General features: G+C 40.6%; 1 protein-coding gene across 1 annotated transcript; it reads right to left on the bottom strand.

Annotated features, from left to right (window-relative positions):
* Positions 1–61,646: 61,646 nt before the first annotated feature.
* CYP97B3 (cytochrome P450, family 97, subfamily B, polypeptide 3) lies at positions 61,647–130,092 on the bottom strand. Its single transcript, XM_087692515.1, has 14 exons — positions 129,774–130,092; positions 129,490–129,673; positions 100,133–100,240; positions 89,031–89,115; positions 82,237–82,475; positions 73,272–73,445; positions 73,060–73,107; positions 72,922–72,981; positions 72,670–72,756; positions 72,400–72,488; positions 72,195–72,286; positions 71,926–71,987; positions 63,639–63,788; positions 61,647–62,562 (listed from the first exon to the last, which is right to left on the bottom strand). The coding sequence occupies exons 1-14, from the start codon at positions 129,914–129,916 to the stop codon at positions 62,293–62,295; spliced, it is 1,791 nt and encodes a 596-aa protein (XP_087548641.1). The 5' UTR covers positions 129,917–130,092; the 3' UTR covers positions 61,647–62,292.
* Positions 130,093–133,164: the final 3,072 nt, after the last annotated feature.

Raw genomic sequence — 133,164 nt, 5'->3', positions numbered from 1 at the left:
TGTCACATATGAATGCTAAGCCCATTGGTTTAAGTCCACCAACCCCTTAGCAACATATTGATACATACACATGCTCTCTCTCTCTCTCTCTCTCTCTCTCTCTCTCTCTCTCTCTCTCTCTATGTTTGCCTCTCTCACATACACAATGAGTTTTACATTTTGTACCACATTGTGTGCATACGTTGTTGTATATCTCATTTATATGTTTGATAGATTAACTATCATATAAGTACATGCACAATATACTTTATCATAATATGTTCATTATATGTATACCTCACACTCTTGTATATATATGACTCATATGATATGGTACATTCTTTCAAGAGATGTATTTGCTTTAATGGACACCATAAGCTTATGTAGACAACAATTGCAAGTGTGCATTTATATTGGTTGAAGTTAACATCAAAGCATGCTATGATATTCTATGAGACTACTTTGCTTTGTAAGAATGTAATATTGGCACATTGAGAAAAAAATTCAAAATTCATATTGAGCTATTTCATCATCCTAGAATACAACCACTATAACTATAAAGTGTTTTGTAGATATGTAGGTGCACACATAGAGCATTGTTATATGTTTCTTAGTAAGAGTATCAAGTACAATTAAATACCCAAATACCATGTGCATACCAATAGCGCATGGTACCATTTTTTGCACTCATTTTTCATCTCTTCTCAATCTCTCTTTTATCCATCGATTGAAGTACAACTGATCCACATAATGTGTTACATATAAATACTAAGCCTATTTGTTCAACTCCACCAATCATATAGCAACATGTTCACACACACACACACACACACACACACACACACACACACACACACACACACACACACATGCACGCGCACGCACACGCACACATACGCACACACATTGAGAATGAGTTTCATATCTCTACCACATCATATTCTCATATACATTTAGAATACACAAAGCAATAAAGTATTCATAAGCAACAACCAAAGCTTGTACAAACCACACTCTTATATACATAAGGATCCAAAAGTTAGTAAAGGATTTCGAAGTTGGTTGCACAAGAAGGGTGTCAGATGTCTTTCACCAAGGCCTAATTGATGTATGGCCTACGAGCTATGGCCCCCCCCCACATAGTTGCCTTGGTCATTTGTTAGGTATGTCAGCTCGTCCATAACCTCCCTTGCTAGAGCAAAAGGGTTGCATTCAGGTGGCCATTGAGGTGGGGGTTTTGTGACCCTTCGTGCTACATCATCTTGCAATGGCGTAGAAGGGTAATACCTTGGTGGCCATCGAGGTGGGGGAGGTCGTGATCCCTTTGCACCACATCATTCCCATGTGCCACTCTTGGTGAGGATAATCGTGTTGATAATCATCATCATGAAGAAGAATACACAGAGAGAGAGAGAGAGAGAGAGAGAGAGAGAGAGAGAGAGAGAGAGAGAGAGAGAGAGAGAGAGAGAGAGAGAGAGAGAGAGAGAGAGAGAGAGAGAGAGAGAGAGAGAGAATGGCTTATAGCCACCACAGCTCACAGAGGGGATCTTGATCGATGTCTAATTGCATTTCCTTCCTTGTCCTCCTTTCTTTTAGCAATTTTTATTGTAAGGCTGCCACATAGGTTAGGGAATATGTGTGGTATTGCTTTCAATTATGAAGTAGTATAGATTATTGAGAGCTTTGTCTTGGGGATATTGAGCCAACTAAAAGGCTCCCAAGTCTTTGTGGCATAAGGAGGAGTTTGGTATTTAAGAAATAAATATGGTTTTTCTTTAAGGGTGAATAGGGATTTATATGTATTTTCTATTATCTCCCCTACCCAATTGAATGCAGCGCATACACATACTCTCTCTCTCTCTCTCGCTCTCTCTCTCTCTCTCTCTCTCTCTCTCGCTCTCTCTCTCTCTCTCTCTCTCTCTCTCTATATATATATATATATATATATATATATATATATATATATATATATATATATATATATATATATATGTATGTATGTATGTATGTATGTATGTATGTATGTATGTATAACACGTATATGTGTGCACATACGTATGCATACATATATACATGCATACATACACATGCACGTACAAAGCAAAGGAAAAACAAAAACATGTAAAAAAATAAATATGTATTTATATGTGTCATTCATACACATACACATTGATTATGTATTAATCATTAACTATTAATTATCACTATATAAATTATAGTAACTATAATCAATACATGTGTGTGTGTAATACCCACATGTATATAAATACATATAATTATAATAATATATATTATTATGTTTAATATATATAATCATAATAATATAGATGATATAATTATATATTAATTGAATAATACATGTACTAATTATAGTTATTAATATATTAGTATATTTAATTACATATTAATTAATAGTTATTAAAAAAATGTATACTTTATATATATATATAATACTTAATAAATAAGTCAATGTATATATGTATTATGTGTTATATGTATATATTAATACATAATTATAATTTATAATATTAATTAATATATTATTATTTTAATTAATAATTGTTATATATTGATTATAATTTATATATATATATATTATAAGTATTTATAATTTTATGTAATTTATTTTATATTAATAATTAATTGGTAATAAAAGATGTATAATTTTAATTCAATTAATGTATTATACATATACAAATATGTACTTATGTCATCACACACACACACACACACACACACACACACACACACACACACACACACCAAGTAATTCTTAATATAGTTTATGGATTATCAAATTTATGAGATTTTATTGGTTTAGCGTGTGAGGATAATATGCATATCGTGATAGCATCAATGTGAATATAAATCAATATTAACTGTGTCTTTGAGAAACTTTGAGAAATGGTCATAAGGTTTCGTTGGAGATATAGTTTAGGCTTGATCCCGTTAATGCTAATCTTTTAGTCCATGTACATTAGTGAGTGCCACAACCCTTGCATTGCACTTTCGTGTATTCAACATTGTATTTCTAAGTTGCCCAAGCTTTTCAAGTTTGGATTATGTTTCTTATATCAACCTCCCATAAACCCTCTTGCTACATTCTATGATGCTTTTATAGTTCTTAAAACTATAGCAAGAGGTATCAATGGTATTAGTGTGGTAAGAAGATCAGTCTTGGAGAAGGTAAGTGGGCGTATAAGTACAAGGTTACCTTGTCCATGGAAGCTATGTACAATCACTATTTGGTCTAAGTTAATTTAGGTGTATCTATTCTATATATTATTTAGAGGTTTGCCTTGGGAATCCAAAACCAAGCAGAAGGCTCCCAAGCCTATGTGGCACACAAAAAAGTTTGGTATAAAGATGGCTCTTTCTTGAGAGGTGAGAAGATGTCATAATTAATCCCCCCCCCCTCTCTATCTCTCTCAATTGAACACCACACACACACACACACACACACACACACACACACACTCTCTCTCTCTCTCTCTCTCTCTCTTTCTCTCTCTAAAATTGAATATAGGAACACAATCATGAAAAGGGAGATGAGTCTTTGGAAAATTGTGTGTGTGTGTATTCCTAGAGAGATGAATTTCTTTTTAATTTAGACATATTACATGATATGATATCTTAACGTGTTGAAACATCCACAAATGCACATACACTATAGAAAAAGAGTTGAATTTCCTTTTTAATGTGTATATAGAATGAGATAATAATTTAAATGGTTAAACATGTTCATGAAATGTATACATACTCTAAAACCACACACACATGTGCATAGATTATAAAAACACATCAACAATACATGCACACACATATACATGTATGAGTTTATACATATGTGCAAACATATATGTATATATATATGTATTATATGCATACATGCTCATACACATATAAACATATATGAGTGTGAGAAAAAATAGAGAGAGAGAGAGCACAAGAAACAGAATGGATACACACTATAAAACACCACTTACGAACATGCATACATACACATATATAAACACATACATCCACACAAAAATATATATTATATACATATATATGTAATGCATATACATATATAAACATGTGTACACATACCCACATATGAGGTGAAGAAATATGAGAGAGCGCATACGAGATGAAGAAATATGAGAGAGAGCACATATGAGGTGAAGAAATGTATGAGAGAGAGAGAGAGAGAGAGAGAGAGAGAGAGAGAGAGAGAGAGAGAGAGAGAGAGAGAGAGAGAGAGAGAGAGAGAGAGAGAGAGAGAGAGAGAGAGAGAGAGAGAGTACGACATTGATTGAAGAAGAATGCTGATATAATGATGATGCACGTAGCCCACAACGTTAATGAGGGCACCAGATCAGGCTGACATTAGGAAAAAAATGAACTCACAAATGGGCCCTTAAAAATAATATAGTTTAAGATGTGGGCCTTTTGGATTGTCCAATAGGAAGGCTGGATGTTGACATCCATGGAGGGTGAATCTTCTCTCTCCAAATCTTGGGTTTTCTATCAAAAAAAGAGATCGTGGGGGATTTTACAAAAGGGACAATGAACAGTACACAAAATTTGAGTTTCTCTCGCCTCGTATTTTCTCCCCTTTTATTAGAGAATTTTCAATTTCGATTTTTTTCCCTCTCACGAAATCAGTTTGACCCAAAAGTTGAGCAATAGAACACTTTCCTCTCTTCTCTATACTTGTGAATTTTCGTCTCCATTGAAGCTCCCTGTTGAGAGTAATTAGGGTTTTGAGCGTCGTGCTTACCTTTGTACTTTTTTCTCCATGCAGCTCCAAATTTTGGGCAAAACATAGGTACCCATCTGTCTTTGCATTTTCTCTTTTTTGCTGTTTTTTCAATAGGGTTTGATATCAATTCGTACTGTTATTGTTTTATTGCAGAGGTTGTTTAGACCAGGAGATAGAGGTGCTCATCTCCCTCTCTCCCTCTCTCTCTCTCTCTCTCTCTCTCTCTCTCTCTCTCTCTCTCTCTCCCCTTTCTTTCCCCCTCTCTCTGTGTTGTTTCTCTTTTATGTTGCGTTTTCAATAGAATTTGATGTTGGTTCTAATTGTTTTGTTCTTGCAGAGTTTATTTGAAGCAAGAGGCGATGGTGTTAATCTCTCTCTCTATTTGTTTTTTTTTTGTTGATATCTTTTCAATACAACATAATGTTAGTTCTAGCCCTTGTTGTTTTATTGCACAGATAATTTTGGGTGACATTGCATAAGTGCTCATCTCTCTCTCCCTCTCTCTTTCTCTCTTTGTGTTTCCTCTTTTCTACTGTTTTTTTAATATACCTTCATGTAAATACTAACTCTTGCTATTGTCTTTTGCAGAGATCAATTTGGGAAAGATTGGATAGGTGCTCATTTCTTTCTCTCTCTCGTGTACTCACACACTCTCTATTTCTTTCTCTTTGCATTTTTCATTTTCTACTATCTTTATAATAAGATTTGATGCAAGTTCTAACTTAAGGATCAATTGTTGTTGCAGCACTTAACACAAGGTAGAGCAGAGATTCTATAGCTCAATTTACAGGTAAATTTGCCATATTTTGTGGTGCCAAAATTTATTCATTTAATTAGTGACTTTTATGTTTGATGGGATTGATGTTTTCTTATGTCCATCATTTGCAATGGGTTTTGATCAGCAATGATTCAATCTTATTTTCAGTAGATCAGCTTATAGGTAAATTGGCCCTGTTTTGTATTGCTTATATTCATGTAGTTATCTATATATTTTTTGCTAAAAGGGATTCATATAAGTATTTTTGTTAAAAGAGAATCATGTAGGTATTGTACAAGGTTTAGGTGAAGCACATAATTCTCGATCGACCATTTTGATGTGGTGAGTGATTCCTTTGTACTGGATGATATGGATCTGTTGGAAGTCGATGGTTTAAAAATCCTTTGCTTTATTGGTCCTATATGTCTATTCGGATCTCCATGCCAATTGGCAATGATCCATGAAACTCTTGTATCATATCATCCATATAACACACAATGTTTTGAGTCTTAGAATATCTTAGGTGTCAATCCAATGTGCCTATTAAGATTTGCATGCCATGTGGCTTCTATCCTTGTAACAACTACTCTATAATACCCACATTTCATACAATGTATTGAGTCAAATCAGACTCCTATTCATTATAATAAAATTTAGTTTAGTAAAATTCTTTGAGTATTCTTGTGCTATTCTTTTCATTATATTTCATGTAAATGATATGATTCAAGTGATGTCTTGAAATTGAATCTATACTTTGTGTCGATATACATATCCACATGTGTTTTGATATCGATGTTTATGTCTATTTACAAAGTATAAATATCTCTTAATGCCATGTTGATTTGTATGGCATATTGGTGATTACTAGACATACTTAAAATGTTTATTATTTAGGGGTTAATACATACTTCTTTACATCTAATGCATAGGTTATAATGCCTAAGAGAAGAACAAGCATTCTCTCGATAGAAGTACGTAATAGAAAAGATGAAGAAGGGAATTGGATCACTGATACGTATCATTGCTTGTCTTAGGTACATATGCATCCAAGTATGAAGGGAGCTTTCAGGGTGAAAGCATCTACAGTTGCAGATGTATCAAAGCACTGGAAGGGTAAAATTTTAGCTCTCAAACAAAGGAATGTTAATTCTCACCTTGTAACAGAGGCATTTGTACAACATGTATTCATGCAAAAACAAATACATACTGCATCCACTGTGCCCTTTCAATGAAACATTGCAAACAGTAAGTATTTGCAACTCATTGAGAATGAGAAATTTCATGATATCTATGTAACAACTTGTCTCGTATTTACAGAAGTATACCCTTCGGATTGCAGTGAGTGGCAAAATGTTGAGATTTTCACAGGTTCTTTTAAGTGTTACAACCTCGAAATTGGTAGATTTCTCATTGAGGGGCGTACAGCTAAGCAACTTACAGAGGACCTTGTTTTTTTCTATGACTCCAAGTACATATTGCCCAAGGGGGGTTGAGAATATGGAACCCTTGAGTTTATGCACATATCGAATCTCAATAGCATAGAATGGCCATTGTGTAGTAGTGACATTTTGCACGTGTAGCACAAAAATTTCAACAGACATCGAATTCTATGAAGCCAAGCACCGGCTCAAAGAATCTACATCTAAGCTGGTTCATACCGATTGCAATTTTTGCACACATGTTCAAGGAATGTAAGGGTTTGAGACGTACCAAAAGCACGTACGTCATAAAAAGTGCATCATAGGATTATGTAATAAGGATTCTAGGCAAAACTTGGACATAAAAAATGACTCACAGTCCTAACACAGTGGAGTGTTAAGTCACAACAAGAGACATGGCTTTTAGGTAAATTTTTTCTCTCTTGACTATTATCTTACTTTAGGATGAATCGACTAGCTTTCCTTTCCAATTACATGTACTTTGTCACACGACAGACTTTATGCCTAGTGTTCAAGTATCGTAGATGGAGGATGCTCAAGGATAAATGGTTGTGCCTTGATCAAGACATGTGTGAAAGTGCAGCTGTGGATGCTACGCCATTTGTGAGGGCCATAAGTCCCAAGTGTTGCAAATGGAGGATGATTGGCCCTTGAGTATAATGCACCAGGAAATTACAATGTTAATGCAAAATCCACATGTTAGCTTCTATTTTAAACTAGATGGTAGGAAAATTCGAAGCCGAGCTGAGGATACTGTTACTAGTAGAAGTTATAACTCCACATATTTTAGAAATTGTAGAGTCTCTCTAAAATCCCAACACCACAAGTTATAATATCCAACACCTATACATTTTTGGATTTTTTTGGCCAATAGAATATTGTCGCTTGCAAACTTGCAATATTTAAAAATTATGGTATTTATCCAAAAGCATACACTTGTTATACACTTTTCACATCAACACATTTACATATGCATGTAAACTTTACAAAGATGTAAGTAAAGCTATAACTAAATATCGTATATGAACAGCTCTTAATGGTTTAAAACTTAAGGTTTTTAAGGTAGAACTAGTTTAGTTCTTATTTCATTGTTTCATTTCACATTTTCTCTCTTCATCTCTTTATATCCACCACATCCCTCCTACCTGCTACGATGGATGCTCGTGCACACTTTGATGAGTGGATCCACGAGACTATCTTTGTCAACTAGGGCAATGAGATATTTTAGGTTTTCTCTAAGAACTTCAACCTTGAAAGCATGCTCTCACCGCTGGATCCCCCGTTTAGGTTTTGGAAGACTTTATGAGCACCATTACTACCTGCACATACTCCATTGAGGGATCCGACATGACTTGGGTGCTTCTGGAACAGCTCATGGTATTTCATGTAGTAGGGAAGAATTACCAAAAAGTGGTGAATAGGTGTTTGATCCATGTGGATCCTTTGCACAGAGTATGCACTGTTCCCATGGGCAGTGCACTAGGCACAACACCTTTGGATCTCGTGGAGTGTGATTGCACATTGGCAATTTACCTCCTTGCATTGGATACACCCCTAGAGGAGGAAATCGATGAAGATACAATTCCACAGGTTGTTGCTATCACATACATGGGAGAAGAACCAATTGAAGAGCTCATAAATGTTGAAGAGGAACATCAGGTCGTGGCAGAGCAAGGGTTGGCTCTCATGGTGCCATATTCTTCAGAACATCCACAAGTTGACAAACCCAACCTTGCCTCCTTGATGCCTATTGAAGTAGATGGTGTCCAGATGTGCTGCAATACTTGGAAATGAAGGAAGAAAAGTTATTTTTCATCCTAGTTAGGGATTCGATGGAAGACCTGATCGATTATGATTACATGGATATGCATTCGACGATGGCAGAGATTGGAAGATATGATGGCGCAAGCTTAGATACAATGAGTGCCATCATAGCAGCACAGTAGCATATTGCCTCGATTGAAGAAGATTTACCTTGTGTCGGATACCTAATTTAAAGCACGATAGCATGATCTGTTTGGACCAAGGCCCTAGCTTCCTACCAAGGAGTTTGTAGATCCCTCTGCCCAAAGAGGTGTCTCGCTGACACACGAGGAAATGAAGATACAAGATGATTTGAAAAAGCTGAGATTTCTAACTACCATATATTTTTATGTGACGAAACTTGATGGTAGGGTGCATTGGGTCCCCCCAAGTCCACCAGTGAAATCTTGGCAAAAAATGATGCTTGTAGCTGCTCTGTCTGAACTAGCGTTTGGGCCACTTTCTTGACGGTAGGGTGCGTTGGGTCCCCCGAAGTCCACTCGTGAAATCTTGGCAAAAAATGATGCATGTAGTTGCCCTGTCCGAACTGGTATCTGGGGCCACTTTTTGGGCCATCGGACAGGGCAGCTGCAAGTATCATTTTTGGCCAAGAAGAAAGTGGGCCCAGATGCTAGTTCGGACAGGGCAGCTACTGCAGGCATCATTTTTGACCAAGATTTCATCGGTGGACTTCTAGGGACCCGACGCACCCTACCGTTAAGTTTTGTCACTTTCTGATGACTCTAGATTAGTCGCTAAATATATTATTTGACTTGAATTTGTCAGTCAGGACGTACTATATATAGATGAGTTTGCATCAAGGCAAGGAAGAGCTCGGCACGTGGATCGACGGAAGGATTCAGCTATGAAGGAGTACATTGGCAACCTTGTTATAGACTTGGTGGTCTTCCATAAGAAGTGCTCACCAGGAGAGCAAGAAATAATCATAAAAATTTGGGCTTTGACCATGTTTGGACCTTTTTGAGTGATACATATGACATCTACCTTGGAGAAGGTGGTGCTAATCAAGTAGTCAAAGCTTCTTTACTTGTTTGACCAAACGTGTAGTGGAGCAATGTGTATGCTTGCTACATTAGGTGACCTTGCTAAAGTGTTAGATCCACTTCTCTTGGAGAAAGAGCTAAAGGGGGAGCGTATCATTTTTGAAGCAAAGAAGGAACTTATATTTTCATCTGAAGTTGGCTCATCCTCTCCACTGATGAAAAAGCCAAGGAACAATTGAGAGTTCTTGTTGGCTATCGGCTTTTTGTATCTACCATTACTATGAGCCATTGCATGTATGTTTCTTGATTAATATAATATATTTTACTTTGTCACTATAAATAAATATTTATTAAATAAATGCGTGATTTGTGTAAGTGTGACGATAATGTGTAGTACACGAATGACTCATTCACATACATTAACATTATTCAACGCATAGTACTTCACTTACGATTATGTAAGTGTGACGATAATGTGTGGTATGTGAATGACACATTCACATACATTAACATAATTCAACGTGTAGTACTGCACTTGCGATTGTGCATAAGCAATAACGTAACTCGTATCCGTACGTATTACTACTTTCGATGCATTTGTACGTTAAACAAAAATTAAGAGTCGTGCGTTTCAAGAAACAAAATAAAACAACTTTACTCAATTATTTGAATTCAGTACACATCGCATTACTTTCGATGCATTTGTACGTTAAACAAAAATTAAGAGTCGTGCGTTTCAAGAAACAAAATAAAACAACTTTACTCAATTATTTGAATTCAGTACACATCGCATGAGATATTATGTATATATAAATAAATATTCCAATGTGGCAGAGTATACAAATTTTTTTGCCCTTCCAAGATGCTATGGTGCTATAACACTCATTACAAAACCTTGCGTCATTAATCTCATAACCTATGGAGGAGTCCCCTTGCCATGTCGAAGCCGAATGATAAAGTTAATGTCTTTATCTATGATTATGATACGCTTTGCATGGATGGCCGTAAGCTGTGTATCATCAAACAAGTTGATGAGAAACCCCTTTGTAGCTATTTGTAGAGCCTTTATAGTTGCAACAGTTCACCTTCCTGCTACTACTGGTGGGCCATCTCGCACTGGCGCCCAAAATCTTTCCATCCCTTTCAGCTCCAACTCTTGCAGGACTTCTCGAACAACCTTAGGAAAATAACTTTTTGGGATGAGAAGCTCGTATCCGCGTTGGATTCTCCTTATCTCCCGAAGGGCTACAGTGCCCGGTTTCCATCTCCTCTTTTTTTGTGGTGGTCCTTGTGCTCTATGGGGAGCACTTGTTGTTGCACCAAAGGAGACTCCACCTTGTGCTCTAGGTGGTGGGCCTTGGCGTGAGGTCTTTCTGGGGCCGAAACGGCGACATGCTTGCTTGGTGTGTGCCATGCAAGCTCGAGGAGGGCAAGATGGAGAAGAGATAGAGGTTGGGGGTGTGAGAATGGAGGAAGCAACGAAAGCAAGATGTGAAAATGAGAAGAAGAATGAACTTTTAACCCATTTAAACCCCAAAATTGGGTTAATGTAACTTCATACACATTGTCCATCATGTGATCGTAAATCCATAACCTTTTATTGGAATGCGACGAAACTTCACAAGTGCACTCATTAGGTGGCCAAGAGCCCAAATTGTTTTTTTTTGGGAAAAAATTGCATGCAGACCCTTGGTTCGAAAAGTCAAACACCCGACTTTTCGGACCAGGGGTCTGCATGCATTTTTTTCAAAAAAAAAGTCGGCGGGCGTCCAGGGCCAATGCCCGACTTTGAACCAGGGGTCTGCATGCATTTTTTTAAAAAAAGGGCTCTTGGCTAGACGCTAGACTTTGGATTAAGGGTATGCATGCATTTTTATAAAAAAAAGGGCTCTTGGCCATCTAAAGAGTGTGCGTGTGAAGTTTCGTCACATTCCGATACAGTTTAGTATTTTAAAAATTATCCCACACCAAAATTATGGATGGATTGATAATTGAGAAATCAACATCGTGACTACTGACCCTTAGAAACTTCTCACCACATAGACTATACAGAGGCATTAGGAGTAAAGTCTGCAACAAGAAATAGCAAAATTTTGCATGTTTTTCCTATTGAAATTGATAATGCTAATAAAAATTGTAAGTAAGAATTGAAAATAGGGTGAAGATGCATAGTCAAAGTTGAGAACGAAGGACAAGAGTAAACATTTAATTTATATTTTAAGGGTGCATAGAATAGTTTTGCACTGGGATATAGTCATATGTCCAATGCACGAGGATAACACTATGCCAAAAAAGATAACATTACAAACTATGTTCATTCCATTAGAACGAATGCATCCTTCACTGCTTGAAGATTTCTTACAAGTTGGAAGTCCTTGGGAGTTACAGTGATGCGCTTCGCATGTATTGCACAATGTTGAGCATCAACCATCAAGTCAACTAAAAAGGCCTATGTAGTAGCATATTGTAGAGTATGAAGACATTATTTTGTGAAGTGACTAGGTCTATCCTGACCTTGTGCCAAAAACCACCTCTTGCTTTCTGTGCGGTAGAGGTCTCGCACAATCTCGTGAATAAGTCTTGAGAAGCTCGCCTTTGGAATGATGAGATTAAAAGAGTGTTGATACCTCCTAATTTTTCTCAAGGCCACTGTACTTGGCTTTCATTTGCGTTTCTTGTGGGGATGCTGAGGAGGACCCTTGTGAGGGCGGCTTGAGGAAGGTGGGTTAGGTTGAGAAGGGGGTGCATTTGAGCTAGTAGATGCTCCAAGGGGCTGAACAGGATATGGGGCTTTGAGCGGAAACGTATTTGCAATTGCCTTGGACCTAGCCATCTTTCTTGCACAAGAGATGTGAGAACTCAATGAATAAGATAGAAAGTGAAACCCTCTTTTATATAACCCTAAATTGTAAGACTCATTCACATAGATTCACACTCTCTCTTTCTCTCTTACACTATGAATTGCATTTACTCTGAACACATTGTTCATCTTACTATCTTGGCTCTCTTCGAACCCATTTGCTGCCTTGTCGAAGCCTTATTTCTAGCCACTTGGCATGATTTTCTTTGGCACTTGAGGCTTCATAACACACTCTTTTAGTGACACGACGCGATTCCATCATGTTTTCAGCCGATTCATCAACACTTTCATTTGCTCTCTTTTGCGAGAGTTTAGCTTCATCCGCTACTATAATCCTATACCACCAAGATAGCAATTGGATCATTGGATTGCTACCATTTACCCCTCCACCATGATGATTTTTTCTTTGGTATGTACCGCGCACTATCCAATGTGAATTTTCCATCCCTCGTGTGGACTAAATTTTGATGCTTTCCTTTTCTACAAAGTATGGTCCATGTGCCTCAAGGATATGCTACAAAGTCACATATCACACATGAGTAAAACTATGCTCAACAGTTTATACAATTCATACAATTTTAAAATATTAACTTAATACGCACCATGTAATGTGTGATAGAGCTTTTGCCCCATGCTTCCACCATGTTTTCGTAGAAGCTATGCACAACATTGATAAATTCTTGCTTATCCTCATTGTTAAACACCATCTTGCAAAGTAAGAGAGTGAGTTTGTTAAGACTTATCCAAACCTTAGCTTTGACTAACCTTGTTTTTCCTCCACTACTTCGATCAAGAACTGCAAAATGTAACTTTTTCCACCCATCGTAGTCTTGCGGCCTATGGACCATGACATTCCCTTCCTCATTCATGGGTGCTGAGAGAAACTTCCTAGCCTTTGCTCCTCCAAAGCAATGATTTTTTGGTAAGTTACCAAATTTTCTTGATCTCTTCTCATCTTTTTCAATCATCACTTGATGTTTGTGTAGCCCAATTTCTGATAGCACTCGCTCCACATTCCTACACGTTGCAATGGCTTCTTTTTCTAGTTGCATCCTATAAGAAAAGCAAATGTATTCATATACAAGTTTCTCCATGATTCTGACAAAAGCATGCAATGAAAAAATGTGAATACGATCCAATGGAATGTTGAAGATGAGCTTCCAAGTGGGATCTTCTCTATTGCGCGTCGGTGCAGTACTTGTCACCCTTTGCCAGTTCTTCTTTCTGTCCTTTTCTTCCACCCTCTCTGTCAAGCAACATAGGCATGGATTCTTTATATTTGCACCATTGGAGACTCCACACATGCATTTTAAAGTTTTCAAGTCTCTTGCAAGATGCCATTCAACCAAGTATTGACCATACCCTTCAACTGAGAGCATCTCACCATGTTCCTGACGACGATCGATGATACTTGGAATGCTTGTGTGCATAAAGAACAGCTGCAGCACCTTAAATGTTTCCTTAGGAACTTCGAATGTAACGAGCCACCACACATGGCACTCGGATTGAACACTAAAGTTCCTTGGGTTGTTCTTGACGAATTGTAAAGCTCTATTCATTAGAGTTACACTAACCCTTTCAAGCTTTACTCCTTTGACAACCTCACTTTCATCTAATTTTATAACAAACTACAATTTGTCATTACATTCCTCAATAGACATATTGTAGTACATTACCATTGCTGACTGCACCTTGTACAAATCTAAATAGTAATTGTTGATTTTGGTGAACTTCACCTCATATGCATTTTTGGTCCCAACCTTTAGTGTTTCCATGCATTGAACATGCATGGGATCTCCTAGTTCCAAAACCTTTGTATTAAGTTGCCATCGGGCCTCTATTAACTTTGAAGGTTGAGAAAGAGGCACACTTTTATTTCTCTTCAGCACACGACCAAACCTAGCCTTCACACCTCTGAATATCTTTGAGTAAGTCGTTGTGCTAATACCAGCCCTGCCACAAATAGATTGTGCATCCACAGCTGAGAACACATTTGACACATCTTTTAATGTGCACCCAATCACCTTTTCCTTCATAGCCTTAAACTTAGGATTGCACAAAGCATTTTCCAATGTACCTAGGTTCTCTTTCTGAGCTACCTTACATGCTTTAATATGTCACTTCCACTGGCTACTATTCACAATTAACTCATTGATTGACTTTTTCTTTCGTTTGCGTTCCCGTGTTAGCTTGCTGTTGATCTTTCTCAAGTTGTCAAATTGTGCCTTTGCCTCCTTATATGAGATACCAATGTCATGGATAGTGTTCTACATTGAAATAATTTGATTGTTTTGTTGAATTATAGTATCATTCAGCTGTACCACTTGTCCTATGAGCTGTTGTATATGAAGTTGATGTGCAGCGATCACATAATGGCAAATTTTTACGGTTGCTTAGCAAGTTGTAAATAGTTTGAACGCTTGATCATTGAGTCGCCTAGTGTAACCGAGTAACCCATTTTCACCCTCGGACACATACTTTAGCAAATTTGTGATTCCTGAGAAAGCTGTAGGTCTATTGTTTAAGGGGTCAATTGGGTAGATTCCTCCATCGACCCACAAATCCATATGTTTCAATCCCATTTGCATATAACTCTGCAAAACCTGAGGGTTGACACTGGTACGCTGGGTTCTTTTGAATAATGGGGTATATTCAATCTCTACCTCAATATGCAGCTCCTTCTTTCATGTATTCATTTTACTATTAATAGAAACGGGGAGCCTACTTGGTTGTCACAGGAATGTAGAGTGAAGATGCATAGAGAGGCACACAAAGGTGCCAAGGGAAAGGAGGGTGTAAGTAATTCACTCTATTAATGAAGGTTGCATAAACACAGAGAAGAGGTCACAATAGAGCCATGAGAGAGTATATATATGGAGGAAAATAACTCAAAGGGTAGGGATGTCCAAGACTTTTTGTATTTTAGACATTTCTAATTTACCTCCAAAAATATTTCCAAAAAACACAAAATTTGACCAGTTGGTTTGTTTTTTAACCAAAAACCAGAATATAAAAAATTCCAAAAATATCTTAAAAGGAACTTTCGAAATTTCATTTTCCTTGTTCTTGATTAAAAAATTAATTACATCGTATCTACTGATCATTTTGCATTGAAAATGAGGCACCATATTCTCGTAACTAATTCCTTTTTGAATATAAATTTTGGTTGAAAAAAACTTCTTGAATGAGAGAGAGAAGGAATCTGAGTATATCTTTGTAGATAATATAAAAAAGGCAAAATAGATTGTAAAAGTGGAGAGAGAAGAGGATTATTTTACTATTCATCTCTCCTCTTTTCCTTGTTTTAAGGAGGAGAGAGGGGGGCTAAAAGACCCATTTGTGAGTTCATTTTTTTCCTAATGTGATGATGGTTGCATCGGAGATGAAGGAAGATGATGCAGTTGGAATGTGTAGTTGCCCAGGAAGAAGAAAGATGATGATATGAATGATTGCCAAGTGGAAAATGGCTATAAATAGCCACAAAACCCCTAAATTGGCCCACTCAAATCTAAAGATACCACAAATTCTTCATTTAATGTTCGTCGTGGCATAATAAATGCTTAGAAAATGCTAGATGGCTACTTAAAAATCCAAATAGCAAGGACAATGTTCGATAGATGTGGACAACCTAGGAAATGCAAAAACTACTCATGAAAAACACATTGAAACCTAACAAACAAAAGAACTGCATCGAGATAGCCACTTTAGAATAAGTAGCCTCCCCCATCAAAACACATGACATACTTGTCAGATCTCCCAAAGTCCTCATTTGACTTAGTTTGAGGCTCATAGGGAAAAGATAACAAGGCATGACAAACATAACTTCTAACATCCCCTCTTAGATCTTGGATGTGGTGGAAGGCCAAGGAAGAAATGGATTCTGGGGTGGCAAGAGGAATGCTAATGTCGACAAAGTTTGTTGATGAGAAGACTGCTGATGAAGAAGCTCCTCATGACCCTAAGAAACCCCCTTTGAAACACTAGGGGCCATGAAATGTACAACTGCATCACTGAGATTGTCCCCCACTGCCGCTGAAGAAGAGGGTGGAGGATGGGAAGGAACTTGTGGAAAAGGTGGTGCACAAGTGGGAATGGGTGTAGCAATACACAACTGTCTCGGAGGACCTTGTATAAGAGAAGCGGAATGGAGCCTATAAGGCCCACTCTCCTACCAATCTATGCGATAATAGCCCTTGTAGAAGAATCCTCAATAAAAATGGCATACTTGGTGAAGACAACTTGGGTACCAAGCCTAATAAGACCATAAATTGAGAGGAGTGGAAAGCCCAAGTCTGGAACATAAAGGGCATGTGAAAGGGAGCTTGATGTACAGTCGAGAAATAAATGCAAAATGACAACACCACAAAAGGTACCACCTATTCTGCAAACTAATGATAAGATCTTTGAGGTTGATTGTTATGTGGAAAACTTGGATGTAGCGTATGCAAATATAAAATATGCATTTTAGAGGCAGCTGATCGCCACATACGTGCTTTGCAGTTTGCAAAGGGTGATTATATATTGTTACGTTTTGAAAAGCCAAGGCTGAAAAAGATGAAAGAAAGAGAAATATTTTATCTGAGTTGAGTATGAGAAACTATGGGCCCTTCTAGGTGTTGGAGAAGATCAGCAATGTGGCATATTGGCTGAAACTACCTCCATATTGGCAGATACACAATGCATTTCATGTCAATTTGTTGAGGCCTTTTCATGGTGATGTGCTAGAGGATATGTCTACTGAAATTTAGCTTGAGGTTGAGGAGTTGGATGAGATTTTAGTACTCGAGTAGATTTTGGCACATAAGGAAAGAAATGTCAAATATAAAGTTTCCAGGAGATACTTGGTGAAATTTTAGAATTATTCACCAATGGATGCCAAATGGATGGAAGAGGATGATTTGGTAGACCATCCTCAGTTGTTGCAGCTTTACCTAGATGCCTTTCAGTTAGATACAACTTTGGTTTGGGCTCCGTCAGGTTTAGTAGCAAAGCAAGGGTCCGGAGAGTATTGCCCAATGCTCAAGGGGGAGGTAGCACTTCCTCTCCTTCTATTATGGACAGCTCTTGTATATGTAATGGATCTTGGATGTATTTAGCATGCATCAAAAGTACTGCAGTGACATAATATGTTTGCCATGAGGTCACTACTTAGTATACTAGTCACTGTGAGATGTAGGCAAATGAGTATGAGTTTTACCCGGGCATTGTAGCTATACTTTTGCATCAGCTTATGATCAATTTGGCATGAATTTTGCCTCAATTTTGAGACAAAAATTTTGATAAGTTTCAACTCAGTTTTTGATAAAATTGAGAACTGTTTATGGTCACTTTTGGGATCAATTTTGCATTAGTTTTTACATTTTCAATGGTTAACACTTGGTTCCATGGACAATAGCATATGTTATGATGTCATTGATGTTTTAGCCATGGTTTATTCTTGATTATGCTATGCTATGGTTTGGTTTTTCCATATGAGTTGAGCTGATGAGAAATAGACATGTCACATGATAATCTGGCAATGTTTTTAAGATTCTTTGTGAGTCTTATGTTATGTTATGATTGGCTAGTAATTTTTAGCATGTGTTGGGCATATGGAATGGTTGAGCAACAATGCGCAATGTTGTGTTAACTATGGTACCTTGTGGAAATTCCAATCCACTATTTTGATTTTGATGCATTTGGTAGTGCAATCGAGGATATTTACAAGGATTTTAAGGGAGAGGGCTGTCATGAAGACATGTATTTTTGAGACCTCACTTAACATGTGGATTAATTTTTAACCACATGGTTAAGTAAATATTGCACATGTAAGGTGTAACTAGGGTTAGAGTAAATCTACAAGCTTGAGACTTGAGGAAATTACGAGATGTCAAAGGTAAATGTTGCTATAAGTTATGCTATGCAAGTACTTGGTGGTATTTGATGCCAGTTTGTTGGTCTAGGTCATTTATTTGGCCATAAGTGTTAGTTGTTTGACACTGGAGAAGTGGCATTTAATGGAACCTAACGCAAATTTGATAGTCAAAGATGGTGCAAAAACACTCAAGAATGGAAGTTGCCTAGCCAATTTAATTATTAGCTAGTCACATTATTTTTCAGGACACCAAAATAATTATTAGATTAACGTTTAGTATTAAAAGACTAAAAATTAATATTTAATTATGGATAATGCTAGAAAAACCATTTGGGAAGGCTGTCACTTGTCAAAAATGCCAATGCAAGACTTAAAACCGTCTTTAGAGGCTAGAGAGAGGCATTTTTAGTGTATTCAGGCTTTGCAAGAGAGGAGGAGAAGATGCTGCTAGTCTGATTTGTAGCCATTGGAGGACCTTTTGATGAGCAGGGGTAGGGGAAGACCAATCAACAGTAGATAATAGCATCTATCTATTGAGACAGGCCAAAAGCAATAAATGATTGATTTTGTTCAGTTCTTTGTAGAAGAAAGTCTGAATTTTCTCTCTCCTTAGCATTCTCTCTCATCTACCAGCCTTTCTACAATTTTGCTCCACAGATTACAACATTGAGATCACCAGAGGGTGAGAAATTTCAGATTTCTTTGATGTAAACCCTAATATGCGGTAGAAATTATGGTTTAGCAATAGCCTCAAGAAGTGTGCAAAAATTGGAAGCTCCAAGACTTGGATTTAACAGGGCTGAAGTTGTTTTTAGTCAAATTCAAGTGGAGGGACCAGTAAATCAATTTATTCAAATGCCACTGAAAGAATAAAGAATGAAGTAATAGTGATGGGCGCTCGCTGTTGCCTACAATGTATAGACACAAGTATTGTTAGTGTAGTAATACATGGGTGGGTAAGTAGAGGTGCCTCTACCCCCAACAACCTCCCACTTAAAGGCGAATTTGCCTCAGTGAGGAGGGGAAAAAAAAGAAAAAAGAAAAAAATACAAGTATACATAGGTACAACAGGATGAGGAAAGACGTCATCTCATCCTACACCCATCATCTTCCTAAGAAAGGTAAAATGCTCCACTAAGAGACATTTCGTGAGCAAGTTTGTAGGATTATGGTCAGTTGAGATCTTGATCAATATCTTGACAAGATCAATAGTATTTTCCTTAATGACCTCATGAGTGAAGTGATACCTTTCCCCAATGTGTTTCATCTTTGCATAGAAGACTATATTCTTGGCTAACTGGAGAATCCAAATGCAATTGTAGGGATATCATCTGTCATACCAAGGTCAGCAACCAAATGGCCTCCTTGCAAGCCTTAGTTGGGTGCAACATACTCGGTCTCTGTAGTGGAGAGAGAGCCATGCATTTCTGCACCTTGGACATTCATGAAACAACACCTTCAACAAAAGTGAACACATAGCTAGAAGTGGACTTCCAACTATCCGCATGTCCTACATAGTTAGAGTCAATGTACCCCATGACTCTTGTATCTTGGCTACCATAACAAATGCACATATCAGCAGTTTCCTCCTTTAGGTACCTTATGCTACCTTTCACGGCATCCCAATGCCTCTTGCTAGGTGTAGCCATATAATGTGCCACAACACCAATTGCAAAAGCAATATCCGGATGGGTGGCTATCATGGCATACATAAGATTGCCCACTATGGATGCATAGGGAATCTTGGCCATCTTGATCTTCTGCTCATCTATTTGTGGACAATCAGCTTGTGATACCTTCACATAAGAAGGCAATGGGCATCCAAATAGGCTCCACATCTTGCATATGGAAGCGCTCAAGGACTTTATGAATATATTCCTTTTGTGATGACATATAGAGTAGTCCCTGAGAACTGTCATGCCCATGTAATGTGCATACCAAGTATATGAGAGTGTTGCTCTAGATCTTTCATCTCAAAGATCTTTTTGAGTTAAGAATTAAGAGCATCTACCTCATCATGAGTTTTCCCTGCCAAAAGCATGTCTGTGATTGCATAAAAGCATCAAACTTGTGGTACCATTCCCTAGGTGCTAGCTTTAAACCATAAAAACTCTTCCTCAGTTTGCAAACTAGGTGTTCCATACCAGGCTTTGCAAAACCCTCAAGTTGCTCCATGTATATCTCATCATGTAAGTCCGCATGTAAGAAATCCGTCTTGACATCCAATTGATAAAGACCGACCAAAGCCAGGACTAAGCATAGGGTAGTCATCTTGACCATAGGAGAAAATCCTTCATCAAATTCAACACCATGTTCTTGCTCAAAACCCTTAGCAACCAATTTGGCCTTGTATGCCGGCTTGGGGTGGCCAGGGGTACTTTTCAACTTATACATCCACTTGCAAGGCAAAGCCTTCTTGCCACTAGGCAAGGAAACCATGTCCCACATATGATTCTTATGCAATGAGTCAATCTGAGACTGCATAGCCCTCTCCTAGGATTGACAATCACCCTTACACATAGCCTCATCATAGGTGAGAGGCTCTCCTGCATCTGTAACCAAGACATAATCCATGGAGGGCGTGTAATGGTCAAGAGGTTGTCTATCTCTAGTAGAATGCCTCAAGGCAAGTTGTGGTGCCTATCCAACATCTTGACTAACATCGTGGCCATGAGCATCGACTGTTGGTGTGGCTGTCTAGCTAGCTGTGCGAGAGTAGGGAGCTCCTCCTAAAAGATAACCTTGCCTATCTCAACCACTTTCTCAAGGTTCTGCCTATGCATATTGTCTTCATGGAAGATGACATCATGGTTGCGGTGGATGACTTTTCGCGTCCCTGCGAATCCCGAACACGGCAACCCATCTCACTTGCATCTCCATAGCCAAGGAAAATACATTTCACACTTTTTGGATCCAGCTTATTGCATTGGTCCTTGAGCACATGGCAGAAGGCTTCACATCCAAAGACATGCAATGAGCATATGAGGGAGTTGCAAGAAGAACTCACTATTTGTGAGAGGAAAAATGTGGGCATGCTTGGGAATTCTATAGAAGGTTTAGCCTCAGCCCAAAAATGCTATGGTAAGCCTGCCTAGCTAAGCATGTTGCGGACCCTCTCCTGGATATAGTCCTATTCATACGCTCAGCCATACCATTCTGGAAAGGGGTGGTCAAGTGATGCTTAATACCCTGCTTGTCACAAAAATGCTCAAAGGCACATGAGACGTCTCACCCCTATTATCTATCCTTAGGCATTTCAGTCTATGCCTAGAATGATTCTTTGCAAGAGCAAGCCCACGCTAAAAGATGGCCAAGACATGAGATTTTTGCTTTGTGGGATAAGCCCAAACCTTACGTGAATAATCGTTAATAAATATGATAAAGTAATTCCCACCCCCTAATGATTGATAAGGCATAGGTCCACATACATTTGAATGCACAATAGTCAAAGGTTCACCCATGCCTTGAATACCAAACTTTTTATGCAAATTCCTAGTCTGTTGGCTACCATATAAACAATGATCACATGACTCAAAATGCAAGTAGTCAAAAGGCGGGAGATACTACAAAGCACTAAGCATTTTCATTCCCTTAAGTGACATATGCCCACCAAGATGAGCATGCTAGAGAGATATATGTGAGATAAAACCCACTGACAAAACATGATCAATAGTGCTAGATACAACCAAGAAGTAGAGGTTGCCAGACTTGGCACCTCTTGCAAGAACAAACCTACCACGAGTTAACTTCCATGCAGAATCACCAAAGCATATATGATAATGTGCATCATCAAGCTACCTAGAAAGTAGACATAAGGCTTTTAGTCAGCGCGGGTACATGATGTGCATTATGCACAACAAAAGTGCTACTAGAGGGAAATTCTAGAGTGACATCACCTGTGCCAACAATAGCAAGAGACCAATCATCACATAAGCGCACAGAACCAGATACACTGCGATAGGTATGAAATCACTCACAGTAGGGGGTCACATGAAAAGACGCACCTGAATCCAAGATCCAACCACTGTGCATGCATAGACTGAGCCTTGGTTAACTGAGAGGCATCACATGAAGAGGCTACTAATATGTAGTCAACATCGTACTCCTTAGGCTGCATGATATTTATCTCCTCAATCTTTACGCTGGAATTTGTAGGTATAATACTACGATCATTGTATTTCTCCTGCACTTTCTCTTATCCTTTTTCTTTGTGCTTGTCACATCGTCCAAAATAAACTCCAAGCAATGGCATAACATCCCCGAATATATAAGCATCAATTGGGCACAACCAAGCATCATCCAACCAATGGCAATGAGTATAGACATCAAAGATAAGTGCTACCCTATTTTATGATAGTCTGTGGATTGTTATAACAGTCCAAAATTGAAGCTTAATGCTCAAATCGAATGCCAAGATTGGAAGGATCAATGCCAAGCATCAAAACCAGGTGTGTAAGTGCTTGTATAGCTGCCTAATGAAGAAGATATGCTATAGGAGATGAAAAACATGAGCTGTTGCTAAAAAAAGGGTCTAATCCACGCAACATGATGCTGCACCAGTAGGGTGGGGCCTATGCATGGCTGTTTCAAGACTTGCTCGAGAAGGCTCAAAGACTGCCCACCAAGAAGAATGCAACCAATAGGAAGCTCGAACGGAGTGGCTATGGTTGCCAACAAAGAGATGACTAGTGTAGATATTTGAATGGAAGCTAAGAGTGGGCTAGACCAAGCTCAAGCTCACGAAGAAGAAGGCTTTGATACTAGTTGAAGGGAGGTGAGCCTTGAAGTCGAAGCACTAGTGGGAGCAAGAGAGAGAGAGACTCCAAAAGTGGGAGCTCAAACAATCACAATGTGTGATTGACCTTCCCTTTATTCAAATGTCACTGAAATAATAAAAAATGAAGTGAATGTGATGGGTGCCCGCTGCCTGTAGTGTGCAAGTGGTGTGGGTACTGTCAATGTAGTAATACATGGGCGGTTAGGCAGAAGTGCCTTAGGGAATGCCTATAAATAGCCACGAAACCCCTAAATTGGCCTACTGAAATCTGGAAATGCCATAAATGCTAGTTGACTAGCACTTAATGCTAGTCATTGCATAATAAATTCCTAGAAAATGCCAAATGATAAAAAAAAAGTAAATGGCAAGGAAGATGTTTGGCAGATGTGGACAACTTGGGAAATGCAAAAACTGTTCATGGAAAACACGCTGGAACTCGATAAACAAAAGAAATGCACCTAGATAGCTACTCAAGAATGAGTAGCCTCCTCCATCAAAACACATGACAGACTTGTTAGAGATCTAAAAGTCCTGATTTGACTCAAAATGAGGCTCACAGGCAGTAGATGATAAGGCATGAAAAACATGACTACTAACAACACACACATATATGCACATATACATATATATGCATGTGCATACACCCACATGGAGCATAGGTAAAATAAGAAGAGGCAAAAAGAAAAAAAAAAGTGTGTATATTGTTCATACATATATACATGGGCATCACACACACACACACACACACACACACACACACACACACACACACACACACACACACACACACACACACACACACACACACACACACACACACACACACACACACACACACACACACACACACACACACACACACACACACACACACACACACACACACACACACACAAAGAGAGAGAGAAGAAGAAGAAGAAGAAGAAGAAGAAGAAGAAGAAGAAGAAGAAGAAGAAGAAGAAGAAGAAGAAGAAGAAGAAGAAGAAAGGAGAGATATGAGATAAAAAAGAGAGAGGAGAGAAAATAATGATAGGGGAGTATGCATATATATGAGACCACTCAAATGGATACACATGTATAAAACTTATACATAATCACACACATTTAAACATGTATATGAGAGAGAAAAAGAGTAGAGGTGAGAGAATGGATGCATATTTATAAAATACACACTTATAAACATGCAGACACCCATACATATAGACACAAATATCACTTTAAAATCAATCAGAAAAAAGAATAGCTCTCTCTATGAATATGTAGTGCATAAAGTTACATTATTACTACATGGCATCTATGGGGAAGAATTGTGAGATATATGGGGAAGAGCTTTTCTCACAATTCTCTTCAAAATAAACAAAGTACTAGGGCCTTTCTCTCCCCTATTCTCCAAAGTTCAACATGCATAATTAAAGTGTAAATATGAGCTTTCAAAGTTAGCTTTTTGCATGCATATGAGAGAGAGAGAGAGAGAGAGAGAGAGAGAGAGAGAGAGAGAGAGAGAGAGAGAGAGAGAGAGAGAGAGAGAGAGAGAGAGAGAGAGAGAGAGAGAGAGAGAGAGAGAGAGAGAGAGAGAGAGAGAGAGAGAGAGAGAGAGAGAGAGAGAGAGAGAGAGAGAGAGAAGAAGAAGAAGAAGAAGAAGAAGAAGAAGAAGAAGAAGAAGAAGAAGAAGAAGAAGAAGAAGAAGAAGAAGAAGAAGAGGGGAAAAGAAAGGAGAGATATGAGAGAAAAAAGAGAGAGGAGAGTATACATATATGTGAGATCACACAAATGGATACACGCGTATAAAACATATACATACTCACACACATCTAAACATTTATATGAGAGAGAAAAAGAGTAGAGGAGAGAGAATAGATGCATATTTACAAAATACACACTTCTAAACATGCACACACCCATACATGTAGACACAAACATCACTTTAAAATCAATAAAAAAAAAGAATAGCTCTCTATGAATATGTAGTGCATAAAGTTACATTATTATTACATGTATGTATGGGGATGAATTGCGAGATATACGGGGAAGAGTTGTTGTCACAATTCTCTTCAAAATAAACAAAGTACTAGGGCCTTACTCTCCCCTATTCTCCAAAGTTCAACTTGCACAATTAAAGTGTAAACAATAGCTTAAAAATTTAGCTTTTTGCAAAGTTTTGTTTCCCAATGATGTGTGAAAATCCATCCCCCTCTCGATAGGATTCAAGTGATGGCAATTTTTCTTATGAATCTCATTGTGAATGGCCTTCCTAAGAACATAAAAGCATGAGAATTTAAACCCCCTAGGAATGAAACAATAGTTACATGAGTACCATATGCTATGTATGGTGGAGAGTTGGCCCAATTCTCTTTGAAACTTATATGAAATAGTTGCACTCTCCCTCTTTGAGTGGAATGTACTTTGTCCTAACACATGCACTTCAATATTTACTTATAGTTTCCCTCTTTCACTAGAGTGCACTCTATTGTAACATATGTGCTTCAAGTTTAAGTACGTTCTTACCCTTGTTTGTTTGCAACCATGTGCATGTCTATGACATCATGTTCACATCACATACTCTTATAGATGGAGGTTAGTAATGAGTAAGAAGCACATCCTCATGGACACCATCAAGAACTAGGAGTAGTCATTGCAAGGTTAATATGGCCCACATTAGTGGTGGGAATGTGCCATATTTGTCCATTACTTTTGCATAATACATTGCATTCACCTAAAATTGATAGAATGGTCCCCAAAATGAATGCTTGGAAGGTATTCTCACTTTCTCCTCTACTACACATACATTTGAGAGGAGGAAAATAGAAGAAAATGCCTATTCCTTTCTCTTGGAAAGCTTCAGTGCTACTTAATGTTTGTGATCATCTAAAACCTCTTTTCGAACATCTAACCTAAGCTATGTTGCATAAATTTGAGCCACTAACGGTTGCCAAAATGCAAAAAATCAAAATACAAAAGCCCTTGAATCAAGCCTCAATGGTTCCTCAAGTAAAGCATCTATTTACCTTAATGTAGACCTCAATAATGAGAATGGTACCTCTATCAAGATGTTAGAAAGTGAGCATCAATGGCAAAGAAAAAGCTTGAATCTTTGACCTGTATATGACAAAGCTTCAGTCCTCATGCTCTTCCCTCTAGCACAAGGTCCCACAATCAGGGAACACCACTTTGATACCAATTGAGAGGGAGCCGATGGTGGGATGTGAGTGAGGTAGAAGCTATAAAGTGCAAGAGAATTGAGAGAGAGAAGAACATGAGAGAGTTATGTCAATACAAAATGAGTGGTACCCTTATTCTTTGTTATTCTCACTTATATGCAATTGTATAATATCTATGTATATAAAGGATTCCCACCTCATCTATAGGCCTTTATTGGTCTTTACCCCAATATCTAATCACTTCTTCAAAGACTCTATTAATGTTACCTCTGTGTACATTAGAGGTGTTAGAAATGCCTCTCTCAGATGCCATTGAGAGGCCTTTGGTATTTCTTCGTTAGAGAGTCTTTCATCTATGGGTATTTTCATAAATCAACCCCTAATCATGTACCCCTAGTAATAAGCACAAAAGTAAGAAGGCTAAATGGCACTCTTACTCAATGTAAAGGCTAGTGAAATACATCCCTTATGCATACCCTATTTGTTGTATTATTTCTTAGATCTCTGATAATTTTCAAAATCATGCACCAAAATATATACAATCTCCAAGATATTCAAAATAAATTGATAGCTTATCTTATCATGCACATGGTTAAAATCCATATTGATTAGTAGATAATCCCATGAATCTTTAACAACTAATCAAGAATTAGGATTAGGTTCAAGAATATCACGAATCTTTCTTTCATAAATAAAGGATGCAAGATTTTAGGAAGGATGACCTCAATTCTATAAGCCACCAGTTTATCCATTCTCCTATAGGCTAGATTTAGCATGGTTAAAGGACTTAGTTTTAGCCACTCAAGAGACTTATATATAGTTTTAATAAGTGCCTCACTCAAAGTTATTCATGTTGCTAGAACTAAAGGCATTCATGAACTTACATAGATCCCTATCACAATTCTCCCACATGCTCTTGTAGAATTTGGCAAGGAATCTATTGAGGCTAGAAACTTGCCCTTTTCACCACTTTCACCCTTTCAAAAAGGTGAAGTATTCATGAAGGGCCCATATGGAAGAAAGATCTAGAACCCTATACTCTACGGATTTATTGTGATCAAGACTTCATAAGAGCCATGTCTTATGTTAACATGTGTAAAGGCAATAGAGAATGGAAGTATTGGAGGGATGCAATAAAGAATGAAAGTATATGTTGCATGCAAATGTTACAAAAGTTGGGGCATTTTGATATTTCTGTCTAAGTAGGCCTAGTTATTAATGATGGGTTCACCAAATAGGGACAATGAAAGAGGCCAATAAAGTGACACTATATTTTTTTAAAACTCTTATTAAACCAATTTATAAATAATAATTTATATCATAATCTCGAATGGCTAGAAATGATACATTTGAATTGATATGTAGTGTGTTTTTTTTTTGGAGTGCATCACTTTATTGGTCCATTTACCCTAAAAGGAAAACACTTGATGGAAGGTTGCAAACCTTGACATGGACAACACTAGCTTTTTCTCCTTGCATTTCATGTCACATCAGATGTTCCTCTCCTCAATCCCCAACCAAGGCAAGAATGTTAGCAACTAAGAGGAGACATCCAACAACTACTATAGGAGTATGAGGACTAATTGAAGGAGCTAAGCAACACAATCATTGCGAGCCTCAACTATATATCCAATGGCATGGACAATAAGGAGACATATCAATGTCACTCACACTTTTGGAGACTTTGAGTGATTTCCTAATTGTTTCAAGATTTTGAATGATGCTACTTTGGTTCGTACATGTGCCAATCTCCCAAGTAAAAAAATGGAGTGATATAAAGAATTGTTCTCTTGAGGTCCAAAACCAAAATTTGGTTTTAAGCTAAAACATATAACTTCCTTTCAAAAGCACATAACATGAGTTAAGGTTTTTCATTACAAAATTAAGCTACTATTGTATTATTTAATTGAATGATCACTAGGAGAGAGACAAAATCATGTTCCAAAACATTCTTTGTTTTCTTCTCATTCTTCAAATTTAGGAAACACTATGAGAGAGAGAGAGAGAGAGAGAGAGAGAGAGAGAGAGAGAGAGAGAGAGAGTCCTTGTATTTTCACATCAAAACAATGTGATTTATAATGCTTTTGGTTTTTGCATTGGCTAAATACCAATTTTTGGTTTTCTAGTTTCTAACCTCATAAGGAAAACTTATAACTTTTTGAAAGTTTTGGAGATATTTATCTCTTTGACTATGAATACTTGAGGCCTAACATGTGCATGTATACATACATTTGTGGAGAGAGGGATAGAAAGTGCATAGTAGAGAATGCATAGGCTTGTGCTTACATCTTTAGCATATATCGAGCACAAAAGCATCATGAGGGTCTTGAAATGTGAGCATGGGGGTCTCCATACATGTCTTGATATGCAAACACATATGCTTCTTGCAAGAATCCAAGATATCATATGCATATATTCATGTAGACTATAGACGAAGAGATATTTATCTATTTGGATTGTGAATTTTTATGTCCCAAGTGTGTATGTACTATTACACATGCATTTGTGGAGAAAGGGGTGGAAAGTGCAAGGGAGAGAATTTGTGTGCATGTGCTCACATGTACAACATACGTCGAGTGAAAAAGCATCATAAGGGCCTTGACTATGAGCATGGGGGTCTCAATGTATGCCCTTATGTGCAAAGGCATATGCTTCTTATGTTAAAAATAAAGCTATATGTAAGATCACACAGCTATATGTATGATCACATAGCTATATGTATGAACAAAAAAAGCATATTGCTTGGAAAGAAAGGTACCATTTGATACCTACAAAATGAAAAGGTAGGTTATTAATAAGTACTAAGAGACCCAACCTACTTTGTAAGTGTATCATCAATGGTGCTTGAATGCCATCCTTGTTACCCTTCCAAGTAAATGTTACCTCACTTGTTTTCGTAGCTATGGATGATGCATGTGAAAGCATGACAAAAAAAAAGTAGGAATGAGACACAATATGGAAAGATGATAGGGCTACCCTTATGTAGGGTGGAAAAGAGAGGTTAGTTCTCGAGAAGAGTTGTAAGAGCTCCACTTGGGTTGATAGTAGAGTCATGAAAGGCCACTAATGGATGCCTTTAATTTGTTAGCCAAGAAATCATCTCATGGAGGAGATGTCCTAAGAGTAACAACACTCAATGGGAAATGAGCTTGTCCTTTGATTTTCACCTATCTTGAACAATGGATTGTGGATACACTTTATTGGGACCTTGTTAAGTATTTTGATCACCACTCTTTGAAGCTTTCCACCACATGGTAGTGGTGGACATGCCTGGATAGTTTACATGGATTTCATTTTTGCATGTGAGCTTCATAATAGTGGCACAAATTTTTGAAAGATGAGAAGGATTGAAGCTTGCTTGGAAGAGCTATGGTGGGAGAGCAAGAGCAAGAAAGAGAGAGACACAAAATGGGAACTCCAATAGTCACAATGTGTGATCGGGCCTTCCTTTATTCAAATTGTTACTAAAAGAATAAAGAATAAAGTGACGGTGATGGGAGCCCACCACTTGCAATGTGTAGTGGCGGGTACTGTCAGTGTAGTAATACACGGGTGGCTAGGCTGTTGCTCCTTTACCCCCAACAACCTCCCACTTAAAGGCGAATTCACTCCAGTGATGGGTGAAAAGAAAAAAGAAAAGATAGTACAATGTACACGTGTACAATAGGATGAGGAAAAACGTCATCTCATCCAACGTCCATCAATCTCCTGAGGAAGGCAAATTGCTTAGTAGTGAGGCTTTTTGTGAGCAGATTCATAGGATTTTTGTTAGTGGAGATCTTGACAAGGCCAACAGACTTTTCCTCCACAACCCCATGTATGAAGTGATACCTCACCTCAATGTGTTTCGTCTTCGCATGTGGAAGATCAGATTCTTGGCTAGCTTAATAGCACTCATAGAATCCGAATGCAGCGTAGGTATAGCATCAATCCCAAGGTCATGAACCAAATGGCCTAACCATATGGCCTCCTTGTAGGCCTCAGTGGCTACAACATACTCGGCCTCACTGGTAGATAGAGGCGTACACTTTTGAACCCTGGACATCCAAGAGACAACACCTCAAGCATAGGTGAATACATAGCTAGAAGTGGACTTTCTACTATCTGCATGTCTTGCATAATCAGAGTTGCGTACCCCATAACTCCTGTATCCTAGTTGCCATAGAAAATATACATATTTAATGTGCCCTTCAGGTATCTCATGATACCCTTCATGGCATCCCAATGCTTCTTGCTAGGTTTAGCCATATAATGGGCCACAACACCAATTGCAAAGGCAATATCTAGATGAGTGGCTATCATGGCATACATCACACTGCCCACGGCTGATGCATAAGGGATCTTGGCCATCTTGGCCCTCTGCTCATTTGTCTGTGGGCAAGTCTACGGGAAAAAAGTCTAGGGCAATCGGCCTGTGAGACCTTCACATAAGAAGGTAATGGATAGCCAATATGCTTCATGTCGTACATGTGAAAACACTTAAGGACTTTATGAATGTACTCCCTTTGCGAGAGGTAGAGTAGTCCCTGATGCCTGTCGCACTTAATGCACATACCGAGAATGTGAGAGGCCTGTCCCAAATCCTTCATCTCAAAGCTCTTCTTGAGCTAAGATTTAAGAGTATCCAGCTCATTATGAACTTTCCCTGCTATCAGCATATCATCCACATAAAGTACCAAAATAAGCAATGAGCCATCATGAGCTTTCTTCGTATAAAGACATGGATCCATAGCACTCATGCTGTAGTCCTGTGATTTCATAAAGGCATCAAACTTATAATAAGACTCCCTAGGTACTTGCTTTAAGCCATAAAAACTTTTCTTTAGCTTGCACACTAGGTGCTCCCTGCTAGGTTCTGCAAAGCCCTTAGGCTGCTCCATGTAAATCTCATTATACAAATCTCCATGCAAGAATGTAGTCTTGATATCCATTTGGTATAAATTCAAGTCAAGCTATGCGACTAAGGCCAAAACCAAGCGTAGGGTGGTCATCTTGACCATAGGAGAAAAGGCTTCATTAAAGTCAACTCCATGCTCTTGTTTAAAACCCTTAGCAATAAGTTTTGCCTTATAGGTTGGCTTGGGGTTTCTAGGGTACTTTTTAGCTTGTACACCCATTTGCATGACAAAGCCTTCTTGCCCTTAGGCAATGCAACCAAATCCCAAGCCATATTCTTATGTAGGGAGTCCATCTCAGATTGCATAGCCCTCTCCCAGGAGTGACTGTTACCCTTGGGCATAGCCTCATCATAGTTAAGAGGCTTTCCCGCATATGTAACCAAGACATAATGCATCAAGGGCTCAAACTATTAGGTGGAAGTCTATCTCTAGTAGACCGTTTCACTATGGGCTTTGCTGCCTATCCAACTACCTATCCAACACTATGGCCATGTATATCAACTGGTGTTGTAGGCTATCCAACTGGATGTGCAGGTTGTATTGAAGCATGTGGCTCCTCTTGGAATATAACCCTACATATCTCTATCACCTTCTCAGGCTGCCTATGCATCTTGTCTTCATGGAAGACTACATCATGCCTGCGGATGACTTTCAGTTGCCCGCGGATCCTAGAGGCGATAATCCATCTCATGTGCATCTCCATAGCCAAGGAAAATGCATTTGATACTCTTAAGACCCAGCTTAGTAAACTTGTCCTTGGACACATGATAGAATGCCTCACAGCCAAAGATACGTAGATGTGCATAAGACAAAGGTTTCCCAGTCCATACCTCCTTTGCAACTTGGAAATCCAAACCACTAGAAGGTGATCTATTTATAATATGCACAGCTGTACTATCTGCCCCAGCCCAAAAGCTCTGTGGTAAGCCTGCATGGCTGAGCATACTGCATACACACTCCTTGATGGTTCTATTCATCTGCTTAGCCAAACCATTCTGGGTGGGATATAGAGGGTGGTCAGCTGATGCTTAATATCCCTCTCATCACATAGCTGCTCAAAGGCATGTGACACATATTCTCCCCCATTGTTAGTCCTAAGGCATTTTAGCCTATGCCCAATCTGGTTCTCAGCCAATGCAAGACATCTCTGAAATATAGCCAAGACATCCGACTTAAGCTTAATGGGGGAGAATATGTGTCATAGGCATGTGATACATATTCTCCCCCATTGTTAGTCCTAAGGCATTTTAGCCTTTCCCCAGTCAGGTTCTCAGCCAATGCAAGCCATCTCTGAAATATAGCCAAGACATCCGACTTAAGCTTAATGGGATAAGCCCAAACTTTACATAAAAAATCATCAATAAACGTCACAAAATACTTTGCACCACCCATAGACTGACAGGACATGGGCCCACAAACATTCGAATGTACGAATGCCAGGGCCTCACTCATGCATGTCCTATCAGACTTCTTATGCATATTCCTAGTCTGTTTGTCATTTCCTTCAAGGACATATGACCCAAATGGGTATGCTAAAGAGATACATGTGGGATGGAACCTACTAACAAAACATGGTCAATAGAGGATCCATCAACTACAAGAGGATAGAGGCTGCCAGCCTTGGCACCTTTAGCAAGCACAAGTCTACCACATGTGATTTTTCAAGCAGAATCCCCAAATGAAACATGAAACCCAGCATCATCAAGTTTCCCTGCAGACATAAGACTGCATGTAAGTGTAGGTACATGACGTACATCTTGTAATAGAAAAGTATAGCCCTACATCCCTAATGCCAACAATAGTAGGGGACCTATCATCACCCAAATGGGCAGAACCAGAGATTGCGGCAGGAGTGGAACCACTCACAGCATGGTGTAACATGGAATGATGCACTGGAATCCAAAAGCCAACACTGCACATACATAGAGTGAACCTCTGTCAACTATATAGCATCACAAGAACTAGCTACAAGTATGTACTCACCATTAGAGTCTTTAGTCTGCATGACATTTATCTCCTCAATTTTCACACTGGATTTTGCAGGCACAATGCTGCGATCAGAGGGATTTTCTTGTACTTTGTCTTTCCCCTTCTCTTTGTGCTTCTCATTGCGCAACTCATGACATTGTGGGTGTATATGACCCTTCTTGCCACAATGGTGACATGTCACATTAGCATTTCTCCCACGAGACTTAAAGAGTGACTTGCCATGCGATTTAGACCTAAACTTCTATGAGTCTCTACCACGGCCATTCTTTCCATTACCATCTCTACCTCTAACAGTCAAAGCATGCAACACTAACATTACATCCACCAACCAATAAGCATCAACGGCATAGCATACATGCATCAAGTGAAGTGTAGATGAGCTCCAATCTTCATGTAAAGGTCTGTGAGATAGACATAAACAATAGTTCTACTATATACACAATCAAGGAGGAGCTCACAAATAATGGCTCAAATCAAGCTTAAGCATTGGAAGACATCAACCATCATTGCCAAGTGTGCCACAATTATCTATGTGCAAGGCATGACCATCATTTGATTTAGGGAGCTGCTATCCACTTCTGCCTACAATAGAAACTATTCACATGATTTGCTAGAGTCTATTGTTGCTATAAATGGTGTGATTCAAGGTGCTCAAGGGCTTTACCAAGTGTCAAGGGAGGCACCCAAGAAGCCTCAAATAGCCACAAGAGGTCTATGATGAGATATGAAGCACGAGAGCTTCAATGGTGCTGCCCCCTTTCTCTTCTTAGACCTATAGACCTATAAACTCAATGAAACCCTAAAAAAGATGAATGAATACCTTTGTTGGAATGCTCGAGAGTGTCCAAAGGGGTCGAGAAGGTGCTTAGGAAGCTGGGGAGTAATGAGAGCTTGAGAGAGTCCTCTATGGTTGCTCGAAAAGAGACCCAATGAGTGTAGGGATTCGGTAGGAAGCTGAAGATGCCATGAACCAAGCCATAAGGCTCAAGCAACCATGTTCTGATACTAATTGAAAAGTGAGAAGGATCGAAGCTTGCTTGGAAGAGCTATGGCGGGAGAGCAAGAGCAAGAAAGAGAGAGACACAAAATGGGAACTCCAATAGTCACAATGTGCGACTGGGCCTTCCTTTATTCAAACTGTCACTAAAAGAATAACGTGACGGTGATGGGTGCCCACCACTTGCAATATGCAATGGTGGGTATTGTTAGTGTACTAATACACGGGTGGCTAGGCGGATGCACCTTTACCCCCAATACTTTTGTGGAGGCTTATAGACCTTGTTTTACTAGTGGCTACAAGTTTCATCTATAGTTTATCCTTCTTCAGTATTAAGTCCTATTTCATCTCTTTCAGACTTTCTATTCTTTTGAAACCCTAGTTGTGATAGGGCAGGGGTTGCCATGAAATCTTGGGTTAGGTTCACAATATTTTGAAGGCTGCATTTCTTGTTTGGAGGCCTACTTATAGGAGAAAGTTATTGAATCTTCAATTCTTAAGGCATTAAAGCGGTTATCTAACCCCAAAACCTTAAAAAAATAGATTTTCCAGTTGATAACATTTGCAGCATCATCTGAAGTTAAGTTGGTAGGAACATTTATTTTGGCATCATAAGAAGCATTACCCTTTCTTTGGAAACTGGAATGGTATTGAGGTTTTCATATTTCTTCCAACTATGCCTTACCAACATAGGAGAATGAGGCTTTAGAAAATACTAATAGATTAAATGCGTTTTAGAGGTAATGATGGTCAAAGGAACGATATAGTTCAAGGAAGCATGACCTAGAGAGGGCTACTTCTAGGTCATCACCAGCCTTTGTGGTGGGCAAGGCATCTACCTTTAGGTCAATAATTGTAGTTGCAATACAACTTGCATGAGAGTAAGCGTGACCCTCAATTTTATATTGACAATATCCTTGAAAATATAATTACTATATGTCACATAATAAAAGAATTTATTCCACATCATACAAGGATGTTCCCACTCCTTTGTATGCTTGCTCCATTTCTAGGCGAGGGTTGACCTTACCCCCCTCCTAGACATGTGCGAGCCCCATGGCATGCAAAATGGTCATTCTAGTGAGTGCTAGTCATCTATGAGGGTGTGGTAAAGGTGTTGCTATAGTTTCACTAACAATGCTCAAGAAGATAGAAGAAGGCTTAGGGTGTAGTTTTGTTGCAGAGCATGATTGGTCACCACCGATATCATTGGGTCTTCAATGGGTTCTTCAGCAACAACCATGGATCTTTTGCAACCTGCAATCAATGTTCTCTCCTTGTGGGTATGTCTACCTTACTATGGAGTACCTATGATTATGCATGTGTAACTAGGAGATCTAATTAGGCTTGTTTCATTGTCCCACACGTGAGGACCCAATTAGTGTATGATTTTATTGTGCAGTGAAGTCTTAGGGTGACAAGTTGTTCAAGAAATCCCAGTGTCCTGCCTTAGGGGTGTTCTATTGTTAATAAATGAAAAGAAATCACCATAACATATGAAACTTGTAAATAATGAAAGAACACACTCTTACTTCTTTCGAGATCCTGTGTCGTTGGAGGAATTTTGTGTGATGTTTCTCAGGTCTACCAAGTAGGATCATAATACAACCTATCCCTCTACTATAGAATCTTTTTTAGATGATGGATTGGATCTTTGTTCTACCTCTTCTAGTTCTTTAATAGCTACTAGTGGATGTAGTACATGGGATGGTATATGATGCCTCTCAACTACTACATGCATATCAACTATATTGGTAGCCTAGAGTATGAGCTATGGAGGATTCGTTGGGTTGAAAGGCTCAATATTTTTTTACCTTTTACCTCGGGGGGTCCACCTATAAGGAATCATCTATATAACATGTGTTCAAATGGTATTAAGAAATACCCTTTCTTTACATGCTAGAAGGCCTTAAAATGACCCCTTTTATTGTTGGGGGTAAAGGTGCCTCCGCTTAGCCGCCCATGTATTACTACATTGAAAGTACCTGCCACTTCACACTGCAGGTGGCGGGTGCCCGTCACAATCACTTATTATTTATTATTTTAGTGATATTTTGAATAAAGGAAGGCCCAGCCACACATTGTGGTTGTTGGAGTTCCCACTTTGAGTTTCACTCTCTCTTTTTACTCTTGCTCTCCATCTGCCATAGCTCTCACTGCCAAGCTTCTTCCTCCTGGGTTCCACTTCCCTTTCAATTGGTATTAGAGTAAAGGCATTGGAGCTTGCCCGACATTCTCTTCAGCCCGTATTTGAAGAGCTTCAACCCGAGCTTTAATGGCAGCCATGGCACCTTCATTTGCAGATATGTTTTGATCTCCCGCCTCCTCCCCGATCTTCAGGCCTTCCATTGGCACCTTGCAGTGCTACATCGGAGCCCCCTCAACATTGCCAAGTGCTCCAGAGCACTGCTGAAGACCCCCCAGCCCCTAAGAGCAGCTAGTGCAAAATGCGATGCATTTTTAGGGGGCTGGACTGATCTCCTCCTGGCATTTCCAGCTCCTTCCATCTTTGGACTCCCTAGCATTAGTTCTTGCCTCTCGACAATCGATTCGAGTGCTTCCAACTTGAACCATTGCTATATACACAGTCCTAGGATTGTCAAAATAGGGCAGCACTTGACATTTACTATTTGATGCTTCTTGGCATTGCCCGTTTGACGTTTATTGATGACTGGTGATGCTCGGATGTTATGGGATGCTATGACTATGCTTTGGAACTGATTTGGAGTAGATTTGGGCATTGATTGAGCTTCATTTGACAGTAAATATGCTATTGTAATACAGTGGGCTGAAGCTCATTTACTTGGTGTATGCATTGATTCTTGGATCCGGGGTGCTTACCAAAGATTTGAATGATCATACCGATGTATTTGGAGATTGTCAAATGCTTCTTTTTGGTTCTAGAATGCTTTTGGGCTTGGATTAGGCTCCGCCTTGGTCATCATTTACTGGCATTTGGCTTCAGTTGGCATGCTTTGGACCGGTTTATGCCTATTGTCATTGCTTGACATTTAGATTCTTGCATTTATGCTTTAGTCAGATATGGATGCCACTTGGTTTGCCCATGCTTGACAATCACTTGGAGCCTCGTCTTTAGATGTATTTGAGCATTTTGGACCTACTAGGCATTACATTTGGTTGTTAGTTACATGCTATTTGAATGCTTTTAGGTGTGATTTAACCACTTCATTTACTCTATTTTGGCTGAGGTTTATTGGCTGGAAATATAGAGCAACACATGGAAGATTACTCATGGCAGGCTTGTGCTTGCAAGAGGTGCCAAGAAGCCTGCAAGACAACCTGGAGAACGCCTGGCAGGAGGTGGAGGTACTAATCACCGTGGTCATGACCAAAAGAAAGCTGCAGCGGGTGGAGCTAAAAGGCTGCATGCAAACTACTGAGAAGATCTATCAGAAAGGATTGCAGAAGCCTACCAGCAGTGCTCCGTGAGACTGAGCAAGGTAGGAGGATAGCAAAAGAGTAGTTGAACCATCGGGATAAAGAGAAGACCCAAATGATGGAAGTGTGGAATGAGCAACAACAGGTGGTAATGATGTTGTCTTAGGAGATGGAGTGGGGTAAGGAAAATTTGGAAGAGAAGGCACAGCAGTGGGAGAGGCATAACTTTGAAAGAGTGCAAGGATTGACAAAATGCCTAGCAATATCGAAGTGTGAGAGGGTGCTCGCAAAATCTGGAGCTGAGGCCACTGAAGCATGTTCCAACATGCAGAGGCAAGCCTTTTTTAGCATTGTGCTTCATGTCACACAAGTTGAAGGCAAGGATTTGGTGGAGAGAATGAAGAGAAAATTAGAATTAACAACCAGATATTTAAGGTATGGCCTACAAGAGCGCACACTCCCAACCAGCACGAGCATAACCAAGGAGCAACAACATAGCTACTCGTGACAAGCCGGCCTCTTCACTGATGAACTCAAGGAACTTGGATTCCAAGAACAAGAGCAGTCTCATCCACCCCCAATCCAACTCACTATGGAACAAGATATTGAGAACGAGCCAAACTTCAAGTAGGCATTCGAAGAAGAACCGAAAATCAGAGAGCCCAATCCGCCCTTACCTATTCTACCCCCAGAAGAGACAGAGAATGCCCAACTTCCCAAGCGCATTATTTTTGCAAGAAGAAGAAGCTTGTGGAATCATATGCCACTACGCGAGGATCAGCATCCCATCAACTGGCCACTGGAGTTGACTATCTGGCAACAGCAAGAGATCCAATCCTGACCCTACGAGTTCTCCTTCCTCTACCCATGAGCTTTGGACCGAGTCTTACCCCTGGAGGTAGTGGAAAGAATCATTCGTTTGGGCAATACTCTAGTGAAGTGATGGATCAAGGAGCGGAGCATTATAATCACACAATGGAGGCAAGAGCCCATGGACTACTAGCAAGACAAGGTCTATCAGGTTCCCAAAACTGTCCAAGGCTACAAGGCACAGCCAAAGTGGTGGAGGAGGATTTGGGACACTAATTTTGATGCATGGATGGCCTTCTATGGATCACTACAGGAAGAGCGAAATGATCCCGTCTACATGCCCTATCCTCACAGACACGGAGTAGATTACAATAGGGGAGTGAATGGCAAGTATGACTTTTCGAAGATCTACAATGTCAATGTGACGCTCCTAAGGAATGCATGACCTTTAGAGCAGGGGACTTGCGCCCTTCCATCAACCGCTTCCTCGAGGATTTCTCTTCCTGTCCAGACCCATCCTTCATAACCACTTGTAATTACCTTAGGATCATTAGGTTTCTGCTTAAATAAAAGCCAGCAACCGAGGAAGCCCACCTTCCTCCACTCTTTTTTGACATTAACCTAGGAATAGATAGATGTAGGCTCATGATGAGGGCAACCCTACTTCCCTTGTTTTGTATGAGGATCCTTGAAGACATGAACGATAGCCACTTTACAAGGTGCAATCATCCTTTCTTATCAACCACACCTCCCAAAACATCAAGGAATACCTGCAGAGCCGACCTTTTTTACTAAATCCCTAAGACCACCTCGCGACTCATCCGAGGAAGATTAGGGTAGAGCCTAAGAGCACCCCTTGCATCCAAATGCTGGTTATAATCATCTACATACAAAAAAAAGGTGGCAACACTAAACCCCCCAAAGAAGCACCTTGCATGCCACAATCATTGTACCTAAGGGTTTCCGTACCTAGCCTCGTCTCCCACCCCACATGCTTAGGGCATAGCAAGGGCAAGACACGCCTAGGGAGGTAACACTTGCCTATGGTTAGACCTGTCACCCTAAGCTACACGCACCGCACCTTCCTTATGCACCAACTGGGTCCTCAAGTGTGGGACACCACAGAGGGCTTGCCCAAGATAAACACATCTCCCAGTTCCACAAGCATCGGTACCACACACTCCACAGTCAGATAGACACACCCAAGGTAGTACACCTTCTTTTCTTTTCAAGTACAAACAAAGCCCCCAACCACTAGCTCTGGAGACCCCATCATCCATGCAATGCACTCCCCATCTTATGCAACAACGCAACCATGTAGGCAAAACATAGTAGGGACACACAGAGGCAGCCCCAATCAAAAAGTAAATGAACAAGCTCATGTGGAATAGCGCAAGAAAAAGAAAACCACAGAAGTCCAAGTGATGGATCCATCTAACACCATATTCAATTTCAAAGATGGATCCGCCCATTAGCCTCTCTCCACACCGAGATTCGTCCAACTATTTCTTCAATTTTAAAGGCATAAATCCCTCCAGTACACCTTCCACCATGGCTCGTATAAGGGCCTTCTAGTTCCATAAATCTCTCCAACACACCTCCCACGATGGCTTGTGTACAAACTCAAAAAGCCACCAAGCTACCCCAGCAACACCATCCGACTCACCACCCAACAAGTGCCATGGGACTGGCACTCAACTAGAAGGGGGGTAATGTCAACCCTCAGACGAACAGGATGGAAAACCCAGAAAATCTAAAGTAGAAGACAACGAAATTAGGTAACACAAGGAGTGTAAAAAAGTATTAAATCAAGGGGAGGTGCACAAGAAAAAGTGCAAGTTAATACTTTCGTAAAAGAGTGTAGAGCGCACCATGATTTATTTTAAGAGCGCCGAGCTCTAACCCGTGCAAATTGTAAAGGTAGATGGGCGGTAGAAAGGAAGCTAGGAAGATAGGAGAATGATGGAAAAAATGGCCTAGGCTATGGCCGGCCATGTAAAAAGGGGATGACCTCCCAATGGAAAGAGGGTTTTGTATATAAAGTTCAAAAGTGAATGAGAGCTCATTCTTTGGTGTGTGGCAACAAGAGACTCGCCTTCTTCTCTTCTTCTCTTCTCTTTGTTTGCTTGTGTGTGCTTGAGGGAGGGAGTATGAGAGTGTGAGGGAGTGAGTATGTGCGTATGTGAGGGTGAGGGATCAAGGAGGTGAAGCTCTCCACCATCTCCCCTCTTCTTCTTCTCTCCTCTTCTCTTCTCTTCTCTTATCTCGCGTGCAACTATGGATGATGGAGCTTGGAAGTGGAGGCTTAAGGATGCTTGAGCTTGCATCAAGTATCGTGGAGCTATCGGAGTGCTTGAGAGAGGAAGCAACTCAGCTGACCATCAAGGTAAGCTCACTACACTCGTAGAGAGGGATAGCGTGTCGGCTATGTGAGAGGTAGCAATTAGTTCTTGCTTGAAACGCTTGGACAATAAGCGGTCTGTGGGTCTTCGCAGTTGAGCTCGAGCTTGCCTCTATATTTATCTAGCACAAAATCCATGAGAAACTATGGAACATTACATTGAAAAGATAGAGAGACTAATTAGGAAGATGGGACAAAATGCTCCTTCCAAGGATATGCAAAAATGGAAATTCATAGAGACGAATTGCAAGAAACTATGAGGAAGTAGCTAGCAAATTTGGTAGATGCAAATACAAAAGCACGATGGTGGGAGGAAGTTCAATTAAGAAAATTGAGGAGGAAGGGGCTATACATTAACCCTGGATCAGTTCCCTCAAGTATGTCACCATCCATGGCAGTTAGCATGCCATATGTAGGACCTCCACAAGCTCCTTAGGCTATGTACATGACAACTGTAGATGTGGCACTATCATCAATGCCATACTCAAGATTAAATTCGTATATGGTACCCCCTACATATCCACCACCATCAACATTATGCATCCACAAGACAGAGTCTAGATGAGTTTAAGGTGGCTAAGCTAATAGCAAAAACTTTGGCAAATATGAAGAAAGATATTTTAGTTAAGTTCAATCCCAATGTGAAGGAAGTTTATAGTGTTAGCTAGCCTACTAGTGCAACGAGACCAATCCCAGTATCTAGTCAAAGGAATCCCACACCACCAAGGTCCAATGCATAGTGCAGGAAAGGTCATGGTTTCGGTCATTTAGCAAACAGAATGCCCCACACCGAGTAGAGTGGTTCCTTATCAACCAAGGGATTTATTTTGTAGATATTTCTTAAGAAACAATCATGTGGAGAATCAATGCTGGGTTAATCAAACTCATCTATGATAGCAAGCAAGCCAAATGCAAACAATTTATAATTATATGGATAGTCAAAACGTGACTTATCTAATAGGCCCTCCTAATAGGCCATTTATGCCAAGAGGTATACCAACCTAGGGGACACCTCCAATGCCAAAGTGGATATTCTAGAAATAAGAGGAGGCCCTCGGCATATAGAAATTGAAAGGTGAGAATGATCGAAGCTTGCTTGGAAGAGCTATGGTGAGAGAGCAAGAGTAAGAAAGAGAGAGACACAAAGTGGGAGCTCTAGCAATCACAATGTGTAACCAGGCCTTTCTTCATTCAAACTGTCACTAAAATAATAAAGAATAAAGTGATGGTGATGGGTGCCCACCACCTGCAGTGTGCAATGGCAGGTATTGTCAGTGTAGTAATACATGGGTGGCTAGGCGAAGATGCCTTTACCCCCAACAATCTCCCACTTAAAGGCGAATCTGCCCCAGTGACGAGTGAAAAGAAAAAAGAAAATACAGTACAATGTACACATGTATAGCAGGATGAGGAAAAATGTCATCTCATCCAACGTCCATCAATCTCCTGAGAAAGGCAAAGCGCTCAGTAGTGAGGCTTTTCGTGAGCAGATTTGCAAGATTTTCCTCACTAGGATACCCGTTTCATGGGTCCCAAAAGAGACAGGGGAACGGAAGTCATTCTTTCTTTTTTTCATCCTGGCATCGAGCTATTTTTCTGCAAGGCTCCTCTTGACAAGGTCAACAGACTTGTCCTCCACGACTCCACGTATGAAGTGATACCTCACGTCAATGTGTTTCATCTTCACATGGAAGACCGGATTCTTGGCTAGCTGAATAGCACTCATAGAATCCAAATGAAGCATAGGTATAGCACCAATCCCAAGGTCATGAACCAAACTGCCCAACCATATGGCCTCCTTGTAAGCCTCAATGGCTGCAACATACTCGATCTCAGTGGTATAGAGAGAGCCCAACACTTCTGAACCTTGGACATCCAAGAGACATCACCTCCAACATAGGTGAATACATAGCCAGAAGTGGGACTTCCTACTATCTGCATGTCCTACATAATCAGAGTTTGTGTACCCCACAACTCTTATATCCTAGCTGCCATAGTAAATACACATATCTAATGTGCCCTTTGGGTATCTCATATAATACCCTTCACTATATCCCAATGCTTCTTGCTAGATGTAGCCATATAGCGTGCCACAACACCAACTGAAAAGGCAATATCTGGTCGAGTGGCTATCATGGCATACATCAAACTTCTCACAGCTGATGCATAAGGGATCTTGGCCATCTCAACCCTCTGCTCATCTGCCTGCGGACAATCGGCCTATGAGACCTTCACATAAGAAGGTAATGGACAACCAATAGGCTTCACATCCTACATGCAAAAACGCTCAAGGAATTTATGAATGTACTCCCTTTGTGAGAGGTAGAGTAGTCCCTGATGCCTGTCGCACTTAATGTGCATACCAAGAATGTGAGAGGCATGTCCCAAATCCTTCATCTCAAAGCTCTTCTTCAGCTGAGATTTAAGAGCATCCAGCTCAGCATGAGCTTTCCCTACTATCAGAATATCATCCACGTAAACGACCAAAATAAGCAATGAGCCATCACGGGCTTTCTTTGTGAAAAGACATGGATCCATAGCACTCCTACTATAGCCCTGTGAGTCGTGACAACATAAACGTATCAAACTTATGAAACCACTCCCTAGGGGCGTGCTTCAAGCCATAAAGACTTTTCTTCAACTTGCACACTAGGTGCTCCCTACTAGGTTCTACAAAGGCCTTAGACTGCTCCATGTATATCTCATCATGCAAATCCCCATGCAAGAATGCAGTCTTGATATCCATTTGATACATATCCAAGTCAAGTTGCATGACTAAGTCCAAAACCAAGTGTAGGGTGGTCATCTTGACCACAAGAGAAAATACTTCATCAAAGTCAACTCCATGCTCTTGCTTAAAACCCTTAGCAATAAGTCTTCCCTTATAAGCCCGCTTGGGGTGTACAAGGGTACTTTTCAGCTTGTACACCCTCTTGCATGGCAGAGCCCTCTTGCCAGCAGGCAAGGAAACCAAATCCCAAGCCATATTCTTATGCAAGGAGTTTATCTCAGACTCCATAGCCCTCTCCCAAGAGTGACTGTCACCCCTTTGCATAGCCTCATCATAGGTGAGAGGCTCTCCTACATCTATAACCAAGACATAACGCATCGAGGGCTTAAACCTATCATGTGGACGTCTATCTCTAGTAGACCATCTCATGGTAGGCTCTATTGACTATCCAACATCCTAGCCATGTGTACCAACTACTGCTGCAGGCTGACCATCTATCTTCATGGAAGACTACATCATGGTTGCAGATGACTTTCCACGCCTATGGATCCTAGAGGCAGTAACCCATGTAGCCTACATCTCTATAGCCAAAGATAATACACTTGACACTCTTAGGATCCAGCTTAGTACGCTTGTCCTTGGGCACATGGCAAAATGCCTCACATCCAAAGACATGTAGATGTGCATAAGACGGAGGTTTCCCAGTCCATATTTCCTCTAGAAATCCAAACCACTAGAAGGTGATCTATTTATGATATGCACAGCTGTACTAACTACCTCAGCAACCCAAAAGCTTTGTGGTAGGCTTGCATGGCTAAGCATATTGCATACACACTCCTAGATTGTTCTATTCATCTACTCAGTCAAACCATTCTGGGGTGGGGTATAGGGGGCAATCAACTTACACTTAATACCCCTCTCAATCACATATCTACTCAAAGGCACATGACACATATTCTCCCCCATTGTTAGTCCTAAGGCATTTCAGCCTATGCCCAATCTGGTTTTCATGCAAGCCATCTCTAAAATATAGCCAAGACATCGGACTTAAGCTTAATGGGATAAGCCCAGACTTTATGCGAAAAATTCTCAATGAATGTCACAAAGTATTTTGCACCACCCATAGACTAACAGGGCATGGGCCCACACACATCCGAATGTACTAATGCCAAGGGCTCACCCATGCGTGTCCTATCAGGCTTCTTATGTGTATTCCTAGTCTATCTGCCATAAAGACAATGCTCACATGAATCAAAACATGAATAGTCAAGAGGTGATAAGTACTGTAAACCAAAAAGAATTTTCATTCCCTTTAAAGGCATATGGCCTAAGCGGGCATGTCAAAGAGATACATGTGGGATAGAACCCACTAACAAAACATGGTCACCAGAGGACCCATCAACTACAAGAGGATAAAGGCTGCCAGCCTTGGCACCTCTAGCAAGCACAAGTCTGCCACACATGTGATCTTCCAAGCAGAATTCCCAAAAGAGACATGAAACCCAACATCATCAAGCTGCCCTACAGACATAAGACTACGTGTAGGCATAGGTACATGACGTACATCCTGTAATAGAAAAGCATTGCCAGTAGAGAACTACATGCGTACATCCCCAATGCCAACAATAGCAAGTGACCTGTCATCACCCAAGTGAACTAAACCAGAGACAATGCAGTAGGAATGAAACCACTCACGGCATGGTGTAATATGAAATGAAGCACCATAATCCAAAATCCAACACTGCGCATACATAGAGTGAACCTCGATCAACGGCATACCATCACAAGAACTAGCTGCAAGTATGTACTCCCCATCGGAGTCATCAATTTGCATTACATTTATCTCCTTGATTTTCACACTAGATTTCGTAAGCATAATGTTGCGATCAAAGGACTTTTATTATACTTTGTCTTTCCCCTTCTCTTTGTGCTTCTCATTGCGCAACTCATGACAGTGTGGGTGTATATGGCCCTTCTTGCCACAATGATGACATGTCACATTAGCATTTCTCCCACAAGACTTGCTGTGTGACTTACCATGTGACTTAGACCTAGACTTCCGCAAGTCTTTGCCACGGCCATTCCCACGATCATTCTTTCCATTACCATCTCTACCTCTAACAGTCAAAGCATGCGACACACGAGAGGCATCCAAGTTCTTACAGTTGATGTCTTCCTACAAAAGAGCACTCTCTACATCATGCAAGTTTAGAATAGTGGCAGGATCACACAAGGTAGTGCGGAATATGACTCACTCAGAGTCCCAAGCTAAAACAATGGAGTAACCTCATCATTGAAGGTAATGCCTTGCAAATTCAAGTTCTTGAGAAGAGCATGGAACTGGCTCAAATGAGTAGACATCGTCATATTCTCCTTCATGTGCAGGTCCATAAGTTGCTTCAGCCAATACATCTGACTTTTCTTGTGCAGGTCCATAAGTTGCTAGACTTTTCTTGTCATAGAGATTCTTGATTTTATCCCAAAGCTGCCAAGCACTATGTGCTTCCTCAACCACATTGTAATGCACCTATTCAATGAGAGACAAGATGAGGATGGACTTGCATAACTCATCAAGCTCATCCCATTCGTCATCAGTCATAGTTTTAGGATACTGGTCATGCATCCTTAGTGGTTTTATCTACGATTTTTGCACCAATACCTGCCAAACTTGACTCTTCCAATAGGCATAATTCATACCATCAAGCTTAGTGATGTTGAAGATAGCACTGTTAGTGGAAGAAGATGCCATACTGCAATCCAAAACGATGCAGACAGTTCAAAACTGCTTGTTGTTTTCTGTTGTAAATAACCAAAATACCACCAAAACCAAGGCAAAATGACCACGAGTTGATAGCTAATGTTGCTGCCCACCAACTGCCATCAAAAGTACATAAAATAAGGATGATTCAACATGAAAATTCCACGTTATTCCATGCATGACTGCTTGCTATAATAAATTACAACTAGGTCTAATGAGAGTAAATTGTAGGCAAAATGAATGTACCAAGTCCACCACTGACTATCAAAGTATAATCAACATCAAGCGAGCATAAATCAACATGTGATAGTCATACAGACATCGAGCAAACACCCAAGCATGTCAAATGAATTCGTCAATAAACAAGCACACCCCCTGTGTAATAGGACAAAGTGTATGCAACACTAGCAAGACCTGACACAAATAGGTGTATGCTCAAGGAGTGCAAAGCCCAAATCAGCCCAAGTACATTTGTGAGGACCATGGCATATCAATCATGCAACATCCAAGTGAAGATCCCAATCTCAAGTGTCCAAATGCTCAAGTAGCGTAGCCAATGTCTGTCAAGCATCCAAAGATACTCCCACTGGCACAAAATCTGTAAATATCAAGCAAAGAAGCTCAACAAGGGCATATGATAGCACCAATGCCAAAAGATCCAAGATCAAGCATCAATGAGATCTCATGAGCATATAGTCTGTATAGCATCCGTACATAGTATCCATAGACATCAAGTACATCCAAACTGTAGCTCTGGCAAGCTAAGAAATAGTCAAAGTAAGCTTCGGGCAATCAAATGTCAAGCCAAAGCAAGGCTCAATAGCATCCAACTCCATACAATGTAATGGGCATGTAGTAGTGGCATAGGCCAAGCATGTCAAAACCAGTCAGATATAAGTGAAGTACATGCCATAAGTACATCAAAGATTGAGATCCAAATGCTATGCGAAGCGAGCTCGAGCTCAGCCCATGATCCGAATCAATATCAAGCTCAAAGTTGATCCATGATTATCAATACACCAAAGTACATCTCCAAAGCATGTCCAGATTCCAAGAGGCATAGGCAAACATGGAGTAATAGGCTTCAACCCACTATTTTACAACAATGATTTACTATTCAAAACTGAGATTTTTCAGCCCAAAAATCAGTCCAAGATCATGGCAATACATATGTCTTACATCCCCCAACAATCGTTCATTAATAGGTATCAAACCGCTTAACTAGGAAGCACCAAACAAGCATAGGCATCAACTACTAGTGTAGCATTGACAATTAATGTTTGTAAGTTACTATAAACTGTTTCAAAATTGTGCTATATGACCTCTGATCAATTTTCAAGGCTCGGGAGGTGTCAAAGCATGTCAAACATCAATGGCAAGGGTGCCACAATGATCTGGGAGCCATGGATGACCTTCAGCAAATGGGAGATGAGTTGTCCAAGGGGCCTATGGATGAGGTGCAAATCATGCTGATTTGATGATGAATTCTACTTTTGTTGTTGCACTCGTCAAGATGGTAAGGAAGCTCCATGGGGTGCCAAAGAAGGCACACAACAAGCCTCAAGCAACCATAAGAGGTCTATGTCAAGATATGGAGAACCGAAGCTTCAATGGTACTGCCCCCTTTCTCTCCTCTAACCTGTAGACCTATAATAGCATGAAACCCTGAAGAAAATGAAGAAATATCTCTAATGCAACGCCCTAAGAGTGTCCAAAGGGGTTGGTGGGAAGCCAGGGAGTGACAGGAGCTCAAGAGAGTCGGTTATGGCTGTCGGGAAGGAGACCCAATGAGTGTAGGTCATCAATACGAGGCGGAAGACGCCACGAACCAAGCTCAAGTAGTCATGAATCCATGCTCTAATATCAGTTGAAAGGTGAGAAGGATCAAAGCTTTCTTGGAAGAGCTATGGTGGGAGAGCAAGAGCAAGAAAGAGAGAGACACAAAGTGGGAACTCCAAGAGTCACAATGTGTGACCAGGCCTTCCTTTATTCAAACTATCACCAAAAGAATAAAGAATAAAGTGACGATGACAGACGCTCACCACCTGCAGTGTGTAGTGGCGGGTACTATCAATGTAGTAATACACAGGCGGCTAGGCGGAGGTGCCTTTACCCTCAATAGAAACCCCGATTCTAAAAGGAATAATAAAGCAAGAACAAGTTTATTTTGTTGCAAGTGTAAGCAACTTGGACGCATGACTAGCTTTTTCCCAAATGAGCAGAAGAGAAAGGATTATTCCCATTTGTATGCCAAGTGTGGTTGTAAAGGCCATTATGAAAAGGATTGTCTAGGGGAAGTACATCTTCACAAAGCCAAGATAAGGGTACAGGCATGACTAATTCCACAACAAACTTAGTAGAAATTTGTAGAGGACTTGGAGGTAAGACTAATTAAGAAAGCCAAGATAAGGATACATGCATGACTAATTCCACAACAAACTTAGTAGAAATTTGTAGAGGTATTGGAGGTAAGACTAATTAAGAAAAAATAGGTCACCTTTAACTCGAATATAATGATTAGAGCAATTACACGTTCACAATAAAATATAGTAATCATTTTAGAGAAGAAATAGGGTCCGAGGTGGAATCAATCTACGAGTGGTGAGATTGGAACTTCGAAGCTGAAGAGACCCTTACCAAAACACTTGAAAGATCACAAGATAGAAAAAAAAAGTGGCAAATTCACTAACTAATGCTAAAGATTAGCCTGTTTTGCTCATTCCTTTAAATTCTTCAAAGATTAAGGGGAAACTAGCTCCATTTTCTCAAAGATTGAGAGGATCAAATTCAGCTAAAGATAATGAAAAGGATAAAGGGAAACCTTTTGATGTATTGGATTAATTAGGAAGTTTACAATTATCTATTAATTTGCGGCAACTACTAGAAATTGCCCCTACTTGTAGAAGAGAGTTATATCGTAAAGACTAGTGCGGCAAAGGGTTGAAAGGAGCATAGCTATGAGTGTCTTGCCAAATACAAAGGTTGATAATCCAAATAAGGGTATCCAATCTATAAGAATCGTTGATTTATTCTTGGATCTACAGGCTCCAATTATAGACATGGAAGTGATGAAGCATATGATACTTGGGGCTCAGCTGGATGGCGGAGCATCAGTGAATTTAATGATGGAAGAAACAGTCCTTAAACTTGAGTTGGGTGATAAAAAGGAGATTACAAGTATTATTTTACGTTTAGCTGATCAAAGGAGAGTGACACCCTTAAGTCTCTTATGTCACATTCCAACTATGATTGCAACATTGGACTTTAGCATTAACTTTTTAGTGGTGCGATCTATTCAAGGAGCTACATCATACCCAATTCTTTTGGGCAGACCTTGGTTGTTGTAGTCCCAATGTGAGCAAAGTTGGCATAAGGGAATCATAATGATAGAACCCAAGCATGATAGAGTGCAATTGAGGGTTGTGGCCAAAGAGTTCTTATGTGAATCAATGGAGGAGATTATAGATACTAATCGATCAAACGCAATTAGGATGGAGGATGAGTTCAATGAGAGCTCAGAGATAGAGAAAAACTATGCTTGGTTATATAGGGATTTGCATCATCGAGACTCATTAGTTGGAGATAAGACAACAATCAATATGGTGCACCTAACTGGTTAACCACCTAATAGTGGTATTTTTTATCTATTAGCAATTTCCTTGGAAGAGGAAAATGATAGAGACGAATGGGGGATTACTAGTTTAGATGTTGAACGCTTAGTGACAGAGAGTGCAAGGCCAATTATTATCAGCGGAATACAAGAGCAAGATCATTGCAAGAACTTCTCCTTTGAGTTTAATTCTCAAGAAAATATACAAGAAGAAGAATCAGAAGGAGAAATAGAAGAGATGGACAATGAAACAAACAATGAAAATCTACCATTGGTTTCAGAGTTTAGTGAAGTAGCAATGGAGGATTTAGTTACCATAGCCATTCTGCTAGAAATGAGAGAAATTTTGTTTGGATTTTATCAATTATCTTCTGTTAAAAAGCTTTACTTCCATTATTGGAAAGAGAGAATATGAGAACACCACAGTAATAGGGGTTGTAAGTCTTCCCAATTTCTATCTTGCAGAAAAGATAAAGATTATCCTTTTAATTATGGGGTTATCTCTCTCTACATCACAATGATAGATTGGGAAGAGAAATGGGTGGATAAGTTTAGTTCTAGCAATGGAACCATGGAGATACCTCAACACAATATGTCTTACTCATTGGACATGTTGGAGGATGCAATTTTTCATGATAAAGATGAGATAGTTCATGATAATGATCTCATTCAGTTGTTGCTGAATAAAATCACTCAACTTCAAATAGATAAAGATACTACATAGCATGAAGCATTAAAAAATAAGCAGTTAGCTCAATCTTTACAATTATACTATGGTGAGAAGATGACTCATTTGGAAGATATTATAAGTCAAAACTGAGGCCTTTGCCAAGCAAGTGTTACAAGAAAAGTGAAACATGGAATGGATACAATTTCAATTGATGGAACAATTGTCCTTGAGGGATGCAACAAGCAATGCTTTACACGCAGGAACATGTTTAACATCTATTGATTGTTCATATTGAGAAAGAGACAGTGAAAGAGTTATAGTTCCTATCTATAGTAGGGGGCATGGGGCAACAAATGTCCCGTGGCTCTATCATCAATTACAGCGAATAGATCAACCCAAATGGGGAGTGTTTTTAAGATCTAGAATGCGAAATTCATCATCGTGATGTAGTGATGAGCATGCTAAGAAAAAGGTCTTACCACATCCCATTGAGAAAGTTATGGATTTTACAATTTGCAACGATGGGGTGAAACCAAATCTTTCATGGCATGAGCTAGTGGCTTCGAAAATTTTTACAGAGCTTAAGTAATTTATTCATTATTTAGGTTATCGCATACAAGGAGAAAAAAAAAGCAGTTGTTAATACCTAAGCTAAAGCATAGGAGATGGAAGTGAACTTCTCAAGATTAGCAATGCCTTGAGCGTCATAATTAGATTTTGAGATGTTATCACCAAGATTTGCATGACCGAAACAAAAATAAGAACAAAGGTGAAGTGTATTATTTGAAGGACTCACAAGTATCATTGGTATAGCAAAATGTATTAGATCATTATACCGTTATCACCAAGTTTTCTCCACCAAAAGGGTCTTCCAATGCACTAGTTGTATATTAAGCATCTTATAAGCCTCCATCTCAAGATCCATAATCTAAGGCTAATGATGGGCAACCTATGGGATTAGGTAATTGGTTATGCTATGTACCCATGATGAAATCTACTAATATGCTAGTTATCAAGCCTAATAAGGTTCAGATAGCTTATGTTTGTAACTCAAAAGTTGAGATGACATGTTTTTAAGTGGCATCTAATAAGTTTTTATTATCATGTAATTAATTACAAGGTGTTGCTTTGGAAAAGTTATAGAGTGTTCTTAAGAAACATTCCCATGTGTTTGCATGGAGCTATGCAGATTTGAAATGCATATACTTGAATTGTGCCAGCATTACATTAATATTAAACTTGGTGTCAGACCTATATGCCAGCGTCAAGGGCACACAAATCCCAATTATGCAAAAAAAGTGCATGTTGAAATTACTAAGTTATTGGATATGGGTTTTATACATCCTATTGCATACAATGAATGGGTTTCACTTATAGTTATTGTTCCTAAGAAGAATTCTAATAAAATTTGTACATATGTGGATGATTGAGCATTGAATAAGCATACTTGAAAATGTCGTTTTCCCTTGCCTTTTTCAAATCAACGGTTAGACAGAGTGGCATGACACAAATTATTTTTGTTTATGGATGGATTTAATAGCTATAATCAAATCCTAATTAATCTAGATGATCATCCCAAAACCACATTTACCATAGAGTGGAGAACCTTTGCCTACAAGGTAATGCCATTTGGGTTATCCGATGCACCAACTACTTTTCAAAGAGGAATGATGGTAATCTTTGAAGATTTAATGATTAAATGGATGGAGGTCTTCTATGATGACTTTTGTGTGCATGGTGACGATGATAATATGGTCAATCATTCAGAAGAGGTATTCCAACATTATGAGAATACAAGAGTTTCATTGACTCATGAGAGTACCATGCGGTATACTATTAGGGCATGTAGTTTTTGGTGATGGCATTGCAATGGAGATGGCCAAAGTTTAGAAAATTTCTAATCTTCCTCCCCCCCAAACCTTGAAGCAATTATGAGAGTTTCTTAGTTGTCTAATTTTTTATCGATGCTTTATTGAATCATTTGTAGTAGTAGCTTCACCTTTAACACCCCTACTTAAAAAGAATTGATTGGGATTCTACATGCTAAGATGCATTTAAGAAACTAAAAGCTAAGTTAGTTGAAGGCCCAATTTCTGTTTCACCTAATTTGACTAAAGACTTTCATATTCATGCTGAGGCTTCTATGGATACAATGGGCATTGTTCAGTGCCAAGAAGACGATAAGAACATAGATCATTTGATTTATTATGCTAGTCGAAATCTAAGTGATGCGGAGAAAAATTACACCACAACTTGAAATAGTGCTTATTGATGTTGTTGGCCATTACAAAGTTTTGACATTGTTTATTGGGCAACAAGTTTATATTCTGTGTATCGTGAAGTGTTGAAGTACTTGTTAAATAAACCCAAACTTATTGGCTGAGTTATGAGATGGATGCTACTTTTTTAAGAATTTGATTTTGAAGTAATTACTTGTGTAGACCGATTTCATATTCTTGCATATCATAGTCTCGATTAATCACCTACAATATAGAGAAGGGTGTAGATGATGAGTTACCTAATGCTCAATTGTTTGAAATTTTCTATTATAATGCCATGGTATGCTGATATTGCTAATCTTCTTAGTATAGCCAAATACCCATTAGTTGCAAATAAGCATGAATGCCATCGTATTTTATTGCAATCACACGATCATATGTTTTGATGTTAGGATATCTATATAAGTATTTTCCTCTCATGAGGAAACTTAACGGAGGTGTTTGAGAATATGAGGTACCACAAATCTTAACTACGTTACACGATGAACCTTGTGGTGGCCATTTTGCAAGAGATTCAATAGTAAAGAAAGTTCTTTTTGCAGGGTATTGGTGGCCTACGTTATATAAGGATGCATAAGAAGATTGTAGAAAGTGTGATAAATTTCAATGTACTAGGAGACTAACTAAATGCTCTACAATATTGGTAACCCTTGTATTAACTCTTCTACCTTTTGATAAGTGGGGTATAGATTTTGTCAATTCCATTGATCCACCTACATGATATCATTCTAATAGATACATTTTGATATGTACTAATTATGCAACTAAATGGGTGGAAGCTAAAGCACTTAAGATTGATCAGGGAAAGGATATTACTCTATTTTTTAATGAGAATATTATTGCTAACTTTGACTATCCATTAGAATTGGTTAGTGGTCATGGATCTCATTTTTTGAATAATTTGATTTCAAAATTGATGGATCTTTATAAGATTAAATACCAAAAATCTACACCCTATTATCCTCAAGTGAACGGTGCTATAGAAGTTACCAATTGTATTGTGATAAACATTTTAACTAAAATAGTAGCAGAGAATAGGCATGATTGGGATGAATGCTTACTAGAGGTACTCTGGTCATATCGAACTAACTATAAGGTGATAACAAACATTACACCTTTCAATTTAGTTTATGGGACTAATGTTGTATTTCCTATTGAGTTGGAAGTTCCTACTTTGCGCATTGCATTATCTAATCGCCTTGAAGAGTGGGAATCCCTTGCTACTTGATTATGTAAGTTAGTTAAACTTGACAAAGATCGTATGTTTTCCTTTACAGCATATAAAAGCATGCTATGAAAGACAAAAAGCCTGGCATGATAAATGCTCTAAGCTTGGGGACTTCTAAAAGAATGTTTTAGTTTTGTTGCATGATAGTTGTTACTATAAACTCCCAGGGAAACTTTGTAGCCACTTGTTAGGTCCGTTTCAAATTACAGAAGTTTATGATAATGGTTCAGTGGGTATTCACAACTTAGAGACAACACATGAATCCTTTTAAGTTAATTGTCTTCTTTTGAAACCTTTTGTGACTTAATTGAGAAGCATGAGTCATATAGTGTAGATAAATAGCAAGTATGTTTCTTTTTCTTGCTCATTTTGGTGTTTTTTTTGTTCTGTGGAGGAAATTTCTTAATGGAATGCAACTATGGAGATTCTATAGATGGATGATCTTACCCCTTGCCTTGATGGTAATAGTTCTGATCCTACTCATGCTAGGACCTTATACTATTTCACGATTTTAGATGCATGATAGGTTTTTATATGCTCTGAGGGGTGAGGCTTGTTGTAGTTCTTCTTTTGTAGTCATTTTTTGTTTGTAGTACCATCCCCATTTTAGTTGTAAACCTTGTCAGTGACATCTTTATGTGCACAAACAGCCACTGTGTTGACAATTTCACACTTATATTCGATGTTATGGTAGCACTACCATGCAACAAGCTATTGGGTATACTTATCAATGCTACGACTATGACATTGTATTTTTCCCTAAGCATGGCATTGCCTATATCGAGAGGAGTAGGAGTTTGGTCACTATCAGGCTATTGTTTATCCAATTGGGTGATAGTTGTCCATACTAGGATTACATTTGTAGTTACATGGTGGATATGACTAAGGATGGTACATTAGGACATCTGCTAGTGGCACACATGCCATATTACAATTTGGCAACTAATGCTCCGTTTCATGAGACAATAGAGAATTCTAGTGATGCGCCTAATGTTTTTTATATATCTGATGTGAGGGCGCTAGGGATTCTTCATTATCATCCTGCATGTTGTGATTTGCTTGATGGATTTGATGTTGATAGTCTAGATGATTTTGGGTTACAATTGTTATTTGTTTTAGAGGATTTAAGAGACTGTGATGATTTTTGTTTAATTTTTTATTTTCTTATCTTGCTCAGCTTGTATTCTAATTTAAATGAAAGGATTTTAAAAAACAAAACAACATACTTGAAAATGACTAAAATCTGACTTCAATTATTCTTTTCTTTCAACTTTTCACACATTAGTTTAGTTAGCTTTCACTTAGTTAGGTACTTAGATGCATGGACAATTGGGTTTACCTTTCAATGAAGTTTTCTTTTCAATTGGAGTTGGGGAAGATTATGTTACAACACACTATTACCAAATGTATTCTTACCTTACTTTGTTTTGCATTTTTAGTTAATGGACTTTAAGTATTTTAGTTGTTTCGTTTTGTCATGACGAGAATAACATGTAAGTGTTAAGTTGTAAAGAGAGGGGGTTCCTAACTCATGCATGACGTCATATTTTCTAGTCTGAATTGGCTAACTAAAAACCCACTAAAGTATAACTCCCATGGACTTGTTGCATTTCTTGCTAGGATTTGTTGGGCAAGAACCCGTCTCTTTGTGAAATTTGATTGGTTTGTTGATGATGAGATTACTTCTATTGAGTCTTGTGAGATTAGCCTAGATATTAGTTGACTAGCTAGTATAGCTCTCCTGATTAAGTTTCTCGAGGAGGATTGTTGAGCTAAAATGTTTGTAGGTTCAATGCTGAATACTGGTTTTTTTTTTTAATATACACAACTAAAACAAACCCAAAGTAAATAAATCAATACTTTTTAAAAAAAGAACAACCATGACCAAAAAAGAAAAAAGAATTCTCAAAAAGAAGATATCCATTGCCTCTAAGGTCCTTGTAGGGATTTCCTTAATGGGTGCCCTACGTCCGATGCCTTGCATCTCTTTGGGATAGGATCTTTTGAGCATGGTTGCCTAAGTCTTTTATAAAAAACATTTGATAAAAGGCAATAGTGGTGTAATATTCTATATCGTAATCAATTAGTAGCTAGGCACATTGTTCCTTATTTCATGGAGGGTTAGCACTTCTGCCCTTAGAGGCTCTATCTTGTGGTGCATCCTAGATCTATTTTATTGAGGTCTAGTGTTGGTCTTACAAGTGTAAGCAAATTCTTTGTCATGGATATCCGAAAGGAGAGTAGGATATCATTTCTTTGTTTCGAGAGGTTTTTTGTTACCTAGCAACTCTTATAGTTTTCTTTTTGGTTGGATTCTTTCTTGGGTATCGCAATGTCATGCAAGTCAATGAGCGAAGTGGTTAGTGAACTGGTTTAATTGTCACATTAAGTTAGTTTTTAATTGTAGAAGGAATAGCCTATTATTTGAGGATATACTAGTTTTCTTTGTGTTCCTTATAGAATGGATAAGTAGTTTCCTATTTGCTAGTTCGTGGGAGCTCACTAAAAGCTAGTGAGGGAGGAATGATAACTGCCTATTTAGAGCTATTTTTACACCATTTTTCATGCAAACTAGATGGCTTTAGCTTTATATTATGTAATATTTTTCATCAAATTTAATAAAAATAAAGGCGTAAAGTTGTATTTGATAATGCTAAGATGGATTAGAAGTGGAGAGAGTTGGGATATTTTAGATGAAAATTTTTAGGAATCGAAAAATTAGTGAGTGGTAGAAGGAAAATATGGGGTGAGATTTTTAGTGAAAGCAGTAGACATTTTGGAGATGAAAGAGAATGCTTATGGAATTTAGTGTGTATGCATAGAATTTGGATCAAGAAGCCATGGTTGGGTCAAAAATAGGTCGGAGATATGGAAGGGTGCCAAAGAGAATCAATTCAATTATGGAACTTATAAATTTGAAGGGGATAATTAAGAAGTTGAGAAGGGAGTATCTTGTGAAGGAGGTTGAGCAAGAGAGAAGAAAACACATAAAAAATGGGCACCATCATACTTGGAGTATATTGACGATTTCTTGCAACATTTGGCATGATTTTCAACATCAATTGGATGTAATCAATAACTTCTTCTATCTCCTATTTTATTATTCCGTTCTTGAAGCCTATTTCATTGCGTAGAGAGAGTAATTTCTAACAAGATTTAGGGTAGATTGTATATTAGCAAGGAATGAAGGAGATCAAGGAGTTTTGAGTTTGCTAAGCATAAAGGAAAAGGAGCAACAAGTACTAGCATTGTCAAATATGGCTAACGATCTTTCTTTCATTTATTGACTGGGTACTTTCATTTTTAATGAAAAATGAAGTGAAATGGATACTTTAAGTGGAATCAGTGTTTAAAGTTTTCTTATTCTGATCTTTGAGTTTCAAATCAATAAAATGGAGTTTATTTGTTACATTATATGAATCAAAATAATAAAAAAATAGCAAAAAATAGATCAAAAACTATATTTTTAGGTCCTAATTAGTGGATATTAAGAAATTTGAGAATTATTTATGAAAAATAAGTTCAAAAAAAGTTAAAACATGAGCTCTCCCAACAAATATAAGCATATCATCCACATAGAGTACCAAAATCATAAGGTTGTCATCATGAGCCTTCTAAATTACTGATGTGGGCCCTACACTACATTCGAATTCTATGAGTGCTCTCTAGTTAGCCAAGAATTTGAAGACGAAACACATTGAGGTGCATTACCACTTCATCAAAGAGGTCATAGAGGACAGGTTTTTTACATTTTTAAGATCTCAATTAACCAAATTCCTACAAATATGCTCACGAAAAGTCTCTCAATAGAGTGTTTTGCCTTCCTTAGCAAGTTGATAGATGTTGGATGAGATGACGTATTTCCTCATCCTATTGTACTTATGTATGTTTATACTTTGTCACTTTTTTTTCTTATTTTCTCCTCACTAGGGATATTCACCTTTAAGTGAAAAGTTGTTGGGATAAATGTGCATGTGCCTAGCCGCACGTGTATAACTACACCAACATTACCCGCACACCTGTACATTGCAGGTAGCGGGCACCCATCACCATCACTTCATTCTTTATTCTTTCAATGACATTTGACGATCACATATTGTGACAGTTGAAGTTCCCACATCTTGTGTCCCTCTCTCTTTCTTGCTCTTGCTCCTTCTACCATAGCTCTTAATTCCGCTCGTGTGCTTCCACTCTAGGCTCACTTCCTTCAAGCCATTGAAAGAATAAAGAATAAAGTGACAGTGATGGGCATCCGCCTACAATGTGTGAAGTAAATACAAGGCTTTGTAGACACGGGTATCTTTACTCCCAACAAAGAGGAGATACAAAAGGAAATTGAAATGAGAAAGAAGATAGATTAAAAAAAGTATGACAAGATGAAGCTACATTACAAAACAAGGCTACCCATGCACGTTTAGGAGGCCTCCTTGTTGATGGATAGCAGGAAGAAACCTAAGAGGAACTAGATGATGGAGACTTCCAAGGATATTCACCACCATTGGTATCTTCCTTATAGACTAGATAACATGTGATGCATAGAAAGATTGGTTTTGGTGGGTTAAAGAAATGATGAGCACCTAACCCATCCTAAGAAGGATCCCTCAAATACACATGTAAGTGATGTAGTTATAGGCACACAAGTAGAGTTCGCAACTAGTGTGCATATTTTTGGATGATCATACTAGCAAAGAGATAACTTTGCCACCTAAGAAGAGTGGGGAGCTTGAGACATGCCACCAATCTAGATACCTTAGCTTGATCAAGGTAATAAAGGTTTTTAATCTTACTACACTTCTTTCACGGCCACCATTGGCTTCATAAAGATTGACATCAATCAGTACATTTATGCTTTCCTCATTAAGTACTTTACATTTGAGATGGATGCATCTTCATCTATTGCTTCTCCATCTTGTACACATTGGTATTGCACCATTTTGATGTATCATGGAATCTAGAAAAGGAGACCAAGGTTGCCATTACTCCCTACTTCCTATTACTTCCTATGTTGCAAAGTAAAATTATATTCATTAGATAATAGTATGATTTAAATTTTCAAAAAAAACATTAGTGTTTTATACATCAATGATTATGTAAGCAATGATCTATCTAAATTAGTTGTTCAAAATACTCTTAGGTTTAATTATTTCAAGACATGGTGAAAACTGTAAAGGAATACAATCTAAACAATTCAAGGCAATTGTGCAAAAAATTGGGAAGAGAGACTTCATGCATTGCACTACTTGAGAATAACAAAAACACTATACCTGAGACTTCATGCATTGCATTGCTTGAGAAGAGAGACTTTCATGTTAAACCATATGATAACAAACAACTTGACAAATCACAATTACAATCTAAACAATGCAAGGCAATTGTGCAAAAAATTGGGAAGAGAGACTGCATGCATTGCATTGCTTGAGAAGAGAGACTTTCATGCTATATCATATGATAACAGACAACTCAACAAATCACAATTACCTCCTTGTGTATTTCCATTCTCCTAGCATGATGATGCCGCTACTCTATGATTATTTCCTATGCATAGGAGCCATACTTGCTTATGTTTCTATCATGTCCACAATGGCAATATATCTTTAATAAAGTGGAAACACTGCCCAAAAGATCAATCTGTAAAATAACGATATCATGAATATTAAGACATGTATTACAAGAACATGTAAACATAACGAGGAGATTAGATAGTTACAAAATCGATCTCCACAATGTGAAACCTCATGATCTATAGTATAATGACTTGTCATGCGATCTAAGTTTTCAAGTGAATCCAAAAACATTCCTTCTCAAGTATTCTCACAATGTGTCTACTTATGTTTCATAATTATTGAGTCACATGAGAAAGTGTAGTGGTGCAATTAGATAGGTGTTTATCAGTCTTCACATTGGCTTCTGCTCCTACAAGGATCTCGTGTGTGAATAAGGTGAAGCATGAAGGCATTTGGAATAAGCTAAAGTAGAATCCATTACACCTTACAGATGCTATGCAACCATTATATTGTCAAGGTCTTCGTGACTATGGACAATATGCTTGAGAAGCATGGAAGCTAGTGCTAGATGTGGATCTATAACCTCTATGTGACCATGCAATGCATATGGGTCTTACTGGATCTAAATTTTTAATATTATCAAAAAACTAATGACACAATGCCCGATTATCATTGCATTACAATGTTGTGATCCATTGCATACCTATAGGTCTTCTCTTCCTTGGTGCAACTTTGACATGCTTTGCCTCTTTCCTCGCTAGTGACCTTCTCTTCCTAAAAGCAATTTCCACATGCTTTGCTTCTTACCTCACTGAGAGAAATAAGAATGAACATTTTCTAGAACTTCAAGCTTGAGAAATGCAACTTGCCATCATGGTCATGGATCAAAGTCTTAGGTTCTTTTCCCTTTTCCATAAGTACTATACGTTGGCCTATATCATGGATTTACTTTGTTCAGCTCTTTTTCATGTACAAATTTCCAACATTGATCAACAATCTTATTACGTATTATATAGTACACTATACAATGCACCGACTGTTTTGTTAACATTGCCCTTTAAGGCATATTGCTTATACAATAGTGCACTATCAAGGTGGCACATGTCCCAAAAAATATTGCCCTCTGTTAATTTCAATTAAGTGATCCACTCAGCCTTGAAATGTGTGGATATCTTGTTTCTTGTGAAGTTATTTTAAAAATTTAAAGAAAAGGGCTCTCTCTCTCTCTCTCTCAAAGGGATTAATGTCGTGTGGTATTTAAAGTGATTGTGATTCTTGTCAAGTGTTAGGGGCTGTAGCCTATTCTTTAGAGAAGCACAAAATCAGATATTCTAAAAGGGTGCTCCCCTTCTCTCTCTCTCTCTCTCTCTCTCTCTCAAGAAAAGGGCAATGCTCTTGCATGCAATAGTGCGCCTTGCTTTGCCTTGTTTTTATTAATATCATGTGCTATTCTTTAGAGAGGCACAAAATCAGATATTCTAACTGGTTTTGATCAAAATATGGCATCCTCTTAAAGCTCTCAAAGCTCACTTGTCAATGGAATATTCCATTCCATAATATGTTTCTTGCTTTCTGGACAAAAACTAGCATAGCTCACTTTTGTGTTGCCGAACTGGAACACTTCCTGATCCAGCTCCTTTTAAGCAGCCTTTTAGCTGGTTTCTTGTGAGCTTTGGAATTGGGCTAACATCCTGCGGTGGTTGCCCTGAACAAACAAAATCACTTACAGCTGAATAACAAATAAATCCATAAAAAAGAAGACAACACTGAATTGGAACGTCAACACCACAGATAATATGGTCATAGCCTACTTTTCCTATTTACTTCTGCTACAATGCGTTTTCGAGGTGGCTTCTAAGCAAAGGCTGCCCAGAATGTGAGCAGGAACAATCTTACATCTTCAATGTCCTCACTGATTTGTCGTAAATATACACTAGTTAAGTTATGTACCCAAACGAGTCAGATGGAATAAAGCAGACTTAGTACTCAATTGGTTAAGCATGCACAAGGGGCAAAGAGCCTATCATCATATCAACCGTGCTGGTTGCAAAGTTGCAAACTTTACAACATAGAAGTGCAATTACCCCTGCAAATGGGTCTGAATTCATTCGTCAGGAGCAGCTCTTATCCCAAGTTGCCACCTCTATACCTTAATGTAAGGGCTCGTGAGACACGTATATTGAGAAATTATTGTGCCAAGTAGTCTTCTCAATAATGAGCACAATATAGTCAGTGTAGTTGGCGCTTACAGAATTGGGTAATTGAATTGTGACAATATTAGTCCAGCTGCACTACCCACAGTTGGAGTACAGTTAAAACAATGTGAATAGTAGACTACCAAACTTCCAGCAGTTCCACCACCTCTAGGTCTTAATCATTGGTTGGGACATTACATGCCTTGAGACATGTTGTAGGCATAACAGATACTGTGATCAGCATAGAGCATGAAGTCAGTTCAGCCGGCATCAAATTTATCACCTAGCAGTGCCTTGCACTTCTTTTTTTTACACCACAACAGCCCACTTCTCCTTATGCAAAGTGCCAGTAAGTATTTCAGCACTACAAAAGATAATGTATGAGCTATTTCAGCATGTTTTTGTTTTTCCTTGAGGCATGCTAGTTGTCCATCCAAGGTACCAATTAGTTTGCAACCACGCTGTCAGCAATTATTTCAGCCTTCAAGGAACTGCCAATACTTGGCCTCCTTTTGAGCCGGCACCACATTCCAGACTTTGTATGAAGTGTTGCTCCAGTTACAAGGTGTACATCCTCAGGAGCATCACGGAGCTCAAAACTGAAGTTTTGCAACACCATTGCTAATCCGATTGTCGATTCCATCAATGCAAATTGATCACCAACACATTTCCGAGGACCACCACCAAAAGGCAGGAAAGAGAAATCTGCCATTACCTGAAAAACATAGCAGCAAGCTCTTTATTGGAAGGTGCTTGAAATGATAGCTCTATCTGTGAGGTCACAATGACTCCCAGCTTGCTAGAAACTTGCAAAAACCACCTACGCACATTACTTCAGTGAGTAATCATAGATTCCATGCTGTTCATGAGAATGAAAAGAATCAAAGTCTACTTATCAGCAACAGGCATACATTAGATGTCTACACAGTAGAAAATATTAGTAATAGGCCTAATATTCAATGATATAGCTAATAATAATCCTATAATGAAAGCAGCTACGGTTATAGATAAATTAGGAAGTACAGTGTTAAAAGAAAGAGTTGTTATGAAAACAGAGATATACAGTTTACATGAGGAAGATCTTATTGATGACAATGATAATCGGCTTGATAGTAGTATCGACATATATGAGAAATGCAAAAAGTTAGGTGGATGTATCCTAAACTATCTAATTGATAGGGAATTGTTAGAAATAGCTGAAAACCCCTTGCAACAAAAAGCAGGTTCTAGTAAGACCTTTCAAGATAAACCTTCTAAGTCAATACAGCCATATCCACAGTATCTATTGAAAGCGCAAATGAGCTATTGTGGCTTGACATCCTTCCTGTATGCTTCTGCATTTCTTGCTGTGTGCTCTGATATAATGGATTGCCCTCAGACAGTGTTCAGCGTGCAGCAGGGCTTCATATCCCCTCCCTGCTTTCATACAAGAAAAGCTAGCTAGGCAACTACAGCTAAAATGCTTTGCTATGTTGGCAAAGATTCGAGTTATAGATCTCCAGATTGTGGCTGGTTGGGCGCTATCTCTTCAGATAGCCCAGTGATTCAACATCCTCAATATTGGATCTTATCTACAAACAAACAAACTCCTAATTTTCTTTTCAGTAGTTCATCCTGATGATTTGTATGCTGTCCACAGGGTGCAGGAGTTGAACAGCGTCATAGTAAGTAACCCAATCCTGAGTACGTCTCTAGCATATCCATTCAATGCAGCCTAGAACTTACAGCCTTATTATACACCACAACTTCTGAAAGGACCATACAAGTTAAAATACAGGTTCTTAGAAGGACCTCATTTGGATATAGACTCCCTTGGCCTCGCTTCGGATCAAACCCTGCCCAGCCTTCTACATCTTCCCTGCTCTTCTCACGAAGGAACCTCTCGGGCTCAAAAATTTCTGGATCGTCCCAAAAGTGCGGAGACCTATGTAGATTATACACCTGCAAACACGAACCATTGATAGAAATTTTTAAATTTTCAAATTACACAATTCTAATGTCAGGCATTTCACTTCCTGTCTTCAAAGCCTAGTAACATTAGTTCACAGATAAAAGTCTCAAGCCCTCCAAGTCTCAAGCCCTCCAATCACTCAGGTGGCCACACAACTTGCTAAGTTGCCAATATGTAAATGCCCCGTACAACATAGTATGCTCACAATTATATTTTGTGAAGGGTAATTGTATTAATTACCAGAAACACAAAATATAAGCAAACTATATGACTAACAATATAGGAGTCACAACTAAAACATGTGACTAACAAAGCGACTGAAGAAACCATAGCATACCAAGAAAGCAAATCATATTTGAAAAGAATGTTTGCAAGATGAGTGATGCTGAAATGCCAATGAAGAAGCCCTCTCAGACAAACAATGTGAACGTGCACTCTAGAACTAGAATAAAAATTGGATGCATTCCAGATGGTCCAGATATGCCAACAGCCCCAAAAATGTAAAAAATGGAAAATAATCTTCACATGTGGCTACATAGAATCTGTTAATTTTGGCTAGTACAATACTCAATAAAAATTGGATGCATTCCAGATGGTCCAGATATGCCAACAGCCCCAAAAATGTAAAAAATGGAAAATAATCTTCACATGTGGCTACATAGAATCTGTTAATTTTGGCTAGTACAATACTCTCTTATTTTCAAGACATAACAGCTCAAAAAAAAAACACACACACTTGAAACATATGACAATTATTTAGAGAAAAGCGGCCATGTACACATAAAAGAAATGGAGAAGAGTTGACGATTGAAGATGGGCAAACCCCCCCTTTCACAAAGAAACGAAGTTTTGCTCAACCCAAGTGCCTTAGGAATAAGCTTAGTTACAATCAACCTAAGAGTAAAAGACTCACTCTCACAAGATTCACAGGATCATGCAAAGGTAGTATTACACACATGCATCACATACAAATACTTACTATGCAATAAAACAACAAGTTCCTTTACAAACAGAGAGTAGGAAGAGAGAAAATGTACCTAAAAGAGGTGCTTGTAATGAGTTTACACGTCTGTTGAGTTGTAAAACAATATGAGAGAAGAGGAAATTGAGGGATTTTATGCTGGAGTGAAGGATAATGATGGAGGTAGATGGGACCAACTTTGAAGCTATCTTCAGCTGATGTACATGAGTTTACAATAAGAAAAATGGATGTAGAATGAGAGAAAATGAGCTCTTTTTATAGGAGAGAGAGACTAATGTGAAAAAAGAGGAAATGAAGTAGCACAAGACAAGTATCCAACCACATGTCATAATGTGAGGCAAGTGGTATCAAGGTTGTCACGTCTGATGGCGTCCGATTAGTACAGTCCGATGCTAGTACGGTACTAATCAGACTAATAAATCTTGGATCTACATCCGATGAAAGAAAAAATACATATAATTTAAGTCTATACTTAATGTTTGGACTTAAAAGTTAAATCATAAACTTAGATTCAAGTCAAAGGTGCAAAAGAGAATTGAAACAAGTTACAAGACTCAAGAGTCAAGAGTCAAGAGTGTAGCATGAATAATGAAACCAACAACTTTATCATGAGCGAGATGTGCAATCTCATACAAAAAGTATATAAAAATGGATTAAGATAAAAGCCATCATCCATGGCTCAATCCGAATCAAGATACATAATTACTCTAATTGCTCATATCACTCTCGGCATCGAAGGTGGAAGCATCCTCATCACCGCTTGAGGAGCCATCACTCTCCTCAACAAAATCACCCTCACTAATGATATTACCCTCGTCATAATACTCGGGCTCTCTAAGCTCTAGTGAGAGGCAATGATAGATATGTTCTCCTGGGCCAAACTAGGAGTACTTCTCTAGCCACTTCCATGCCTCGTGTAGTATTTAAGGGCCCCACAAGCATTAGGGCAGCCGAAGTGGATGCCGAAGTGGAAGCTCCATCGCTAGCGCGAGGGCAAATAACAACACAGGCACAGCATACACAAGTGTGAGAGACCCGCCGATCTATCTCCTTAAGCTCCAAGTAACCCTTCCTAAATGTTTGCTCCTTCTCCAAGTCTCTTTCATGAGTCACACTTTTAAGTGTGTTAGCGGAGAGCTTGAGTGAATCCACATTTATCTATAGATTTAAAGAATGAAAAACTTAGATTAAATCAATAAACAAATGAAACTTCTCTAAATATATTTCATAATCTATAAATAAATTTATGAACTAAAAAGTATAAAAATCGAATATATAATACCTGTCTTACCATAGACATCTCATGCATGTTGCATAGCATGCATAAATTGGAGTGATAATAAATTAGTCACTCCAATTGTTGTGTACTAAGCTTATTACCAATTTTGGTGTGCACGAGGGAATAGATGGACCAATTCCTCTCACAAGCACCCGATGAACAATCCTAAACCATGTGAAGAAAAGGTAAGTTTAAACTTTAAACTTGCAAGTTATAAGTTGTAAGTAGAATTAAATGAAAAAAGAGAAGAGATTTTCAAACCTGTGCAAGAATGCATAAGGTCACTCTTTGGAGGTGAGGCATAAGGTCACTCTTTGGAGGTGAGGCAATTGGTAGTCAAATGACTTCCACTAGAGAGGGCTTCACCAACGATTCTCACTTCCAACAAATGGTGGATACGAAAGCGGTGTCCCTTTGATCGCTATAATTGATGAGCTCTTGGAGAAGGCACCATGGTGCTCTTTTATCAAAGTCTTTGAAAAAAAGACATCACGATTAGCAAGGACATTGACATCCATGAAGAGAGAGGATTTTTTGAAGGCAGGATGCAAGAGTACCGCAAACCCATGTATGGGTCGCTTCATCCACTCTCATCTTTTCTTTGTCCAAAAAAAAAATCCTCTCTTTTAGGGGTAGTATTCAAGATATCACTACAATAGGTATAAGATTATAGAGATTTAGAGGAAAATTTAGAGGTGAAATTTGAAAAGAAAGAGTGTAAGACAATATAAATTACAGATTCTAAAACTAAAAAGAAGTATGAATCATTTAAAAATAAATAAATAAAAACAATACCATGAAGAAGAGACCTCTCCATCCAAGTTGATCGATGATTGTATCTCCTCCATTGCATCCACTATAAGATAATAGAGAAGGCCAATAGTGACCCCCTCCATATCCGTCATGCAAAGCACCTTTTTAGATAGGAGTAATAGCAATGACAATGCCTCTCACATCCATCCAAAATTCATCCTTCAAGCAAAACCTTTGAATGGCCTTTGCTTCCACTTGGCTTGATGTGGACTCCCCTTCAAGCTACTCCTTAAACTCATCTAACATGATCGTTTTTTGTAGCTTATTACAAACATCATAGAGACGCTCGAGGAGAAGCCACATGACCACAAACCGAGCCTTCAAGAGCTTCTTCAACTCCAAGTCCAAGTATGAGCAATAAATCGCAAGAACTCGGACCTTGGAGTTGACAAAGCCAACGATTATGCAAGCACACATTGACAATCCGCGCCACCCACTCCAACTTGCCTATATCTTTCATAAGAGGATCTAGACAATGTGTAGCGCATGATATCCATACTATGGACGGAAACTCGGCCTCAAGTTTTCGTCCCATAGATGCACAATTCGAGGCATTGTCCGTGACAACTTGCACCACATTTTGCAGCCCAACCTACAAGATTATACACAATGAAATTAGAATTAATTTGGGGGGTTAAAAGAAAAGAGAGATTACAAAATAATGGATTTAGAAGTACTACCTCAATGATGGCTTGAAAAAAGAAAAGAATAGAGAGAAAGAAAAGAAGAATAGGGAAGATTCAAGAAAGAAAAAAAGAAAAGAAATGTAAGAAAGAAAAGAAAAAAAGAAAGAAAAGAATAAAAGAAACGGGTTACAAAGCCTAGGTAAAACGGTCAAAAAAGTGACCGTTTGTTGGCCGCAAGGCCCACGTGTACGGGACCCCAGTAACAGTCGACCATCGGGACTCGAACAAGGCGCCAGTCCGCGCAATCAAGCAGCTCGGCGAGAAACGGACCGGACAGGTCCGAATAGGACCGGACATAGCGAACAAGACAGGACGGGACTCGGACAGGACACCAATCGGCGCAGTCGAGCAACTCGACATGAAATAAACCAGACAAATCCGAACGAGACTGTCATGGCGGGGAACAAACCGGACAGGTCCAAACGGGACCCGACATGGTGGACAAGATTGGAAGAGTCGGACAAGTTGACCCATCCGTCGACAACCTTGAGTGATATGACACTTAGAAGCCTGTGTGACAAGTGTCTTGACACTGGTCTTTTCTTTATAATCTTCCTTTTTGCACTAACAATTGTCACATGAGTAGAAACAGCCTAGTAAGCACTATCTAGACACACGCTTACTAATTTTACCATGTTGTGCCTATTTTTTAGGATTAGCATTTTTACGTCAATCTAAGGCTTCTACAATTTAGGAACGACCTAAATTTAAGAATCTCCTAAAAAAATTTAGCCCCTGAACATAGATATATTGTAAAAGCTCTTTCTAAGCATATTACAAAAACAATGTTGAAATCTTTATACGAGTTTTCTATACAAAGATTGTGCATTCTAAACTTTTAGTCTACATCTATACATTGTACAAACTTTTCATGGTCGTGTCATCTTGCTAATCATAATTGCCTATTCGCACGGCTCCAGCTCACATTTCAAGGCATTAATCCTTTTTGTGTGCAAGTCTGACCTTGATATACTAGAGTTTTGGTCACAAGCACCCAATTGGGTCATATAGGTAAAAGTGTATAATATCTTTTCTTAAGCTCGCTACATAAGTCCACACCATAACTTGTGACCACTCATCAAGCCAGGTCTAATACACATTTCTAGATATCTATTAATTACAAAGAAAACGAATTGGCTCATCAAGCACATTTACATATGCAATGCATCTAAACACCTTAACATGATACAGATCTAGTTTCTTGCCAATAAACTTCTCCTCTACTGTCACATCATGCACTGTAGCAATGGGAATCCTATTCATAATATACATAGCTATAGAGACAGTTTCAACCCAATAATGATAAGGCATGTTCTTTTTAGTCATCAAAGCTTGTACAATTTCTGCAATGTGCATGTTCTTACTTTCAACAACACCATTTTGTTGCCAAGTATGCCTGCATGTAAACTGCATCTAAATTTCATGTTGTTTTAAAAAACTACTAAATTCATTGAAGAAATACTCTCCTTCTCCATGTGACCTCAGACACTTAATTTACACACACATTTATTTCTCAACCAAACTTTTAAAATCTTGAAAGTGAGAGAACACTTTACTTGTCTCCTTTGTGGAATACACCAATGCCTTCCTTGTATGATCATCAATAAAGATTAGATAATACTTACATCCAACCATTGTAGAATCCCACATATCCAAGTGTACAATATCAAGTAAATGTCTACTTACATGTTTATCATGAGAAAATGCATGTCTTATCTGTTTTTCAAATTGATATGCTTCACAAACTTTCTACATATCAGCCACTTTGAAATTAGATAAGCCTGTCACAATTTCACGTGACTATATATTCTTCAATTGCTACACATTCATGGCCAGTACGTTTATGTCAAATGTCAATATCAGCCATAACTCCTGCACCTTGTACAAACATAGCAGCCTTCAACTCGGGTGCATGTACATCCAAGATAACCATTCTTACCACACACTTGCCTTTTGCAACCAACATACATCTATTCTTCAAATCTTCTGCAAAGCAGCCATCCTAATTGAATTTTACTTACAATCCCTGCTCAACCATTTTCCAACAAAAACCAAATTCTTTGTAATGTTAGCCGCATGCAACACATCAACCAAACATTTAACTTTTTCATACTACATAGATAATGGGATACTTTCAACATGAGCAATAGGATGCGTTATATTGTCACTTGTTTCCACAAAACCGGGCATTTTAAGATTTTTCATTTCTCTAAACCATTCTTCATAAGCCACCATAAGGTTAGAGATACATGAAGCCACACACCATACATCATCACTCACTATTGATGCATTTGCATTCACTACATTTATCATGTCTTACATAACAAACAACTTTTCATTATCAACATAATTATGATAGACAAATAATCGTTATGTTGTCTTCTCCCATTTCTGTTATTTTCATCTCTTCTCTTTTTTAGACAATCATAAGCACTATGATCTTTTTTATCACAATTATCGCACTCTTTGTTATCATAACATGTATTCTATCTATCACATTCTCTATGGCTCCCCCTACCTCAAGACTAGCCTCTACCACATATATGTGTGTACTTTTGAGTCATGAGATCGCCTCTAATTTTGCTCATAATGACCATTATTGTGGCCTCTATAACCACAACTTCTACCTCTACTTATGTTAGAGTAGAGCACCTATTCTAAATTATTATTGCTTTGTGATGAGGATGCAACAAGTCCCAAGTTCTTCTCTTCTAATGTCAACAGAGATATAAGATCTGCAAAATCAAAAATGGTATCTCTTGTGTTGATGGAGATTCAGAATTGCTTGTACTCATCGCCCAAACCATCCAAACATGCAACCACTATATCATCATCATCAACCTACACTTTAAAATATCCAAGAGCTTCAACAATACTCTTAATCTTCAATGCATAGTTATTGATAGATAGATTGGCATGCTTAACATTGTTTAACTCAGACTTCAACTGTAACTTTCTCGCTTTGGTATTTATACCAAACAACTTGACTAGATTATTCCATGCTTCTGCAAGACTATCTGAATCCTACATATGCCCAATTATGTTGTCTGAAATACTAATGGAAAACCAATACATAACTTTCCGAGCACCCTAGTTCCATTCATTAAATGCCTTTGCTTGCTCAAGCGTGGCATTTTCCTCCGATAACTCTGAAGCTTTAGCATTAATTCCTTCAATGTAGTCCCAATTATCCTTACCTAAACTCTATAAGAAAATTTGTTAATCTAAACTTCCAAGCATGGAAGTTATGCTTGTCAAGCTTGTCGCTAACAATCTTATTAAACCCCTTTGACATTATGTAGCAAAATACATAAATTTGCTATTATCAATAACCTACTAATTCGTATAAATTCTGATCTCTACTTATCTCAATATATAAGCATATGCAAAGCAATACCTATAATGTCTAACAATTTGCAAATATTATCTATCACACCCAACACCTGTAACCTACTTATGAAATGAAAAGATTTATAGAGTTCTCAAACCAAACCTTCCAGATTGGCACACGAATAGCCTCCAACTCTCAAATGGAGGCCGAAACAGGCTCACCACATTAACTCAACCACACAGCTTCTAATGGAAAAAGACCAAAGGTCTACAGCACTCCCTCAGCTACTCCAAGTTCATGAAGATGGCTCTTCAATTGGAGATCGTATGAGAGAGATCTCCACTGGTATACTCCACAGCAAGGCTTTTCTTGTAGACTCTTATGCTTGCAGCTCACAACTTTTCGCTTAGACGAGGCTATAATACCATGAAAAGATAGGGGAAGAGAGAGGGAGTTTGAGCTCTCACAAGGCACACAACATACAAAGAATGCACATAAGATAGGAAGATGAAAATACTATTCTTTCTTCTTCTTCTTCTTCCCCACTATATCAGTCTGTCAAGAATAAAGAGAAAGTACAACATACATAATATGCAAGCAGCTCATAATTTGAATACATGAACTAGCAAGATGACTAGATAGATATCCAGCAACTCGGATAGGCGGACTAATTGATATCCAGCTATAAAGTATCACTAGAAGCATATGCCGATGCAGGTATCAGCCATGCCAATGATATGAATGCCTAAACGGTCATCCAAGTACGTGAGTGTCAACTTGTGTTGAGCTTGACATCTCAACATTTGAGACTTTTTAACTTTGGTGACAAAAGTAGTTTTAGGCCTTCTAGAGAGGAAATGACAAATAGAACCTCACAATTCAGAGAGAAACTCTCAGGCATAAGCTACAGTTTACTAGTGTTGTTGTTTTGGATACATCTTGCAGTAATAAATTCCCAATGAGATTCTCACTGGAAAACAAGGCAATGCAACAAATCACATCCCATATTCGTAATATGTAATGAAGAAATGCTTACAGAAATAAAAATATCAGCTCCTTTTGGAACCTGATAACCAGTAACACTTCCATTATAGCCACCTGTAAAGAGAATAGTAATACTTCTCACTAAAGATTCTTTCAAAACTTGACACAAATGAGTCAATCTACTATGAATCAGGGAACCACTGCTTGTACAAGATTCTTTTCCTCAAAACCTTTTGAAAAATTCAGCATTGCAGGACCTAATTATATAATTGACTTCACATTTAAATCCCAGATATAATAGGCCTTGATCTCAAATCTTACCAGGTAAAACATCGGGTTGTAGAGAGCGCCTAATAAGTAAGGGTGGTTGGGGATAAAGACGTAGGGCCTCTGCAACAATTAACCTGATATATCTGTGCAGAAACAATAATTGCAGAAACAACAACCACTAAGTGTACTGAACTTCCCATGACCAATTAAGGGTGAACCTATATTTTCTTGCTGAGATAACGTCAATGGTACTTACTGCAACTGTTTGATATCTTCCCAGGTGGGACTTCTTCCTCCAAGAATGCTATCAACTTCTGCTTGTGCCTTGGCTGTTTTGGTGGGATTCTGCTCAAACAAGTCTAATAATCCAAACATCACTTCTACTGCCTGAGCTATAAAAAGTGTTGCACCATAGAAGAACTAGTGCAACTCTCATATCACAGAAAGACATAAAAAGTTTTGTAAAACCTGTTCAGAATTTTACCTTCTCTTATCATGTTTAAGAATAGGTCAGTAGATACTTTACCTGCGCAAGCATGAATGTGGCCCATGTGAGCACAGCAGCAGTCGTTTCATGTCCAGCTATCAGCATGGTCATCAGATCATCCCGTAACTGTACCAATGGTAAAAGTAAAGACTAAAATTGCTCTTATAATACTCCCTTTAAACATGTAGAACTGGGAACTTATATTTACACTTCTGAATAGCTCTCTCTGTAATGGTGTAATATCTGTAGAAAATCTCAATACTTTAACAATAAAAGGACCAGCAAAAAAACCTGTCTATCATCTGCATCTTCATTTCTCATATCTACAAGAAATCTTAACAAGCTGGCATCCTGTAAAAAGAAATTATCATGTTAAAATGACCACCAATATTACTAAATTGGCAGATTTTTTAGGGGCACAACCATCACCTTCACTTTTGAGTAGTCTCTCTGCTGTAAGGCATCTATGTCTTCTTCCTACAACAGTATGGTAGACAATCACTCAGAAAAGCAAAGATAAGATGCTGACCGCAATGCATTGGATTTTGGATGCCTTGTTGTTCAAAGACTGGACAATAACTAGGCCACAAGATAAAAAACAGAATTTCGAGACTCTTCTAGTAGACAGATGTGTAGATAACCTGTCGTGTCTCACGTGCTCTCTTAATTATTCCATCCAGACAATCATTGATTACTTTCAAGTCCTGCTGGAATTTCCGTTGCCGAGGAACAAGCCAGCTTGCTAAGGGAACTTTCCAGTAAGGTATGTAAAATGTTGATCGATGCTCAGCCTCAAAAAGCGTGCCATAAACTGCCTATCATGATAAGAAATTACTCTGTCATTTACACTATTTCATTTAGCTTGGAAACCTTACATGTCAGATGCATACCAGCATCACTTCAGATAAACAATTTAGATGCTACCTTCACGAGTCACCATAAATCAAGGATGTGAATAGTTTTAGGCTTCACTTTTCATTCTCCTACAAATTATGCAAGAAAACTACCCATAAGGAAACTAGAGCTGATTTTTAAATCTCTGGATTGAATGAACAATCAATAAGCAAGGAGTTTAACTGGGCAGATTTAAGAGCTCTAAAAATCTTAATACAAGAAATCTATTACAAAAACATAAAACCTGATTCTTGCACGAAATGCTGCATTCCAGGAGATGGAATTAAAAGAGCACTAGATGTTTTACCCATGAGCAGATCCCCAAGATGGGCACTGTTTGCTGCTTTTTCAAGTGTTTGTTTTGGCTTCAAGGCAAAGAAACGTTCATCCCCTTGGAGATAAGGAGTGCAAATCAATATGCCTCCTTCTGCTCCATTATGAATGCAACCAGTAATTATACATGGTTTTCAATTGCTGGACTGGCTCAAACCACGAAGGGCAGATGTTCCTAGGATGTGAGATGGAATTCATAATGCAGGTGATCAGGAGCAACTGGTGCTTAAGCCTTAAGCCCACTCAATCTCAGTTCCCTGTGCCACAGAAAGTTAAAGAAATTTTAGCGGAACTCAAGGGTTCACTCCTTCCTTGGCCCTAGACAGGATAGCATAAAACACAGATGCCTACCATCAGGACTTGCCTTGGCTGCCCATCATAGGTTGTTCATATATCAGATGGATGTGTTTCAGCGTCCCCTAAATGGTTCCCTTTGGAAGGATAACTATGTAGAGTAGCCACCAAAATTCAAAGTCCGAAGTTTCGAGGGCTATGTCTATCAGTTGCCAATGGCTCTTCACAGCTTGAAACAAGCACCTCAAAACACATTACTAGCAGAGCAACTATTCCTTACTGACGCATAGCTTCAGAAGGTTGGAGTACAATCCCAATCCCTACCACAACGGGGACCCTGGAGGACAGGTTGACGATCCTACATGTGAATGATATGATTATCAAAAGAGGTAGTAGTGGGCACATAGCTCACATGAAGGAGTTGCTCTGCAAGAAATTTGATTTCACAAATCTGGGCCACCTCCATTTCTTTTTAAACCTAAATAACATGTTTCTTATACTGTAGAGCATTCTTGCAAAGTGCAAGATGATCTCATGCCCCATGGGTCCAAAGTCCAAGCTGTTCCAGCAGGTTCACAATCGATTTGTAGGCACCTCCAAGTAGTGTAGACTACTCCGGTCCCTCATTTCTTTCATGCAAAGCTCCCTTTGTCTAGCAACAGTGGAACATACACCAGAAAGTGATGAAAGTACAAAAGGGTGCCTCAATGTATAGGCATATGGACCAAAATGCACAGTTTTTGGTATCAAGCCCCACCATCTTATATGAATTCTTTTTTTTCCAGTCCATCCTAGTCATAATTTATGTTAGCAGATCAGAGACTGGCCGTACAGTCACAGTCGGACTGTACAATCGGACTGCCACGTGGCAGTCCGAACTGTACCAGTACAGTTGGCTGCATTTAATGCAGCCGACCTGCCTATTTGATGCGCCCTGATTCTGGCTATTTATAGCCGTGATTTCCAGCAGTCTCCCACATTCTTCTGCTCGCAGATTACAGGCTGGAGGCTCGCGCAGATTCTGTCTCTGTTCGCAGATTTCAGACAGGAGATCGTGCAGACTGCAGCGGACTTCGAGGTGAACAGCAGGTTGCATCGTCGAGGTGGAGACACGCAGTCCAGCGCACTGCGCCCGTGTATATATCTGCATATCTTTGTATACAGCACACTTTATACAGCAGATCTTCATCTTCCACTGTCTCTTTCTCTCTCTGCGTTCTCTCTCTCTCAGTCCTACGCTTCCGCACCGCTGCACTCTGACATGGTATCAGAGCAGTGTAGAAGGGCTGGCTGAGTGAAGAACCAACCTGAAGAGTTTCCATCGCGACACAAGGCTGCGTTTTCAGCATTTGAAGGCGAGCAGGAGGGCGCTGCGCCTCGGAAGGCTGAAGCGAGCGTGGGCGCACGGGAAAGGAGTCCAGGTGGTGGATTTGCTGCTGTTTTCTGCTGTTTGACGAGGAGGAAGTTTGAGTTTTCAGCTTTCAAGTGCAGGTTTTGCTTTTTCATCGCCTCCGGCGGGTGCAGTAGTTTCGGGACGCGGAAGAGCCCTAGCAGGCTGCGTTTTCACAGTCAGAGGGGGCTGCTTTTGCGTTTGTAAAGGCATTACAGGTGAAGATGTCTACAGAGATGAACTTGGAGTTCCAGACGATCATGGACCGGAAGGTGCCTGTCTTACCGGCTCTTCCCACAGATCAGAAGCTCGATGGCGACAATTACCGCATTTGGCGCGTGATGATGTTGGCCATCCTTGAGTCCTACGATTTGGCGGAGCTTGTACAGGAGGAGATCGACCGGCCCTCAATGAGAGATGAGTCCAAACTCTCTTCCGATGCTCGTGCGGAGTTGGCCAAGGCACAGTCTCACTGGGACAAACTGAATGCTAGGATTTGTTCCTTTCTTTTTCTGTCTTGCACTACAACCGTGATAGCTCACATCGAGCACTTGACGGTGGCTCGAGAGATATGGCTGGAGCTTGATCAGATGTGTAACCGGATGACCCTTATGAAGCGAGTTTCTTTGGAGGTACAGATGCGGACCTTGTCCGTGAAAAAGTCTTCTTCGTTGCGGGAACACATCAACAAGCTTAGACGGCTTCAGATGCAGGTTCAGAATGTGGGAAAGCCGATTTCCTCCGAAGACATGGCGATCACACTCTTGTCCCAGTTGCCGCCACGATTCGGTGCTTTCTACTCCGCCCTCATTGCTTCACGGCGAGAGTCCACTCTTCGGTGGGAAGAGTTAGTTCCTATGGTCTTGGACCAAGAGGAACAACTGAAGGGACAGAATGCTTCCAAGTCGGAGGCACTGACAGGTCAAGCCTCTCAGAAGAAGGGGAAGGACCAAAAGAAGAAGAAGGGGGATAACAAGTCAAAGAAGGACAAGGACAAGGACAAAGAATCCACATGCCATATTTGTGGAAAGACCGGCCATTGGAAGAAGGATTGCCCTGACAAAGACAAGAAGGACACGAAGGATTCTGGAGCGGTGGCTGCACCCTCATCAGCTGCGTTTCTTCATCTAGCTGTCATTGAGGACTCTACACCGAATGCTTCTGATGCTATGATGACAACTCCCCAGGCTCGAGGGTGGATCGTTGACAGTGGTGCCTTCCGGCACATGACTCCTTCATCAGATGGTGTTGCCCAGTTGCGACCTTCGCATGGGCAGATTCTCATTGGAGATAACTCTTCAGTGTCTATTGCAGGACGGGGTGAGATGCAGCTTATTCCAGATGGACGTGGTGGTACCCATACCTCAGAGGTCTTGCATGTACCCGGTTTAGGGTATCATCTACTGTCAGTTCATAAGATTTGTTCCCTTGGACTTTTGGTGGAGTTTGACAGTGATTCGGTGCGAGTCCTTGATAGTGGGTCAAGGAAGGTTCTTTCATCAGGATATGAGGAGAACGGCATCTACAAATTGAAGTCTTCTACCGCCCTCTCTACTCTTCTTCTTATCTCTCAGACACATTCAGAGCTATGGCATGCTCGGTTTGGTCACCTTAATTATGATTATCTTCGGAGGGCGTCACGTGGACAGCTTGTTCGAGGGTTGCCGGACATAGTGGTGAGCCAGCAGCCATGCGTCTCCTGCATTCGTGGGAAGCAGCATAGGGATGCCATTCCCCACAAAGTTTCGCGCGGTCTACTTTACCGATGGAGCTTGTATCTACGGATCTTTGTGGCCCTACGAGGAACGAGTCCCTGAGAGGGAGCTCGCACTTCATGTTGATTGTAGATGACTACAGCAGGATGACATGGGCCTATTTCTTGGCGTTGAAGTCCGAAGCTTTCTCCCACTTCAAGGATTGGCTTCTCTTTGAGGAGAACCGATCAGGCCGGAGATTGAAGACCTTGCGATCTGACAAGGGTGGTGAATATGTTTCTAATGAGTTTGCTCGTTTTTCTGCAGATAAAGGTATTCACCAGGAGTTTGCTAATACCAACACTCCTCAAGAAAATGGCATTCTTGAACGGAAGAACCGAAGTGTGATCGAGATGGCGCGCACCATGATGGAGCACCGACAGACACCTCAGTTTCTGTGGGCCGAGGCTGTGGCTACTACAGTCCACGTCCTTAACCGATCCCCCACTTCGGCCGTCGATGGGATGACACCTTTTGAGGCTTACTTTGGGACGAAGCCCGATGTTTCTTATTTTAGGGTTTTTGGGTGTGATGCCTATGTTCACATTCCCAAGGCTCATCGTGATAAATTTGAAGCAAATTCCCGAAGACAGGTGTTTGTTGGCTACAGCTCTCAGTCTCAAGGCTATCGTTTGTATGATCCCGTCAAGCGGGATGTGTACACCAGTCGAGATGTGCGGTTCGTGGAGGTTCCGGCCATGGCAGCGGGTGAGGAGCATCCCATCCTTGGAGATCCAGGGGAGAGTTGGGCTCCCTTGACAGTTCCTTTGGAGCCCGCGCCTTTTGATTCAGATTCTGTTTCTGATACAGAGTCTACTGTTCCACCAATCACCCCCGAGGAGTTACCACCGGTGGACATCCCAGAGTCTTCAGCTAATGGAGAGAGACGAGGAGAGGTCCAGCCTCCTCGTTGGGCCCGTGACACACTCCGTGATTTAGAGATCGAGGGGGTCCCTAAGGAGTGGGGACCGCAAGATGGTCCGCGGCGATCACGGCGACACCAGGCACATTCTTCGGAGCTTGTTTGCTCTAACTATTATTTGATGACCTGTATTATGCAGGATCGAGAGCCCACCTCTGTGAAGGAGGCTTTACAGTCCGCACCATGGAAGAAAGCTATGAAAGCCGAGTTGGAGGCTATTGAGAGGAATGGCACTTGGTCACTTGCGCCACGCCCCCCAAATAAGAAGGTGATTGGCGTCAAATGGGTCTTCAAGACCAAGTACCTTAGCGATGGTTCTTTGAACAAGCACAAGGCTCGCCTTGTTGCTAAAGGTTTTGCACAGCACCCAGGGATTGATTGTCATGACACTTTTGCCTCCACTGCTCGTATGGCGACTATTCGAGCTATTCTTGCCTTGGCTGGCGATAGGAGATGGCCTGTCTACCAGTTGGATGTGAAGTCGGCCTTCCTCAATGGTGATTTGAAGGAGGAGATCTATGTAGAGCAGCCTCCTGGCTTTGGATCTTCAAATAGAAAAGTCTACAGGTTGAAGATGGCCTTGTATGGCCTCAAGAATGCTCCCCGTGCATGGAACGAGAAGATTGATTCGTTCCTTCAGTCACAGTTGGGATATCGGCATTCCAAGGCCGATCCGCAGCTTTATATACACACTTCCGAGGTTGGTTGTGTGCTTTTTGTGTTGTATGTTGATGATTTGATTGTCACCGGTGATCATGCACAGAAGGTCAAAGAGACGAAGGCAGCTTTACATCAAACGTTCGAGATGACAGACTTGGGTCTACTCCATTTCTTTTTGGGCCATGAGATTTATCAGTCTCAGAGGGGGATTTTCATCTCTCAGCAGAGATATGTACAGGTGCTCTTGGTTTCTTTTGCAATGGAGGATTGTCGGACCATTTCTACTCCTATGGCTCCAAATTGGAAGGCCACTTCCCATTCAGCTTCTCCCATGGCGGATGCTTCCCGCTATCATCAGTTGATTGGATCATTGATTTGGCTCCTCAACACTCGTGTTGATCTTTGTTTTGCTGTTGGGCTCTTGGTGGGGTTTATGAGTGAACCTCAGACGGTGCATTGGCAGGCTGCCCAGAGGATACTTCGGTATTTGAGGGGGACATCTGATTTAGGGATTCATTATCCAGCAGGCACAGGTGGTTCTGATCTTGTTCTTGCAAGTTGGAGCGACTCGGATTGGGCCGGTGATGTGGACCACAAACGGTCTACTACAGATTACTGTTTTACCTTGGGTGCAAGTGTTATCTCATGGAGTAGCAAGAAGCAGCCCACGGTAGCCCTTTCGTCTACTGAGGCGGAGTATCGGGCCACATCTTCCACCACATGTGAGGCTGTGTGGTTTCGGAGATTGTTGGAGGAGCTTGGCTGCCCCCAAACTCGTCCTACTTTGCTGCAATGCGACAATGAGAGTTGCATTGCCTTGGCACGGAATCCTGTTTTTCATGCCCCGACGAAGCACATAGAGATCCAGTACAACTTCATCAGAGAGAAGCTTCTAGATGAGACCATCACCGTGGAGTACTGCAAGACGGAGGACAATCTTGCAGATTTATTTACGAAGGCGCTACCCCAGGCTCTACTTCGGAGACTGCGCCCGTGTATATATCTGCATATCTTTGAATACAGCACACTTTATACAGCAGATCTTCATCTTCCACTGTCTCTTTCTCTCTCTTCTTTCTCTCTGCGTTCTCTCTCTCTCTGTCCTACGCTTCCGCACTGCTGCACTCTGACAAATTTATGTCCCTCACATTATCTATCAATGACCAGGCCTAAGTACAACTGCTGGAACTAGGAGGGTCTTCATTTTTTGCCAGAAAAAAATTATTATACTCAGCCCCACTTGCCAGGTCTTCCTTTTCTTATTCTAGTCATAATTGAGACCCTAATACTGCCTAACAATCTGTTAGCAGGGACATTAGAAGCCCTTTAAGATTATGGACCACACACAGGATCGATGTTGACAGACGTACCCCTAATGAACCTCCTTCAACCAGACCGACTACACAGACTATGTTTCTGACCATGTGGTGTAGAGGAGGGGATTGCAAAGGCTACTCCAGAGCCGAAGCCCAGATTGGTGGGTGGATAGTGGAGCCACTAGCCACATGTCTCTGCATGGGGATTGATTTCAGTACTTTGCAGGACAGACAGGGCTTTGTCACCATTAGTGTCAACGCCACAGTGTCAGTTCATGGTGTGGGCACCAATCCTCTGCTTCCAGATCAACAAGGCCACTTCTTAGTTTCTGAGGTCCTTTAGGTTCCAGACTTGGGCTCAAATCTCTGTTTTCTCTATGCTATTACATAGCTAGGGGAACCTCGATCTTGGGGCATGCCTGGCAGCACCTTGACTAAGCTGTTTATGTGCAAATATCATAGAAAGTCTTTCAAAAAAAAAGGCTACTTGCACCACTACTATTTTTCTTGAGCTTGTCCACACAGTATTGAATTTTGTGAGACCACACACACACCACATTTTTCTGCAAGGCCATCTACCTCATGTTGATTGTTAATGACTTTACCAAATATGTTTGGGCATTCCTCTTGAAACTCAAGTCCAAGGCATTTTAGAGCTTCAGAGATTGGTTCCACCATGGAAGATGTGGTGTATAGGACAAATGCCAATAAATATTTCCTCCCAATTCTAAGTTGATGATGAAACTTTGACAATTAAAACTAGAGCACTCTGAATCTCTAGCTGTATAGGACAAATGCCAATAAATATTTCCTCCCAATTCTAAGTTGATGATGAACTTTGACAATTAAAACTAGAGCACTCTGAATCTCTAGCTGTATTGAACAGTGGCACTTCCTGGATAATATCATTCCCTAGGTGTCCTTCATAAACATCAATGGGACAGCTGTAATCCTCAATGTGGGCATGCTTTTCTAAATGCTTGTTGTAAATTTCCCAGTTTTCCTATTCCTATTCTCAACAATATCTTTGATATATGGTGGGACTTTGTTTTGTTTGAAGGACACCCAATGCAATAAGGACTTAAGCAACTAGGCAAAAATTATAGGGATCCACTCCCTACTTGGGTCTAGCCCTAAATCCATATTTTCTAGCACAATGATTGACCACTCTAAAGCAATGAAAGGAGATATGCCACATTCAGCCAAAAAACTTCTTAACAAGAAATTTCACTTTCTCATTCTGCACAATCTAGTCATGGTTTTACAAAGGGAGCCATCAAAGCCATTTGTGATTTTATTAAACACAAAGACTGACTTGTCATTTGAAGGGAAAAAGCTTAAAAAAGGGTTTGACCTTCAATTACATCATTTACAGCCTCAAGGAGAACTTGATATATGTCAAGAAACCCGCTGAAACAGTCTTATTCATCAGATTGTCTCCATAAGATATATTGTGCCATATAATGTTCATTCTTTGATGGCTGTCAGGGTTCATCTGAGGGGCTAAGCCCATCTAAAAACAAGACCATGGAGAGCCTCCACCTTGTGAACCTCGACAGAACCACCAACTCATCAGATTGCCTCCACATGATGTATTGTGTCACATGTGCATCCTTTAGTAGCCGTCAGGGTTCATCTGAGGAGCTAAGCCCATCTAAAGACAAGACCATGGAGAACCTCCCCCCTTGTGGACCTTAATAGAATCACCAACTCCCAGACTGTATGTTATAAAATGAGATGTTCTGTTTGCTTTCCTCCAGCCATTAGCTACATGTTTGTATTGCATTTATCATGTCTTGTAGCATTTTAGTTCTTAAAATGAGAATGACCAGAAGGACTCTTACGATGAAGGAATCATCATGAAACCTTGTGCTTTTACGAATGAAACAAGAATTTTAAATGAAGTTTTCAGTCAACTTATCACTCCTTGCAAAAAAAGCAACTCGCAAAATAAATAACTCAATAGAAATAATTCATACGTCAACACAAACATAAACATAAAGACACATTGAGTGATAGAAGCTCAACAGATGAAGAAACAACCTGGATGACAGGGGACATCATGTTTACACACTCGAAGTCATAGTTGAAAACACTTATTCCAATGATGTCCAAAGCCAAACTAGAATACTCTTGCTCCATATCAACCTCCACAAAATTGGATCCCTTTTCTTCTGCCTGTTGAAGCATGGTATTCAACTTTTGTACCTCCCGCATTGTACACTTACTAAAAACATCTACCATCGCCTCCAAATATGCAGCATGGAAGCCAGGAACAATAGCTGTTGAAAAAGCAATTAAAAATGAAACAATCACCAAAACTAGTTGAAAGAACTTTAAAAACATTACCAAATTGATAAGACCAAAGATAACTAGCTTACATATATATATTTAGTAAGAATATCTATCGTGTAGAATTAGAATGTAAGAACACCTTTGAACCTAATACATCAAAGGAAGCAATTGTACTCTGTAAGCCTGAAAACATATGCAACTTAGCAAAGAACCAAAGAGATTACAATGAGACTTCTCCTAGAAAGGCACAAGCCACATACAATAGGTAGCACTTCTCTTAAGAGACAAGGGGTATCTACTCAAGGGGTATCTTCGAGATGTCATATGATGATGCTGGCACCCACATTCCATTATCTAAGCTCACATAGTAGTCAAGTCAGGCTTTACATGCAATAGAAGGTGCAGCTTTTCCACACTCACAGCTCACACACAAAACTTCCTCCAAGTTGACGCCTCAAAACAATTGGTGTGATGATAAGTGTCATGAGGCTAGAGCTCATCTAAAAAGAGAGGTGGCACTAGGATCCACTAGTCACACACATGCATAAGTATTCTTCAAATGCCTTCATAGTTGCACTACTACCACGTATGAAAGGGTTCATCCGTTAGTTTTCCATACTGTAGGTACCATACCGTACATATTAGCACCATAAGGTACCAACTTAATGGATAGTTCTTTTCTAGTCAGATCTGCACTTTGAGATGAGTTAAAACCTTCTTATACTAATATGATTATCTCCATGGGATTATATTGTTTGAGATTCAAACTTTTTCTCTACCTTTTTTGTCAAAAAAAACTTAGGTTTTAAGGAGCTTTTAGAATAGAATAATGTATTTTTATCATATGTACCTTTAAAATCCTAAGATACCGTTAAGTACCATTTAAAATTCCGAAGATCCCATTTAGTACTACAATTCACCATTCAGTACCACTCGTAATTTTCGTACTTGACAATCATGGTTCACGCCTCATACCGTGAAAGAAAAGAGCTTGTCAACCAGGTTAGAAAGATACTTGAACCAAAGTCATTAAGTGCATTGCATTCCATTAATTCCTATTTTGGTTTCCACTTATAGCCCCAAAAAGGCTTTACTTGTATCATTTATTAGGGTTTGGATGGCAAGACACCATCCCAAAGAGTCGGGGCACCACCCTATACAGTTCAATGACTCGTGTGCCTATAGATAGGGCATGGGCATTCATTCATCTTCACTACTCTCTCTCTCTCATTCATTCTTCACCATTCCCCCATCAAACCTTCAACCTCAGCCCTCTTACCATTGCTGTCCACATACTTACCCTGGCGGATATCTCCATTTGTGGTGCTATCCAACCAATTGTGATGCCATACCAGCCCGGCAATTTCATTCTAGAGGTCTTCTTCACATCACCATCAGATCCAAACACTCTGCTGCATTTTGAGTCCACACAGCCTGGCGGTCTGTTTTTCATAATCTCTATTGCTGCATTTTCCGGTTTCACTCCTCCATGGACTGGTACAACAGATCATCTTCATCATTATTGTGTGTTTCCACCTCTTGCTGCCACCCCAGCACCCAGCTGACAATTCCCAGTCATCAGCACTTTATGTAGGCTCCATTTGCAGCAGATTCAGTTCCTCTACAGCAGGTTACACCCTCTTTGTCAGCCCTACATGATATACCTATGTTTTTGTGTTTTCTTCACTCCTAAAGGACTGTCATCTGCAACCACTTACATGGAGAGATCTTCATTAGATATTCTTGTGTTTTCATTTCCAGTTTGCTGCCCAGCAATCGCCTTGATCGCAATCATCATCTTGGAGAGATTCCAGCATATCCTTCATCTCCAACGGCTCCAAAGGACTCTTTCACTCCCTCTACTATCCTCCTTCATCTTCTAGTGTCTACTTCAACATTCCACTACCCACATGACTACGTTTTTCTCTCTCTCCTTAGAGCAGCCCTTTCCCTTGTCATCGACACCTCTGCTCGAAGGACCACGTTTTGCTCCCTTCACAATGCAAATTCCTTCTAGGTATTGCCACTTGATCAGCAACCAGGACAATGCAATCATCTCTAAGCTCTATTCCATTGTATTAGCATGATTCATTCAGCATGATTCAGTGTTCATCATTCTTCATTCATCTTCTTCTTCAATGTTTCTGAGTTTCTTTGTCTGAGTGTTTGCCGTACACAATGTGTTTCTCCCTGCAAACCCTATCGTCGTGAGAGTGTATCACCACATGTTGTTTTATGCACATGACATTCTAATGATAGGTGACTCTACAAAAGGGCTACCAAGATAATTGAATGCATTATATTCATACGCAGAGGACAATGGGCTTTCAATGAACCTTGGTAAGACCAAGGTTATCGTGTTCAACAATACATCATAGTGGATCAAGCAAAAACGCACATGTGCCTAGTTATGGGCGAGACAAGATGGAGTATGTGGATTATTATACATAACTAGGAGTGTTATTGATAGGGCCCACCTTCTCTATGATAAAGGCAACAAAGACTAGATTGATACAAGGATACATAGCATTGGGTGGTTTGGAGAGGATGTGGCCACATGTGTTGTTCTATAAGCCCACACTAAGTAGTGGTTATTTTATTATATGGAATGCAGGCATCAAGGCCTACTACCTAGCCTTGATCACCACACAATCGGGCTGCCCCATATGATGGATGGAGATAGAAGGAAAAGCACGTATTATCAATGATTCTAGCATGATCAAATGTTAGATCTTCAATCCTAAATTAGCTTAATAGACCCAAGTTAGGGGCTATACCAATTGTGGTAGAGGCCCTCACTAGATCAATATCATTCGTACATAGCCTATGGGAGTTACCCACACATAGATGTACAAAACTAGGCCTTGAGTCATCACGACAACTTGTCATAGGAGGGAGATACTTCGTATTGATATGTTTAGATGGCATCATGGTCTGAGTTACCAATTTTAGCATGACCCTTCGAATATTCCCATGACATGCTTTTCTCACTTTGAGTGACTTAGAGACCGGCAAGATCATCAGACGGGCCTTCGTTCAATTGGATACTAGGGAGGACACCTTTGACACCAGTACACAAGCTAAAAATGAAGATGGCTTTCTATCAAGGATATCCACTACACACTATAGATGATGACTCTGTTGTTCATTGGAGATCATGCCCACCTCTCATTGGATTAAATGTGCTATTGGTCAATTGCATAGCTCTTCACACCATCTAAGAATTAAGACTAGTAGACAAGGATCCATACCTCCCAAGGAGCATATGTGCTAGATTTGCCAACTAAAGCTAGAGATAGGAGCATTATTGTTGTCCTCCTCCAACCTATTATGAGATTCAGGCATGTTTTCATTGTCTAGTAATGGGTTTGGGCCACTGTCAAGTCATAGATTATAAGACCTTTTCATGAGGAGTACATGGGTGGCTTCAAAGCAATCTCAATTTGCTTTTGGGAGGATTACTAAGGAAGCTTATATAGCCCCAACTTGCATCTATACAAAATAAACTGCTTGATCTAGTAGTCCATCTTGGCTGATCCAAACATCCTACATCCAAATATCACAACATGGGATGGTATGCACTAATACCATGTCAAGAGATGGTAGGGTTTGTAGGGAGAAACACATAGTTTACAACAAACACTCAAGAAGACAATGAATGAAGAATGGTGAACACTAAATCATGTTGATACAATGGAGCTGAGCTCTAAGATGACTACCCTAAAAACACAACCTAATGAACAGGGCACCAACAATAGACATCACATGCAGGTCTTCCACAAACTAAGATGTTCTCCGTATCAAGCATAGTCACAAGTGATGCAAAACAGGATGGGGATGGCGGACAAGGGACGGAGAGCAATTGTTGTTACTTGTGACTATATAGTCACATGGAATGGGATGTGGAACAGAAAGCCCCACAATCCCCAAGTCCAAAAATGACCATCACTTGAGACTATGGTATCAAGGTGTGGACAGTAGTGGAAGGAAGAAGAGGAGAATGATGGAAGAATGTGTGACAAGATCTATTGGAGGAGATGAGACAAAAATCCCTGCCCTATTTATAGGCACCGAACTATCTAGGGTGGCGCCTAGAATATGTGGCACCTAGCCTTTTTGGGGCTCTAAATGGAAACCAAATAGGAATTAAGGAAATGTCACTAAGGTCCATACTCAAGAAATGAAATCCTACATCTATTTAGCAATTGGGCAAGAGATAAAAAGACTCACGTGGTATAGAACTCTCCTTTTTTTTTACAAGATACATGATGACACTAAGCCATCATGTGTAAAGGCTCCAGTACTAAACTACAGTTACAAAAGTCAGGGCAAAGCCGCAGAGGAAATTGCCATATGTCAGGGAAGCAAGTCCTCCCGAGGGAGTAAGCCCGAGTGCCGAATGAGATCTATCTGCCAATGCAAGAGACCTATAAGCCTCACAATATGTGCCGGGACATTAGAGGCTAAATCACAAAGAAAGGCATTCCGAGTGGTCCAATTGTGCCAGCATCCCCAGTATCTAAGAAAATGAAACAAGATCTTCATATGCGGTTGTGCCGGTGTGGGGTATTTTGGTCGTATAAAAACCCAATCCAAAGGGCTTAGCAAGAAGCCAACCACTGCGCGCCAAACTGCTGACAAGAGCGACCACATATTCTTAGCGAGAGGGCACGAAATAAATCGATGACGGGCCAAGTCCACAGTAGTGATGCAGAAGAAACAATGGCCGTTAGAGATTCGACGCTTAGAAAGGGCTAAAGCAAGCGGAAGGCCACCAATCATCACCCTCCAAAGAAAGACCTTGCATTTGAAAGGTGTCTTGTTCAACCAGCCCTCCATCACAGTTGTCTTCCACCATGACTGAGATTTCCGCAATCCCCATACAGTATTAGCTTTAGTAACCAGCCATTGATGATCTTTAATCAGAAGATGATACACCTGGTTAGCTGAGGCCTTTCCCAAATTCAACTGACCCGCAAGGTCCCAGTCCTGCCAAGGACAATCCAAAGCAAGGGCAGGAAAGGGTTGCCTACTCTGGAGCACTGACAAAAGCTGTTCCCATAGATCACGGTATCCGCGAGGGATTCTGAAAAGCCTCCTGGCTATTCGAAAGGATATGAAGACGTTGCGACTGGCAAGGGTGACATCTGCAACTTAAGTCAAGCCCAAACGTGCCATCCGGTTAAATTTTGGTCTGAGGTCATGTTTGCCTTCCCAAGAAAGTAGTCGCGAAACTGCCAACAATTCCAGTTGAAAAGAGTTAGCATGTAAGCGGTCCTCCGCTGGATGCCAATGCGCCTTCTGGAGAACCAATTTCCAGGAGCAGACCAAATGAACAAGCAGGGATGAGGAAGGAGTAGAAAACCGCGAGTCTGCATTAAGAACATGCCACCAAGAGCTTCAAATTTGTGTATTACCATGCAGAAGCCCGTGATCCTCAAGAAAATAACGGGCTATAAGGACCCACGTGTGCTGATCCACGCACATGGCACGAAAAAGAGACAACGAAGTGCCAGCATATGAGTTTAAGCATCCAAAATAGCCCCACCACCCATGCGTTTAGGGGTACATGTATGCAACCAAGAAATCCATGAAATGCCTGGCTGCAAGGAATCCTTCTTCCATAACATGAAACGAATGTGCCGAGTGAGCACAGTCAAAGTAGTAGTAGTCCAAGGCAGCAATGGCAAGAAATATGTGAGCATCGGCAACAGAATGGTCTGAGCCACTTTGAGACGCCTGCGACCTCCAATACAGAAACTTAGCTGCCAATTTCTGTGAAATCCAGTCGAGAAGTTGTTTTGGCCGAACATCAACACCCAAAGGGTACCCAAGATGCCTGACAATGGAACCACGGGGAACAACCTGACCCTGCCAGCCCAACGACTGTAAATCGGACTCCGTGCAACTGAGAATGGCCGATTTGAAAGCATAGATATGAAGACCAGAAACATGACCGGGGTTCCAAGCCAAGTTTGGAGTATCAGGGGTTAGAGGAGGGCAAAAACTCAGCTACTTTTTGCTTCAACCCCTTTCTCTCCCCTCCCAGGCAAGCTACCATAAACACATAGCAGATACGAGCTCTTCTTTCCCCTAGAGCAGCAATGGGAGTGCCCATCTGAAGTCCCAGGAGCCTTCCCCACTTGCCCCTTGACCAAGGGATGACCAAGGGCAACACCCTTGTGGAGGGGCACAGCCAAGAAGAGAGCCCAGGGAACAACCCGCAAATTTTCGGCACATTTTGCGCTATTGTTCCCTGCTCTGCTTGCCCTCCCTTAACTCAAATCTTGTCCCCTGGCCTTCCCCATGGCATTGACAACTCCCTCCTACTCCTCCTGACCAAGTTTGGGCCTTCTTGTCCAACATTTGAGCCTCCTCCTCCAGCAATGTCAAGAATATACAAACCACTACACTATACAAATGCATATCCTTCAAACCATTTAACAACACAAAATCCCAAAGATCTTGCAATTCAAGTATTTAATATAAATCAAGAGAGCTAGCAAGACAAAAGACAGCTGGAAAGAAGAGCAAATTCTTACCCCGCCTTCTAACCCTCCATGTATCCAAGTCTGCTGGAATCAAGCCTTTCCCCATAATTGGTTCCAAAATATCCGCAAGAACTCCCTAAAAAGAGATGCTCGAAGAGAATAAAAACTTTCCATAATGAAGAACCATCAATACAGATAAACACACTGTTAAGCTCAAAATTATAGACACTTGAGTTCATTGAGATGTTACAAACCTGTCCTTACCATAAACTATAGATAAAAAATCTAGCATAGTATATAGATCACAGTTGATAGGATTATGTTTGCAAGTAACCTTTTCAAACCTTCAGCAATGCACACAACTAACGTACTCCTATCTACAATCAAATGTAAACCATTGACACTCAAATAGATAGCTTTATATGAACCTTAATTCTTTCCACGAATTTTGCCTTCAAAGATGAAGCTGCACATGGTCCTTAGATGATTGGCCATATTTATAGCACTCTCATACATATCCCAATAGATTCAAGCGCTCGTCTAGTAGACCCTAAGGAGTGGGTAAGAAAGGACACATCATTTCTCAGCGGCACCAATATTTCCAGAACCACTAGAGATCTGTTTGCAGGAAGCAAACCTTGCCTACTAAAAGAAGACAATATGTGACTTTTTCTGTTGACAGAGATTGTGCACACTATCATGAGTGCAATCTCCCAATTCATTTGATTTGAGTAGATCAATGGAAAGATGGTTAAAGCAATTGCGGCATGTGGTCCATGTGAGGGGCGGTACGTGATCACCTAAAACAACATGCAAACCAAAAAGCCTCATGAGGAGAGGGAGAGAATCAACAAGTCTTTTAAGCTCATGTGTGTCGGACGGATTAAGTATGATTGCTCCATACTTTTTGATGGATGCAGCAATAGGAAGAAATGAGGCATCACCAACATTCTTGTTTCTCTCCCCTCGGCACATTCTTCTTACAACCATGGATGCAAGGCAAAGGGGAAGAAGAACAAGGGCCTTTATAGAAAAACACATAAGGCAAGCAATTATTGAGGTAAGAATCAAAAGTTAGCTTCTAGTTTATTCTCTGTTTCAATTTTTATAATGTAAGATCTAGATTCTCTCTCTTCATCCTCTTATAAGTCCTATCTTTTCATTCATGATTCATCTACCTCAATGCCTCATCTAGATTCTATTTCAATCTTAAATATCTACCTCTTCTACTTCATCTACCTCACCAACTCATCTTCTACTTGTGCCATATGGATTAGTGTGGCCTACATGGTGCAAGTAGTCACTAATAACGCCTCTAATTGTCGAAGAACGGGACTTGCTAGAGGCTGAGTTCCTGTCCATTGTGTGGATCCCATGAGCCTCCCATTGCATTGATCTTCCCATGGAAGATATTGGGAACAGAACGATAGATACCTTGCTCGGGAGAGGTTGAGGTGTTGGGAGTCAACCTCTGATCCAAATTCGTATGTCCACACCTCAATTGGTATGCACATGGTGTTTGTGCTACACATGAATGGCCTCATACTTACAAATGACCGTGTACAAATGGTTGAGCAAACAAATCATGCCTTAAATGAGAAGTTTGAGATGACCAACATGGGGCTTCCACATTTCTTCTCAAGTCATGAGAGATGGCAAACTGAAAGGAGGATCATTGTTGAGGAGTGGTATGTGTAGAAGGTTTTGACTACCTTTGAGATGACCAAATGCCATCCCATCTTTACTCTTATGGATCCCAACTGGAAGGTCTCAAGCCTATGCCAATTTGTCAATTGTCAATGCTTCCAACTACCAGCGACTCATTTGGATCCTTGGTTTGGCTACTAAACGCTTGGCTTGACCTTTGACCTTGGATAGGTTTGCTTGCAAGATTTGTGAGTGAGCCCAAGAAAACTCATTGGCAAGTTGCTTTGAGGATTCTTTCATTTCTTAAGGGAAATCCCAGTCTCAGCATATTCTATAGGAGACACTAGCTTGGACTTGTACGGATGGACCGATTTCAATTAGGCTAGTGATGTTGATCTTCAAAGATTGACAACAAGTTACTAGTTTCTCCTTGGTGGAGGTGCTATCTCTTATAGCAACAAGAAGCAACAGACAAAGGTGGCCCTACCTTCTACAAAGGCTTTAGTACCAAGCGGCATCATCTATCACATGTGAGGCCATGTGGCTTTGAAGGTGTTGGGAGAGCTTGGTTGTACTCAAAGCCATACTACCACTCTTTTATGCTACAATGGGATTTGCATATAGCCATTGCGCTGAACCTAGTGTTTCACAGATAGATAAAACACATCAAGATGTAGTACCATTTCATTCAGGAGAAGATCTTGGATGGTATTGTCACTATGGAGTATTGCAAGACAAAAGACAACTTGGCAGATCTCTTCACCAAAGCACTTCCTCCAGCCTTTCTATATCAGCACTCCACATCCCTAAGCACTATACCGCATCCAAGATCTAAGACTAGGCTTTAGCAATCACCTCCTAGATGGGAGGGTAGGCAGGGTAGCAGGCGGTTCCCAGCAGGATGGGCAGCCAGTTCCGAGCAGATCTGGCCACAACAAGCAAGCAGGCAGGCAGAATCTGGGCAGTGTGGGATTGCAGGCAGACAAGCAAGTTTGGGGCAATCAGCCAGCCAGGTCGGGACTACCACATGGCAGTTCATGCAAACCTGCCCTAGTCAGCCAGCTTTTTGGGCCAACCTGCAGTTTTTCTCTCTACCCTTTCCACCTATTTATTGGTTCCTACCCTTCATGATCAAACACCTTTGTGATTGGCTGAGTGCATACATGCACAGCCTGCTGTACATTTCTGCACCAATCTATTCAATTCTCAGCATTCATCTTTTATGCATTCTATCTATCTCTTTCTCTCTCTCTCTCCTCTCTACACTCTGCTCTCATCTTTTATGTCTTCTCTCTCTCTCTCTCTCTCTCTCTCTCTCTCTCTCTCTCTCTCTCTCTCTCTCTCTCTCTCTCTCTACATTCTGCTCTCATGATCAGTCCATGCATCCACTTTCGCAACGTTGCACTCTGACACATGCAACAAGGATGAGAGAGGCCATCTGGTCATATTTCTAACAAAGCACCCTGTAAAAGAAGAGGTTTTTCCTCAACTATGAGAGGCACTTCTATGGGCTCAACTATCACAAAGGCCACAACACCATCAATGTGCTAAGAATCATCTACTAAAAGGAGAAACCATTGTGGCACACTATCTTTCTCCAAATCCATTTGTGGCCTATCGTCATGGAAAGAAAGAATATCAAATAGATTTGATATTGCAACAATGAGAACTTCTACAATGTGATTCATTATTCAGTGTGACAGACCTCTTTGAAACCCTTTCCAAAACCTATTTAAGCTTGGCAGCCAAAGCTTGAAACCTTGCCAAAATAGCCCATCTATTGCTTTGGAAAAAGGTGCAAAGTAAACTTATCAAATAGACAAGTACCAAAATAGTCATTCCTCACAAAAAATAAGAATTTAAATCACTTGTTGAAACAAGATCTTTCTTCTTAAGAATGTACAAAAGCCTATGAAGATATGCTAGGATTTGCACAAAGAAAACACAAAATGTACAAACACAACTGAAACACGATAACTCAATAGTAGCGCAATGAATGCAAACCCTAAACGCAAAACGCAAAACGCAAAAACACAAACACAAAACAAGGAAGAAAGAGAACTTCGAAGTGAATGAATCAATGAACAAGAGAATGTATAGAATGCTCAAGGGCAGAGCTATCCAATAGCCGATGGCTCCTGTGGGAGCAAGTTGAAGGAGGTGTCAATGTGTGTCATCCACCAGAGATGGATCCTAAGTGCAATAACCACCAATCAAAGCAAAAGCTAATGAAGAAAGGTGTTGAAAACACAAAACGATATGATGTAGATAAATACAGCAATGTAACCACCTAAAGGATGGCAACTGATCATCGATGCAACTCTTGTAGAGCACATAGCAGCAGTCACTAGAGACTGGACAGCTAGTGAAAGAGGGCTGATGACCAAAAGACAAGGATAGGCTGAATGATGGGCAGCCTGTCTATTTATAGATATGGAAGGATCCTCCCAAATCAAAGGTTTTGCTTACAGGATACAAAAACTCTCTAGTACCACACACAATTTAATAAAAAATTTAGTAATTTACATACTTTGGGGTTGTTTTAAAGAGCTAATCAGTTTGTAATGCATTTTTAGCTCAACACCCCTAGGCCCAAAACTAGAACCAAGAAGAGAGTGGAAGAAAACCTCTATCCCATTTTTACCCCAAGGCATCCCATCCCAAAGCAACTAGGGCATCACACAAAGGATACATGGCAACTACCCAATGGCCTAACAAGACTATAGAGGCAATGGTTATCTTACCAAGAGAGCCCAACTAGAGAGAGCAAGATATTGGACAAAGGGTGCTTGCCAATTGCCCAATGGCCTACCAAAACCTGCAAAGGCAAATTGAACCACATTGAACTTTTTTCCTTTTTTTTTTTTGGAGAAGATATGATTTGCGACCTATCAAGTAACTATGTCCCAAGGGGAGAATGAAAAGGAATGGTTAGATCCAATACATCACAAAACAAACAAGCTATCCCAACCACTCAAGGGTATCGATGAGGAGGGAAAAGGTGAAGAAATATGGAAGGTGTTGTAGTAAGGTGGTAGAAGAACCACTAGCAGTAGAGGAAGGTAATGAACAAACCAATCAGAGATGCTACAAGGCACTGACTGAGGGAAAGGTCCACGATCCACCGCACCACTGGCCAGCCACTAATGAATACAAATACCAAGGGGTGGAAAAATTGCACTACCTCCCTAGAAAAGACTCTCCTGGAGTGGAACTACCACTATCCAAAGGGACTAAGGTAGGTTGAGGAATGGGGATTGGATTCAGCGTTGGTGTGTGTATAAGACCCTTCACTAGGGATGAGGCAATTTTGGGTCTTAGACCCATGGCAACAATTGTCATCTACATGGCCTAGTTTTCTGCAAAATATACAAAGCCTATTCTTCTTAGATAAGAAGTGCCAAGGATCTTTGTGAGGATGTGACTGTACAACAGGACAAGAGGACAAAGAATAGTGCACTTGCAAGTGTAGGCTCTTTCTCAACTCACATACTAGACGTTCCCTCCCCTTTCCCTTAGAGCCCTTAGGCTATTGCATATAAATCTCATCATGCAGATCCCCATATAAGAAAGTTGTCTTTATATCCATCTGATAAAGGTCTAAATCCAAATATGCAACCAAAGCCAGTACTAAGCGTAGGGTAGTCATCTTGACCACAGGAGAGATAACCTCATCAAAGTCAATATGTCACAAAGTACTTTGAGCCACCTAGTGATTAATAGAGCATGGGACCATATACATCAGAATGAACAAGAGTCTGAGGCTCACCCATACTATGCTAAACTTCTTATAAGAATTGCATGTTTGCCTGCCATAAAGACAACGATCACATGAATCAAAGCATTTGTAGTTAAGGGGTGAAAGATACTACAAACGAAAAATTATTTTCATTCCTTTTAAAGGCATGCCCAATGGGATGATGCCATAAAGATACATGTGGTATGTCAATCAGAGCCAAAACATGGTTAATAGATCCAAATACAAGCAAGGGATAGAAGCTACCAACCTTGGCACCTCAAGCAAAGACAAGATTTCCACAGCTAATCTTCCACATGGAATCACCAAAAGATACATGACACCTTGCATCATCCAACCATCCAATAGAGAGCAGGCTTTTGGTCAAAGCCTGAACATGGTATACATTATGCAAAACAAAAGTGTTGCCTAAAGCAAACTACAATCTAACATCACCAATGCCAAGTCATTTCCTAGTCTCATAGGACCTATCATGCTACCATAGGAATGAAACCAATCCTTATGCGGGGTAACATGGAAAAAATCTCTTGAATCAAGCAAACAACATTGAGAAAAAGTAAACAAGGCATCAATCAACTGACTAGCATCAAAAGAAGAAACCACCAAGATGTAAACATCATCACACTCAAGCTACAAGGCATTTATCTCCTCAATTTTTACAATAAACTTACTAGAAATAATGCTACGATCATCAGAGTTATTCTACACTTTGTCCTTGCCTTTCTCCTTGCGCTTATCATCGCACACCTTATGGCACTACCTCTAAGTATTACCCTGCTTCCCATAATAATGACATGTAAGAGAGGCCTTACGACCATGGGACTTACTACGAGACTGCCCGCGAGACTAAGACCTTTGTGAGTCTCTACCATAACGGTCACTATTGTTCTTACCATCATGTCTACAGCCTGCCTATAGCAATCAATGCATGAGACGTACGGTTTACATGTACATTCTTTCTCTTGGTCTCCTCTATAAGTAAGACACCCTCAACATCCTAGAGTTTCAAACCATCGTTAGGCATATTAGCACACATGGCAATATGGAAAGTGTCCCATAACTCAAGTGTCACAAGCAAGAACAAGGGAGAAAGATTATCCTTAAACTCAATGCTCTGCGAAGTCAACTAGTTGAAAATCAAGTAAAACTCATTCAAATACGCAGACACACTAGTCCCTTCCTTTATATGAAGGTCCATGGGCTGTTTCAACCAATACATCTGCGAAGTCAACTATTTGAAAGTAAAACTCATTCAAATACGCAGACACACTAGTCCCTTCCTTTATACGAAGGTCCATAAGCTGTTTCAATCAATACATCTGTGAAGCAAGACTTTGCTTATCATAAAGATTACATATCTTCTCCTATAACTGCTAAGCATTATTTTGAAGTGCCACAACATTGAAATAAACCTGTTTTGACAATCACAATATAATAGTGGATTTACATAACTCATCCCAAGTATCCTAACCAATGCCTTCGGGCTCTACACTCTTGCTTTTCAAAGGCCTAGCCTACTTCTTTTGAACCGATACCTGCCATATCTGCTTCTTCCAATAGGTGAAGTTTGTGTCATCAAGCTTTTCAATAGTAAAAATAGCATTATCATTCGAAGAACTAGCAATAATAACAATATACCAATGTAAAATCCAAAAGAATGGGTTGTTGTAAATTATGTAAATCAGTCCCCAAAACTCAACCAAAACAAAGGCAAAATAAAAGGAAATCCCAAAGTATAGAGTTGTCCAAGCAATAGACTACCAAACTACAATGTTTGCTCTCTAAGAAAATGTTGAAAACTGTTATTACAGCACTGCTAAACTAAAGACAGTAGTATATGTCAATCCAACTATAGGCAAATAGCCAAGAAAGCAAGGTCCCAACCACATATATCTAAATTGCACCCAAGATACAAAGAATGCAACTAGCAGTAACTAAGCATAGACCACTTGTACCAAAGATTGTCACAAACTCAAATTGTCAGTAAACCATATATCCCATAAGCATATACATCATTGACAAATTATTGATAGAGGTAAGTACCAATGTCCAAAGCATACGGAATCAAATCAGTCCACAAGCGGGGATAAATACGTCCAATAGCATACAAGAGAGCACACACATGAACCAAGAGTCCCACTATCTCAAAGAACCAAGCTCTACCAAGTAAGTACAAGCGTCTCCCACTGGAGGTGAATCCAGAATGCAAAGTGAGCAAGCAAAGCTCAAGACATATACATCAAAGTATCCAAGAAGCACAAGCACATCACAAATACATCCGAGAGGATAAGTGTCAAATGAAGTTTCAATATCCATAAGTGAGTAAGCACAAAAGCTCAAAGCAATTGATCAAAGCCCAAGCACATCAAACATAGCTCAAATCCAAGTGCCAAAGCATGTCATAACCATATCCGGATTCATACATCAATGGTACGCATCACCATAGACATGTAGCATACTCGAAATACCATATAGACACAATAGGCATTCAAAGTATGAAATTCACTGTTGTATGTTTACTATTATGACAACAATAAACCTCTATAAAATTAAGCTAATTAAGTTATACCATTCTAAATAGCATCCCAATGCATAACCATACCATATAGGTACCAAAATAGCATCCCCCAAGCATCAAACATGCATTATGGAATTTACTATTTGTTATCTAAACCAGAACTATTCTATTCTATGTGAAACAAAAACAAAAAAAACTACGCAAAATTAACTTTGTGAGTACTCAAATTTATAGCTCTCATTGCGTTCTTCGTTTCTAACTACAGAGCACTTCAATCCGCTATTGTATGCAAAAGTTATGGCCAATATATGACAATGCTATTAAGCTACCACAGTTGTTCATGACTTCTACAACGTGCTCTATATCCACTCAAAATGGATAGAATGGCTGCTCCTCAACTCAATAAGCACTCAACAAGGCTTAGCTAAGCCCTGGGAGGCTCCTCGTCAAGCCGAGAGCAAGCTGAAACAAGCTGGAGAAAGAAAAGACTCGATGCATTTCTTAGGAGGAAGAAATAGTGACTGCTATGAAACCTTAAGCTAAAGCTTTAAATCTAGGCTCAAGTAAAGGATGAAGAAGCTCCTCAAATGATTGGCTCTGATACCAATTGAAAGGTAAGGCCCGAGTGAAAGCACACAAGTGGAAGCAAGAGCTATGGAGGATAGAGCAAGACAGCAAGAGAGCAAGAGAGAGAGACACCATATATGGGAACTCCAACAATCACAATGTGTGACCAGCCTTCCCTTACTCAATAGTAACTAAAAAATAAAAAATAAAGTGATAGTGATGGGTGTCCACCACTTGCAATATACAAGTGTTTGCGAAGTAAATACAAGGCATCGTAGGCACATAATCCTCCTCATGGCCTCCATTGGAGTAGCTTGAGAAAGCATCACAGGATTCGAAGATGGAGTCAATTGAGCCATGGTGAGTCAATTACATATTGTTCGTGTATCTCGCACAAAACGAAGCTCTCCACCATAGCCATTGTGGATACTCTTTAGAAGAGCATCGACTCTAATACCATGTGAAGATATACTAGGGTTTGCACACAAAAAACATAGAATGTACGAACATGGCTAAAACACAATAACTCACACAGTAACGCAATAACTGTAAACCCTAAACACAAAAGCAAAAAAAACAAACACAAATAGAGAAGAAAGAGAACTATAAAGTGAATGAATCAATGTTGTAAATGAATGAGAATGTACAGAATGCTCAAGGGTAGAGCTGTTCAACAGCCAGCGCTCTCGTGGGAGTGGGCTAAGAGAGGTGGCGATGTGTGTCGTCCACCGAAGACAGATCCTGAGTGCAATAAGCACCAATCGGAGCAAAGACTGATGAAAAAAAGTGTTAAAAACACAAAACGACTTGTTGTAGATACAAAGGCAAATCAGATTGATACTGAAAATGGAAGGGCAACAAGCTAGAAACTCGAACGCAGCAGTCTCAGGGGCAGGAACTAGTAAATGCAGCAATGTATCCGTCTGAAGATGATCGGTAGCAACAGTAAAAGGTTGGGCGACACCTATAGACCACATAGTAGCAGTCTATAGGGCCTGGACAGATATTGGAAGAGGGCTGCCCACCATTCAGCCTATCCTTGCCCACCATATAGTATCAGAACACTGAGCCACAACTACAGAACATACAAGAAAGATAATGACCATGTAATGCAAAGGGAAGATACAACATGGAAGGAAGCCCGATCACTAGCAGCAACGGGAGTTTGGGCGACAGTTATAGACCACATAGTAGCGGCTTGTAGGGGCTGAAGAGGGCTGATGGACGAAACCTGCAAGACAAGGATAGGTTGAATGGTAGGCAGCCTGTCTATTTATATCCACTCATGAACATAATGGTAATGAACTTCTATATGCTCTGTGTAGGCATGGGACACTGGGTCCTATGCAATGGCCAAAGCCCTCTGGCTATTAGTATAGGTAAGTGCTGGAGCTATCTAGGGTACATGGGAATCTGGAAGCAGTTTACAACGCCAGACACCCTCCACTATCACTGTGAACATTCCTCTATACTTAGCCTCACAACTCGAAGTAGCAATTGTAGTTTGCTTCTTGCTGAACCAAGAAACAAGAGACATATCCAAGATGAAGCGGCAGCAGTGGGAGGCTAGATGACAGCTCTAGACCATGTAGTAGCGGTCTATAAGGGCTAGACAACTAGTAGAAGAGGGCTCATGGCCGAAACCTGCAAGACAAGGATAGATTGGATGGTGGGCAGCTTATCTATTTATGAATGTGGAAGGATCCTCCCAAATTAGGGTTTTTCTTATGGAACACAGAAACTCTCTAGGACCATGCACACTTTAATTAAACCTTTGGCAATTTACATGTTTTGGGGCCGTTTTAAAGAGCTAATCGATTTGTAATGCCTTTTTAGTTCAACAAAGTCTACCGAGTCACAAACACTATCACACTCCTTAAACCACTCGCCCATGCTCGCACTGTGCCCCACTCGTAATCTCGCCAATGACTTGCCAAGAGAATATCTAAATCCCTCTAGATTAGACCATGCTAAGAACAAGAGAAGGCTTGATATTGATGTTATGCATCCCCGTTGAGGGCCGAGAGTTACTTTAAATAGCCTTAAACTCTTGAAATAAATTATAATGTAGGGCAATCCTTTAAAATGATTATAAAGTCGGCCATATCATTGAATCCCACTTATTTACAATTAAAACAACTATTTAGGTCCATTTTAAATATCCAAAACTTTGACCAATCATGTATCTATGGTCTAGGAAAATTTCTATCAAACTCTTTACTCTTTCTGTCGCCAAAAAAGAGTCTACTTTTTCAAGGACAGTGCTACCACCTCAAAGGTGCACTACAGTTTCCAAATACAGCGTCACCAGCCAGCTTATAACCACCTCTGAAGTAGCACAGTAATTAAAGGCAAAGCCCTTGCAGAGAAAAATGAGCTATAAATGGCATTTCTCCTGCAGCTTCCTTGTCCCCCATGCACATGTGCAATATTTTCATTGCCACTGCCAAGGTGTGCACTACAAAGGGACATCTACCACACATAAAACACACATACATTCCTCTTCTTCCTACAATGGCAACCAGTATGGAGGAAGATGAAAAATGCATGGTGAAACAAACTTGCTATCGGTACCTTTTAAACTGAAGAAGGATACTCTAAGAAAACGGTCATGATTTGACAAAAAACCTCATTTTAGAGAAATAAAAAACTGTGCTAAGGTACCTTGTCATAACCAAATGCGTTCTCTCGAAGAATGTGACGGGCCACAATAGGGTCTGAAACAACCACAAAAGCTTTTGGCCCAAAAGCAAGCTTATAAACGGGTCCATGCTGCAGAAAACCATTCATTAACTTAAAACAACATACAGTACATACAAATATACACAGCTTTTCCCAATAAGATGACAAAAGCATAGTTATAATAACTTGTGCCAAGGAAATGGGGTCATTAATTATAATAACTTTGTGCCAATGACAATTTTCATGCAAGCTTTTAGACTTAGCAGAGGCTACTGGTTCAATTATCAATTTATCAGCTTTACACAATCCTGATTGTTAACACTGCTGATTTCTCTGTAACTTTTACTCAATCCTGATCATTACCCCCTTAGAGAAGTAGATTGGCAATGTTTTGTGAGCTCGGAGACATTCTTCCACCTACTGGTATTCTGGTATTGTTCATCATGTGGGATTGCATTAGATGATACATCTTAATAAATGATCAAGATGACACTGACTGGGCATCCAATGCAGATGCATGACAGATTTAAAAAACATCAAAGCCCCCTCTGAACAAGCAGACTAAAGAGCAAGGTAAGACATGTGAGGGAGAAAGAAGAGGAGCCATGTGAGCTAATCTGATATCATGTTTCTAAAATAGAAGATGCATACGTTCACGTGTGCTTAAGAATACAAAGGCTCAAAATAGAGTTTGATAAATGAGAAAGAACAACACCCAAAGATAACTCTTATTTGATGCATTTAACATCCTCATAAAACCCACACATACACCCATATGCAAGAGTGCATTCACATAGAAATGGATAACTTTCAGATTCAGTACTGTAATTTGCATCTAGGCAGTCAAACCCGAGCCTGGGTTCAAATTTGACTTTAGCTCAATTATAGATGGGTTTCTCTTAGCACATGCATTTATGAATTGCCCACTTTACCTAGTTTATTTAAGTTATAAATACTTGTAAAACTTCTTCAAACCAAAAATGTAGGGGCTTGGGGACACCTATGAACAGAAGCATCTTAGTCCTGTGGCAAAAAATGAGCTCATTTTTTTATGTCAAAAGCATTTCACCCTTGCTTTTTAGAGAAGCAAGTTTCAAGGGCTATGAGCTGACTTCCAGCTTTTAGCCCAAAGCCTTTGATAGGCCAACATTACAAGTTGGAAAATAAAGCAAAATGCACGAATTCCAGCCTCCCCAAGTTTAACACCCACTATTAAAACCAGTTCATTAACCACAACTTTTGCAAGCCTCCCATGCCAACAACTACCAGGGGGAAGGGTGCACCAAATCAAATTACAATTGCTCTCTTTCAACCAAAGCTGTAATCCAAGTGTTCCTATCTTTAAAAATAGAAGCTAGCAAATTTATTAAAAGGCCAGCTTATCAAGGAAAAAGCTACTGTAAAGGACGCTAGTGTGAAATAAGTTTCTTGAGGAAGCTACAACTTTGTAGTAGAAGCTAATGTGGATGAAGCATGTTGAAGAAGCTTTTCTTGAAACAAGAAGTCACCTTGAAGAAGAATGAACGAGAAGCTTTGTCGCAACATTAAAATCCCAACTTTTGTGCTTAGTGTGGAAAACATATCAAAAAAAGGGAGCAATGTGAAGATGCAACCAAGCTAGTAGTTAAAAAAAGGTAAGACATTGCATGTTGGAAGTATGGTAAGTAAAAGAAAGGGAAGGGAAGGGCACATTTAGAGTACAACATGGTGGCTAGTATCGAGCATGAGAGAGAGAGAGAGAGAGAGAGCCCTCCCTTCATTGGACTAGTAGGGAATGGTTGTTCCCCGTGGTTCCATTGTCAGGCATCTTGGGTACCCTTTGGGTGTTGATGTTCGCCCAAAGCAACTACTAGAGTGGATTTCACAGAAACTGGCAGCTAAGTTTCTGTATTGGAAGTCGCAGGCTTGGCCCTTCCATGTTCGCTTCAAAGTGGCTCAGACAATTATGTTGCCAATGATCACATATTTCTTGCCATTGCTGCCTTGGAGTACTACTACATTGAATCCTCTTACTCAGTACATTCGTTTCATGTCATGGAAGAAGGACTCCTTGCATGCAGGCATTTCATGGATTTCTTGGTCGCATGCATGTACCCCCAAACACATGGGTGGTGGGGCTATTTTGGATGCCAAAACTCATATGCTAGCACTTCGTTGGTCTCTTTTTCGTGCCATGTGCTTGGATCATCACCCGTGGGTCTTTATAGCCCGTTATTTTCTTGAGGATCACGGGCTTGTGCATGGTAATACCCCAATTCGGAGCTCCTGGTGGCATGTTCTGAATGCAAACTCTCAGTTTTCTAGTCCTTCTTCATCCCTGCTTGCTCATTTGGTATGTTCCTGGAAATTGGTTCTCCAGAAGGCTCGGTGGCATCCAACGGAGGACCGCTTAGATACTAACTCTTTTCAACTGGAATTGTTGGCAACCTCGTGATTACTTTCTTGGGAAGGCAAACATGAGCTCAGACCAAAATTTAACCGCATGGCACGTTTGGGCTTGACTTCAGTTGCAGATGCCACCCTTGCCAATCGCAATGTGTTGATATCGTTTCGTACAGCCCAGAGGCTTTTCAGGATCCCTCGTGGATACCGTGATTTATGGGAACAGCTTTTGCTGGTGCTTCAGAGTAGACAACCCTTTCCTGCCCTTGCTTTGGATCGTCCCTGGCAGGACTGGGACCTTGCAGGTCGGTTGAATTTGGAAAAGGCCTCAGCTCACCAGGTGTATCATCTTCTGATTAAAGATCATCAATGGCTGGTTACTAAAGCTAATACTGTATGGGGATTGCGTAAATCTCAGTCATGGTGGAAGGCAGCTGTGATGGAGGGCTGGTTGAACAAGACACCTTTCGAATGCAAGGTCTTTCTTTGGAGGGTGATGATTGGTGGTCTTCCTTTTGCTTCAGCCCTTTCCAAGCGTCGAATCTCCAACGGCAATTGTTTCTTTTGCACCACCAGTGTGGAATCGGCCCGTCATCGATTTATTTATTGCCCTCTCGCTAAGAAAATCTGGTCACTCTTGTCAGCGGTTTGGCGAGCAGTGGTTGGTTTCTCGCTAAGCCCTTTTGATTGGGTTTTTGTACGGCCCAAATACCCGACACCGGCACAGTCGCATATGAAGATCTTGTTTCACTTTCTTAGATACTGGGGCTGCTGGCACAATTGGACCATTCGGAATGCTTTTCTTTTTTATTCAGCCTCTAATGTTCAGGGACATATTGCGAGGCTTAAAGGTCTCTTGCATTGGCAAATAGACCTCATTCGGCACTCTGACTTACTACCTCGGGAGGACTTACTTCCCTGGCATATGGCAATTTCCTCTGCGTCTTTGCCATGACTTTTGTAACTCTTTTGTTGTTTAGTACTTTATAAATATAACATCCATTACGAAGAGAGCTCTCCCTTGCCCTCACTATGTTGTCTCCTTCCTTTCAATCCTTCTCCCCTTCCTCTTCATCCTTATCATCTTTATTCCTCCACATTTTACCCTTCATCAAGGGGTTTTTTTGGAGGGTGGGGGGGGAACTTATTGGTATCCAAATTAGTGTGATATACCATAATGACAACCAAAATCTAAGGCTTACATGACAATGCATCAACCACCACATCCTTTTCTCCATCTATGTGCATAATTTGAAAATGAAACGTAGATAAGAAGTTGGCCCATCTTATGTGCTTCTCAAACAACTTAGTCTGAGTCAAGAAATAGTGCAATGTCTAATGGTCGGTCTGCACTGTGAAATCATCCCCTAAAAGATAGTGTTTCCATGTCAAAAGTGTGAAGAGTGGGCAATAGAGAGAGGAAAGTAAACTCAGAGAGAAGGAGGAGACAAAGGAAGAACGCAAGGGAGAGAAGGTTCTATCTGTTTTCTCTCTCCCTTTCTCTCGTGTTCATTGTCTTTCAGTCTTGTCCATACGATTCACATTCACTACACTCTTAACACTTACCAAGATGCAGGTAAAGCATAGGCATGCAGGTATGCCCAAAATAGTCAAAGCCAAGAAAGAGGGAAAGAAGACAGTGTATAGAGATGGTTGAGTCATCATTGATAGCAAAGTAGTTGAATAGAAACATAGCCTATGAGACACACCTTAGCAATAAGGATGACAATATGAAATTGTAACTACTCGCTATGGACACACCCAAGGAGCATGGAAGAGGTGATGGAGAACCATGAGCTAATCCTTTGCCACAGACATATCAGAGTCCTAAGAGGGGACTACCTAGAGTACAGGGATATGCTTAGGAGTCCAAACACGGGAGTTACATAGGACATGAGGGTACTACCCAAGGATTCAGAGAAGTAGCGGTGTTAATTAGACAAGAGCTCCAGGATAGAGTATCCATCATGCCACGAGACCCTGACATGTAATACATGTGGATCGGAATGGAGATCTCTTGCGACTGGATGCTATACACTGTCCTCTTCTACTTTCTCCCACAGGGGTCAAGATATGCTACAGGAAAGTCCCAACAACACGAGAGATAGGGAGATGGAGGAGGAGGAGGATTCCTTTTCACAGACCTCTCAGACGAGATCATACACTACTCCAGACTGGAAGAGATTCTCTTAGTAGGAGACATTAACGCAAGGACACAAAGCAAACTGTGTAACACATATGATTTTGAGAATTCAAGGCGGCTACAAGTGATGGATGTAGAGGAGATAGACATAAATCGGGTATCAAACAATACTAGGGAAGCTAGTATTCATTATGGCCAATACCTACTAGAGCTAGGGTTGCGGCACCATCTCCTTATCTACAACGCGAAAAAAAAGTGGCCTAGATCCAAAAACTGACTAGCTGAAATCCCAGCCCACTAGCTCCAACATGAAGGATTATGTACTAGGTTCCATTGAGACAGCTAGGGTTGCGGCACCATCTCCTTATCTACAACGCGAAAAAAAAGTGGCCTAGATCCAAAAACTGACTAGCTGAAATCCCAGCCCACTAGCTCCAACATGAAGGATTATGTACTAGGTTCCATTGAGACACCCCCTTGCCTGAATAGATCAAATCATACCTACCTCACCATATCCGCCTCCCCACAACCACAAGTGCCAATTCTTGTTCGCACCAAGCCCACCACTTTCTACTTTACGAACGAGCTAACTAACATATACAACCATCATGCCTATGATGGGCTTACACAATTCAAGCATACTGCCTCCCTAGGTATGCTCACCTCCATGCTACACTCGCCCACCCTCTAGCACTTCCCACACTAGCACACTCACAAGACCTAGGACCATACCCCAAAACAAATGGTATGATGACAAGTGCAAAGAGCCATGCAGACACCTCCAAATCCAAAGAGAACTAGGGTTTGTTACAAAGAGGGCAGCCTATAAGCAAATGAGGACCCTAACTCGCCGTAAGCGGTGGGCATATGAGGAGACATGGCATTGGGATCTATACCATAGATTCATGAGCAAAGATGTAGCCATAACATGGCACAGACTGCAAGAGCCATGCTGCCCCACACCCATCAATGACCCAGAGACATGACACCCTTATGCAAAGGGACTATATAATGTACCACACCAGCCGCCGCTTTCTCACCTGCCGAAGCCTCACCCCACCACATCCACCTACTTCACACATGATATGATGAGGAGAGTGATAGTTCATCTCGAGCATGGATGATCGATGGATCACACAAGTATATAGGGTGAGCACTTCATTTATGCAGTGGACATTTTGGCTCCCCTCCTTGCTTTTATGTTCAGCACGGATCTAGCGGAAGGCTTTCCAGATGAGTGAACCATGCATACCAAATGGCTAACTATCCTTTGGCTCTTTCAACTACAAGGTGTTAGGTCTACCTTCATTATCAGACTATATCATTTTTTCTTGGTTCTTGGCACCACACAAACTTTGACATCAAGTCAGCCTTTGACATCAACATCCATACTTAATGAGGGGTTTCTACCTCTCCTTGGTATTTACAAGTTTCGGTATTGTAGTCGACATCAACCTCCCTCATTGTACCTACCTTTTGCATTGCATGATTATCATCTTTGTACAAGGCTGCTTAGGCAAGTGAACAACTTCTACACAAGGGACATTGTCCAAGTGACACCTTTGCCGCAAGCGCATTCTTATCATGTAGCAATACTCTTTGCATTTCATTGTGCAAAGCACCCTTGAGCACCATGCTCGCACCGGATCTTGAGCTATTTCCACTGCTAGTTCCATCACTACCATACCACCATATCTTGCTTTACTATTCCTTCATCATTGACACCCTTACACATGACTTTGTACATGATCTCTACTTTGTGAATTTTGATTTGTGAGCCAACCATCCCTCTTTCCCCCATAGATAATATTACTCTTTTTAACACAAACAAACAAACGAATGAATGAATGAAAAAAAAGCAAACAAACAAACAAACCAAAAGTTGAAGTGATTAAACATTGCCTTTGCAAATTGCAAGTCCTAGTAGGCCACTAGGCAGCCAACGAGCACCCTTTATCCAATGCCTTGGCCTCTCTCGTGGCACTTTGGATTTCTAAGGTAAGATAGCCATCACCTTTGTAGTTTTGGTAGATTCTTATACGGCCGATGTGCACCCATTCACCAATGCCCTAGCTGCTTTGGGGTGGGATGTCTCAAGGTACACACTGGGTGAATTTAACTTCCAATGCCTTTGTAGTTTCAATCTTGGGCTTGAGAGGGGGCAATAAGCTTAAAAAGGTGCATTACACATTAAACCTTCATTAGCTCATTATATAACCCCAAAACTCAACTTCACTCAGTGTGTTTCAAGTCCCATAGGCAAATCCCCTATTTTTTATTAGTTCCTCATCTATAAATAGAGTGCACTAGGTCCCTTGCATCCCTTATTTTGCAAGTTATCCCAATCTATCTCCAATTCATCATCACATGGCTATCAACTCCTCCTAATCCTACTACCACCCATGTTAAGCTAAAAATATATTAGCTTCACTTAAACAGCCCCAAAACATGCTTAATTAAGGAAGAAACCTTGTTTATTTAAAAAGAAAGGCATTCCTAGAGAGTATCTGTATCCCATAAGCACAAACCCACTTGGGAGGACCCAAACTTTCTATAAATAAGTATGCTGCTCTCCATTCAACCTTAATCTCTTTTTTGCAAATTTCACATGTTTTCAGCTTGTTGCCCACACCCTGTTCACGGAGGACATGTTGGGATGTAAAGGTCCTTTATTCATCTCCGTGTATTTTACACGTGTATTATGTTGTACATGTGAATGCACCCTTACGGGCCCTAAGTATAAATACATTTTATTCTTTGTGTACCAACACATTGTTGGTACACCCAAAATCGATTCGTCATTCTTACTCTCACTCTCACTCACCTGCTCACTTCCTCTGCTGCAAATCTTCACGCTTCCGCTACCCGCGCGCTCCAACAACTGGTATCAGAGCTGAGGTTAAGGTGCTCGCGCTCCTTGGAGTCCGTGCGATACATCTTCAGTGTTCGCTCGCGCGAAATACACAAGTCGTTTTTGACCTGGCAACTCACAGGAGTGGTCGTGTCTGACCAACGGGCTCACACAGGTCGTGTCTGACCAGTGACAGCTCACAGGAGTGCAGGCGACAGTTTCTGCAGCAGGCGACAGGGTTCATTCGTCACTTTCTGACCAGGCGAGTGCAAGCGATGACCAGGCGGCTGCAAGCGACAGCTCACGAAAGCAGGCGATGACCGGGCGAGGGCGGCGACTGCAGGCGACAGCTCGCGCAAGGCTGCGTGGCATCTGACGGGCAGCGCAGGGTCAACGGCTGCAGATTCGACACGTTTTTCTTCCATAAATTTTTTAAATTTTACTAAGGTTTACTGCAAGCAGCCCCTTTGCTACTGACAGGAGTTCGCGCGTGCAAGCACAGTTCTCAAATTTGGGCAAATTTGAACCTGGAAATTTGGGGCTTTTCCCAGATTTGATGTTGTTTATGCTTAACAGTGACATCTGTGTCAGAAATTGCAGACATTGTGCACATTGACCTCAATTAATTTGGGGATTTTTCCAAATTTGTTGAAATTTTGCTCATCCGAGTAAAATTTCTTGGCATTGGACCAAGAAAAATTGGGGCTTTTCATGTACTGATGTAATTTTGCTCAGCTGAGTCAGTTTGGCTGACATTTGCGCACTTTTGGACCTGGAAATTTGGGATTGTGTACAGAATTTGATAAATTTCTACATTATTTGCCTGTGCAGTGGCTGGTTTATGTAAAAACAGCAGAGGATTATTGCTGGTTATGCAAGAACAGCAGTGTATTTGCTGATTTAGCTTGTGCTCTTGCAGTTCAGTGCATTTACACTTGTACTTGTGATAAAAATGGCTGCAACTTCTTCCAGTTCTGACATTAAAAGTTTGATGGAAATCAAGCGATTTGATGGTCAGGGCTTTGATCTTTGGAAAGATCGTATGCAAGGCATACTGTTCTTAAAGGATTGTGAGGATGCTTTGCAAATGGATAAACCCGCACAAATGTCTGAGGCAGATTGGGCCAAAGTCAATAAAAGGGTTGTGGCTTATATAAAGATGGGTCTCACTGATAACATTTTGACAGACACTAAGGGTTTAGACACTGGTCATGCAATATGGGAGAAGTTGAAAACTACCTATGAGATCACCACACCTGTTAATCAGGTGCATTTAATGCGCAAGTTGGTGAATATGCGGCTGGATGAGTCCAAGCCTGCAACTGAGCACTTGAGTGCTTTTACTGGCATTTTAAATCAGCTCAAGAATGCAAGTTTGGATTTTGATGATAAGTTGAGGGCGATCTTTTTGATCATGACATTGCCTGACTCTTGGGAGACTTTGGTTGTTTCTCTCAGTAATAACCCCAATCTCACATATGATGGTGTGAGGGGTTCGATTTTGAATGAAGAAATTAGACGTAAGTCTAGTGGAGAAGGCAGCAACTCAGCTTATAATGTTAGAGGCAGGGCTGAAAAGAAAAATGCAAATGCTGGACAGAGAAGCAAGAGCAAGAGCAAAGGAAAAGAAAAGAGTGATGTTACATGCTATCAGTGTGGTCGGAAGGGCCACAAGAAGCCTGATTGCAGGTATTACAAGAAGGAACAAGAGAGAAAGAAGAATGCAGGAGACAAAAAGAAGAAAGAGGAAAAGACAGATGCATCTGAGGCAGGCAAAGGCAAAGAAAAGGCCAATGTGGCCTCCAGTGTTGTCATAGAGGAGCTCTCAGATGCAGAGGCTGATGTATTATGTGCAGTGGATTATGATGCCCTTGTATGTCACATGTAGGATATGCAGATCACCAATGCTGATGTGATTGATGCACTTTTGTCAGTTGATGATGGTGTCACTCACACTTGGATTGTAGACTCTGGAGCCTCTTTCCATGTAACTCCATGCTTGGAGTGCTTTGCTACTTTTGATGCAGGCTGTTATGGCAAGGTTTACCTTGGAATAATCATGCTTGCAGCATTGATGGGATTGGCACCATACACTTGTCTTTGGATAATGGGCAAGAACTTGTGTTGAAAGATGCCAGATATGTGCCTGGCATCAAGAAGAGTTTACTATCTGTTGGACAGCTTGACTTGCATGGTTACACCACACTGTTTGGTGGTGGTTTGTGGCAATTAAAAAGGGGTTCCATGCTGATTGCTAAAGGAACCAAGAAGGGCACTTTGTACTGTCTGCACTGTAAAGCTTTAAATGGCCAGTTTCTTGCAGTTGCTGAAATTGGCTGTCATTTGGAGTTATGGCATAAGAGATTAGGCCATATGAGCCAGAAAGGACTTGATGTCCTTACCTCTTTGAGAGGGTTGATGGAAAAGGCTCTAAACTTGATTTTTGTAATGACTGTCAATTTGGAAAGCAAATGAAAAATTCCTTTTACTCTGGTGTCTCCCATAAGTCAAATGTATTGGACTTAGTGCATTCTGATGTATGTAGCATGCCTTTGAAATCGTTGGGTGGTGCTGCATACTTTGCCTCTTTTATTGATGATTGTTCCAGGAAGATTTGGGTTTATTTGTTGAAAAAGAAAAGTGAAGTGTTTGCTGTTTTTAAAACTTTCCATGCATTCGTGACCACTCAGACAGGTAGAAAGTTGAAATGCTTGAGAACTGATAATGGGGGTGAGTTCACGTCTAATGAATTTAAGTCTTTTTGTGACTTGCATGGGATCAAGAGGGAGCTTACAGCCCCTTACAGCCCTTCTTCAAATGGTGTGGCTGAAAGATACAATAGGACTCTATGTGAGAGAGTGCGGTGCATGCTGTCCACTGCTAATCTCCCTCGTGAATTTTGGGGAGAGGCACTTAAAACCGCGGTTCACATTTGCAACCGCTCTCCAAACAGGTCCTTAAATAATGGCATCCCTGAGGAGGTTTGGTCTGGCAAACCGGCCTCATATGACCATTTATAAATATTTGGCTGTGATGCTTTTGTGCATGTTAGAAATGAGCTGAGGAATAAACTTGACCCGAAATCCACCAAAGGCATTTTCATGGGCTATGGTGATGAGGGTGAATTTGGCTATAGAGTGTGGCTACCTCAGTCCAAGAAAACTGTTCGCAGCCGTAATGTTGTGCTTAATGAGGCAAAGTTGCTGAAAAGTACTTTAGCCTCTGATGAAGACATGAAAAAGGTCAAATTTCAGAATTCGCAGCCACCTATTACTTCAAATGATGAGCCTCATGGTGCTATACCACAGGCTGAAACTGATGATCAGCCGGTTATCTTTGAGCCAGATGATGATGGACAGCAAATAGAAGCACAGGGAGGTCATGGACAGCAAGATAGACTTGCTGATTATGAAAATGCAGGTGCTGGAAATGAAAATGAAGGTGCTGTACAGCATGAACAGCATGCTGAAAATGGCTTACAGCAGCCAATAAATGCTGAAAATAACATGCCTCCAGATGTAGATCCGATTCCTGAGAATGGAAATCATTGGGTACGCAGGTCTACACGCCTAAGAAGGCAGCCACATAGGTATGACCCCTCTCTGCATTATGTGATGCTTACTGATGAGGGTGAGCCTCTGACATATAAAGAGGCTAAGTCATGCAAATTCAGCAATAAGTGGGAGCTAGCTATGCAGGAAGAGATTAAATCTCTGTATGCTAATGATACTTGGGATCTTGTGTCGTTGCCCAAAGGAAGAAAGCCTCTTCCAAACAAATGGGTTTACAAAGTAAAGACAGTTGATGGGAAACCCAAGTACAAGGCAAGATTGGTTGCCAAAGGGTATGCACAGAAGGAAGGGATTGACTTCTAGGAGGTCTTCTCACCTGTCGTGAAGATGACCACACTACGTGTGCTTTTTGCTCTCACTGCTGTATTGGATTTAGAGCTGTACGTGGTACAAAAAGTTTGACACCTTTATGCTCTCTCATGGGTTTACGCGCAACCATGTAGATCATTGTTTGTATATGAAAAAGGATACAGATGGCAGCCCTATCATACTTGTTTTGTATGTGGATGATATGTTGCTAGCTGGGAAGAGAAAGACTAGCTTGGATACTCTCAAAGATCAGCTGAAATCAGCTTTTTCCATGAAAGATTTGGGGAATGCAGAGCATATATTGGGCATGAGGATTCTTATAGAACGCAGAAATTGTTGTTCTTATCTCAAGAAAAGTACATTGAAAAGGTACTGGACAGATTTAACATGGCTGAAGCTAAGCCTCTTGGAGTACCCTTACCTCCATACCTTAAGCTTAGTAAAGCCAACAGCCCAAAAGATGACATGGAAGCCAATGCTATGAAGGGAGTCCCTTATGCATCAGCTCGTGGCTCTCTTATGTATGCTATGGTGGCTACTCGTCCAGGCATTGCTCATGCAGTGGGCGTTGTCAGTAGGTTTATGTCAAATCCTGGCAAACCACATTGGGAGGCTGTCAAGTGTATTCTTAGATATCTGAAGGGTACACAAAGAAAGTGTATTTGCTATGGGCAGGGTGCACTTATTCTGCAGGGTTATTGTGATGTAGACATGGCAGGTGACTTAGACACCCGCAGGTCCACTAGCGGGTATGTCTTTACAGTTGCTGGCGGGGCCATCTCTTGGTGCTCCAGGTTGCAGAACATTGTAGCACTGAGTACTACTGAAGCTGAATACATATCAGCTACTGAAGCTTCTAAGGAAGCTATATGGTTGAGCAGACTCGCAGAGGATCTCGGCATGTCTATGAGTACTCCAATGTTGGGATGTGATAGCCAGAGTGCTGTGTATCTGGCTAAAAATGCCATGTATCATTCACGCACAAAGCATATTGATGTGCGATATCACTTTATCAGACAGATTCTGGAGGATGGTCTAATCACATTGACCAAGATTAAAACACAGGACAACCCTGCAGATGTTCTCACTAAAAGTCTAGGCAAGGCTCAACATGAGCATTGCATACGACTAGTGGGAGTTGGTTAAAGGTTCACTCCGGACCTTTAAGTGGGAGGTTGTTGGGATGTAAAGGTCCTTTATTCACCTCCGTGTATTTTACACGTGTATTATGTTGTACATGTGAATGCACCCTTACGGGCCCTAAGTATAAATACATTTTATTCTTTGTGTACCAACACATTGTTGGTACACCCAAAATCGATTCGTCACTCCTACTCTCACTCTCACTCACCTGCTCACTTCCTCTGCTGCAAATCTTCACGCTTCCGCTACCCGCGCGCTCCAACAGGACATCGCAGTCCAAGCTATCCATTGCAATCTTCACTCGTCTGGCGCATGTTTCCAGCCCTCCATCATCATTTTGCTGCAGTCTCTAGCTAGGCGACTGCTATTGTCCCTCATCCAGCTATCGTACAGCCTACTACCTTAGCATACTGCTGCGTTTGCACGCCTCACCTGCCGCCCCACAAATTTCTCTCTCCTCTCAGCTGTCGTTGCAAATGTTCTTCCTCCTCAGCCTGTCGCTGTTGTTTTCTCTCTCCTCACCTGCATTTTTAGTCTTTCTCTCTCTTGGACTGGCATCTGTATAAGATTCAGCCTTCCTTGGCTGTGCTTGTTGGTGTTCGACACTCGAATGCTGCCTTGCTGCAATTCAGGATCCATTCAGAGTATGACATACTCTCCAACTCATTACCCTTGCCCTAATTCTTGAGATGCAAGAGTTCGAGATACAATATTCATTCATTGCATACTGTGTTTGCTACATGAGCATTGTATATTCAATAGTCATATCACTTCATTCATTCTCTGTGTTCATTGTCTTTGAGTTACCCTAACCCTAACAGTGTTCTTCTATCAGTCTGTGCTTTGTCGTACTGTATCATTTGTGTTTCTGTGTTAGGGTATTTCTTCACATGGTATCAGAGCCGAGTTCTCTGAGAGAAACCTAGGCCTTGATCTAAAAGCTCTACACAAGAAGCAAGAACAACAAAAGGGCAGATGACTTCGAACACTACTTCCACACCACTTCTCACATCCGAACTAAATCCATCGAGGAACGAGTAGGAGTGGGCCTCACAGCTTGCTTCACAAGCTCTCAACATGGCCAGACAGACATTCGACTCCCATGGAGTTCCATGACCTCACAAGATCACTATAGCTGAGTACAATCTCATTTTGATGCATAGAGCCCAACAGCAGATAGAAGATAAGTATGAATTCCAACCTTTAGATTCACTGTACCGATCTACTAACCATGCAGAAACGGTGAAATCTCCACTTAGGACTGGCCATCCGAAAGTGGAAACTAGCATAGAGTACACTCCATTGCCTTCACACTTGTTCTCTCCGATGCCGAGTATGCCTACCATTTCACATTCTGTTAATGATGATTCCCCTTGTCGTATTGGTACGGATGATTTTTATGATGAAGGACGTATGCAAAACAATTTATGGTTTATGAGTAATGAGAAAGAAAGATATTTCTTTATAAACTCAAGACTAGGTAAGCAATTGAAACAAGAAACTGCGAGTACTCTTTCCTCTTCTTTTCCTTCGGACAATTTTGTTTTCATAGGTCAAAATGAAGAAGGTGCAACTTCATCATCATCATTTCAATTTAAAGCATTTAATGTATAAAAGAAACCCACATTATTTCCCACATCTACACCTATCACAAATCCATTTAATCTCTCCCTTCCATCCCACCCTATTATTCTGCTACCACATCCTTTCAGCCTCCATTAAGTGCACTACATGTTGTATCTCATGTAGGATCACATGTATTTTTATTCACCATGCCGGGGGGTTCTTCAAACTTAGACATAGCCGTTAGGATCTCATCTCTTCCTCAACCGGGTGGGTGTTCCACCTTTTCCTCACACACTTTCAGGATCATTGCAGCTTGGGTATTCCCCTCACACTCTCTAGAGTGTGGATCAGTTGGTGCTACAGTTTGCCTCCATGGCATTACCTTGTGGACCCTCTGGTCATTACGATGTGTCCTTGCTGACATTTGGATAGGGCTTACATGTCCCAGTGCCTCCACCTCCACCGGCACCTTATGGAAACATTCATGTTCCAATGCCTCCATATCAATCAACACTCATTGGACACTCACAGCCTATTTCTGCCTACCCATCTCTTCCCCCTCCTCCTCCTTCAGACAATTTTGTTTTCAAAGGTCAAAATAAAGAAGGTGCAACTTCATCATCATCATTTCAATTTAAAGCATTTAATGTATAAAAGAAACCCACATTATTTCCCACATCTACATCTATCACAAATCCATTTAATCTCCCTCCCATCGCACCCTATTATTCCGCTGCCACATCCTTTCAGCCTCCATTAAGTGCACTGCATGTTGTATCTCATGTAGGATCACATGTGTTTTTACTCACCACACCGGGGGTTCTTCAAACTTAGACATAGCCATTAGGACATCATCTCTTCCTCAACCGGGTGGGTGTTCCACCTTTTCCTCACACACTTTCAGGATCATTGTAGCTTGGGTATTCCCTTCACACTCTCTAGAGTGTGAATCTGTTGGTGCTACAGTTTGCCTCCATGGCATCATTATGTTGTGTCCTTGCAGACATTTGGATAGGGCTTACGTGTCCTAGTGCCTCCACCTCCACCGGCACCTTATGGAAACATTCATGTTCCAATGCCTCCATATCAATCGACACTCATTGGATACTCACAGCCTATTTCTGCCTACCCATCTCTTCCCACTCGTCCTCCTTATCAAACACCACCATCACCACCACCATCTTATCCTCCACATCCATCTTACTCCACATACCCGACACCTCATGGTTCTATCTCATCTTCCGCCGAGCATGTATTCAATGACAAGACTCGTTTTAACGGGTCAAACTTTACAACTTGGTCGAACTTAATGAGACATGTCCTTGACTCACATAACCTATGGGATCTTGTGCAAGGGTTGAAACCCCAACCCAATCCCACACTTGTTCCATACGAGGTCGTCCACTCATGGAAGGCTAGGAATCCACTATTGTCAAGCTAATGCAGGGCTTATTGCTTGAGTTTCATTTTCAGCTTTAATATTTTGACTTAGTATCAAAGCGATGGGCACACTTGACTGACCGTTGTGTGACTCAAGGTAGGACCCGTCGAATAAATCTTAACCATGAACTTCAAGACTTCAAAATCTCTGACTGAGATGACTTGAAAGTCAAGTTGGTTGAGTATCGGCGTCTCCTTGCCGAATTCTCAACTACAAGCACCCGCAGTTTTGCATTCTGCATTTTGCGTTTAGGGTTTCGCGTTTTGCGTTTAGGGTTTCAGAGTGGATAGCCCCAAAAAGGGACTAGGTGCCCACAATGGGGCACCACCCTAGACAATCGGCGCCCTTTCTCCAGAACCACCCTAGACAATCTCTTGCCTATTTGTAGGCAGCCTCTGTCACTCATTCTATACGGCTAATTCATTCATATTGGCTCTCCTTTGAGCAGTCATTTCCTCTACTCATACCCAAGATCTAGAGGATCTACCTTGATCAAGGCCCTTGGGTCCTTAGCAACGACTGGTGTCTAGGCCTTCGTATTCCTTCCAACATGGAGTCACGGAGCTAGTGGCTTCTCCCTCGAGGTTGAGTTTCAGGTTCTATAGCTCATCCAGTCTCCTGACTATCTTCAAAGATCTCCTTTCAAGTGGTATTCTCAGATTGTAGGGTGGATCTTCTTTGTCCCTTGGTCAGCATTGATAAACATAGGATCTAGAGCATGGCACAAGCTATGGAGGATGGAAGATGAATGTATAACTCATGATGACATAGATTTAAATAGACTAATTGTTACACAAGTGAATTAGGTTCCGAGATAGATTAGCTTAGACTCATAAACACATTCTTGCGTAAGATGAACAATGACACTGACACTGACTCAAACTGATAGTTCCATGTCCTTGTTATGAGTGTCAACCAAGTATATGCCTTTATAGCTTTTGGATAGTATCATTCTCCTCACTATGCATATGGGATTCTGAACATCTCTTCCTAGACTATACATTATTTTTCTATCTTCCATACAAAGCCACTTATGGGCAAGCCTCTTTTGGGCAGGCATTTAGCCTCTATGGGTATACATCTGGCCCTTATGGCCAAGCATCATTTCCTATTCTCAACACCCCCCCTCAAATGATGAGTCTCTACCCTTGTTGGCTTTAGCGCCCCCCCCCCCCCCCCTACATGTAAACATGGCCTGGGAGACTAGCTCTTTGGCAGGCTAGTCAAATTAAGGCTTGAAACTTTACATTCTTAGTAAGGGTTTTTTACATCCACTATGGGAAACAAGAGATCCATTATGGGAAACAAGATCCACTATGGGAAATTCTTTGTTGTCAGTAGCAGAAAGTATCTTCTTCATCTTCCTTTGGCTTCTTTTGGTGATGTCCTCGATCTTCTTGGTCTTCTGTTCTAGTCTTCGATTTTTGTTGGTCTTGGTCTTAAGCTCTTCATCTTTGACTTGTTCTTCATAATCCTGTGCTCTAGTTTTCTTTGTGAGGTCCTTTTGGTCTTCTTTCTTAGTGAGTTTGAGATGGATACAAACAGGTACATTGATGTAGCTTGACATGACATTATGATATTGGACTTGGATACATAGAGTTTGGAGCTTTGGATCAGTGGTGGCTATATAATGATGTTCACTGAAATGGCTTGGCATTACACTGACATTGGATTTTCTTCACATTTGTGCATAAAACATCTCTCTTTAAAAGGCACGAAAAGGTCTTACCATTGAGCAAATGCTCAAGGCAGTGTCTAGTCCCTTACAATGAGGCTTACAAGGGTTTTTATCAATTTGACATTTCCACATTAAAATATTGCACAGAATGAAGTTTAAATAGATGAGATAATACTAGAAAGTGAGTTGCTCTTGAGTGTCCCAAGAACACAAGAAGTAGTGCCAAATAACACTAGGAGTGTCAATAAACACTTTGATGTTGATGCTTAATCTTCTTGTGCTGAGGTGGAGTCTTCCAAATCTTCTTCTTGAGTTTTGACTTGCTGGAAACTTTAGATCTAAGTGTCAGTAGCCTTGTCCAAGTGGCAAGAGTGAGAGAATGATGTGGAAAAATTAGCTTGAAGTGAATGGCTATGGATGTTGATGCTTGAGGTCCTAAGCTCACAAGAGCAATGACGTGCTGTGTGCGTGGCGGCAACCGTACGACCAAGACAAACGCGTTTTTAGACAGTGAGGATGAAATCACACAATGCTGAACCGATGAGTGGCCAATGTCATGATGCAACCTAATGAGAAGTTGCACCCTGAGCTTGGAAAGAATCCCCCAAAAGAAAGCAACTGAAGATATGCCCTAATTTGAGAGAATCAAGGGCTCCAAGATGGGTTGTAGCAGACAGATAGAGATAATGTGATTCAAGTGAGGAGATGAAGTTAGATACTCAACCTGAGCTTGGACTGAGCTGGAGAGGGACTGAGAGTGAGAAGAGACCAGAGAAGCACTGCCATGCTCAGCTAAGCTCTGATACCATATTGATAAACACGAGATCTAGAGCATGGCACAAGCTATGGAGAATGGAAGATAAATGTATAACTCATGATGACATAGATTTAAATAGACTAACTGTTACACAAGTGAACTAGGTTCCAAGATAGATTAGCTTGGACTCATAAACACATTCTTGTATAAGATGGACAATGACACTGACAGTGACTCAAACTGATAGTTCCATTGCCTTGTTATGAGTGTCAACCAAGTACATGCCTGTATAGCTTTTTGGATAGTATCATTCTCCTCACTGTGCATATGGGATTCTAAACATCTCTTCCTAGAGCATACATCATTTTTCTATCTTCCATACAAAGTCACTTATTGGTAAGCCTCTTTTGGGCACACATTCAGCCTCTATGGGCATACATCTGGCCCTTATGGCCAAGCATCACTTGCTATTCTCAACACTCCCGAGATTGATTACGGGCATATCCTTATGGTTCTCGGCACCACACAAAGTCCGACATTCCTCCTATGCATTGCATGTTTTCATCATCTTTGTACTGGGGCGCTTGGGCAAGTGAACAATTTCCCCACGAGGGACACTATCCAAGTGGCACCTGTTGCATAAGCATTCTTCAATATGTAGCATTCCATCTCCACCTCACTCCTCTCGTTCCCCTTTTTGGGCCTAAGAGGAGATGTTGAGAAACCCTTCACCCGCAGTTTTACCTTCTGCGTTTAGCATTTAGGGTTTCGCGTTTTGCATTTAGCGTTTCACAATGGATAGCCCCAAAAAGGGACTAGGCGCCCACAATGGGGCGCCACCCTAGAGAGCCGGCGCCCTCCCTCCAAGTGCCACCCTAGACAGTCTCTTGCCTATTTTTAAGCTACCTCTATCACTCATTCTTTACGGCTAATTCATTCAATCCGTCACCTCTTCTCTCCAACCTCTCCACTGCCCTCACACCCCTTCAGGAGGACATTGCGGTTCGTGGTTCGTGGTTGTCTTTATCATCTTCCTTATGCTACCGCACCCTTATTCCCTTGTATCACATTCATTCCATTCATCAGAGTTTCTTCTCTCTTCTCTTCTCTTCTCAGTGTGTGTTTAGCGAGTTCACTCTATATTCCTCTCCGCAAACCCTACTGTCTTACTCGTACGTCATCTTTTAACAAAGGGTGCTTCCCTCTTGCTTTTCCTTCCGGTTTGAGAGGGGGCGGCTACTTCTCTTGATAGTGCCAATGATGATGCTTACAGTTTTTAGACATTCATTCATTCATTTATTCTTTTGTATTGTACTTATGGACATTTGTAACTTTATCCCCACTATCAAGATGACATGATTGTAAAAGGACACCTGGGCAAGTGAACAATTTCCCTGCAAGGACACTGTCCAAGTCGCACTATTGCATTGCATTATGCGTGAGCATGACATCTTGCATCTCCCTTTGCATCACCCTATGCATTGGCATTGTGTTCATATAAGCATGCATTCGTGCGCATCTATCCCTTTTCGGTCTTTTGGAGTGGTCAACTCTGGATCCACCATATTCGTAGCATTGCACATTGCAGTCTCTATGGCAATTCCCCCCGGCTTGCTTACTTCCTTTGCTTGTCTTGCTTGCTTCATATCTGTGCTATATTTGTGTCACACACACCTTAACCATTTTCCTTCTTCACTGACACCCAATAATGGTAGGGATAGTCTGCTTGTTTTGTGAAGATCTTGGCTCTTCTTGGCTCTAACCATCCCTTATCACTCTCCCATTTGGGGCATGTACACTCAATAGGATGAAAACTGATTTGAAATCCTCAATGTTATCAAAACTACAAAGCCCTCAAAAAAAAAAATCAATAGTTGATTCCATCCACCTTTACAGGACTTGGTAGGCCACTAGACAGCCGACGTGCACCCTTTCTCCAATGCCCTGGCCTCTCTCGGGGTGTGATCACTTAGGCTCTCTTGGTAAGATTACCATCGCCTCTATAGTCTTAGTAGGCTGCACCCTTTCTCCAATGCCCTGGCCTCTCTTGGGTGATCACTTGGCTCTCTTGGTAAGATTACCATCGCCTCTATAGTCTTAGTAGGCCATTGGGCAGCCGACGCACACCCTTTGTCCGATGCTCTGGCTGCTTTGGGGTGGGATGCCTTGAGGTAAAAGATAAAGAAAAAAAGGGCTCGGCTGGCCTACTTCTCGTAGCACCATTGTTGGGCCTAAGAGGGGATATTGAGCTAAAAATGCAAGCTTTACTTAAAACAACCCCAAAACATGCTTAATTAAGGAAGAAACCTTGTTTATTTAAAAAGAAATGTGTTCCTAGAGTATCTATCTCCCATAAGCACAAACCCACTTGGGAGGGCCCAAACTTTCTATAAATAGGTATCTTGCCCTCCATTCAGCCTTAATCTCGTTTTTGCAAGTTTCAGGTGTTTTCAGCTTGCTGCCCACACCCCGTTTGCGGAGGACATCGCAATCCAAGCTGTCCATTGCAGTCTTCACTCATCTAGCACCTGTTTCCAACCCTCCATCATCATTTTGTTGTTGTTTCTAGCCACGCAACCGCTGTTGTCCCTCACTTCACTATGACTCTTGTGCTCTACTGCACACAAGACATCCCACTGATTCTCATGTAATATAGTCCACATGGCATGTTGTTTATGGCAAGAACAAATACCTCGCACATTCCACGTGGCTATCTTCATGTATATGCAAAGAGAAGATCAGGAACGAGGCACCACTTGCCTTGATTTAACCTTTTCTGCAAGAATATCAAGGACACCCTCATCCAAAAAATCTGCTAACACAGCAAAAGAGTTCTGACGGCCAACTTTAGAGGTAGACGGAATATCCACTGTCTTAGGGATGGAACGGGGATAACGACGATCCCATGGTGTAATCACATTCCCTCGCGAATCAAAAGCCAACTTAGCGGGTGGACCCTTTGGCCCGGCGGTATAGACTGTCCTGGTAGACTGGTTACGGGGAGCAGAAGAAACCATAGTACGCGCAGCGTGCTCAGAAGATGACATTTCTTTCCTGCACATATACGTGTGCATGGAATCTTGTGAAACATTAGACCTAGGAGCGGTCAGGCCAGCATCAACCTTTTTACCTTTTTTGGAACGTGCCTCTACCCAGTCAGTGCCATGGAAATCCAAACCCGAAACTGGATGTTTACCGTTATCTAGAACTTTAGGAGGATGGGTTGCGTCCTGTGATGGAGCATCAAGGACCATGTCTTCCATAGGCAGCATAGCATGCTCAGCATCTGACGCCAGTTTTGCTGCTCTGGGCATTCAGCCATAAAATGCCCCAATTGTCCACATGAAAAACAGTGTCCTGCAAAGTTTGCCCATTTCAAACGAAAGTGCAAAGGATGCATACCAGAGCAATTAATACGAAGCCAAGCAGGCCTTTTCCTAGCAGTGTCCCATAACATACATAAACGGTTGCGATTCATGGTCCTTAAGCTCAGGGGCACTAGCACAGTTCCCACAGCGGCCATGGCATCCTTTAACAAAGGCCAATAGACAGCCAGGCAATTTTCCACTTCAACCCACACCAGACATTCATGTTGGAGCAGGCGCTGAAAGTCTGCCATCGGGCGCCATGGCACAACATGGACCAAACGGCGATCAAAGAACAAAGGTAGTTTAGACAACAGATCAGCTCGATGCGTTTCAGATTTCAACAGCACCTCATAGAAGCCTCGGGGCCCAACAAAAATTTCCTCAACACACTCTCCCTATAGTAAATGGTGCAGCCACTGGCGAATATGGGAAAGCACTGGAATCCTGCCAGTGAAGAAGAGAATAACCGCCCGTTCATAAAACACCGGAAAAGAACGCAAGACAGTTTTCGGGTCCACCGTGGCTTCCAAAACATCTTCAGTTCCAGAATCCAAAAAAGCTTCATGATTATGCTGGACATACTCGCCAAACAGAGTGTTGGCAAACTCCAGCAAATGTTCCCAGTCAATGTCCTGAGAATCCACAGAGTCAGAGGCAACCTGAGCATACGAACGTTCCTGATGACCCATTGTCTCTTCGGGCATATGCTTGGAACGCTTGCCCGCAGGCTGAAAGTCAGGAGCCGGAGGCATCTCCTCTGTACAAGGAACCATATCCTCCGGTTCCTCTATATCCGAATCCGGACCAAGGGCTGCCACCGTTTGGTCGATAAAAGCCATATCCAGGCCAGCCATGCTTCTCTCTTTTGTTACAAACCACTGATTTGCGCCGAGGCGAAGAAGAAATCTGCCTACCTTGCTCTGTCACACTTGATCTGTTACCTGAGCTGAGACGAGATGACAACAAAGGTGAAGGGGCAGGTCACATAGCCGCCATCAGGCAGGGCCCAGAGAGGACGGCAACTGCTCTGCAGATTCCAGTGTCGGCTGATGGGAGTAGGCCAGGCCGTGGCGAAAGAGCAAACAGCAAGGCGCTGCAGGCGCGGGCAGCGAGGCGAAATCTTGGGCACGGCAGACGGGCGTAGGCGGGCTGCAGCCACGACGGGACAGACAACTGGGCGAAACCCTAGTCGCAGCAGGCGGCGTGGGCAGAGCAAGCACAAGGCGTCGAAGGCCCCAGCCGCAGGCGGGGAAGAACACGCAGAAGAACACGCAGCCTGTCCCGCACGCTCCTGTGGCGAGCGGAACGGCTAGTGGCGGACAGCGGGGCCCAGGTCGGGCGGTGACGACAGGGACCCCAAGACGCAGGGCGGGCGGGCGACGGTGACAAGCGGATGGGCGACGGTGACGAGCAGGCCCTGCAGGTTCAGATAGCCGTCGGCAGGGTGTGGCTGTCAGACGACGACCAGCGCGTCATTCTCTCTCTCCGCCATCGCCTCTCTCTCTCTCTCTCTCTCTCTCTCTCTCTCTCTCTCTCTCTCTCTCTCTCTCTCTCTCTCTCTCTCTCTCTCTCTCTCTCTCTCTCTCTCTCTCTCTCTCTCTCTCTCTCTCTCTCTCTCTCTCTCTCTCTCTCTCTCTCTCTCTCTCTCTCTCTCTCTCTCTCTCTCTCTCTCTCACACATTCATATTCATCTCCAATCATAGTTCAGTTCACCTCCTCCTTTCTCATCTTCAGTAGAGAATCCCAGCCCTCATCCAATAGAGCCTATTCACTTTATCTCCTCCTTGTCTTTAGCACCACACACGATCCAAGCACAGTCTAAATGCAACTAACCCAAAAGTCTCCGACCTTGTGAACGGTAATCCAAATCAAGAGTCGGGAGGGGTGGCGATTCTATAAATGCCTAGAGATCATGTCCCACAAAGTATCCATATACACAAGGAATCCAAAAATCCTATCTAGTTGGTTGTGTGAAAAGACATGAGCACACTTCTCTCTCTCTCTCTTTTTTTTTTCATAAATCCTCTCTCTCTCTCTCTCTCTCTCTCTCTCTCTCTCTCTCTCTCTCTCTCTCTCTCTCTCTCTCTCTCTCTCTCTCTCTCTCTCTCTCTCTCTCTCTCTCATAGTCATCTCTAATCATAGTTCAACTCACCTCCTTATCTTTAGAACCGCCCCTATTTACTTCATCTCCTTGTCTTTAGCACTACCCCTAAATTAACTCTATGAGATTCTGTTCAGTTCGAGTCTGCCAATCCATTTGAATAAATATGGTGTTCTCCTCGATACCTCTAACCAAGGCTAGACAAGAATATATCTCAATATGGTGCATGTAGCTAGTGGTTTACTACAGACACACATACCCAATATGTATAAAAGGTTTTTAATGCACTAAGTATATGCTAGAATACGTAGGGATTTTTCTTGGTAATGAGGGGTTTCTTTTCTAGCAATGGGACACCGCATATTTTCTATGATGACTCTTATGTATAGATAATATTATATCACAGTAAATAAACTTTGCTAACTATACTAATAAACAAGACATTGAAATCATTTTTTATACTAATGTTCAACCAAAACATTTTTGGTAGTATAAATATCAAAAACCTGTCATTGACAAACTTTGAAGGACTATAATTTGTAGTGATAGTATGAACCTCTTTTTTGAGGTTATGATTCTTTATCATATGTATGAGTCTCCTATGTGAATCTTACACCAATCATTACATTACATCTCACAATAAAATTGTGCATCTTGTTTAGGGTTTGTATCTCTTTGACCTATACATCTTACCTACCTTTTACACCTACTTTGCTAACTAAAGCTATGCTAAGACTTGTGTGGGAGCCATAGTTATATGATGGGGCAGACAGGATACTTTGGTGGTAGCACAATTTTTTCATGCTATGGTTGGACAGGGGCCGCAAACAAGAATGTATGGCACAAATCCCTACGGTATGCAATAGCCAATGCATGGTGTGCAAGGCCCAATGTATTCCGGTAGGCTGGAAATATGCAAAACCCTTTGTATGGCAGTATTGACTTGATGCTTGGGGCACAAAGTAGCATGTTTGGTAATGCATCTACACCCCCAAATAGTTATGGGGCTCAAGAAATGAGTGTTGGTCATGCAAATGCTCCATTTGTTGGTGGTTTTAATGTAAATTCAGTGAATGAACCCTTTTTGCAACAGCCAATGTATGACAACTTGACATCCAAAGGGGCAAGTAAAGGCTATGATGAGGGGGGAAAAGCAGTGAAGTTCGAGTCCTTCACTGGTAAACAAGATAGGCTGAAAGCTTTGGCTTTCATTCAACAATTTGATATAGCCTATTTCAGGGGGAACTTCACAGAGTCCTTGAAAATTCGAAAAGCAACCACTTTCTTGAAGGGGAATGCATTGCAATGGTGGTCCACTCTTTTGATGCAAGATATAGCACTGTCAACATGGGTACAATTCAAGCAAATGTTTGCATCAAATTGGTTGACAAGTACCTTTGAGGTGGACATCATGACAATTTGCAATAAGCTAAATACTAAGGAATGTAAGAATTTGGAGCAATATAATAAGAAGTTTTGGAATGCATTGCTACCTGTCACTTCTAATTGCCCTATACCCCTTAATGAGCAAGTGAAAAAATATGTTTATGGGCTGCCCAAAGGAATCGGGGATTTTTACATTAAATCCACTGTGTCTAGCATGTCAACTCATAGAGACTACACCTACAGCAAATATTTTGCTGCATGGAAAGGATTCTTGCTTTCTAGAGAGTGGAAAGAAGCCAAATAAAAAGTTGTTTAAGGCTGAGAAAAGGGGCACATCTGAAAATCAATATGAAAAGAGGCCAAAACAACAAAGAAAGGGCTCGAAAACATTGGCACAACATAGGGAATTGATGGCTGCAAATAAATGCTTTATTTGTGAACAAGAGGGTCACATTGCAAGGGACTGTCCCAATAGGCAACAAGCTGGAAAATCAGAAAATCATGGAGGGGAGATCCAAAGGGAAAAAATCCCAAAACATCAATGGGATTGGCAACCAATGTCGTTAGTGATCAACCCAATAATGATGCTACTGAGTTGTGCAGAGCACGGGGCAAAATTAGGGATCAACATACATTGATTTTCTTTAATAATGATGCACGAGCCAACTTCATCTCTGTTAACATGGCGGCCTGCGTAGGGATCAAAGAGGATGAGATGGGACCCATGGAGAAAGTTGGAATGGCATGTAAAGGCCATGTAGAGCTTGTCATACCACTCATGGAAAGCTTCAGTTGCATATATAGGGATATGTGGACAGCGAAGAGTTCTTCATTGCTCCACATGAGGGTTGTGATGTATTGCTTCGAATGCCATGGTGTCACCGTATACATGCACTGATTGATTCTCGTGCAAAAGAGATCACTATTCAGTATAAGGGAAAGACACTCACACTTGATGTAAAGTTGAAAGGGGAATCTATCCCTATTGTATCTGCACGTGTCATTTCTAAAGTAATGAGAAATCACATTTCAGCATACTTGGTTTCTACCAAGGATAAAGATAATAGTGATAATGTTGAGAATATGTCTAAGTTAGAGGAGGATCGCATGTCATTTCTGAAAATGTATGTTGATTGCTTCTCTTAGTCACTTCTAGGGCAGCTAGTACGCCTAAAGGACCTAAACATCATGGCATTGATCTTATCCTTGGAAGTAGCCAGCCTACAGAGTCAATGCAACCTAACAAGAGGAGATTATGAGTCAGGTGAATGAGCTATTAGAAAAATGACTAATTTAATCCAACTCGTCTCCTTTTTCTTCTCCAGTACTTTTGGTGCAGAAAAAGGATGGTTCATGGCATATGTGCATTGATTATCCAGCTCTGCACAAGATCACGATAAAGAATCGATTTCCAATCCCTTAGATTGATGATATTTTGATAGATTGCAAGGGGCAGCCATATAGATTTGAAAAGCGGATATCATCAGATACGCATTAGACTAGAGGATGTGCCTAAGAAACTTTCAAGACATCTTTAGGGTTATATGAGTTTCTTGTCATGCCTTTTGGGCTTACAAATGCTCCTACCACTTTTAATCAAATGATGGACCGCATTTTCCAGTCACATAGAGGATTTGTGAGCACTTTCTTTGATGAAGCGATTGTCTAGGATTGATGAGGCAAAGCACAAAAAGCACTTGGACATTGTATTTAATGAACTACATAAGCATTGGCCGGTTATCAATGACAAGAAAATCGATTTTTTTTTGCATAAAATCCACTTTTTGGGGCATATTGTATTGGCTGATGGTATTCGTATGGACCCTACAAAGGTTGAGGCAATATGATCATGGTCACCTTTGAGAAATATACATGAGATCCGCAACTTCTTGGGTTTGTGTTCTTACTATAAGAAGTATATGCGCACGTTTGCTGAAATTGCATCTCCATTGCATGCTTTACAGAAGAAGAATGTGCCATTTAGATGGACAACAATGAAAATTTCAACATTTGAAAAGCTAAAGAAAAAGATGACTTTAAATCCTGTGCTTATATTGCCTAATCTAAGGAAGTCATTTTTCTTTTAGTGTGATGCATGTGGTAACAGCATTGGGATGGTCGTGCTATGGCTTATGAGAGCCGAATTCTCCACAGTGCAAAGAAGAATTTACAAGTCTATGAGAGTGAACTCTCGACTCTAATTCATGCACTATCTACGTGGAAACATTATTTGTTGGGGACTGATTTTATAGTGCAGACAGACCGTTAGACTTTGAGATACTTTCTCATGCAAACAAAGTTGTCAAAGAAACATATGACATGGGCAAATTTTCTCTCTATGTTTCATTTTCAGATTATACATATTGATGGTAAAAGGAATGTTATAGCTAATGCATTGTCATATAAGCCACAAATTTCAACTATCAGCATGGTTTAACACACTAAGTTGGATGCCATGAAAGAGCAATACATTGTTAATTCGGACTTTGTTAATGTTTATAATTAACTCCGCAATCACCAAATCATGAGCACTTTATGCTAAGAGATGGATTTCTGATGATGCATGGACAACTCTGTATCACAAAACAATTGAGACCTAGAGTTATCACTGAAAGTCATGCTCCTCCGTATGCAAGACATAGAGCTATTGATGCCACAATCAAGGCAGTGAAGCATTTCTTATTTTGGTCAACTTTAAGGCATGATGTAGAGCAATTTGTTAGAACATGATATATAGTAAATTCCACAGTGTTAGATCTTTTGAGATGCTATGTTTCAAACCACGAGACATAGTGGGAATAATATTTGCCATTGGTTGACTTTGCTCACGACAATACAGTGCATAGTTCCACTGGCAAAGCTTCATTTGCGGTGGTTGAGGGTGGCAAGAAGATACCACCCATCTTGCAAACTAAGGATAAGATCTTTGAGGCTAATTGTTATGTGGAAAACTTGGATGCAGTCTATGCAAGGATAAGACATGCATTTCAAAGATCATAGGAAAAGCAAAAGAAGGGCCGATCGCCATAGATGTACTTTGCAGTTTGCAGAGGGTGATTATATATTGCTACCTTTTGAAAAGGCAAGACTGAAAAAGATGAAAGGAAGAGAGAGGTTGTATCCGAAGTTGAGTATGAGATACTATGGGTCCTTCCAGGTGTTAGAGAAGATCAGCAATGTGGCACTTCGGCTTAAATTACCTCCACCTTGGCATATACACAATGCCTTCCATGTCAGTTTCTTGAGGCCTTTTCATGGTGATGTGCCAAAGAATATATCTATTGAAATTCCGCCTGAGGTTAAGGAGCTAGATGAGATATTCACACTTGAGCAAATCTTAGCACATAAGGAAATAATGTCAGAGGTAAAGTTTCCAGGAGATATTTGGTGAAGTTTCGAGGATGACTTCGCAAACCATCCTCAGTTGTTGCAACTTTACCTGGATGCCTTTTAGTTAGAGCCGACTTCAGTTTAGATTTAGTAGAGCAAGGGTCCAAAGTATTGCCTAATAATCAAGGGGGAAGGTGGCACTTCCACTCCTTCACTTGTGGATAGCTCTCATATGTCGTAAATCTCGGATATATACTAAATACATCCAAGATACTATGCTAACAGTATATCTACCATGAGGTCACTACTCAATGCACTAGTGACAATGAGATGTATGCAAACGAGTATGGTTATTACCATGACTCTGAGACTATACTTTTGCATCAATTTAGGATCAATTCATGATCAGTTAGGCATGAACTTTTGCTAATCAATTTTAGCTCAAATTTTTATCTAGAAGTAGAAATAAGAATCATAAGCATGCAAAGGAGGACAAAGGAAGAGCAAGTCAATTGTAAGATACTATGCATAAGAGCTACCCAAATGATCCACCAGGATCTCACAACAAGAAATCACTAAGACAACAACCACCTTATCCAAGACAAGGGATAGAGGGGTGTGATATTATACTATGTGGAGTACCAAACATTATGCATTTTTATAAGCCAAAATTTGAGGCCAAGTCAGCAATCATAATGTCAAGATCCACCATCCTCTGAAAAGCACATGGACCAACACAACATGTGAAAAGAAGCAAATCCATGCTCCAAGCAATAAGGCTAGACCAACACATTATGTTGTAACAGTATAAGTTCATTGCAAGGAGCCAAAGAAGGAAAACAACATCCAACAAGACCCCAATATCTCAAGGCACCCTTGAAGGTGTGAATGCTTGATATCTCTAGTCAAAGCAATAGAAACCCCCTCAAACACAACTTGCCATAGTACCCCTTTGAAACACCACTTTCTAGTGTCCACAACCCTCCCCAACCCACCTATTGGAACTATTAAGTACTCAAGACAGCAAAAACCCCTCTTAAACACCGCTTCCCAAAGTCCACCACTCGTTTGATTATGTAAACTGAGTAGTCTCCATGCTACTAGAGACCTCCTCCTTTGATAAGACTAGATTGACCAATTGTCAATTCCAATGAAGGGTTCCTTACAAAGGATGAGTAAATCAAAAGGCTTTACTTCCGTTATATGACTCTATATGGAATCAAGTATTCATTCCATTACATGCAGGTGCCCACTCTTGTTGACTCCAGTGCGATTTTCTTAATTAGTGCAGTAGATGTTGATGCCTCACAAACCTCTAAGAACCAGTCATAGAGAGCAAAGAAAAGTGGCCTTGCAAAAAGATCTGAGACCGCGCCTTCTGCAACTGGCATGTTAGTGAAGCTTCCCCCACTGAGAAGATTGGTGAGGAGATTACTGGCATTGTCCAAGAGAGTTCTTTCTTTCTGGCTGCTCTTCGGTCTCTGTCCTGCAAGAGACCTGCCAAAAGATAATAATAGCAATAATAGAAGGAATTAAAATCCGCTGAGAAAGGAGCCCTTTGAACTGGAAGGCATCATACCAGAGCTCAGCCAGCTACCTGATAGAGTGAAGAAAAGCTTCGCTCTTCTGTGATTGGCATGCAAGTGAAACGGAAAGCCGCTTTTGCAGTCCTTTGTCTCCATGGAAGACATCAGTGTACGCCAGGCCCGAGATGCAGGGAGAAAAGGGAACCACGGCCATGCCTTTCTTGCTTACAATAGAAGATTCAATGGCTAAAGCTTGCTGCTCTCGATCATCTCCTCGAGCAAGCTCGCATTCGTATCATCCATTGTTGCGGTTGACGAACCTCTCTCCCTGCAAGCTGAAGCTCGATAACGGATAAAATGAAATATCAGCTCGAAGAGACCCCCCAAATAACAAACTGGTCTGCCCTTTTTTCACTTTTAGCCTACCCTTAACTAGGCGCTCCACGTCTAGACTCGTTCGCGCCGGGGCGAGCACAATTTTTTTGGGGAGGGGGGATGCTACAGGGGGCGGGTGCTGGATGCGTGGCACCCGCCCCCGCATTCTCTTTCTTTTATGTGGGGGAGGTGGGGGGCTACCACGTGGCACCCGCCCCCCACCTCTCCTTAACTAATAGTATAGATTTATGCTAGAAACATCGGCCACAGACCAGCTAGTTTTCTTTATGGTCGATTAATTTATTATTCTTCCTTCAATTTATTGAATTGTTTTCACTTTAAAAAATTCGGCCTTCATCTAGTAAGTGTTCTATTTGGTGCTTTGGCTTGATGTAGTAAGTGTTCTATTTGGTGCTTTGGCTTTGGCTTTGGCTTGAGCAATGAAGATAACACAAGCTACCTAATTGAGGACTTTTCCTTTTAATGCATGCACGTATAGATCCTGTTAACTGAGAAATATATATTTACATCTCAAGTCTTTGAGATAGCCTACAAAACTAGCAGCATAGTAGGTGTAGGGACTCAAGAGAACTTCCTACCTCAATCAAGAGCTTGAAACCTTGGCCTTGCGTACCTCACACAAACATGGTTGGAATGTCTCTCATGAAAAGTATTCTATTTGTTAATGGCCTCGAGCCATTTTATCACTTGAGTATGTCCAAATAAGATTTAGTAGGCAAATGTTAGGCACTTCAAAAGTTATCAAGGCATGTGGACACAAAAATGCCTCTCAATTGTTCTTAGCTTAGAAAGAATTTGGAGTGTCATGAACTAACCTAAAGTTTCTTCTTAGCAAACCTAGGATGTGGCAACCTAAAAGCATATACAGTGAATGTGAAGGGGGCTAAAAGGTTTATACAAACATATAGGCATGTGTAGATCTACCTGTATTGCAACATTGAAATTTTTGACGAGTGGTGGTCATAGGCCCTTGCATTGTCAAATTCCTTTACTAGATCATGATAGGTTCAATTGCATGCTTCCTTTATATCATCGAGCAACATTGAGATTTGACCCTCAGTATTAATGTATATAAATGGCATGCACTATTTTTCAAACCAAAGAAATCCATGACATAAGTATTCCTTACAAAGCTATACGCAAACAGAGAGCTAGCCCACTAGTGCTACAAAATGCAAGTTTATCAAATCAAAAAATGCAAGCTGTCACACGTGTATGATTTAGACTAAAAGGAGTATTTAACATGTAGTTGAGTTTCTTTCTAAAGGCCTATTGGTGCTACAAAATGTATGTTTTTCAAATCAAATAATGCAAGCTATCACATGTGTATGATTTAGATTAAAAGGAGTATTTAACATTTAGGTGAGTTTCTTTCTAAGGCCCTTTAAAACATTTAGATTAGTAAAGTCAAATAAAGTTGACTAAAGTTTGCTTATTATCACAAGATAGCACAAGAATGTCTCTTATGTTGAGGACAAGAACATTTTTTATGGTCTTTAAAGCATTTTACCAAGTGAAAGCAAATAAGATGTCAATTTCAATCTCAATCAAACATTAAGTCAAACCAAGAAAGTAATGGATCGTCCATTATTATGAGAATAGGAGTAATATTCCAAGATGATTGCAACAATGAGCCCTTGTGCCTTGGTCATTCTTACTTATTTCCCTCTCAAATGGGGTATAAAAGGAGTTGGATCATTATGGCCTTTTTTCATGCACAAGTATCCCTCGAGCAATATCTTGTCTCCTTGAAATATACTCATTCCAGTCATCAAAGGTTTGAGTTATGTTTTTTTTGTCTTGTAAATAAATTTGCAAGTTACATGTGTCACTAATAATTACAACAACATTACATGTAGTTATATATTTTACATGAGCAATGAAATCTCAACCAAGCACACAAAGTTTTACTTTTCAAATCACTAAATACTTAAACCTCTTGGATGATTGTGACAAAGTGAAGAATGTTTACTTTCATACATTGTTGTGATATAATGGTAAACTAGTTGAAAGCGTTCTTAAAGTCTACATAATGACAAAGACATGTTTTTTCTTTTTTGTGAGAATGATAATAAAAGTATATTGGGACTATGATGCCCTAGTAGAATCACAATGCAAAATAATATCGTCAAAACATTAGCCCATTCATGTACTATGCAACCACTAAGCCCTAATAAAGACCAAATATACTTGAAGTGTTCCCTAAAAAGATCACTTCATTCTCTCTAGCAAGTAAACCAAAATATCCTAAGTCTTGATGAAATTGAAGATAAGGAGAAGGCCTTCAATCTAGACATTAAAGTTTAGAGTAATCCAAGCTCTATCTAAGAGATAGGGTTCGTGCATTTTAATTTGAGTAGTGTCAAAATCATGTAGACGCACTTACAATCCAATAACAAATGCTTGTGAGTTTCCAAACTTGACACATTTTTTTGGCCTCATGGGAGCCAAACATAATGGTGGGGTTAAATAGAACTCTTATTCTTTGAAGAGTTTTTTCTCTCTTTGGCACAAGCTACCTCTGACATAGTTGACTCATACTCAAGCCTTGGAATCACTATGATCTCTCTAATCAAGCATGTGAATGTAAGAAAGAAAAGGAAGATTCGAGAATATGTCTAATAAGCTCACCTTATTACTATTTTCAACAACCACCATTTTTAGTAGATTTGAATTTGTTTAACATTTGGCCCCTCCTAGATGAGTGTCAATCCCTTGGCACTTATTGTCAAAGGTAACATGCTACAACACAGACTTTAGACGTGGAATGCTTGGACTTCAAGGGTGTAGTTTGACAGAGGAGCAAAGGTTGTTATTGTTGATGATGGTCCTATAGGTCATATTGTACAAGGTGAGGAATACCATTGGCCTTTCTTTGTAGATAGAAGTTCAAGTTGTGGTAGATAACCAGGTTTTGCTAATTATTTTGTCATTGTTCCACTATCAATACACTTGACTAGTGCGTCCATAGCAGTCATGACTTGAAGTGTTAGAAAGGAGAATTTATTGGTGCAAAAGGATAAAAAACTTGGTTTTGGTATAGAGATGAAGATTTGGCGTTCTCCA

The sequence above is a fragment of the Lygodium microphyllum genome, chromosome 14 (genome assembly GCF_053477565.2).
Source record: "Lygodium microphyllum isolate KBCC chromosome 14, Lygodium_microphyllum_v1.1.10, whole genome shotgun sequence".
Lineage (NCBI taxonomy): Eukaryota > Viridiplantae > Streptophyta > Polypodiopsida > Schizaeales > Lygodiaceae > Lygodium > Lygodium microphyllum.
This window is presented reverse-complemented; position numbering and strand designations above follow the sequence as displayed.

What these genes read in the sequence shown, in the direction of transcription:
- CYP97B3 (XM_087692515.1), bottom strand. Translation starts at nt 129,916, where the DNA reads ATGGCCGTGGTTCCCTTTTCTCCCTGCATCTCGGGCCTGGCGTACACT. An exon ending in ATGGAGGGTTAGAAGGCGGG is followed by an intron (nt 82,476 to 89,030) that starts GTAAGAATTTGC and finishes CTTTTTCAACAG; the next exon opens with CTATTGTTCCTGGCTTCCAT. An exon ending in ACAACCCGATGTTTTACCTG is followed by an intron (nt 71,988 to 72,194) that starts GTAAGATTTGAG and finishes TTCTCTTTACAG; the next exon opens with GTGGCTATAATGGAAGTGTT.